At 41.8% G+C, this 113827-nt stretch overlaps 4 protein-coding genes across 4 annotated transcripts; 2 read left to right on the top strand and 2 right to left on the bottom strand.

The window, feature by feature from the left end:
* The first annotated feature begins 22214 nt into the window (after positions 1 to 22214).
* Positions 22215 to 51723, top strand: cdhr1a (cadherin-related family member 1a). The gene is made up of 17 exons (XM_067972333.1): positions 22215 to 22275; positions 22913 to 23053; positions 24645 to 24790; positions 26335 to 26385; positions 28717 to 28806; positions 28911 to 28997; positions 31603 to 31719; positions 31816 to 31959; positions 33882 to 33960; positions 35634 to 35734; positions 37116 to 37319; positions 40139 to 40291; positions 40383 to 40547; positions 42026 to 42093; positions 46536 to 46764; positions 48689 to 48943; positions 51144 to 51723. Exons 1-17 carry the CDS (start codon positions 22215 to 22217, stop codon positions 51705 to 51707), a joined length of 2655 nt encoding a protein of 884 aa, XP_067828434.1. The 3' UTR covers positions 51708 to 51723.
* Positions 51724 to 63165: 11442 nt separating this feature from the next.
* lrit2 (leucine-rich repeat, immunoglobulin-like and transmembrane domains 2) lies at positions 63166 to 67306 on the bottom strand. The gene is made up of 3 exons (XM_067972356.1): positions 67200 to 67306; positions 66320 to 67101; positions 63166 to 63971 (listed from the first exon to the last, which is right to left on the bottom strand). The coding sequence occupies exons 1-3, from the start codon at positions 67304 to 67306 to the stop codon at positions 63166 to 63168; spliced, it is 1695 nt and encodes a 564-aa protein (XP_067828457.1).
* Positions 67307 to 73448: 6142 nt separating this feature from the next.
* On the bottom strand, positions 73449 to 81415 carry lrit1a (leucine-rich repeat, immunoglobulin-like and transmembrane domains 1a). The gene is made up of 4 exons (XM_067972355.1): positions 81294 to 81415; positions 78488 to 78960; positions 75598 to 75903; positions 73449 to 74545 (listed from the first exon to the last, which is right to left on the bottom strand). Exons 1-4 carry the CDS (start codon positions 81413 to 81415, stop codon positions 73449 to 73451), a joined length of 1998 nt encoding a protein of 665 aa, XP_067828456.1.
* A 9248-nt stretch (positions 81416 to 90663) lies between these two features.
* On the top strand, positions 90664 to 104140 carry rgra (retinal G protein coupled receptor a). Its single transcript, XM_067972354.1, has 7 exons — positions 90664 to 90742; positions 91441 to 91597; positions 91968 to 92089; positions 93858 to 94011; positions 96618 to 96735; positions 103510 to 103623; positions 103997 to 104140. The coding sequence occupies exons 1-7, from the start codon at positions 90664 to 90666 to the stop codon at positions 104138 to 104140; spliced, it is 888 nt and encodes a 295-aa protein (XP_067828455.1).
* Positions 104141 to 113827: the final 9687 nt, after the last annotated feature.

The raw sequence follows: 113827 nt of genomic DNA, 5'->3' as shown, positions 1-113827 counted from the left end.
CACTGTCAGACAGATGAAATTTGAACACTCAGGGCAGGATTTTATGCCAGTGGGAAGAGTCCGGCTGGGGGGTAATTGGTGGTACAAAACCCGAAAGGGAAGTAGGCAGGTCGCTTAATGAGGCCGATCAAAGCCTCTTCCGGGTTTCACACCCGTCAGCCAGCCTAATTGTCAAGCTGGCTGCCGACAGGAGCTATACATCCGAGAAGGTGGGGTGGGGGGGGAGAAAGAGAGAGTGCGAGAGACCGCTTCGGCCGTTAGGATAGAGATGGGGAGGGGGGGGGAACAAAGATCAGAGTGGAGACATCGGACATCAGGATCAGAGTGGAGACATCGGACATCAGGATCAGAGTGGAGACATCGGACATCGGGATCAGAGTGGAGACAGCGGACATCAGGATCAGAGTGGAGACAGCGGACATCAGGATCAGAGTGGAGACGTCGGACATCGGGATCAGAGTGGAGACAGCGGACATCAGGATCAGAGTGGAGACAGCGGACATCGGGATCAGAGTGGAGACATCGGACATCGGGATCAGAGTGGAGACATCGGACATCGGGATCAGAGTGGAGACATCGGACATCGGGATCAGAGTGGAGACAGCGGACATCGGGATCAGAGTGGAGACAGCGGACATCGGGATCAGAGTGGAGACATCGGACATCGGGATCAGAGTGGAGACAGCGGACATCAGGATCAGAGTGGAGACAGCGGACATCGGGATCAGAGTGGAGACATCGGACATCGGGATCAGAGGGGAGACAGCGGACATCGGGATCAGAGGGGAGACATCGGACATCGGGATCAGAGTGGAGACAGCGGACATCAGGATCAGAGTGGAGACAGCGGACATCAGGATCAGAGTGGAGACATCGGACATCGGGATCAGAGTGGAGACAGCGGACATCGGGATCAGAGTGGAGACGTCGGACATCGGGATCAGAGGGGAGACATCGGACATCGGGATCAGAGTGGAGACGTCGGACATCGGGATCAGAGGGGAGACAGCGGACATCAGGATCAGAGGGGAGACATCGGACATCGGGATCAGAGGGGGGGGCGGTCAAGGCAACATTGTTTTTAAGGTATGTTTATTTACTTTTTTTACAATGGGAAATGTAATTTTATTTAATTTATTTAGTCTATTTTTCACTGGTCCGGCCCTTCCAACCTGCTTTCACCACTCGTGAATCAAAAGCCGCCCAGGTAATGTTAAAAAAATTTTTAAGTGTCCAATACGCAAAAAATAAACTACCTCAAGTACCTCAATGAGGTACATTTGCCCCTTTAATTATCGGCCCACCGGATTTAAGTGAGGGCGGGATTTCCCGGTGACTGATGTACACACGAACACAGATTTGCCGAGTCTCACTCAAAAATGTGTGGGTTCCAGCCGGGATGTCTGCCCACTCCCAAAAACACAGATTTTGATTGCCCCCCCCTGCTCCCAACCTGCCCATTTTTCCCTTTTAAATTCCTGCCCTAAGGGTTGGATTTTCCTTAATACATGCCTATAAGGTCAGGGTGCAACGTCTGCCTGCTGCCTTGGCCCCAGCCCGGTATTATGGGTTGGGAGTCATTGGGGGTGATTTTAAACCCCAACAACGGGTGGTTAGGAGTGGGTAGGAATTGAAAATTGTTGTTTTTTTGGGTCACAACTGCAAAATTTATGGACTTTGCATTCCCAGTGGGAAGCCTGTACTTTTCCATGCCAAGGTTAAACCCGGAAATAAAGCCGGGTTGCGGTCGCGACCCAAAAAACAACTATTTTCAACTCCCACCCGCCCCCAACCCACCTGTTCTTGGGGTTTAAAATCACCCCCAATATGTACTCACGGTGGATTCCCCAATGGGATCCCCAACAGCAAGCGGGATTCTGCTAGTGGCCGCCAGGAAGCTCTAGACGGTGCTTTAGCGGGACTGCATCCGAAGAAGTAAGAGACGAGATTAACAAGGTTACATGGGGTCCCAAAGACTCCTGCAATTCTTTTACAGAAGGCCTTGGTTGAAACTACCATTTTTTATCTGGCAGACCTGGGGAGCAGCGGCGAGGAGCGAACAGGAGGGAAATGGGTCTGAAACCTGGAGCCCTCTACGCAGCTAGCATTTGTAGAAGGCAGGATTGAAGATGAGATGCTTCACACCATGCTGTGCATTTATCTATTAAGCCATATAGGATCATCAGCTTTAATTATATTTTCAATAGCCCGACTTTGATTTTCACAAAAGTTTATCCAGTCCCAAAAAAGTTCAAACTAACCAATTTAAGATTTGCCTTTGCTTGCGTAGATGATGGGAATATATCTATACATCTGTCTAAAAAGGCAAACAAAACATATTAACTTCTTTCTAATATGTTATCCAAAGAGAGAAAAGCTTTGCTGCAATGCGGAAGTGGCCGTATAATTCCTGGGTCAGTTCAGTACATTAAGGAACGAGGAGTGAAATCCCTGACGATTGGGGTTTCAAACCCGTTCACCAGTTCACAGACAGCACAACTCCTGATTTGTGTGCATAGCAAGACATTAGATGAATGCCCAGTACTGTAGTTCAGCAACAAAGTATATTGATTACGCCATCTTGTTTTGTATTTATAGCCTGAATGTTCAGCGAAAGCTTGCTTTTGGTAGGCTGTGCACATCATACCAGTAACTAGTTTTAGAATTTTTGGAAAATGTAAGAGACCTAAAGAGTAGTATAACTCCTATCTGTGCGACTGCTGTACACCTGAATATGAGCCAGTCTTGGATCAGTATTGGCAGCATAACTACAGCCTTTATTACAACTGGATTAAGGAGCAGGATTCTAGCTTCAGACTCAGGCTGTGACTTTTATCTGAGCTACAGTAGATGTAGGACTGTTATATCATTGGACAGCAACATACAGTGTCTCAAGGACAGCCTTCTCTTTCTGTTAGAAGGGCCCATTGTTCTCGAGTCCTAATACCATAATACACACATGCCAATCTAGAAAAGTATCTAAAGATAACCAACAGCTTCAAAAAAGCTGACGCAGCCCCAGAAAAGTCGGCCGCTCAAAAACAGATCTGAATATAAGCCTTCAGACACATGGGCCGGGATATTGCTCCCCTCCTTGCTTGTGCACTGGATGGGCGAAGCACACCGCATTTGTGCTCTGCCTGTGCTGAATTTGGTGAGCTGGGCTCTGGTTGCAAGGCAAGTGGGGCCTTATGCTGGGAAATGAGGATAGAATCAGGAGTGCAGCTGCAGCACTGGCTGCCAGCCTCAGGGCCTTGTGACTATTGCTGGAGAACGGCAGCTGGAAGACCTTCAGGCCGCAAAAAACAAAATATGTGGCATTTACCCATTTGTTCCCCTTCACCTTGCCAGGACCCCACAGAACCCCCCTCCAGATCTGAGAGAGTTCTGGCACAAGGCCCACCACCAGCTTCTTGGGCCTCCACTCTGAATGGACGCCCCCGAATTGCAAGCAGAAAATTGAGGCAGAAGAGCTGGAGATTCCCCCTCCAACCTCATTTAGCACTGGGCCTGCGCCCTCCGCCCCGTTGGAGAAGCCCCGGAGATCCCGGGGCACCATACATGGGGTTGGGAGGACCTAACATAACGGGTCTATGCCTCCTTATCCTCTTCCCCGTGCCTGGGAATACAGTCTGTCCCAAGCATTAGGGAGACCAATATTGGGGCCGTGAAAACTGGGAGTTATAATGAAATGACAGTGTGCTGCAGAATTGTCATGACTCAGGCTGCAAATATCCCCAACATTTTATCATTTTTATTGCAGGAGTAAAATCCAAAATGTACAAAAGTGCAGTTTGCAGCAGTGGTGAATTTAGAAAGTGCTAAAAGAGGATGTGAGCAGTGAAGGGGTGAGATTTATTTTCTAGCAAGGTCTACAGCCCCTTCCCTGTGATTTTTGGCCCTTTATTTGGAGGCTTTCCAGCATTCTGGTGCCTATTGTAACCCTGCCTTTAAAGCCAAAAATAATTTCTCTGATAAGGATTATGGGGGAAAGAAATTCGATAAGGCCTATTATTGGGCATGGGTAGCGTGATCGCTATCAACCCGTGCCCAATGGCCCCTGCGCTGGCAGGACTAGACATTCGTCAGACCTAAGGACTTACCTACTAGAAATCAGTGTTGACACGAGGGGTTCGATTTTACAATGGTGGCGGGTTGGCAGCGGTGGGGGGAAGGTACACGTGGCAAATCCGCATGAACAAAACTTAATGTTTCCAACACGATCGCACATTGAGGATAGTGATTAACGTCCACTTCAGGCTGGCTGCCATCAGGAACTGCAACGTGAGGGGAGAGTGGGGGGAGAGAAGGAGAGAGAGCGAGTCGTCATCCAGCGCTGGACTGGAAGACCTGGGTGGGGTGGGGGGGGGGGGGTTGGTGGAGAATGGAAGATCGGAGGCTGGACTGGAAGGTCTGGGAGGGGGGAGAGGGGAAGATCGGGGTGGTGAGGGGAAGATCGGGAGGACATTGGGGGAAGATCTGGGTGGTTGAAGAGGGGGACATCGGGGGAAGATCGGGGGGTGAAGACGGGGACATCGGAGTGGGAGACATTGGATCACCAGGCGTGAATCAGAAGCGGTTGGCAAGCCGCCCAGGTAAGTTAAAAATCTTTCTAATGACTTCATCTGTCATATGTTAAGTGCTTTAAGTACCTCAATGAGGTACATTTGCGTCTTTAACTGTCACCCCGCCAGCTTTAATTGCCGGCGGGACTTCAGTTTTCGGGTCACCTGCGCACACAGGTGGGTCCCTGGGAAACTCGGAAGTTGACGTGTTGGAGCCAACTTCTGAACCCGAACGGGATTTCCGCGATTTGCGGAGCCTCCCCACCCCCAACCCACCCGCAATTGCCTCCTAAAATCACCCCTGAGGGTTCAATGCATTTCGCAATTTCCACCAGCAGGGTGAGTCCCAATCTCTTAAAGGCAGCTGTCTCTTAAAATCTCTTAAAGGTAGCCGGTACCTGTAATTTGCTAAAAATAACAGACTGCTGCCTGCACAGAATCTGAACAGAGATCAGACATCGCACACGTGAAATGCAGGTCCCATCCCTATGTTTACACACTGATGAGTTATGTTAAAATATTGAATAAAGGCTGCACACTACTAAATCCCACATCCTCCAATCTGCACGCCAGACCTCACCAATCTGCCGATTCGAGTTTGTACCAGGCCTGCGAGAGTGAGTGCACCGAGGTTCTCTGCTGATACACTAGAGACCTTGGTGCAAGAGGTGGACAGAAGGAGGGTGATCCTATATCTGCGGAGGCAGGGCGGGGGGGGGGGTGCAAGAGGCCCTCCAGACATATGCCCAAAAGGCAGTGGGAGGTAGTGGGGAATAAAGTCAATGCCAGGCGCACAGCACCATGAACATGGATGCAGTGCGGGAAGAAGTTCAATACTTTGACACGAGTGGTCAAGGTGAGTGAGGTCAACTGTCAAGTGGCCTCTCCTACCAAATGCACCACGAGCTGCATCCTCTGCTCCACGCACTACACCCCCCCATCACCCACATAGCAACAAACTCTTTCCATCAGCACTCAACTCTGCCAATCAGATGCTTCCTCTCACCCTCGCACATTACCATTGTTGCAAGCCGCCCACCCACCCACAACTCACAGGCCACACACACTGACAGCTATTCAACCATGATAGGCACATCACCCATACACACGTCCCGCTTTCTTGTAGGAGAAGGTGGCGCATATCAGGAGGCAGCAAGTGGCAGTGGGATTTAACCCCTCGAGCCTGTTCTGCCATTCAATGAGATCATGGTGGACATGTGACCTAACTCCATATACCCGCCTTAGCCCCATATCCCTTAATATCCTTGGTTCACAGAAATCTATCAATCTCAGATTTAGAATTCACAATTAAGCTAGCATCAATTGAGCTAGCTGCCGTTTGCAAAAGAGTGTTCCAAACTTCTCCCACCCTTTGCGTGTAGCAGCGTTTCCTGAATTCACTCCTGCACGTCCTGGCTTGAAATGTTAGGCTACGTTCCCTAGTCCTAGCATTCAAAGTACAAGAGATCTCCAAAAACAGTTACAAATGTATCGGCAACGAGAAGCAATAATCCAGCCACTAACCTGTAAATACTGTATGGTCCCTTTAAATAGCACTGGTGGGTCCTTCACGCTCTCTAAGACGCGTTCAGGTGGTTGTGGTTAAGACTATGCGTTGAGTTGAGCGTTAAGTTCCAAAATGATGTCTATCACTTTAAATCAGCATTGCACACTGATTGTGTCCATTTTCTCCTTACTTTACATGCTGCCGGCGTTCGGTATGCGCAGATACCGATACCAAGATGGCGTCCGGCGCACGTCATGCTGGAAACGTGCGTGCGCAGCCAAGATGCCATCTTGGATGTTCGGGAGGCCGCGAGCGCCAAAACAATGGGCACTACACGGCCCAATTTCTAGCCCTATATGATTTAAATATGAAAGTGAAAGTAGCTGTCGGGACTTCAATACAACTTTACAGGGTCCAGTTCAGTGGGAGGCTGACACCAGATACATCAACTTGTGAACTGAAATCTTTTGAAGCACGCACCTACACTTGTGGGGAGACCAAAATTAGGGGCCATAAATATAAGAGAGTCACTAATAAATCCAATTGGGAATTCAGGAGAAACTTCTTTAACCAAAGTGTGGTAAGAATGTGGAACTTGCTACAACAAGGAGCAGTTGAGGTAAATAGCATAGACGCATTTAAGGGTAAGTGAGATAAACCCATGAGGGGGAAAGGAATAGAAGGATATGGCGACAGGTTTAGATGAAGAGGGGTGGGAGGAGGTCCGTATGGAGCATAAACGCCGGCATAGACTAGTTGGGCTAAATGGCCTGTTTCTGTGCTATAGACTCGATGTAATATAGGTAACTGACATTGTCAGGACACCATTTTAGTGTCAATCAGCACTGCCACTGCTACTTCCTCAACCCATCCACAAACTATGGGCAATTCAGGTCGGGAGCACGATTTAAAGGGATCCGTCGCTGCAGTCAGGGAAAACTGATATTAATTTTTTATTCAGTGTCTTGAGAGTTGTGAGCTGCAAAGCCTTCCATAAGTTCATCTCGCTGCCTCCATAAGTGTGTGCTTCTAACATTTCTCCACTGTTGAAACCTGCTGCTCCATGTAACCCCTGATGCTTCCAGTGCTGCCCTTTAAGGCGCTGCAGCAGGCCAATGGTGAGCTTGTGCTCAGTCGGATGTCCCGCCCACCCAAACAGCGAGCTGCCTATCGGGAGTGCGAGAAGCACTGGCAGCTCGCTTGCTCTATTTAAATGAAACCTGACCGCCATAGTCGCTCGAGCCTCCCGCTCCACTCACTGTCCCACCCTCCACCTCCCCCCCCATTCCCCCAAATCTGCGCTCCACATCCAAAACAACCCCAATATCTTTAAAACAAAATCCGAGAACCAAGTGTTGATGAAAGGTCACATTAACATTGACCTATCTTCTCCTCATTCATGGTGCATTCCCGCTCCCAAAGTTTAACATCTGTGTGAAGCCAAAACCATTTCACACAGAAGGTACACTTAGAGTGTAAGGCGGGTGTCAAGGCCTGAACTGACTGCCTCCTCTTGGAAGTCTCAGTCTGCATTCATTCCAGTGTCAAATTGGACTCTTGATTCTGGATTCAGGCTGTACTTACACTGTAACAGAAGTTTCACACCAATGCAACAGTTGCAGTGTGAATGCAATGTGATAATGACCAGATAATCTGTTTTAGTGATGTTGGTTGAGGGATAAATGTTGGACGGGACTTTGGAGAGAACTCCCCTGCTCTTCTTCGAAATAGTGCCAGGGGATCTTTTACGTCCACTTAAGAGGGCAGATGGGGCCTCGGTTTAACGAGTATAGCCCTGTGTCAGTATAGTTGGAAGTACATTAGATATTGGATGTCCCACAGGGTAACCTTTCCTGGTTGTCAGTATTCTGGCTCCAAAACAGCTTTTAATGCAGGCTGTTTCTGACTGTTTTACAGATTAAGTTTGCCTGAAAAGTCGTCTCTTCAAAACTCAACCATGCCTCTTCAAATCTGCAGAAGCACCAGGAAGGCAGGTTACCCCAATAGTGACTGAGCAAGGATTCCCGTCTCTCCAGTGCAGTCTTGTATCTTGAATCACTCTCTTTTTTTCTGCACTTGGTTTGCTGTCAAAAGGCAGCCAGCCATAGCACAGTGGGAGATTCTTTGAACAGTTCAGGGCAAGTTCTAGTTCCAGTTCAGGGCAAGCTTTCATCCACCTTTGTGCACACCACACACCACCATCCCCCTCCCTGCTCCCCTTTCATTATCAAGTCTGAATGGAAGATCAGAGACAAATGTGGTACAAAACGAAACACTAACAGATTATTTGCTTAATTTGCAGCCACAACTGCATTGCCTGATTGGGAATGAACACATTCTCAGGCTTGATTCAACAGGCTTTACCTTGGTAAATGTAGGTTATTATCTTACATTCACCCGCATCTTTTCCAACCTGTTGTCATAAGTTACTCAATATCACTTACACGCTACATCTGGCACAAGGTATAAAATATCACATCTATGAGCATCACCATCTGGCTGTGGTATGAAAGGAATATCTTAATAATTTCTTTGTACATGCTTTCTGTTGGTTATATCAGATACAGTATTACCTTGCAAATAAGCAGATCACTACTCAACTATCCTCTTAACATAATGTACCATGTTACTATCACGTTCCTGCTTACCTATGTAGAGGCAGTGAACATTTGCGATTGAAGAGATTGAGGTGCCATTAACTGATTTTGAAGTAATGGCATTTGTATTCTAGAGTTTCTATATTCTCACCATTACCACTCCAGCCATGTGGGAACCTTGAATTACTGAATTTCAAATGAACCTTAATCTGATTTCTTGTGCAGAATAGGTCAAGGTCCAATCATTTCATTTTATTCAAACACTAATGTACCATTGTGGCAGCAAACCAGATCCCGTTACTTTATTCATTATTGGCATAATTTTGAATTACATTGAAACAATGTAATAATACTGAAGAACCCAGTGTAATTTCAGCATGAAACACCCTGGAACATTTGCCATTAACATCTGTACATTAGATTGTTTTATTAATGACATCCATCTCAGATAATGGGCTTTACTCACTTATTCACAGCCTCCCAGCTCATCATGTTCTGTTTGATATTCACCACAGGGGTGATGTTTCCCACCTCATGGGACACAGAAGATTTCCTCTTCCTTTTCAGGTTTCATATATTAGATACAACATTTTCACTCTTCTGCTTCACTATTTTGCCCCACTGCAACCTGACACCTCCATGTAGTGTATTTAAATTACTAGTCCGTACCTAAGTCACTGACACTTATTATTGAGAATCTTCAAAAAAATCCATTGTCCAAACAACATCAGTACAGCTCATTGTGATGTAACTTCAGAACATGCTGAGCATACACAAGTCAGCCCAGAACATGTACCGTTCACTATGTATACAGGAAAGACAAGCTGGCATTCTTTCAAGGGTGCAGGTACCACGATGGAGAGAGAAGGAAGCAGGTCCGGATCACTTCAACAACAAATGGACATCAAGCCATAAGTTTTAAAGGCTTCCTGCTGCAGTTACGAGTGGAGAGCCAAACCATTTTGCTTTGATATATTTGCAGAGTGTGACTGCAGTAATTATACATTCAACTTTGTTAATCTATAATGATATTCGATGTTATTTATATTTACCATTTCCCCCCATTCAGTTAAGATCATTTGTGCAGTTAGATACATGAATGGTTCATTTATATTTGTATCCAAAAGGTGCAGGTGAGAGAGGAATATCCCGACTGGGTTTGTTTTTAAAATACAATAGTCAAAATAAGAAAACTTATAAAAGTTAAGATTTACTCCAAACCTTGGGAAGAGTTCCATGGTTTCAGATGGTAAGCAGTTTGGTAAATGGAGACTGATTTTAGAGCGTATGGACACAAAGGTACAGAAATCTTTTGGCAAAAACAATTGTATCTTTCGATATTTTATAGCAGCAAGGTGCTGGAGAAAGTGCTTCAAACTTAACTCGTATTTTTTACTTCAAATGGAAATATCTAATATTTTGTTCAGGAAAGAGTGATCAACACCATGAAGCCCTGCCATTTTCTGAAATTCAAAAAGACCGGGAGAGGAAAGAACAGGCTCCCTTCAACTCTGACTTCCGTAAATACTTTAATAGGCTTCCCACTAATTTTAGAACTATTCTCCCCTCAGGTTTACATATTGATCGACCTCACTATCATTCTCACAAAAGCCTTACTGTCAGGCTTGCTGAAGTTACAGAGACAAAGTATGAACCCGCAGCTCCCTCTGCGACCCCACCCCCCCAACTCCCAATGCAAGTCTTCCAAAGGGGTACTCTTAACTGCAAGTAACGGATGCCACATACAAACACAAAGCAACTCTTACATCAAAGAGCATCATTGGATTTGTAGATGAAGGAAGATAAAATTATCGGGAATGATGGCTCCGACTCGATGGTAAATCTATAACAATCCCATTAAACAGCAAACAAGCTGTAAACAACACCATCAACAAGCATTTATATAGTGCCTTTAACATAGTAAAACATCCTATGGCGCTTCACAGGAGGGTTATAAAACAAAACTTGACACAAGCCACATTAGGAGATATTTGGACAAGTGACAAAAAGCTTGGTCAAAGAGGTAGGTTTTAAGGAGCATCTTAAAAGAGGAGAGAGGTAGAGAGGCAGAGAGGTTTAGGGAAGGAGTTCCAGAGCTTAGGGCCTAGGCAGCTGAAAGCATGGCTTCCAATGGTGGAGCGATGAAAATTGGGGATGCGTAAGAGGCCAGAATTGGAGGAGCGCATAGATCTCGGAGGGTTGTAGGGCTGGAGGAGGTTACAGAGATAGGCTAGGGCCAGGCCATGGAGGGATTTGAAAACAAGGATGAGGATTTTAAAACCTTAAATAAGAAACACAAACATCATTGGGTTTTGATGGAGAAGTACATGCTTAGTAGGAATACACTTAAAAATCAAAGTCTACCTTACCCAACACTGAAGTGTTAAAATCCCTATGTATAGTTATTAGCAGCATGTAGTCCAGCCACTCCCACTTTCCTGTATGTTTCAGGTTTAGTGATCAGGGTTGACATCATTAGTCTCAACCATTCTGATTTGCTAAGTTGCTGTGCGTCCATTGTTTATTTAAGCATCGTTTAGCCTACCAGAGTGCTGGTTACATGCAGGTGGGATAAATCTTAAAGCACTAATAACTGGGCGGTGCAGAAGCAGTAAAGAAAGGTCCAGTGCGTTAAACTTGAAATACAAGACAGTCTAGAAGTTGGACAATGGATCTCTGAATCTACAACAATGGAAACTACAATAACCACAATGGTTTTGATCAGGTTGTGCCCGTGAATCATGTTCAGGTTGAGAAAGCGGTTAAAAAAGCATATGGGATCCTGGGCTTTATAAATAGAGGCATAGAGTACAAAAGCAAGGAAGTCATGATGAACCTTTATAAAACACTGGTTCGACCACATCTGGAATATTGTGTCCCGTTCTGGGCACCGCACTTTAGGAAAGATGTGAAGGCCTTAGACAGGGTGCAGAAAAGATTTACTAGAATGATTCCAGGGATGAGGGACTTCAGTTACGTGGATAGACTGGAGAAACTGGGGTTGTTCTCCTTGGAACAGAAAAAGTTGAGAGGAGATTTGATAGAAGTATTTAAAATCATGAAGGGTCTAGACAGAGTAGATAGAGAGAAAATGTTCCCATTGGCGGAAGGGTCAAGAACCAGAGGACATAGATTTAAGGTGATTAACAAAAGAATCAACGGTGACATGAGGAAAAAGTTTTTTTACGCAGCAAGTGGTTAGGATCTGGAATGCACTGCCAGTGGGTGGGTGGTGGAGGCAGATTCAATTGTGGCCTTCAAAAGGGGACTGGATAAGTATTGGAAAGGAAAAAATTTGCAGGGCTACAGGGATAGGGTGGGGGAAGTGGGACTTGCTGGATTGCTCTTGCATAGAGCTGCGTGGACTCGATGGGCCAAATGGCCTCCTTCCATGCTGTAACCTTTCTATGATTCTATGATTATAAAAGAGCCAACACATTGTGGTTAATGTAGGACTCAGGCTGTAGAATTCTGTACAGAGACCTGGAGAAACATAATGAATGATGATGAAAAAGAGAAGGAGCACAAACCCTCAGTATACTTTCTAATAACATTTTTTGAATACTGCGATCAATACAAGTTTGTTGGTGAATTTCACAAGAATAACATACAGATGAGGAAGACAATTTGACCCTCCTGGTTCATCCACCTAGAGAGATCCCACAGCCCCCCACCACAGCATCCAACTGTTTCTTAAAGGATTCTAGAGTCTTAGCCTCCACAACTCGAAGCTGGAAGTTCATTCCAGATGTTGCTCACGCTCTGTGTGAAGAACCTCCTGAAATCAGTTCTAAATTTGTCTTGGATGTCAGCCTAGGGTCAATGGTAGCACTCTCATCTTTAATTAGAAAGGTTGGAAGTTCAAGCCCAATTCTAGAAACTTGAGTGCATAATCTAGGATGGCGCTTCAGTGGAGTACTGAGGGAGTAAGTACGGCCATGTTGAAGGTGCCATCTTTTGGATGTGACCCCATTTGCCCTCACAGGTGGATGTAAAATATCCCGTGGACTATTTCAAGAAGAGTGAAGGAAGGAGTTCTCCCGGTCTCCTGGCTAACCTTTGCCCTCAACCAACATCACTGAAACAGATTATCTGATTGTTTAACTCATTAATGTTTGTGTGACTTTGCTGTGTGCAAATTGGCATCTGTGTTTCCCTGCACTACAAGTGATTACACTTCAAAAGTACTTCATTGGCTGTGAGGCACTTTGTGCATCCTGAGATCAAGAAAGGTGCTGTATCAATGCAAGTACTTTTTTTCTTTCTTCTTTTACTAAGTTGATCCTAGGTCCCCATGTCCTACTGTCATGCTTTAATTTGAAGCAGTGATGTACATTTTCTATACCATTTACTATCACATATCTCTGTAAGGCCAGACCTCAGTTGCCTTCTTTCGAGGCTAGAAAGCCCAAGTTTTTCCTTATAATTCAATATTTCAATGCTAAGGATCTATCTCAGGGCTCTCTCCTAACTGCCTCCAGGGAAAGTTTAGGCCTCCCCTTCCTCGGAATACCCCCTTTGCTCCTGTAAGACCCTCCCAAGACCCCCTTACCCACATTTACCTGAGAGCTGGCAAGCGTCGATGGGTCACCCAATTTTCCAGAGGCCAGTGGACCAGCGGTTAAAACCAGCGTGGCCTCATGTTGCCACTGGACGGGTCAAAAACAAACTGACTCCCGTCGCTTCCCGCCGGAAACCCATTGGAAATTAAAATCAACCCCCGAGTCTCGGGAATGGGACTTGAAACGTCAAACCTTCTGACTCAGAGGAGAAAGTGCTATCCCCAAGCCAAGGTTGAGAAGGAAGCAGGAAAATGTAAAACAACAGGAGAATTACAGGTGCATTCAAATCAATTTCTTTTTAAGAATATAAAAAATAGGAGCAGGCCATATGGCCCCTCAAACCTGCTCCACCATTCAATAAGATCATGGCTGATCTTCTACCTCAACTCCACTTTCCCGCTCTATCCCCATATCCCTTGATTCCCTTCGTGTCCAAAAATCTATCGCTCTCAGTCTTGAATATACTCAAAGACTGAGCATCCACAGCCCTCTAGGGTAGACAATTCCAAAGATTCACAACCCTCTGAGTGAAGAAATTTCTCCTCATCTTGGTCCGAACTGGCCAACCCCTATGACTCCTAGTCCTAGACTCTTCAGCCAGGGGAAACAACCTTTCAGCATCTACCCTGTCCAGTCCTCTAAGAATTTTATATGTTTCAATGAAATCACCTCTTATTCTTCTAAAGTCCAGAGAATATAGGCCCATTCTACTCAATCTCTCCTCATAGGACAACCCTCTCATCCCAGGAATCAATCCAGTGAACCTTTGTTGCACCCCCTCTAAGGCAAGTATATCCTTCCTTAGGTAAGGAGACAAAAACTGTACACAGCTTGAGTTCAATAGTAGTTTTAGAATTTCTCCCTTTGTTTTTATAGCTCTTTATCTCTCCCTATATGGAATCAGGCCTTCACAGCTTCCACTGGCAACTGTCCTACATGGATTGTCCAGCAGATGGCACACTATTACGGTCAGAGGAGGTGAAGTGAACAATCTGTTCATCGGGATGTAGCTCCTTGAAATGGAAATTAATGTAAGGCATCGTATTTTGGAGCAGGATCCATTCGGAATCAGTGGAGATCTTTAGTAAAATTTACAGAACATTTTGAAGGGTTGTTGTCACCCTGCAAAATTATTTAAGAAAATGTTTTTGCTTCTGTTGATAAACATGCAACACAATTCACTTGATTTGCAACAAATTGTTCTGTGTTTCTTTATAAAGTCATTTGTGTCTCTTGTGCGAGACATCACCATAATGAATGGCTTTTCCAGGCTTTCCCTACCATAGCATAGTCATAGACCCCTTTAACCTCATCTAAATGTATTATCTTCAATATAATCCACCTACCTGTTAAAGAATACGTGTAGTAAACAGAATTAAAAGAAAGTCCATCCTTTATTAAGAGTGGAGAGCAAATGAACAAACAGAGTGCAATCAAACATAGATATGCATTCTTTAATTCCAGCCTGTCTCTGGGTACAGTGGAGATCATCTGCCTCGCTTCCCTTTAATTGGGTGGCTATTCAACCCTATCAGTCTTCACACTGTTTCTCAGTATTGTACTCCCTAACAGCCAAAAGCGCGGTCTTTTTATGCCACTTTTCTTCATACTTTGGACACACCTACTGAAATCTATTTAACACACACAGACTGAGCGTCTGTTTGCCACTCAAACACTATTGAAAAACAACTGGCTTTGAACTGGCCATTTCCCCACAAAGATTGCTGTGTCTTTGTTCACTCAAACCATGATGTGGAGATGCCGGTGATGGACTGGGGTTGACAATTGTAAACAATTTTACAACACCAAGTTATAGTCCAGCAATTTTATTTTAAATTCACAAGCTTTCGGAGGCTTCCTCCTTCCTCAGGTGAACGATGTTGTTCACCTGAGGAAGGAGGAAGCCTCCGAAAGCTTGTGAATTTAAAATAAAATTGCTGGACTATAACTTGGTGTTGTAAAATTGTTTACAATAATTTATATCAGTATCGATCATCTGTCTTGCTTCCCTTTAATTGGGTGGCTATTCAACCCTATCAGTCTTCATACTGTTTCTCTTCTCCTCATCCATGTCTCAACGATGTTCCGACATTACAACAGTGACTACATTTCAAAAAGTACTTAATTGGCTATAAAGCGCTTTGGGATGTCCTGAGGTCATGAAAGGCTCTATAGAAATGCAAGTCTTTCTTTCTTTCTTTCAACACTACCATCTCTACTCTACTCATTGGAGTTCAGAAGAATGAGAGGCGATCTTATTGAAACATATAAGATTGTGAAGGGGCTTGATCGGGTGGGTGCGGTGAGGATGTTCCCAAGGATGGGTGAAACTAGAACTAGGGGGCATAGTCTTAGAATAAGGGGCTGCTCTTTCAAAACTGAGATGAGGAGAAACTTCTTCACTCAGAGGGTAGTAGGTCTGTGGAATTTGCTGCCCCAGGAAGCTGTGGAAGCTACATCATTAAATAAACTTAAAACAGAAATAGACAGTTTCCTAGAAGTAAAGGGAATTAGAGGTTACGGGGAGCGGGCAGGAAATTGGACATGAATTTAGACTTGAGGTTAGGATCAGATCAGCCATGATCTTATTGAATGGCGGAGCAGGCTCGAGGGGCCGATTGGCCTACTCCTGCTCCTATTTCTTATGTTCTTATCTATTGCCATTAATAATAATTACACAAGACATTAAAGCAACTTATTCCATTTCAATGGGACTGGTAGTTTCTACGGAAACAGCAGCTACGTGGGGAAAATGGCCGACCTCTGCTGTACTTCTTTTTGTGAATTAAAAAGAAATTACATGGAAAATTGTTTGAGCTGCAGTAATCAGACAGCATTAAATTTCACCAAATGCTTTACATGTTCAACCCAATCAATGCAGCAATTTTAGTAATATTTTTGGACCTAGTTCAGAGTGGCCCCATTGTACAAAAACTATATTAGATAGTAATGAACAACAATGGAAAATTAATTCCAGTTTTTAAAAAAAATAAAAGCACGTGATTTCAATTGAGAGAATGTTTTGCTGCTAATTTCAAAGTCTAGCTCATTAGCATTTTTATCTCAGTGCACTTTTTTTTCAAACTTGTGCGAATACATTTTGCTTTAAAAAAAAACACAACACTTAAATATAACTTTTTTTTTCCAAATCCTTTCTGTGGAAAAATGACCAAAGAATCTCAAGATGTGACAGCCATTATACACTGAGAACAGGCGCAAGAATGCAGCAGCCATATCTGTACATTTGAGTCAGGTCATGTGTTGCAATTATGCAGAGAATTCTGCAGAGAATTCAGTTCCATTTGCAACCCCTCAGATAATGAAGCAGTCCGTGCCCGCATGCAGCAAGGCCTGGACAACATCCAGGCTTGGGCTGATAATTGGCAAGCAACATTCGCGCCAGATAAGTGCCAGGCAATGACCATCTCCAACAAGAGAAAGTCTAACCACCTCCCCTTGACATTCAATAGCATTACCATCGCCAAATCCCCCACCATCAACATCCTGGGGGTCACCATTGACCAGAAACTTAACTGGACCAGCCATATAAATAATGTGGCTACAAGAGCAGGTCAGAGGCTGGGTATTCTGCAGTGAGTGACTCACCTCCTGACTCCCCAAAGACTTTCCACCATCTTCCAGGCACAAGTCAGGAGTGTGATGGAATACTCTCCACTTGCCTGGATGAGTGCAGCTCCAACAACACTCAAAAAGCTCGACACCATCCAGGACAAAGCAGCCCGCTTGATTGGCACCCCATCCACCACCCTAAACGTTCACTCCCTTCACCACTGGCGCACTGTGGCTGCAGTGTGTACCATCCACAGGATGCACTGCAGCAACTCACCAAGGCTTCTTCGACAGCACCTTCCAAACCTGCGACCTCTACCACCTAGAAGGACAAGGGCAGCAGGCACATTGGAACAACACCACCTGCACGTTCCCCTCCAAGTTACACACCATCCCGACTTGGAAATATATCGCCGTTCCTTCATCGTCTCTGGGTCAAAATCCTGGAACTCCCTTCCTAACAGCACTGTGGGAGAACCTTCACCTCACGGACTGCAGCGGTTCAAGAAGGCGGCTCACCACCAACTTCTCGAGGGCAATTAGGGATGGGCAATAAATGCTGGCCTCGCCAGCGACGCCCACATCCCATGAACGAATAAAAACAAATTGGTACATTTGTAAGCAGTAATTTTTTTAACAAAAATTACAGTCATGATTTCAATTGCATTTAAGTTGAAAACAGGAATTTCAAACCAGGAAAACATCACATCACAGCAAATGCTGCAGAATATTTTTGACCAATTTCGTAAGGATCTATTGTCATGGGCAGGAGTTGGTGAGTACTGGATTCTATGAAGAGTCCAGTCTATTTTCATTGCAACATGAAGTGAGTAACAAAAATTGAAATTTCTGCTTTTACTTCGATGTAGCTTCAGTTTAAAATGGAGGCTGCTCTTTTTGTTGAATACAAAATGGTGGCCCGGAGACAATCCATCTACATGAACTCGCTAATTGATAAAGGATTCCTTTTGATTGTAAAACAGAAACTCCAATTCAAACTCATTACAAAACCATTCTCCCCCTGAACTCAAGTGAGGCTTATTTATCATGAGTCGAGGCCTTCAGATATCAGTAGGATGGATCCCGCTGTTGAGAATCACTTCGAAAAAATGGAATAACAAGAACTTAACTCATCCAGCTGGTTCAAAATCCTAAGTCTGCAAAGCTCCTGAAGTCCATAATAAATACAGTCATTGTGCTTCGTGCAGAGTTGTTCCCTCTAGCAGCAAGGTGTCTTCTATAATGGTTTAAGCATTCCAAAAAAGAAATACAGTTGCAACATCCTTTAGGCCTTGAAAATGTCCTGTAATTTTCAGGTGGGTTTTTAAACTTGTGATCAGTATTATAATTTCACTGAGGTCTATACGTGATTCTTTGTGGCTAAAAATTCAGAGCACTAAACAGAGCACTCAAGGCCGGAGATTTGTAGTTTTCATGGAAAAATGGATGAAATTGTGGCATACAATCCCTGAAAAGACCAGTAAAAATCCAGGAATCCGTTGTAATAGCAAATAGAATTTGACTTATTCAGTTACTGTAAAACAATGACCCGGTTTATAATTTGTCACTGAGTTCTACATTGGCAACTTCAGTCAGAGAGTGGCAGGATGACTGGAGTGGGAATTTGAAATGTCATACTTGTGCACTAGGGGTTAATCCAGAAGATAGAATTAAATACTTTGTCAAGGTTGAATAGAGGAATCTTTACATTTCCTATAAGAGCGGAAATCGTGGGGCTCCACTGTCAGTATGGAGTGACATTAGACGTGAGCGCAGGTCTGCAACACCATGGACCCAATTTTTCACCCTGATGAAGCCTCACAATATCTACACCCATAATCTTTGCTACGGTTGACCTGAGAGCATTCAATGTAAATACTGACTGAAAAATACGGGAGACTAACTTCCAGTCCTCAGCAAGTCACATCCTTAATGCTGATATGTAGAAAAAACATTAAATATATAAGTTTAAAAGTGGTGTGGTTTTCATCTAGATTATTAATTTATTTGAAAGCATTTAGACTTTGAAATTCTGAGCCTCGATAACAAAGGCTTTTAAGATATTGGTGAACTCGATGCAGGATGGTCCTGGATTTTACTGACAAGCAGATTAGTCTGAACTGTGTCTCGGGATAACGTCAGCAGCAAATGGCTTCAGCAAACGCTGCTCCCTTATTGGCTGGGCACAGCTCAACAGCAATGTCATCCAAAGGTGAACTAAATTAAGACTCTGAACACAACAGAACCTGAACCAGGCTCCAGACTAATTAAACATTATTCAAATACACTGTTCTTATCCAGTACAGAGGTTTTCGAATGTTTCTGTGGGGCCTGGACCCTCCATAAATTATTACACAGTCCCAGGGACCCTCTATAAATGTTTTACACAGTCCCACTACAAATTATTACACAGTCCCAGGGACCCACTACAAATTATTACACAGTCCCAGGGACCCACTACAAATTATTACACAGTCCCAGGGTCCCACTACAAATTATTACACAGTCCCAGGGACCCACTACAAATTATTACACAGTCCCAGGGACCCACTACAAATTATTACACAGTCCCAGGGTCCCACTACAAATTATTACACAGTCCCAGGGACCCACTACAAATTATTACACAGTCCCAGGGACCCACTACAAATTATTACACAGTCCCAGGGACCCTCTACAAATTATTAGACAGTCCCAGGGACCCACTACAAATTATTACACAGTCCCAGGAACCCTCTATAAATGTTTTACACAGTCCCTCTACAAATTATTACACAGTCCCAGGGACCCTCTACAAATTATTACACAGTCCCAGGGACCCTCTACAAATTATTACACAGTCCCAGGGACCCTCTACAAATTATTACACAGTCCCAGGGACCCACTACAAATTATTACACAGTCCCAGGGACCCACTACAAGTTTTCATACAGTCCCAGGCATGCACTACAAATGTTTTACACAGTCCCAAGAACCCTACTACAAATTTTGACACTGTCCCAATGCCCCACTGTACAAATATTGACATAGCCCATAGGACCCTCCACCCTGTCCTAACATCCACATGCAGACCACGTGGAATAGGTTCGACGGGCTGAATGGCCTACTCCTGCTCCTATATTCTAAACCATGTCGGTCCAAGTTCTGCCAACATAACAAATTATAAATTCATGGCACTTTCAAAAACAATATAAATTTCTTTTCAGCTATTGGGCTATTTTTCTGTGCAGGAATAAGCTGGGTCTTATCAGAATCAGAATAGACACAGAATTGTATCTTGACAACTCCTGGCTAAAATTCAGGACTTTTTCAAGGCTATTCTCATGATTTCTGATTGGGGATCAACTGTTCATGACAAAACAAGAACATCACAATCAGCCTTAGTTCCTCTGAGTTCAGGAGGAAAATTGTGTCCTCTCTTGATTGCCATTCAGTGACCCTTGCTACAAGTGAACACGTGGCTGTCAGCTAAGTACAGGATTGGGCTTGACTGCAATGCTGTTTTGCGGCCAAACAGGACATTGTCAAGACTCATTAATGAATAATGGCCATTTGGGCAAGGTACTGAAGAATGATTGGTGCCCATAGAACTGTACACCAGCAAGGAGTTCGCACCACAAGGAGAGGAGAAAATTCATAAGGTGAATAAAAAGCTTATTGATTCATGAAACTAATATGATAATTTCCAGTTTTCTTTTTCAGATTGAAACATCCAAAACCAATGGGATTTTAGTTTGTCTGGTGAGAAACTATTTGGAGGATTGTTGCCAGGGATGCAGAACACCACCTGACAAGATTGGACGGACCATTTGGTTGTTTTAATCCTGCTGTAATTTTGATGGCTGCAATGATGCAGTTTCTCTGTTTCGTACCGACTCACAGAATAGGACAGCAGCTTTTGCGATATTCAACTCATTCAGTGCTGGAATCCCCGGTTCTTAATTACTGGAATGTGGAAATAAATTTGGAATAGTCTCGCACGGTTCAGAAGAGGTGAAAACCCAATGAAAATAAGTTATAAACTGCAATAAATTGGCGGATACTTTCTTTGCATTGAGGGAGTAAATGGCAGTGCTTGAACGTTGTGGGTTATATGATGAAGCCATCATTAAAAAAAACTTCCCACATTCTGCATTTCTTCAAATGCCTAAATATAAGGTCAATGATCTACACGGCATTATTTTGTATCACAGAGCACATATTCACAAATTCATCAACTATTTTAATAAAAGCAATTTTAACAGGAAATTAACACAAAATTGTGAAATGCTTGAAGAATACGCAGGGGAAGAGCAGGGGAGTTCTCCTGGTGCCCTGGCCAACATTTATCCCTCAATCAACACCACCAAAACAGATTAGCCAGTCATTATTTTCATTTGCTGTTGCTGAGGCCTACTTGTGCTTAAATTGGCTGCCACGCTTGCCTACAAAACAACAGTGACTACATATTCGAAAACAATTATTTGGTTGTGAAACGCTTTTGAGGCATCTTGAAGATGTGAAGAGTGCTAGTTCTTTTTTTTCATTGTACCAAAATATGGTAATTCGGTGACTCCCTGTGGGTTGTCCGAGAAATGCACAGGCATTGCTTTCGGCACCAAAAACCGGGGCCTAATGAAAATCGTAGATTTTCTTTTTCTACGAGCTCAGTTGTGGTCGTTTGGGATTGATTTTCAGATAATTGGATGTATGAGTTTCAGGGTTCCATTTTTGCACTTTGTTCAATGCACAGCTTTATTCTTTTGGACGTTTATTCTTTTGCACATTTTTACTTTATTGTTTGCTTTTTTTTTGTGAAGACTGTGCCCCTTTAAGTGGTATAATGCAGTAAACTAAGGGCAAATATTACATAACCTACTGCCCACAAAGCTAGAGCATTTCACGGTTTCGAGGGCGAAAGCTCGATCAGCTATCTGTGGACACAGTGCTACCGCCATGCATACGTATTAAACATTGGAAACAAAAGATATTCAAAAAGTTAAAGGAACAAGTTGCAGAAACCTAAACTTCACCTGAGAAATGTCTCCGTTATTACTCATCCTCATTAATGATAATTTTGCATTGTTCACATGTAAGGACTGATAATGAAAATTCAGCAATGCTTTCGGTTCTGTAAACTTACCGAGATGGTTATTTATCGTGATGACCCCAAGCATTTTTGGGAGTTTTTTTGGGAAGGGGGAAGGGTCCCCAATCATGTAAATGGCAGATTTAAATCTGTTGTCAGTTATGTGATGGATTTACCCAAGAAAGCAGCTTCTAGTCTCCTCAGAACAATGAGTCATCAGATTAAAATCTTAGCTGCTGCTACTCCTTCTGTCCAGTGCCAGGTTCTGTCCAAGGTCCATCAGAATGCTCCCTCTGGAATAACATCAATATTACTTTCAAGAAACAACTCTGTTGCTCTGCTATAATGAAGCATGTAGAGATTTGCTGCAAATCCATTCTTTTCACCGTGACATACATCTCTCTAGGTAAGTACACCTTATCTACATATTTTAAAAAGGTCTGAAACAGCATGATCAAAGTAGCGTAATCCACAATAATCCTCAATGTAATTATCATCGTACATCAGGGGCTGTGTCGTCCAAACCGTTCATTTCGAATAATAGTATCAATTAGGATATTCCTTTGACTGAACTATTTTAACATTTAACATTGAATGTGGTTTTGTTTTTGGAAGGTGGTTTGGTGACTTTTTAGTAGATATTTTGTGATCATATTATATGTTGCATGACCATGGGGCAAGAACACGATGTCTCACCATTTTCTGTTTCCTCACTATGTCTGCATTCACCGTTTCAGTCAGTAAGCACTTTGTTATATAATTATAAGAACTTGTCAGAAAATGTATTTTAAATAATAAATTCCGCAACAATTTACAAGAGTTCAATTGTTGTTACACTGACCCAATCAGCTACTGCTTCTATAGACAGATATTATATGAAACTGTTGCCAAATTGTCCACATTGGTTTTGAATGAAGTCCAGTAACCACTAGATTGTAGAACACTATTTATGAATAATTTAAAGTAATCCTTTTGAATGAGAAGATTGTGTTAAGTGGCTTCCAGCGTTCATAATACTCACACCTTGTTTGATGATTTAAAAGTCTTGGACAAGCTAATGGTTAACTTGGAGTTGAATTTCTCCTCAGTTCAAGCAGATTATGCTCCTTACTTCTATGACAATGCACCAAACAGCACCAATGGAAACATGGCAATGTTGAGCATTCCTGAGGACACACCTGTAGGTATGTGTTACAGACACTTCTTTGAGAACCAAGGGTAAATTTTGCAATGCTTGTTCCCAGCATAGAGCCTCATTGACAGGAGTGTGGAATGGAGAATTGTACGCAGATATCAGTGTGCCTGATCCACGACACTCCCAATTTTACAGGTATTAAGATGAATCTTGGGAAATCAGGAGAGAATCAGGCACACTGACCTCTGCGCCCAATTCTCTGATCTCTGCTGCTGGCAACAAAGGTTCCACACTGGGAGTGTCATGCATGCTTCTAATGTATTCTGCCAGAGTGGAAGGAGTATCAGCCCATACTCTCTTATACATTTTGTCCGACCAGGTTGAACACTTAACACAGAGCTCTTACGTGTTTAGAGCACTGTATTTATTTATGGTCTCGAGATGAACACTATCACACTTTATTCTTTTATCTTGGACAGGATCCTGCATGTTTTAGATGCTGATCTGCAACAGAGTCAGCAGGTCCCAAGGCCAGCAGCCCGGTCCCAGAGCTGCAGGCCTCTCAAGCCTGTAATTACGCCTGGGCTCCTGCTCCCCTTTCCAGGCACAAGGCCCTACCAGCAGGCAAGTCGGCATCTGGGGTGTGACCAGCCATGCAAATGGCCTAGCCCGCCAGATTTGGGCTCTCTGAAGCCTGAAAGGTGCAGCACACTTCTGACAACTTCCCTGCTCAATGGCAGCTAGCAAAGCAGACACCTCTTGGTGCAGTATATTGCCCAACTGGGCAGTAGATTTTTCAGCCCTTCACAGACAGTTTGCATCACATTACGCATTGAGATAAGCAATTTTTTCACCAGTTCATGTTCATGACGTTTCTTCCATTTCATTGTTGGCCTCACGAGGTCAAATCATGAAATAACTGAGCAAGGCTATTGATGCTGGAATTCAGCAGTATAGAGACCTTCTTCAGCCAACATCTCTACTCTTTCCTCACTCGAAGTCAGTGACTCATCTTGTCTTCCTTCCTCAAACTCATGAAGGCCTTCCAAAATGTGAATATCTAGGCTGGTTCCCCCTTTCAGGTGATGGAGGGTGGTGCACTCAAACCTGCAGCTCCACAGCTGGATTGTTGTTCTGTGCTTTATTTTTAAGGGATAATATCATGAGGCTCCGTGGAAGCTTACTAAACAGGAGTGTGGGTTGGAGCTGGGAATGTAACACTACAGGGCCAATTCTGCGACTCGCCCTCCTGCCTCACCTCATCTCACCTTGCAAAATTACTACACAGTGCTTATGGGCTAATGAATGATTCAGTAGCTTTATTGTAGGTGTATTGATTGGCTCCTCATTTGTGCATTACCTTCTTTTTTATTCATTCATGGGATGTGGGCGTCGCTGGCAAGGCCAGCATTTATTGCCCATCCCTAATTGCCCTTTAGAAGGTGGTGGTGAGCCGCCTTCTTGAACCACTGCAGTTCATGTGGTGAAGGTACTCCCAAGATACCTGTTACACACCCAATCCCTAAAAAGTGCACTGAATAAATGTGTTGCTCCTTCACATGCGCTAAACAAAAGGACTAAATTGAAATTCCTAAAGTCATCCAGCTGATATAAGATGTATATTTTGCATTCCTCCCTAGGATCACATCTGTACACTTTAAATGGTACAGATCTAGAGGGAAATTCAGTCACTTATGACATGACTTTTGAACCTGGATCAAAACACTATTTTGCAGTGGATCCACAAACAGGCAATGTCACTTTGGTGCAGGAGCTGGACAGAGAGGTAAGGCTCGTTACTGTTTTATTTTACTATCATATTTTTCAATTCAACTGGTAGACACTACTTATCAAAGAAACAAGAAATCATAGAAATTATAACACAGAAGGAGGCTATTCAGCCCATCGCACCAGTGCTGGTGCTAGTTCTTCATCTGGAGCTTTTTACTCTAATCCCATTTCCTTGTCCTTCTATGCTCTGTTTAATATACTTATCCAGTTCCCTTTAAAACGATAATAAGGGTAAATTTTGTGCTCCCAATGCAGAGCCTCGCTAGATGGGAGCCTGGGCCAGAGAATCAGTGCGATCGTGTTTACAGCTCCATCTCTGGCTCACAAAAGCACAACTTTGCTGGATTTGCCCTATAGTCTCAACTTCAACATCTACTTGTAGTAAAGCATTCCACGTTCCAATAACTGAAAAAATTCTTCTAACTTCCCCCTCATAGTGATAATCCTGAGATTACGCCCCCTTATTACCAAATCATTAGCCAGTGAGCACAGTCATTCTTTACCCTCTCAAAATCTTTCAAAATTTTTAAAATTTCGATTAATTCCTCCTTAATCTCCTTTTTGAGCCAGTTTTTTGAGTGTTTCGGCATAACCATAGCTTCTCATTTTATGTATCAATCTAAAGAATATTCACTGGACCCTTTCGATGGCTGTACCATTCTTCCTATAACTGAGTGTAATAATCCAACTGTGGCCTAACCAACTATCCTACATAAATTCAACATCAACTGTTTGTTTTTATATTCAATCTACATATAAAATCCAGAATCCCATTTGAACTCCCACTTTATGTATTTAAAGAATACGGTGTAGCCTATTTTCAGTGATCTAGACTAATGAAGCTTTATATCATTCCCTCATCCAGCTGCATCCATTGTCCATATCAAACATTCTTGGTTCGAGTGTCATATGCTGTACTGCTTATTCCCTCTGCCCCCTGTGAGTGAGCTTGCCAATTGATGCTGAATTAAGACCACATTTTTGATGAACCTGCACTCATTAGATTGAGATGGACCCGATTCATTTCACTTAGAACTCTTAAAGCTATTAAAAGAGAGATTTTTCCCCCCCCATTTGACGGTTTTGCATTCAGATGGAGATGAAAAGACAATAATCTAATCTGCTCTGCCAACTAGTCCCTGCAGTTATTCATTCTTGACGAAAGGCTTGCTTTTGTCACTGGTCCATAGCAAAATTTAAAGAAAGAACTTACATTTATATAGCACCTTTCATGACCTCAGGATGTCCCAAAGTGCTTTACAGCCAATGAAGTACTTTTGTAATGTAGTCAGGTTATCAAACGTGTGGTGACTATTAACAACAATGAGATATACACTATGGGGTTGTGTTTCAGAATGCACAATCCCGTCTTGGAGCCTTACCAAATGGGGAGCACTGGTTGCGAAATCACGGGCATGGTCCTCACGTGGAAGGGGTAATTTCCCAAAGTACGGTCCTGCTGGCTGCGGTTCTCACTCGGAACATCAACCATTATATTTTATTCAATAATATCTAAGTGTGTTGTTTCCTTTTTTCCAGAAAGAAGATGAAGTTGAAGTACTTGTCAGTATTTCTGACGGTGTGAATAAAGTAAGACTTGTTACACATTACAAAGCTATGGTCTCTCTGTTCTGAGACATTTTCCGTACAGTAAGATCAAATCAAAATAGTTGAATTAGGATCTTGACAGGTGCATATGTAATGCTTTCTCATTGAAACATTAGCAAAAGCAATTAACAACGTGTTTTCTTGTTTTGGTAATGATCAACTGATGGAGGTGTTGAAAGCCAATGATTCATTTATATCTAACACAGCCCAATACCTTTCATTTCCTCACTTAATATTCTGCTCATCTGAAGTTTGATTGCTTCAATCCCCCCATACTCAACTCCATGGTCGCCTGAAACCCTGCCTCCAATTCAACATCTGCATCCAACTATCTGCTTCTTACCTGTGCCGCTAGCTTGGCAGCCACTCTCTCTTTGTCTTTCACTCACACGAAAGCGAGGAAATTCTTTCCATTTTCCTCCATATTGCTCTTTGTATTACTGTGAGACTGAGGCCAAGAGAGAGTGGTAATTGGCGGGGGGGGGAGGGAGGAGATGTTGAAGTGGACTTTGCGCAAGAGGAGGCAAATGTGAACATGAAGCAGTTGGGGTGGGGGGTGAGGCAAAAATAAATCAGTGGAGCAGAAGTTTTTAAAATAGACATTGAGCAAGTGGGAAGGATTTTTGAGCCAGAGTAATAATTAGTAATTTCTGTCATCCATACACAATGGGGGCAAATTTGAATGGGGAGCCGAGAAGAGAGCAGTGGGGTGGGGATTTCCTGATGGGAAACCCGGAAGTATGGGTTTCCTGGACATCCATCTGATTTTGACGTGAGGGCGTCTTTCAATTTTTTTCAGTAAGTTTCCTGCTGGCTGTCAGTTGGACGGGAGAGCAGCCAGGGATCGGATGCCAGCAGGTAAGTCTTAGATCAGGGTGGGGTGTGGGATTCAGTCATGGTGGGGGGGGGTCAGGGGTCATGGGGGAGTCATCGGGTCAGGGGTCATGGGGGAGTCACCAGGAGTGGCAGTCATGGGGGGGTTGGTCATCAGGGGCTCAGTCATGGACATTAGGGGGGGGGTCAGAGCTCGTGGTGGGGGGAGAGTCAGAGATCGTTGGGGGGGGGGGGGTCAAACATGGGCGGGGTTCGGTTGATTGGGTGTGTGGGATCGCAGCATGTAGGCTTGTTGGGCCTGAAGGAAACACTCCTGCTCCTCCTGGCCCACAAGCAGTGCAATAAAGGCACTTACCTGTTGATCTGGGCCTTCTCGCCTCCTCTTACGTGGCGTGAAACAGAAGGCCCCCAAGAATTAAAAATAAAAACGCTGTTAAAATGGAGGCACACAGCCTCCTTAAAAGATTTTACTGACTGACCTGCCTCCTGAGAGCGGGTTGGTCGCCCGCTCCTTGACCCACCTCCGTTAAAACCAGAAGTGCGCGGGTTGGGTTGGGGTTTACATTTTTTTGCAATTTTTACCCTCCCACCCACCCCCAACCCACCCGTTCGTGGGGTTAAAATTTACTCCATGGTTTGAAAAGGTCGCAGTCTGTGCTAAATACTGGGTATCAGTAATCTCATCAGGGCCTTTTCCACTGCTAGCTTTCTGTACTCTAATCCTCCTGGTTTGCACAGAAGGCCAGCACATACGTAAACACTGAAAGAGGATAATACTCTTACAGCACCAGCCCAAGTAAACAAAGTACAAAGCAGCAACCACTTTGAATCACAGACATCCTTTACTAAACCAAAAAAAAAAGTATTTCAAGATCAAAGTGGCCATGCATTCCTTTCCTTAAGAACGTGGCTTTGGACAGAGCTCTCAATGATTTGTGACCTTTATGATTTGTAGGAGCAATCTTGTGATTCATTACAACTTCTTAGAAATATCATAGTTAGCCAGTACAGTTCCTTGGGCGAACAAAATCATTTTAAAGTGGCAAAATGATGTGTGTTCAGTTTATGAACTGATTTGAGAAATACTTCTGCAACTAGCATTTGATATAATTCTACCACTCTTCATTCATTTAGAAGTGCCTGCTTAGTACTGAGAATACCTGCCTGAGAAACAATGTAACATGCATGGACCCTTTTAAATGTATATAGTGTTATTTCAGAACACAATAATTCAGGTACATTCAGGGTGAGCGTTCCATTTTTGTATTATCACCAGAGGGCTTTTTGTCAAAATTATTCTCAAGGAAAAATATTTTCCTGAATTATTGCTTTTAGTGTATGTGATGTATAGAATTTGTGATATTGTTTTGTTCTGTAATTCTTTCTAAATGAGGTTTCAGGTAACATGGATACAGGTCTGCAAAATCTTCTTCCAGCGCACAATGATAGCTGTGTTTATGTTTGTATTTGTGTTTACAGGTTGTCGAAAAGGTTCGAATACTTGTAACAGATGCCAATGATGAGAGCCCAGAGTTTATTAAGACACCTTATATCATTAGTGTCCCTGAGGTAAGTTTCTTTTCAGAACTGTAAATTCCTTAATTGGTGACTGACAAGTATTCAATGCAAAGCTTCTTATGCCTAATGTTTTTTCTTGGACTGGGAACTGCTAGAACATACCTTCAGGAAGTAGCATATTCAAAGTACATGCAGTGGACAAAGATAATGGGTCTGGAGGCAGTGTCACCTACTTTCTACAGGTATGATTTATCCAATGCATAATTATTGACTCTTTTTATGAAAATATCCTTGCACTGTTCACACGATAAATCAGAGAGGCAATGTGACCCTTTTACACATAAATAGAATAATTTAACAAAATAGAGCAAAAGAAACCACATTTATGCAAGGTGCACCTTCTGTTTTTGTAGTTATGATATTGTGACTTGACATCACAGTAATAATATCGATGGCTGCGGGAATTCAAAAGGGCAGAGCACGCATTAGCCTGTGGAAATATTCAGTGCCTTTTTCGAGAGAGAGAGACAAACAGACAGAGCAACTATGTAGTGAAGGAGGCAGATACTGAAATATGGTAAAGACTCTAACAAAGTTATCTTGAGTTATGTGATATTTTTAATCCTTAATCATAATCATAATCATATTACATTAACAGCAACAACAACAACGTGCATTTATATAGCACCTTTAACGTAGTAAAACATTCCAAGGCGCTTCGTAGGAGCAAAACTAAATTTGACACTGAGCCACATAAGGAAGTATTAGGACAGGTAACTAAAAGCTTGGTCAAAGAGGTAGGTTTTAAGGAGCGTCTTAAAGGAGGAGAGAGAGGTTTAGGGAGGGAATTCCAGAGCTTAGGGCTGAGGCAGCTGAAGGCACGGCCGCCAATGGTGGAGCGATTAAAATCGGGGATGCGCATGAGGCAAGAATTGGAGGAGCGCAGAGATCTCGGAGGGTTGTAGGGCTGGAGGAGGTTACAGAGGTAGGGAGGGGCAAAGCCATGGAGGGATTTGAAAACAAAGATGAGAATTTTAAAATCATGGCGTTCCTGGACCGGGAGCCAATGTTGGTCAGCAAGCACAGGGTGATGGGAAAACGGGACTTGGTGTGAGTTAGGATACAGGCAGCGGAGTTTTGGATGAGCTCAAGTTTATGGAGGGTGGAAGATGGGAGACCAGCTAGGAGAGCATTGGAATAGTCCAGTCTAGAGGTAACAAAGGCATGGATGAGAGTTTCAGCAGCAGATGAGCTGAGGCGGGGCAGAGACGGGCAATGTTACGGAGGTGGAAGTAGGCGGTCTTGGTGATGGAGTGGATATGTGGCTGGAAGCTCACCTCAGGGTCAAATAGGACGCCAAGGTTGCGAACGGTCTGGTTCAGCCTTCGACAGTATCCAGGGAGAGGGATGGAGCCGGTGGATAGGGAACGGTGTTTGCGGCAGGGACCAAAGACAATGGCTTCGGTCTTCCCCAGTATTTAATTGGAGGAAATTTTTGTTCATCCAGTACTAGATGTTGGACAAGCAATGTGACAAATGAGAGACAGTGGAAGGGTCGAGGGAGGTGGTTGTGAGGTAGAGCTGGGTGTCGTCAGTGTACATGTGGAATCTGACGTTGTGTTTGTGGATGATGTCACGGAGGCGCAGCACGTCGATGAGAAATAGGAGGGGGCCAAGGGGGCCAAGGGGGCCTCCAGAGGTAATAGTGCAGGAGCGGGAAGAGAAGCCATTGCAGGTGATTCTCTGGCTACGACTGGATAGATAAAAATGGAACCAGGCGAGCGGAGTCCCACCCAGCTGGACGACGGAGAAGAGGCGTTGGAGGAGGGTGGTGTTGTCAACATGGATATTTAATAAAATCCTAAGAATGCAATAATTTGAGAACCTATTAATAACCCCCTTTTTTAATCATCCAAATGCTCATTCTTCACATACACACCTGGATAGTGAGGGTCAGCGAATTAAGAGAGAATTTGACCATTGAGTTCAGTACTATCCTGAGCCAACAGCCACACTCACAAAGAGACCCTGGCTGATTTTTCCCATCCCTCAACCAGAGATACTGAGGCCAATTGCAGCACCCAGCTCCAACTGAGATGAGCACCAAGGATAGAACCTGAGAGTACCTGGTCACATGGCTCAGGACCGCTCCACATCGTGAACTTATCCAGTGAGTCATCTGAAGATAGCACACGTTCTGTTTTGGAATAATCTACAGAAATAATTACAACTTATTTTCGTAACAGCCTAACATACCTTGGACACCAGAAGAGAAAGAAAAATGTCACTTAATTTGGCATGAAATTAATCTATTTCAGCTGGAAGAATGAGACTGAGGAGAATTAAAGGGAATGTAAACATCACCCTTAGTTCACCATAGGACACGGGAAATAACTGAGTGGTTTAAGACTTTCATCCCAAGTCACAAGGGTCACGATTGAAATACTTTCCATGTACCAGTGACCAGAAGGTCTTGGGGGTAATTTTAACTTTTGGCGATAGTGTAAAACGGATGATCTCAGATCAGCTGCTTGTTAAGCACCTCTCCTGATTTCCCTTTCCGTTGACTTTCATGGAAAGGGAAATCGGGAGACATGGAAAACAGGTGGCCAATCTGATATTGCCCATTTTATACTATCACCAAAAGTTAAAATTACTCTCATTCTATTTATACCATGCTTTTAAGAATAATAAGTCATCTATTTTTGAATTTTTAAATATGAACTTTACCTTATTTTTTTTTAAAGAAATTAATTCTTATTCATCATTGAACTATTTTAACAGTTTAGATTTTCCTTGTTGGTTCTCAACACTGAACTGATGCTCCTTCTTTCTTACCTCTTCCAGAATATGCGTAAAAACAAATTTTCAATGGACCGATACAGCGGGGTCCTTCGAATAAAGCCAAGTATATCTCTGGATTTCGAGAAGTCCAGGGCTCATTTTGTCACTGTTGTAGCGAAAGTATGTTGACAATTTTACAGCACAGAGGGGAAAATGAAGTTTAGTGAGTTTGTTGCATCTATAAGAAATGCAAATTTGACTTTACTTTTATCTTAGGATGGAGGTGGGAGGCTGAGAGGAAAGTATCAAATTTGCTCTTCTACAACCACCGTAACGATCAATGTTGTGGATATTCAGGACACCCCTCCCATATTTGCTGGCACACCATATTTTGGATATGTATATGAAGATACACAGCCTGTAAGTACTGGATTGTGACCCATCACATGCTCATTCACTATTGTAAGTGGATGTGTTTACATTTGACAGTCACATGGCCAGGGCTCAGCTAAGATGGCTGCCCTTCTATTGTGCGAAGAATTCAAAGCCAAGCTGTGAGAAGAAGTTCATCCTCAGTTGAGGAAAAAGTGATGAGAATTTGCCAATAATTATTGTCATGACTGGGGCAATTCTACTTGGGTAGTGGAAATCTGGAACTCCCACAAGAAGCTAGGTCAATTGAAAATTTCAAAAACTGAGATTAATAGATTTTTGTTAGGCAGGGGTATTAAGGGTTACAGAACCAATTCAGATAGATGGAGTTAAGATACATTGAGATGACAGAACAGACTCAAAGGGCAGAATGGCCTACTCCTATTCAATTTCCAAACCCATCTGCCAACACATGCATCAGAGCACTGGGGGAATCTGCAGCTCTTGTCTGCACTCCCAGATATTGCTGAAAGTTAGAGAATGAACAGATGTGAAATTCAGAAAGAACAATCAAGAATATAAAGTAATAAATAATCAGAGTTAATTCAAACACTTGCTGGAAATGAACACTTAGAGTAGCATATGTACGGAGCATTTTGTGATATCTGCCGTAGCCATTTTTAACATTTTGCTTTTGACACCCTGAAACACAAGAATTACTTGCTACTGAATTGTGGCTTTACTGCTGTAGCATTAATTAATATCCCAGACAAAGCTCGTTGCAAAATGTTATTTCTGCTTTACCCCTTCTTTATCATTTTTTTTCTCTTATTTCATCTCTAATTTGTCTTTCCTTTCAGACGTAGCCATTGCCCCTGTCCGCACCTGCTCATTGCCCATTTTCAGAATTTGGACACTTCATGTAAAATGAGCCTTCTGGTTGGGTGTAAACTGGTTTCAAAGTCCTTTTCTCAACCAATCAGAAGGAGTATTTATGAAATTTGACATAAAGAAAAGAAAGAACTTGCATTTATATAGCGCCTTTCCTGACACCAGGAAATCCCAAAGCACTTTACAGCCAGTGAAGTACTTTTGAAGTGTAGTTACTGTTGTAATGAAGGAAATACGGCAGCCAATATACTCACAGCAAGATCTCACAAACAGCAATGAGATAATAACCAGATAATCTGATTTTTTTTTTACTGATGTTGGTTGAGGGATAAAGATTGGCCAGGACACCAGAGAGAACTCCCATGCTCTTCTTCAAAAATAGTGCCATGGGATCTTTTATGTCCACCTGAGAGGGCAGATTGGGCCTCGGTTTAACATCTCATCCAAAAGACAGCACCACCAATAGTGCAGCACTCCCTCAGTACCGCACAGAGGTGTCAGCCTAGATTATGTGCTCAGGCTCCTAGAGTAGGGCTCGAACCTACAGCCTTAGAGGCAACAATGCTATCACTGAGCCACGCCTGACGCCTACATGGTTGTAGTGCCTAAGTGGCAGGTCAAACATCTGCTGTTTTCTATAACTTGACTCCAGGAAGTGCAAACCATAGAATAAGATAACTTGGCAGCAACCCTGTGGAGGAATTTGTTGGCTGTGCTTGATAGAAAGTTTAAAGGGGAAAAGTCACCAACTTGGAAAAGATCTATGCTTAGGACAATGCAATAGCCACAGCTTGCTGGAGCTCCAATGGACTGCACCATGGGTGGAAGACATACATTTGCACCTGTGAGTCGCATGAGTGCAATTGTTAAGAGGTAGCAAAAGGAGAGAAGGCTCCTAGTGGCTGGTTACATAGTGACATTGGCAGGATGTCTTTGGGGGCTGTTGCAGGAAGTCCACAGAAATGAAATTGGATAAAATAATCAATAGCTTATTGATATAAAAAACCTCATATTAATAAAGCGGGTAAGAAAACATTGTGCAGTTTCATACAAACAACATATTTTAATTTTCGCTTTAGGGTTCGGAAATATTTAGTGTGATGGCCTATGATGGAGACCGTGGGAACCCAAATCCAATCCGTTACAATATTGCATACGGTAAGTAAAATTTCAGGATGAAAGTGACCCCATCGCCTATGTCGGAGATGTTCGAACTGCAGGCTGTGTGAGCCCATGCAGTTCAAACCCAAACAACTCAGTTTTATTTGCACTTATTTTTTTTTTAATTACTGGTTTGTCCTGTTTGAAATTCATGGACTCGGCGGCTGTTGCCTTATTGGTGGATAAATCCGAAGTCTGAACACCAAGTTATGTTAGTATCACCAACCTGAGATATTTTCAAATTAAAAGGAACATGGATTTAAGTGTGAAAGGGCAAATTCAGTGAAGTGGGAGTGTGGGTTGAAGAAACAGGCTTATCATGATATATCCTTATCTCCGACTTGTGCTCCTATCTCGAGAGGTTCCACTCCAGAAGTGCAGCCTCGCTGAGTTTGCCCTTATATGTGGCCCCCTCCAAAGATCCACGGTGCCCACCTACGTGGCCAATGAAGACAAAAACCTGGGACATCCCTGAACTACGTGATGGAGTGCAGAACAGAATTTTAACAATGAACCGTGGCGGTGGCCCACATTTTACTTGTCACAGTTGTAATGTTACTGGACATGAAATCTGATCTCCACTTATCGCCATAAATTGGCAAAGTTCTATGCTTTTAATCAGTACCAGTGCAAACCAGAGCTGCCTTAGAGCAGGTCTTGTGTTGGTGCTAATGTGAGTGTATTTGAATGAATCCCACATGTTTAGGAATCAGTCAGCCTAAGACTAGGGAAATGCTTGAAAACATTTTATGGGATGTAATCAATATTCAACTAAAGAGTCCAGAGGCCATAAAGAGTAGTCAAGGCACAAACTGTGCAATCACTTCACATTTGAATGATTGAAGAGTTGACCATCTTCTCAGCTCTTTTCAATCACTAAGAATCACACCAGCAGTGGGAGATCAGCGAGCAGCTCTCCGTGCATGTGACTGACGGATGCAGGAGGCTCTGCTTTCATAATTTCACAACAATATCAGCGTGATGTAAAAACATCACTCACATTCCTGTGATAATGGAACTGATACTCATCCTCCGATGCAGTGTGAAAGCAGCACTTTTTAATTTTCTTTTTTCTTTTCCTATTGTCTCTCTTCTCCCTTTCTTCTCTCTTTTTGTTCTCTTCACCCCACTTTTTTTCATTTCTCTTCTCATTTTTTGTATGTTTGATCCTTTTCTCCTTTTTCTTCACAGCCTGGCTGGCTGTAGGGTTTAGAATTGGCACCATGTTTTTTTTGGTATGATCCCTTGTGCTTGGGCCTGGGCCAGGTCCTGGTCTCCTGTGCGCACACTATTTAAACACTCGTTCCCTATCCAGGTCCACATCAGGGATTTGCACCAGCTTCGCAGCTGCTCAATCGTTCCCAGGAAATGGGCACAACTTCCCATCCTACTTTCTCTCTTCCTCTCATTGTCCAGCCAGAAAAATGAATAAAAAGCCATGGAATTGTGAAATGAGCAACTCCCTGAACAGACCGTGTAGGTGGGAGATGTAGCTTTGTGGCTGCTGAAAGTGAGGTGTCCTCAGTTAAATGGTAGACTTGAATGGTACGAAAGTGGCAATCAGATTGAATTTCAATTCATGTGAGTAGCTAGGTAAAGCCAGGCTTTTAAAGTATCAGCATTATTTGGATACTGTTCATTTTTATCAATACTTTGCAATTTATTAATAGGAAATGATGGATCTTTTGACATAAATAGCACAAGTGGAGCTATTACTGTTCTGCAAACTACAGCGCTTCTTAAAAAGGAGGTTTACAATCTTCTAATTCAGGTGGGTCATAAATAGTCAGAAACTATAGCATTGGACTCACATCTGTATAAATACAAGGGAATGAACACTTAATGTGTTTCTAAGAAATGTTTCATCCCACTATTTCAATGGAAATGTTAAGACATCCATGGGCTGCTTCCATGAGTGGGCTTTCCCAGCGCAGAATTACATCCGCAGAGAGTACTGGACTGGAAATCGTGGGCCTACAGTACCTGATTTTCTGTCCATTTAAATTAACAAATGCAAAAATCAGACACTGTGGGCCTGTGAATTCTCAGCAAGCACTCCCTGCCAAGAATGCCTGAACACAGAATCAGCCCTTTACTTAAGACAGGTTTATGCCTCATAAAATGTGTTAAGTGTGAGTGCATTAATATTCATAGTGTCATTTGAAGGCCCATAACTGCTAACAATCATTTCCCATTGAAATGAACGTTAAATCTATCTTAATCTATGAAGAATGTAGCTGAAACAATGTAGAAGAAACAACCTAATCATCTGCATTAGGTTGTTTCACCAATACCATGGGTCTGAACACTTGTAGAATTGGCACTCTTTAATATTCTGCTCAGATTTTTTGTGTTATGTTAATTGCACAAAAATAAAACTAAAGTAACTCAACAATATTAGTGGTTGACTTCTTTATAAAGAGAGGGCAGTCATTTGATGCTTCAACAAACTGCACCATAGAGCAGTAGAACAAGGGATCATCCCTGTGATTCGCCTGCACCGAAAGTTTCAAGCAGAGGTGACAGACCTCCCCAGAGGGAGAGAAGCAAATGTAGCAGGTGGGTCACTATCCTACACCCCCCACCCACATGGTATTGGCTAAAGACTGAAGCAGCCTGTCTGTTCCTCCTCTCAGTTGAAAAATTGTGAATCAAAGATCAGGAGGTACATAAACGTAGTTAAAAAGATGGGAATGTGTATTGCAATATAGGCTTTGGTCTTATAAGCATTACATTTTTTTTAATGAAAGAAAGACTGCCTTTATTTCAAGTTATTTTCCTCCTTTAAATGGGTCTCCTTTGCCTTACGCTATAATTAGCCAGGGCGGCCGGCAGGTGATCTGCTGTCAAACCACCTCCAGTGATGCTCTAAAATTGCCTGTTGCCTCAGAGCAGTTCAGGCCGACATTTCTAATGGGGAAATGTCCGAGCTTCATTTGGGACTTCCACAGCAGTGAAATTGAGTTGGTAACTCAGTAAGTGGTGGGTTGCACTATGGAGCCACATCATCTGATTCCACAGTGCAGTGCACTGGTACTCCTGAGCCATGCGTCATCAAGCCAATCAGACCATGTATTCCTACTGATACTCATAAGTGAAACATGACAGTACAGTCGTAACTGACACAGATGCTTTATTGTGTTTTGTACAAGGTCTCAGAAGTTAACCCAGATGTTGACTTACTAGTGTTTACGACAGCTATGGTGACAATCCGAGTGGTGGATCTCAATAATCATCTCCCCACCTTTTATGGTGAAAATGGTCCACAGTCGGAATTCGAGATTACAATGCATGAACACCCCCCAGAAGGAGAGATACTGCGAGGACTAAAAATAACAGTAAATGACTCTGATCAGGTTTGTTTACTTGTTTTACAGTCAAAGCGTACAGAATACATCACAGATTACCGAGTTCAGATGAAAATACCATTATATAAATTTATATGGAACAGCAAAGCAGTCTTTGTCAGAGCTTATTAAGGACCTCTTTGAAATTATTTCATGAATATATTGCCATCTGCTGGTTTAAAACATTCTTTAAAATCTCTTTGATGTTAGCAATGTATGCAGAGAATAGAATCATAGAAGTTTACAGCATGGAAACAGGCCCTTCGGCCCAACATGTCCATGTCGCCCAGTTTATACCACTAAGCTAGTCCCAATTGCCTGCACTTGGCCCATATCCCTCTATACCCATCTCACCCATGTAACTGAAGTTGTGATTTACAGTAACAGCCCCAGTCCATCAGGCAGTTCATTACAGTAATCATTGTGGATGTTTCATAGCCATTTCTTGCTCTTATCAAAGTATTCTGTGCTGACAGATTTGTACTACCTGGGGTACTGATCAGGCTGAAACCTAAACTGAATTGGAAACCAGGAGTATCCAATACTGGATCATTTCTCTGCAAATGTCCGAATTTTGGCTCAAATGTATCATTTTGGGTTTGGGGTGGATTATCCCTTTAAAATATGGTGGCACATGTGCATTGGAATAAATTGTCCCCATTCAGAAGCACTCTATTCTATTGCTACCCGTTTCACTGTTGTAATTAACAGAGGGCAAGTTTGCAACATGCATTTATGACTGGAACCACAATGGGGACGAAATTGGGCCGTGTAACGCCCGTTTTGTAGGCTCCAAAGTCCCCAAAATGGCGTCCGAGGTGCGCACGTATGCACACTTCCGACGTGAAGTGCACAGGACGCCATCTTGGTAAAGGCGTTTGCGCACGCGCACCTAACGAATGCTGGCAGCGTGTAGAGTAGGGCGATTATGACATAAATTAGTGTGCAATTTGGAACTCCAAGCTCCAGCCAACACACTGTCTTAACATCGCACAGCTGAACAGGACTTAATCGGCATGAAGAACCCCCCTCTACCAGCACTATTTAAAGGGATCATGCAGGAGTTACAGGTCAGTTGCTGGATTAGTTATTCTGGCTGCTGGTACAATTGTGCATGTTTGTGGAAGTTTCCTATACTTGGAGAAAGCTGCAATAGTCTATAGAGAGTTGTCTGGTTGGCCTTGCAGTACTGTTAATGGCATTTAAAATAGTGTGCTGAAAAAAAGTTGCTTCCAGACATGGGTGGCCTGCTAGGGCTTCCTCTGGGAATTGAATATGACTGGGAGCATGCAGAGAGGTCACACAGAGCAGGACAAGCTGCCAGAAGAACGAGGAGGAAGAGGTGCAGGGCACTCAGCAGGAGGCTATATCCAACGAGGGTATTCAGGGATCAATTCTCTTTACTCATCTTCAGTGATGACCAATGCATCCGACGGCTGCAGTTCACTAAAGACGTTGCGTTAGAAATTTGTCAATTGCTGCAGCCACAACTGCTGCCTCAGAGCAGGGCAAGGCTGTCAAGTTAACCATGACACTTAATTTTTATGGCTCTGTCTCCTTTCAGGCTGCTACTGGAGGTATAAGCAACATCTCACAGTTTGCAGTGCATCGCTGTATAAGGGAGGTCACTGAGGCGCTGTACGCACACCAAAACAGATTCATCTCGTTCACTCTTGCTAGAGACAAGCAACATGAGCGAGCATTAAGGTTTGCTCACATTGCAGGATTCCCCATGGTGCAGGGTGCCATTGACTGCACGCATGTTGCCATGGATGCTCCACATCAGAGCACCTTGGTGCACGCTGTCTCCCAGGCCCAGCCATTCTTCAATATCTTCCAGCACAGAGTTACTTCCCAAAGGACTTCCTGCAGCCACAGGGCATCCCCCCTTCAAGAGGTGCAGGCTGCCTTTAAGTAGTGCTAGCCACTCCCAATATCGGGGCCCCCTGCTGGTACGTGCAGCCAATCAACAGCGCAGGTAGCACTGGCTGCACGCAGCAATTATTGAAATCGCCAGGCAGCATGAATGTTATGTGCTGCCTGCATTGCTCCGACTGGGCAAGGGTTAATCGCGCACCTTGAGCCCAACGCCCGTTTTCAGGGGTTATCCAACATAATCCCCGGTATCTTTTAAAAATTACTTAAAACCTAAAACAAACATACCATGTGACTGGTGATCCATTGAAGGAAATGAATTCCAGGGGGAGTATGCATCTCTGGTAATCCAATTGGGTTGGGAGTGAGTGTACAATCTTATGGTAGTAGAATGTGCAATACCTGTACATCTGGTACTGAGGCTTCCAGTAGCCTTATGATACTTGTGTGTCCTTGACATTCTGGTGGAAGACTGATTGGTATCTGACATGTGGTAAGGATACATCTATTTGATTCATCAAACCCAACTCAATGACAGTAACTGGCTTGAATTATGTTGACTGGACTGAATCTAGATAACAAGTAAACCTGGCATCATTGGCTTCATATAAAACAGCCAAAGAGTACTTAAAGGCTTCGTGAATAAAAACCTCTGTGCAAAATATTAAAAAGTCAAGGTATTCAAGGATATAATACTTGCTAAACATTTTTAAAATTTGTTTACAAACACGTGATAGAATGGTGTAAATTGTGTCAAAATGCACCGTGACACCACCAATGTGTATTATTCTGATGAAAATTGTGCAGGGTTCTTCAGGCTTTCCTTCCATCCCAAATAGCAATGGAAGAAAAGATTTGCCAAACATTTTACCGAGAACAGGATCCCTTCAACACTCTGGAACTAAATAACAGAGAGCAAACAAATCTGTAACAACATTTCATTTTTGCTTCAGGGAACAAACGCACAATTCAGCCTGAGGCTGGTGGGGCCTGAAGGTATATTCCGAGTTATTCCCCAAACTGTCCTCAATGAAGCACAAGTCACGATAATAGTGGAGAACTCGGCTGCCATTGACTATGAAAAGCTCCAAGTGTTTACTTTTAAGGTACATGAGTTTTGGGATCCAAGTAGGTTTTGTCAATTTGGATTAACGGAAATTTTGCTACTTCAATAAAAATGCTATTGCTTCCCTGTAGCTCCTTGCTGTCGAATCGGACACTCCGGAAAAATTCAGTTCCACAGCTGACATTATCATTCATCTGGTGGACACAAATGACAATATTCCCAAGTTCACTTCCGAATTCTACGTTGCACGGATTCCAGAGAACTCACCCGGGGGGTCTCCCGTTATATGTGTAACTGTAAGTGAAGGATGTTTGTGTAACGATCTCGTAAAGCTTTCCTTTTAAAGTAGCTCCCCAGGTGGCTCAGTTGGCAAAGGCATAGCCTTGCAGACTAGCAGGTCCCAGGTTTGACTCCCAGTCTGTGCTAAGTTAGCTGGTCTCAGCCGGTGTGGTAGTAGGGCAGCGACAATTGGTTGCAATGGTCCTAGGGAGGGGAAAGTAAGCCTGATTTCTATCCAGTAACCACTGCTGCCAAATCTTCATATGTGGATATCAGATGGAGGCAGGGTTGGGCTCCATTGTGATACCCTCAATGCTTGAATAGTCTGCTGACATTCAGCAACCTTACACTAATTCCAATTGAAATTAAATTTGGGTTCCCTGCACATTTTCACAACTGCGTCACCTCAAAAATGGCTCCAGGCATGGTATCATCCACTCTGTGTCCACCTCTACTGCTATAAGCTGGATAGAATACTAGAGCCTGATTTTCAGTTGCTTCCTAACCTTTATTCACAGAGCTCCACATTACACATACCACACCCTAGATCAGCTCTCTTTTACATGGATACAAGAGAGCTGCGTCTGATATATACCACCTGAATACAATTAGCACTAATTGATATAAATCACATGGATACAATTAACATCTACAAAGCAAATCCCACAGTGCATCTAGCTTTTTGCCAATGTACTTTCTCCTCACGGTCCCTGAAAGCAATGACTCTTCTTGGGGTTCAACTTTACAATTGCTGACGCCCTTTTATCACTAGGCTATCAGGGGAGCCATGGAGTTTCTAATGTCAAAACAGTCCTGGTGCTGAGTTACTAATGCAAAGTCAGCAATTCCATTCTTCAGCAGCTTTGTTCTTGAGATGTGGGCAACACCGACAAAGCAGTATTTATTGCCCATCTATAGCTGCTCTGAGGGCATTAAGAGTCAGCCATGTAGTATGGGACAGGGGCCACATGTCGGCCAGACCAGATTCCTTTCCTTGAAGGATATTAATGAACCAGTTGAGTTTTTACAACAATCCAACAGCTTTTATGGTCATTGTCTGGTGCTTGCCCACAAATGACCAGATATTTCTGGTGGAATTTGAACTCATGACCCCTGGGTTGTTAGCCCAGTACCATAACCACTACACTACTGTACCCTATAACTTCTTGAAATGGTCCCACTTTCATACAAATCTCCTATATCACTCACTACCTCCCTTTATGTTGGTAATTACATTCTCAAAGTAAATCCAGAAGCACACAAGTGCTCTTATTTACTTTTCTCACTGTTACGAACCAAGGCAACTGAACATGGAGGGGAGAAATAGGTGGAGAATTAATAACTCAGGTAAATGAATCATGTTGTATATGGCATCATGTGACTGCCGCATTCATTTTCGTGTATTTTTTGCAGCAGGTGAGTAAATAGCTATCAAATATTATAATATAAATAGCACCAACCTTGTCACTATTCAGGACTTTGATTATCTTCATAGGCAAATGATCCTGACTCAGGGATGTGGGGAGAAATCAAGTATTCGATCTATGGAACAGGGGCTGATCTGTGAGTAATATTATATTTTTTTAAAATTCCAAGGCGTAGTTGGAGGTTTAAGTAGAGCAATCCACATAATTAGAAACAAAATCCAATTAAACAAAGGCCAAAATGCACGAGTTTCTGTTGGGTTTCAGTGGCTCTTCTCTTTACAACTGCACTGGCTACTTGAATAAGTGTCTGGCAAGCATTTTTTCCCATTTATTTCCAAGTCTAATGCGTGATGTAAATTAATTCAGAATGTATCACATTTTGTGTGACATCGTGATTACAGCTTGGCTCCTCTCACTCCAAAAAGTGAAGGTTTGCCAAACCCTTTTTTTTTGTGATGAAAATGCCCCTTTTAAGTTTTATCTTAGAATTTTTTTTTCCAGTCTGTCAACATCACCAGATAAACAGGACACATATTCCAGCATGGTGATAGAAGTTTTCCTGTGTGTAATAAAACCATATAACTTCTGTTGGGCCCATAATTCCTGGAGTGGGAGAGGGTGTTATTCGGGCGGATTACTTACCTGGGGGGGGGGGCAGGAATCTGGGGAGGAACCCAGATCCAGTGGGTTTCCACCCTGTTTACGTTGTGTCCCAAATTGTGATCAAAGGGATCATGCAAGTCTTCCACCCACTCTCCCTACGCCTGGAGCCAGGTTTGGGGTTGGATCTAGAGGTACTCCCATAGCTACCCTGGGAAACCTGGGCCAGCATGCCCACCCTTAGGCCCAGCAAAGCTGCTCTAATGAGAGCAGGCATGGGCTCAATACAGGCCCCAAACATCTCAAGCAGATTTAAGATGGGATCTATATCCTAAGCAGCCCACTGCCCAGAAGTCTCGTCCTGTTTCACTTCCAGGAGTGGGACAGGGATGCAGGAATTTTGAGCCCATTCTTTTTAAATGGGTTTTAGATTTCATTACACATAATGCACAGAGGACACATTCTCCCAGTGTCCAGGTATTCGATCCTCCTCCCTCAATAGACCAAGTAGTTACAAAGCCAAAAACATTTCAATTATTTTGAGCTCAATATGGCACTTACCACCAAATGCTGGTACAATTTGCCAGTACACGTGCATGAAAAATCCTTTAATGCATGCACAGTACCATTTTCCTTGACTTACTGTACATCCTTCTGCCATCATAAGGGGCTAAAACAACAAAAGTGGAGTTAAGTGCCATAGTGCATTCAAAATAATGAAAATGTATAGTAAGTCCACCAACTGTTGAAAAGCACTTAAATGTAACAGTTGTACCTGCTGAAGTGAGTATAGATGGAACACAATCTCAAGATTACAATAACTATATTCTTTACAATGTCTCCAGAACCATTTCATTGCTGAAGCCAAGTTGGGGGCTTTATTATCGTACAAACTCTTACTGCATTTGTCTGAAATTCCTCTCTCTCCTATTTCAGTGGAGACATTAGCCCAATTATTTTAAGCAGGTTGGCAGCTCCACTGAAATAGCAGAGAGAGGAATTTCAAACAAATGTCTTCAGTACTTGTACTCTAGTGTCCAACAGCGCAATTTCAGGGTTATTTTGCTACAACTTTGTGCCTCTTCTCCCATTGTTCTCCATATTCTATACACGGCAAGTTTCTCAAGAATGTGCCATTAGCCAAATGTTTACAAAGTGTATAATGAATTTAGTATGTTTCAGTGTTCCAGTTGTTAAGTATTTGCTTATAAATTATCACAGTAAATCTCCTCTTAAACCTTTAATTGGCTCAGGATGGACATTGGGGTCACCTGACAGGATTCAGATAAACAAACATGTCAAATGGGCCTTTGCTTGCTTAAACAGCAGATTGAGGGCTTAACCCTAACCCGAACCCTAATGTATAAATTGAATACTTCGTATAATTCTATTTCTTATAAATTACAAATTGAGCATATAATATTTTTCCAAATAATATCTTAACAGGCACCAAGACCATAAAACTTTACTCTAAATTCTGAAACTGAACATTTAGTTTGATCTGCATTTAACAGGTTTCCTTTCTGAACAGCAGTTGTGTCAAAACAACCTGACCTGAAATGTGTTTAGGGTAAAGTCCCAGGGGGTTCTCCTGCTCCCTTTACTTATTTTTCTGGGGTTTCCGCAGCTCCCCTGCCACAGTTTTGGGGGCTGAAGAGGATAAACCCCATGGAAATTCACTCCCTCTGTTTCTAAGCCGTAAGATATCAGGAAGTTCCCAAGTTCAATCTGAGCTGAAATTTGCTGCAGTGCCCTTGGGTTAGGAGGGAAATTAATCCAGGTTCCTGCTCCTGATTGCTATACAGTATCCATACTGGAAGGACGAATCTGTGAACAACGGGTGAGGACAAGACTCACGGTGGAATAGCCTGCTAGCAAACATGATTCAGACTCACAGTGAACAATGTACACTGGGGTGAGGCACTAGAGGGTAACAGCTACCTGTAGAACTCCACTCCAGTGAGGGAGTAATGTCATAAGCAGGAGAGAGGAGAAAATGCTTAAAGCAAAGTTAATTGAAATGGATAAAAATTGAGAACAGTGGCATATTAACAAAGTAAATAACCAGTGGATAGCATTCAGGGATAAAGTGAGAATTAAAGGGCCCCCCAGGAATTGGATGATTCTGGAGTGGAAGTGGTTCCAAACAGAGTGTTTTTCCCATCCTCTTCTCTCCTCAAGCCAGTGATTCTCTGCTGGAGAATGGTTACACCGTCACCAACAGCACTCTGGTATTGTTCATGTGTGACCATTCAAGGTCAGTAGGTGTAACATCATGTTCTCCTTCCAAGCCCCCTCCCACCCAGCCATCTGTCCTATATTCTATCTATAATGGACAAGTCCTTTTCAATGTCAGAACTGTACTTCCAATCATTTGAAAAAACAGACACCGTTTATGTGAGGACTTGAGCTGAGATTGTTGCAGCAGAACTTTGTCCAGCTTCAAGCATCTCCAAGTCTAGATACATTCAGTGGGGTCTGAGGTGCTTTGACACAAACTGGATAACCCAGAAAGACAACTGTTTGACAAAAATGTTCGGCCGAGTCAGGTAAACAGGAGCAATAACATCACTCTTTATCAACAATCTATTTTGTTGCTAACACGAAAATAAAAAGTTGATATCTTTAGGGGGAGTATTTTCCATCCAAGTGTATTACTGCAAAAAGTGGAGTAAAAAAGTACTTTCAACAATATCTACAAACATTTTTGTTTTAAAATCAGATTAATGTTTAAACTGGATGAGTCTGTGCCTTTTGTACTAACACCCCCTCTAGTGGACACTCATCCACACTGTTTCAGAAAAATTGCAAATTGGCAAAAGTTCCTTTAGCATGCCAGACGATATCTAAAAATTATTAAGGTTACATGTGTAATGTTGTAAAATTTTTATGCTGAGATTTTTAAAAATAGTTACGGTACTATTTAACCTACATTCCACCAGCAGCTAAACCAAAATGGGACAGCATGAATTTTGCTATTTATGTGCTATAGCTTAAATAGTACTGCAATCATTTATAAAACCCCACAGCGCTAAGGTTTATTGACTCACCTAGTCCCAATGATCATATTTACAGACAGACCCACCCCATATTGTACAAAAGTAGAGCTGCAATGTTACATAATCAGCGTATAAATAAGCAGACACTACTACATTGAAAACTGCCACGCATTATCCTTCCTTGTCACAGTGTTACATGGAATGAAGGCTAATTAGCTGACCGCATCAACTCAAATTAGCTGAGAGCTGCCAGTTCGTCAGTGTTCTGTTAACAGAGTGCTTTTATTAATATGTAGTTGATCGTTTTATCGCAGAGGTTGATCAGTGTTTTTAAAGCTTCTATTCTCTCAATCCTGCTTTAAATAAGGACATGCTGGACTCAGTACTTAACTTGGCATTAAATTGCAAAAATCACTCAGAGAAGCCTTGGGATGGCTGGCATGGAAAAGTGTGATTGCCTGTTAACGACACTGCATGTGCAAAATGGAAGTGTTCCATTGCCCAGCACAAAAATCCCTCAACTCAGAATCATAAAAGTTTAAAGCACAAGAAGTGGTCATTTGGCTTCTAAATTGTGCCTGTACAAGTCATTGCTAAAGCAATGCAAATGTAATCCCACTGCCCCATTCTCTCCCTTAAATTCCCTGTATCTTCCTCTGCTTCAAATATTTATCGAATTTTCCCTTAAAAGATGCAATTATGAGTCTCTACCTTAACTGCTCCTTGTGGCAAAGCATTCCACATTCCAACTCTGTGTAAAGAAATTTCTCCTAATCTTTCTTTTCATGACAATTTTAAATTGATGAACAATAAAGTCACAGAAAAAAATAATAATTATCAAAACTTTTGAATTGGCATTTGAGTGTGTTAAATGTTCGGTTTTGTCAGAACAACATAACAAGATGGCTGCTCAGTACATCATATTATCAGTGTGTAACTATAGAGGGGTCCCTTATTTTCCTGAATTCTTATTTTTCAGATTTCTGATTCACCCCACTACAGGAATTATTTACACTCAGCCCTGGGCTGTGCTGGATGCTGAAGTACAATTTAAATATAACTTTCACATCAGAGCGGATGATGTGGAGGGGAAGCACAGCCTGGCTGAAGTCTTTGTAACAGTTCTAGATGTAAACGATCACTATCCAGAATTTAATGAGAATATTTTGGAGAAGGTTTTGATCATTGGATCACCTGTAAAAGTTGAGGTAAGGAATAGGAGCTAAATAATTTAGTATATTATTGTCTCCTAATATAGTATACTATAATAGAGACTAGAGAAGCTGGGATTGTTCTCCTCAGAACAGAGACGGTTAACGTTAAGGTTTAATAGAGGTGTTCAGAATTTTGAGGGATTTTGATAGAGTACATCAGGAGAAATTGTTTCCGCTGGCAGGAGGGTCGGTAACCAGAGGACACAGATTTAAGATAATTGGCAAAAAAAGCCAGAGGGGAGATGAGGAAGCATTTTTTTTTTACTCATGCTATGATCTGGAACGCATTGCCTGAAAGGGTGGTGGAAGCAGATTCAGTATTAACTTTCAAAAGGGAATTGGATAAATACTTAAAAAGGAAAAATTTGCAGGGCTGTGGGGAAAGAGCAGGGGAGTGGGACTAATTGGTAGTTCTTTCAGAGAGCCATCACAGGCACGATGGGCCGAATGGCCTCCTTCTGTGCTGCACGATTTTATGATTCTACGATAATGTACAGATGTGTGAGCAGATGAATAAGATCAGAGTTTACAGCAATTCAATTTTCTCAAGTACAGTTTCAGGTTAAAAATGTTTGTCTGGCACCAATATGCAGTGTTACAGAGTGGTGGGCTCTGGATTTGCAGCCATTCCAGTGGGTTTCTAGCCATGTCACTGAGCTCTGGCAGGAAGAGGAAACATTTAAAGGGAGATTCACCCTAAACTTCTATCACCCACCTCCCTGTGGCCAGTACAGAGCATTGCCGGAGACCTGGGAGCAGATGGCTCATCTGCATTCTTGATTGCAATTGCACAGTGCATGGGGCATCAGTAGACTGGACGATAATTTATAAAAGTAGGACATTTAGTGTTAACAATGGCACCTGTGACTAGTTCGCATAATATAGCCTGCACTGTGGCTGTGCCTGGAAGGTCAACATCATTGGTGTTGACAACAACGGTGACATCTCACATGAACATCCCAAGGTTCTTTACAGGAGATTGGAAGGCACCAATCAGGAGGTGAGGGAGAACGTTAGGGAAGATGACCAAAGGTGCAGTGAAAGAGAGAGGTTTTAAGGAAGATCTTGACAGTGGGAAGAAGTAGGACGATGGAAAGATTTAGAAAGAGCATGCTGGAGTGCAGGTGGCTGAAAGTTCTGGCACAAAGAGCAGAGGGGGAACATGCATCATCAACCACAGCTGGAAGAGAAAAGGGCACATGCTAGGACATTGGATTGGAGAACACTGTAGAAGTATTGTAGAGCAAGGTCAATGGAGGTCAGTTATGACGGGAGCAATCAGTGTTTGGGATTTAATATGGGATAGGATGTGGGTGGCAGTATTCAGAGTGATTTGGTGTTATGTAAGGTATCGTCTGGGAGGCCAAGGAGCATGTTAGAGAAATCAAGCCTTCAGGTGATGAAGGTATGGATGAGGGTTTCAGGGACAGGGTGATCACTTCTACATCTGGCACTTAATTTTCCTCGAGACCAAAAATCTCAAAAATTGCCACACTGAGAACACATCTCACTGAGGAGGATGGGTTTAAAATTAAATACATTACGGTCCTTTCTCCCCATTAAACAAAGATCACCATAGCACATCTGCGATTATTTTCAAAGTGGAAAGATTTAAAAAAACAAGTGAGAACCTGGTGCCTCCCAATCGGCTTCAAGACCAATTATTCCATTGCAAGATGGCAGCCAATGCAGCTAAGGTGGGGGGGGAGGAGAAATGCCTGCCATCCGATTTGAATCTTATTAAAATTGCCAGCTAGCACTCGGCAGAGGTGGAAATTGTTTTGTCCCACTGCACAGATGAGAAACATTTGCAGTTCAGCTGGATAACAAGCAGTGTTGGTGCCAACATCTTGCCCTCTGTGTGAGTGTTTGGAGTGATCTGATGAACTGTGTTGTGTATATCAAACTTTTACTGCAGGCCAAAGATGAAGATGCAGAGGAGCCAAATAATGTCGTAGATTACTCGATAATGCAAGCAGATCCAGCCAACGTTTTCGACATTGATCAAGCCACTGGCGAGATAGTGCTGAAGTCCTACATCAAATCTCTGGAGGTCATTCACAACATCACCAGAAACAAAGACTGTCAGTGGTCTGTGGTAGTTCAAGCTAAGGACAGAGGTTCTCCTTCATTCAGCACGACAGCTGTTGTGAGGATCGATATTACAGAAGAGGTAAGTATATGTTCCCCGAAGCTGTACACATAAACTGTGCAAGAATGCAAGAGTAAAATGCTACAATCTGTCAGGTTTGGAGGAGTCACTGAGGTGGAGAGCACTAATTCAGAACAACAGAAGATCTCCATCACCTTTTGCATCCATCGATTAGTAATCAGTGCTCCGACATCAGATATGACCTGGCGCACCTCAGCGATAGGGCTTCCAAGTCTCCCTATGGTGCACCGAATATGCTGACTTGAGGGTTTCTTTTTCTGTAGCGGGTGCCTATTATGGGTCTCAACATGCACAGATCTGACTTTTTTCCAAACTGAAATGGAAAAATTAGGTGGAAAGAGTGAGGAATTTTTATTTCCTGCGCTCGTGTGCCATCAACAGGCTGGGCTTAGACGGAGAGTGCTCAGGCTACTTGTGACTCAAAGAGGAAGCTGCCATTTTCTCCTCAGAAATATTTCTGCAGGAAAGCCTCAGTTCTAGTCTTGCAGTAGTGGTTTGGTCCATAATATACAACAATTTAAAAAATAAACAATAATGTTCATTATGGAATCAAAGAAATGTTCATAGAATTGAATGAAATTCATATCTTATAGATGGAATCTCAAGTGCTATGAAGGCAGCTTTTAAACTGAACTGTTTGGAGTGTCTGTAAATGGTTAAAGTTCTCCATATAGGCTGTGTTTTTCCACTTCTCCACTTGCCAGTGGGGGCAATCCTGTAGTAGCCAGTGTACAAGCAGAAAACCCTGACCTCAGGCTCGTTGGGGTAAAAATTCAAACCAGCCAATATCCTTTAAAGTAATTTTTAATCTTGTGTTTTTAACCCAAACTTTAAGCAAAGAAAGTTAAGGTAGAAAAAAAAAGTAATTCTTAACATTTTATCCAGCGCCTCCTTTGCTGATTCTATCTTACTGCTCATTTTACTGTTAACCACATTGCTTTAAAACATTAGTGTCAGGACGGGTTAACATCTGAATGTCACACAGTTGTACAAACTGACCTCAGAACATAAGTTTGACCAAACACTTTGCTCTGAGTTACTGAAACCTGGTGTTTTAACATTTCCAGATTAAATCAAGACTAAACACTTTTATTTTGGGCCTAAGGAACCAGCCATGGAGAATATTTAGGATTTGTGTGAGCATGATCATCCTCATTGTTGCTCTAACAGTAATTATGTCTGGCCTGATGTTCTGGAAAACCGCAAAAAGATCCAGAACACATCCACGCTGCATGGCCCGAAAAATTGTCAAGAGACCACCACAAAAAAAAAGTGGCTGATTAGTGCCCGTTCTCTGGTGGTGCAGGACTGCACATCCACTTATCCTCAATATGTCGGATGAGACACATAAAACATTTTTATTTCCTCTTCCAATACTTACACTGTGCAGGTCTGTAAAAGAGTACAGAAGTAATAATAAATGGATGTGTGATGGATTTTGTTTTTCCGTGCAGTGGAATCATTCAGAATAATGATTTTTTTTTTGCAAGAGTGCAAAAAGTCAATGGGAATCACCGATGGGTGGAATTTTAGAACTTGTACTAAATTTGCATTGTGACGGTCATTGGCTGCATACCTTGCACTGGGTGTATACCAGGCTGCATGGCAACAAGCTGCATTGATTCTCCAATGTGTTATGCCACTGAATAGGCCACAGTTTTCTCAATTTGCTCCATGGTTCCCCCATATGGCAAGCTTCTAATCCTGGTCATCATTCTATCTGAGGCAGGTGCCTCCTCACAGGTGAGTCACCCTGGATGGCTCACACACATCTAAACGAGTGGCTTAAAGCTGACTTTGGTAGAGGCCAAGGAGCAGGTTGCTTATCCAACTCTCAGCTGGATAATGATCTAAGGACTTAAAATTGGGGAAGAAAAATAACCTTTAAAACGCACAAAAGCAACAAATAAGTAAATGAATCTACATTACACACTAACTGAAAATCAACCTTGCGACCTGGTGCTTGTTTTAGTTGAAAGCAGGAGACAAACTCCATTCCCCGACTATTGGATTTGGCTCCACAATGTAGACCAATAAAACACTTTGGATGAGTGTGATCCAGGGAACGAGTGTGGCTTTTGTACACTTGAGAAAATTGTATTCAAAATGGGATATCTAATGAACGGTACACATGTGTTGTACAAATCAAGAAGCTAGTCCTTTGGACTAAATCACTTGTTTTCTTTGTACTCTTTTGCAGACTTCTGGAAATGGGCATATGGCAAACTTTTTGTTGCAATCTAAAGATAATCCTATGAAAATCCTAGGAGTGCTAGCTGGAATAGTTTGTTTTTTTGTGATTCTTACGATCTTAATTTCAACGATCATGTTTTGGCGGAACAAAAAGTCCAATAGAGTTGGCCCTGTGAGACGTATCATAAAGAAGAGGCCGATCCATCAGTCGCAGACTCACAGAGTGGGATGGTTCCGAAGTAAGAAATCCACCAAAAAAACAACTGGTTTCATGACTTCCGAGGCTAACCAATATTTGCAGAATGTGAGCACTAACAAAAACGGTCCAGCCCTTCCTCTGGCTTTGCCATGTGCACCTTTGCTTCCTCCTCCCCCGACTATACCCCCGGCCACACTCAACAAACCAGATTGGAATCTGCCTACGGTGTCAGGATCTCTCAGTCCCAAAAGGAGCTATATCCCTCAGCAGTCAAAAAGCAAGACATCGAACATCAACAGTGCCCTGGTCTCAGAGCTCAAACAACGCCTGGAAAAGAAAATGAATGAAGATGCTTCTAGACTTTACTTATAAAATGTTTTTTGTTACAATAAAATCAAGTACATGCTGTGATTGAAATGCTTCACGGATGGTTTCTACATATGTCAAAAACATGATTTTGACCCCGAGCAGGGAAGGAGGGGTTGGGGGGGGGTTCAAATTGCGGATGGGAAACCCGGAAGTGCGGGTATCCCGGACGTCCTTACGATTTTGACGTAAGGATGTCTTTTATTTTTGTTGTTGGTTTGCAGTCCGACTGGCCGGCCTGATTGACAGGCTAGCCTCCATCGGACGGGAGAGCAGCCAGGAGAGGATGTGTAAAGGTAAGTTTTCAGATAAAACTTTAATTGTATGGATGGGGGGAGGGGGCGTGGATGGACATGGGGCATGGGTGGGCATGGGGTTGGGCATGGGTGGGCATAGGGGCATGGGGCACTGATTGGCATGGGAGGGCATTGGGCAATGATGGGCATGGGGCTCACAGTGGGGGAGTCATTCATGGGGGGAGGGATTGGGGGTCAGTCATGGGGGGGGTGTCTGGATCGGGGGTCATCACGGGGGTCCGCGATGGTTGGGTGTCGGGATCGGGGGTCATCACGGGGGTCTGCGATCATTGGGGGGTGGCTGCAGGTAGGCTTGTTGGGCCTGGGGGAAGCACTCTTGCTCCTCCAAGCCCACAAGCTGTGCTAGAAGAGCACCCAGCTGCAGTTTTGGGCCTTCTCGCCTTCTCTCACACGGCGTGAAGGAGAAGGCCCGGGAATCCCAGCCCCCAAGGGTTGAAATTGCAAAATCTGTAAAAATGGAGGCCCGCAGCCTCCTTGAAAGGTTTTAGTCACCAACCCATCTCCTTGGAACGGGTTGGTTGCCCACCCCTTGTCCCACCCAGGTGAATACCAGAAATGGGCAGGTTGGAGGCGGGTTAGGGGCGGGTCTAAAATGGGTGCGATTTTCGTTGCCCCCGCCTCCAACCCACCCGTTTTTCAATGTTAAAATCGTGCCCATGGTTATATTATATACACAGTGCAAAGTTTAAAACTTACACAGGTTACAATGGCACAAAATATTTCATTACCTTAAATACCTGCATATAAGTTTACCTACCTATAAGATGAAAGCCTTTGCTTTCCATCTGAAAATGATGCCGTATTAAAACACTCCCATCCGTTAATGCAGCTTCCCAGAGAACAGAAAATTCAGTTTTAACATGTGCTGACTGTTCCACACACTGCCACAGCCAATGCACAGTTAGGGAGTGGATGCCAGATCATCGACACAGATACCACCATCACACGAGAGGACACCACCCACCAGGTGCATGGTTCATACTCCTGTGACTCGACCAACGTTGTCTACCTCATACGTTGCAGGAAAGGATGCCCCAGAGCATGGTACATTGGCGAGACCATGCAGACGCTGCGACAACGGATGAACGGACACCGCGCAACAATCGCCAAACAGGAGGGTTCCCTCCCAGTCGGGGAACACTTCAGCAGTCATGGACATTCATCCACCGACCTTCGGGTAAGCGTACTCCAAGGCGGCCTTCGAGACACACGACAACGCAAAATCGTCGAGCAGAAATTGATAGCCAAGTTCCGCACCCATGATCTTGGGTTCATGTCACGCTACACGTTACCCCACCAGCGAACAAATGTTATCTGTTTTTAATATAATGGGTCATTTGCTGGCTTTCTCTGCCTTCCGGATGTTTCTGCCTCTCTCTGTTTTTTTTCCTGTTTGTTTTTTTGTTGAATGTGTATTCGGGGGTTCTGCAGGTGACACCTCTCTGTCTGAACACGGTGATTGCCTTGGCAACGGGCAGTTGCAGGGGCATTCTGTAAACACCATGTATTGTTCTATATGTATAAATGCGTAGGCTTCGAGGAGCTCCTGAACATTTACCTGAGGAAGGAGGAAGTCTCCGAAAGCTTGTGAATTTAAAATAAAATTGCTGGACTATAACTTGGTGTTGTAAAATTGTTTACAGTTAGGGAGTGGGAGATTGGGAGCCAGAGAGAGGGGAGTGAGAAAGAGAGCACTGGAGAATCCAGAATAGTCAGGAAAGTGGAATTGGGTCAAAAGTGGATGAATGCACTCCCCAGCAGCACCACCACAGTGACTTATATATAAAACATTGACATGGTTTTCCAAACTTCTGTATAACAGTAATTTTCCAAGATCAATTGAGCACATTTCACCCTGTTTTCTAAAAGGAATGACCTGCTATAATTAAAGTCAAACAGCAGCACCTGAAATAGCACTGCAGTAACCTACGGTTTAATTTAAAGCAAACCCTGTTTTGTTAAAGCTACTAAAGGAAAACGGATCCCGCTTCTGGAAAATACTCAAGGAAAACATTCCAGCACATTCTTCAATTAAAAAGGATCTTAGTTACATTTCATTTATGGTTTATCGTTCTTTAAATGGTGCGTTACAAATTTTAAATCAGACATTAGGTAGTCAAAGTGAAAATTGGCAAATTTACAATTTAACACTAACAGGCAAAACATTGAGGACAAAGGAAAAATGTTTGCCACATTAGAAAGTTCGACAAATGCTGTGTGTGTGTGTAGCTTTGACCTTTTTTCGTACAAGAACAGTGTTAAGTTAAGAAAGGCGGTTAGCCTCTGGAAACTATTAACAAATCCAATGCTGTTAATAAATGTGAATCATTTCAATTCTGACCTTGTTGGTTTAGGAATGAAAAGTTTAAACATATATTATTAATTTTGAAGAAAATTAATTATTTATCTTGAGCTTTATTTTTTGTTTCTGGGCTTTAAATGATATACAATATCAAATTTTGTTTCTATTACGCTGACCTACCTCAAATTGCTAATGTTAATCTAATGTCCGATGGCGCAAAGCAATTTTTTTACAGGTATATTTTGCAAAAGCATACTGACCGTATTCTATAGTACCGACCATTCAATTTGAAGAAAATTAAATATTGATGATATCATGTTACTTTGTAATATATTGCTTGTCAGAATAAAATCACCAGAATAGATTAGAGATATGATCACAATCAGTGGTACAGTTAAAAGCAAGCACCTTCGTTTTATGCTGTGAGACACTGGTGTACAAATGCTTTATGTGCTCATATGAAATTCCTTCTATTTTAATGGAGGCATTTTAAAAGATTAATGTGTTCATTAAAATAGCGGAGAAAGGAATTTCATACAAACATGTCAGGCGCTCCATACTTTTCCATGGAGTAATTTCATGGCCAAGAAGATTATGTAGCTATAATTGAGCATGCTTTCCAGCCCAGATTATCACTTGAATCTGCCTGCTCTAGATTAGATAGATTTGGTGATTTGTGCCCATTCAGTTAAGTGGAGCATCACCTGAAAAAAGTTGGTGGGAGGATGGAGGAATTTATCTATTATCCCTTATCCTGTGCGGGTAGAATGAAAGGGGGAACGAGGGAGAATGGAATGACTGAAGAGATTGGTGTTTCCTGTCTCATCTGCAACCAGTGTTGGGGGGAAGTGGTAGAGGATCTGAACTTTTGATCTCATCCTGTGGCTAACGGAAGGACATATCTTGTCTTGAAATTGGAACAATGATGGAAGTGTGACTCATCTGTAACCAGTGCACCTCAAAGATGCTTCAGTAGTGGTTATGTAGAACTCAGTCAAACTCCCTACATCTCCTCTTTAGCTAAGGGAAGCTGTATTTAGTTGAAAACCATTACCAAAAGATATGGACAATGAAACTGAGATGTTGGGAGAATAGCAATGGGACAAAGCGACAAAACCAGGAGCACTTTATTCTGCATAGTTCAGTGAATATTCAAATGACCTAATATTATTATTTATGTACTTCTAAAGAGTTTAATGCATTGTTAAGGCTTCCACAGACCAAATACAAAATAAAGGCGTTTCAGTCTCGAATGTCTCTAATTTACTTTTTTCACACTTGTCAATCAGGTGGATTAATGCCTTCATATATTTTGATGGCACATAGATTACGCCTTAAAATATGTAGCATCAAAATACAAAACAATATAACATCATAACATTTGAGAATTCATCAGTAAAGTCATGACAGTAGGACAGGACTGAAGTTGACGTCTAAAATTGGAATTTATGAGTTTACAACAGGTCTTGTGAAAATATATTTCATAACCTTTTCCCAGTGTTAAAACATGCTGATTTGTATTTTACATTCTTTTGAAAAATAAAATTTGTGTATTGATTAATTCTGATTTGGCAATGCATCTGAACTATTGTCCTACATGTTTCATACAGATTTATGCCTGTTTTAGCTGAATATTAATTGCAGCTTTACTTTAGGTGATTATATGTCCTTCATTCTCCAACTGTCCAGCTGCTCAATATAAAACCAGTTGGAAAACCACCTTACTTGAAATAAATTTTGGGGTGTATTTTCTGCACGTCAAGATGAAGGTTGTTAGAGTTGGGACTGCAACATATCTCCACCTCTTGCACCCAATATCACATTCAGTCAGGCATAGCACAAAATCGTGGCCAGTGGGTGCCTGGATTTCTGTTGTGTGCTTGCCAATGGACCCTCTGCTGAGGACACGGACTCCATTGTTACCATATCACCCGACTGTGCAGATTACACTGGGAAATTCCAATTTTAGACGTCAACTTCAGTCCTGTCCTACTGTCACGACTTTACTGATGAATTCTCAAATGTTACGATGTTATATTGTTTTGTATTTTGATGCTACATATTTTAAGGCGTAATCTATGTGCCATCAAAATATATGAAGGCATTAATCCACCTGATTGTGAAGTGTGAAAAAAGTAAATTAGAGACATTCGAGACTGAAACGCCTTTATTTTGTATTTGGTCTGTGGAAGCCTTAACAATGCATTAAACTCTTTAGAAGTACATAAATAATAATATTAGGTCATTTGAATATTCACTGAACTATGCAGAATAAAGTGCTCCTGGTTTTGTCTCTTTGTCCCTGACTTTTAGGACCTGTCCCTGATTTTCAAGTTTATAAGTTCACAAGATAATTACAGACAAGGGAGGCCATTCGGCCCATTTTAATTCAACCATCCAGAATCATCCTACAGAATCCCCCATTGCTTCAAAGGCATAATTGCAACACACCATCTTTGCTGCCAAATGAGTGCCAATGTTGCCTCATATTAATAAGAACAAGGTTGAGACTGCCAAAGTCATTTCACTTCAGACCTTTACAGGCAGCAGGCAGAAGAGGCTTTTGTTCCATTAATCTGGGCTGATTTCAGCAGACTGTCAGGAGCAGATTAACTTCCATTTAACATCCTGAAGATTAACTCCATCCATTTTAGCACACTGTGGGGCCCATGTTCCAAGTCCATTTATTTATCACATTTTTTTTATACATATGCTCATTATGGTTAATGTGACAGTAATGGTTTGCCAAATAATTGCAAAAAAGTGAAGAAGTAATTGGGAATGATAGCATTGCAATTTCTGTGAGGCCTGAATGATTTCGTCTCAAAGTTTTTTTTCTCCATATCTCTATTTGTCTTTTAACTCCCTCTCTGGCCTCATTAACCTTATCTCCATAACCTTCTCCAGCACTATAACCCTACCCCCCCTGCTCCCCCCACCCCCCCAAAAGGCTCTGTTCCTTTAACTCCAGCCTTTCTTTCCCCTCCTCCTTTTGCGATACTACTGCTGACTGTGATTTCAGCCACTTACATCCCACTTTCTGGAATCCCCTCGTAAAGCACCTATGCTTTGCCACAACTCTCTCTTCCTTTAAGGTGCTCCTTAAAATCCACCTCTTTGACCAAGTCTTTGGTCACCCCTCCTTCTTTAACACAGTGCCAATTATTCCCAAGCCTTTGTGAAGCACCTTGGGATATTTTTTGTATGTAGAGGCAGGTGGCCTCTACCAAAGCCTTTCCACCATCTTCAAGGCACAAGTCAGGAGTGTGATGGAATACTCTCCACTTGCCTGGATGAGTGCAGCTCCAACAACACTCAAGAAGCTCAACACCATGCAGGACAAAGCAGCCCGCTTGATTGGTACCCCATCCACCACCCTAAACATTCACTCCCTTCACCACCATCGCAATGTGGCTGCAATGTGTACCATCCACAGGATGCACTGCAGCAACTCGCCAAGGCTTCTTCAACAGCACCTCCCAAACCCACGACCTCTACCACCTAGAAGGACAAGGGCAGCAGACACATGGGAACAACACCACCTGCACGTTCCCCTCCAAGTCACACACCATCCCGACTTGGAAATATATCGCCGTTCCTTCATTGTCGCTGGGTCAAAATCCTGGAACGCCCTACCTAGCAGCACTGTGGGAGAACCGTCACCACACGGACTGCAGCGGTTCAAGAAGGCGGCTCACCACCACCTTCAATTAGGGATGGGCAATAAATAGTGGCCTTGCCAGCAATGCCCACATCCCATGAACGAATAAAAAAAAAAGCAATTGAATTTATGCATATCTATCTTCTGATTGTATGTAAGATTTACAACTCATTTTGCCATGCAGCAGGGCAATGGCAAAGATATATCATTAGGTCGTCCATAAGTGAGAATTTAGAATTACAGAAAGGGAGGGAGAAACAGAGAAAATTAAAACTGGTCACTATGTACTCAGATACTCAAGAACTAATCCATACCCAACAGCAAAATTCTAAGATGATGAGCAGAGTTTACTCTGTGTTCTGTACAAGTGGATCTGCTATATTAACAAGACTAGAAAAATCAGCAGCTATGCTTCATTTACTTAAAAGGACATGCACCTTTTGATCCCGCAATGGATCAGACTTGCTGCAGTCTACGATTTTTAGACAAGATGCAACAACTTTTGTCAACTTATTATAACCTACAATCGGTACAAGGACTGGATCACTGCAATTGAGCAAACCTTACCTACAACTAAATGTTACAACCAGCAGACCAGGTGCCTGTTAACTGGCTCATGCTATATTAAAATGCTTCAGTCACTGTATCCCCACGGTACAAACCTAGAACAAATGCCTGAAGTGCACTACGCAGAACTTTAATCCGGATATAACCTACATTTTAGTTGATGTTGGATCAGTGAGTTGAGACCATGTAAGCAGCTTCTGTGCCCTTTTATCTCAATATGCTGCTCTTATATAATACTATCATTTGATGCAAATTGATTTTAGTCAGACTCCATTTAAACTGTGCATACCATTTAATAAAAATCTAAATATCACATCAACACTGTTGATATTTTAATCATCATCAATTTTGAGTCAAATTTCTCTGAAGGAGAACATTCTCATTTGTCCAGGTAAAACTAGGTATCTTTAAATACAACAAAGTTTTGCCAACATACTGTCCTTGAAATTCTTTTTATTTGAGTCAGTATTCTCAGTTTAATATCACAGGATTCCATCAGTGATTTAAATTTAGTTTTATTCACACTTTCTCTTCCTCTTATGTTTTAATTATTTATGTGCGTATTTATTATAGAATCATAAAATCATAGCAAGTTTGCATCACGGAAGGAGGCCATTCGGCCCATCGAGTCCATGCCGGCTCTATGCAAGACCAATCCAGGTAGTTCCACTCCCCCGTAGCCTTGCAAATTTTTTCCCTTCAAGTGTTTATCCAGTTCCCTTTTGAAGGCCATGATTGAATCTGCCTCCACCACACCCTCGAGCAGTGCATTCCAGATCCTAACCACTCGCTGTGTAAAAAAGTTTTTCCTTATGTCACCTTTGGTTCTTTTGCCAATCACCTTAAATGTATGTCCTCTGGTTCTTGAGCCCTCCGCCAATGGGAACAGTTTCTCTCTATCTACTCTGTCTGGGCTCTTCATGATTTTGAATACCTCTATCAAATCTCCTCTCAACCTTCTCTGTTCCAAGGAGAACAACCCCAGCTTCTCCAGTCTATCCACGTAACTGAAGTCCCTCATCCCTGGAATCATTCTAGTAAATCTCTTCTGCACTCTGTCTAAGGCCTCACATGCTTCCTAAAGTGCGGTGCCCAGAACTGGATACAATACTCCAGTTGTGGCCGAATCAATGTTTTATAAAGGTTCATCATGACTTCCTTGCTTATGTACACTATGCCTCTATTTATAAAGCCCAGGATCCCGTATACTTTTTTAACCCCTTTCTCAACCTGCCCTGAAACCTTCAATGATTTGTATACATATACTCCCAGGTCTCTCTGTTCCTGCACCCCTTTTAGAATTGTGCCCTTTAGTTTATATTGCCTCTCCTCATTCTTCCTACCGAAATGCATTTTTCTGCATTAAATTTCATCTGTCACGTGTCCTCCCATGCCACCAGCCTTGAATGTATGTTTTTCACTATCCTCCTCACTGTTCACTACACTTCCAAGTTTTGTGTCATCCGCAAATTTGGAAATTGTGCCCTGTACACCCAAGTCCAAGTCATTAATATATATCAAGAAAAGCAGAGGTCCTCGTACCAACCCCTGGGGAACACCACTGTACACCTCCCTCTAGTCCGAAAAACAACCGTTCATCACTACTCTCTGTTTCCTGTTACTTACCCAATTCTGTACCCATGCTGCTACTGCCCCTTTTATTCCATGGGCTTCAATCTTGATAACAAGCCTATTATGCGGCACTTTATTAAATGCCTTTTGAAAGTCCATGTATACCACATCAACTACATTGCCCTCATCTACCATCTCTGCTACCTCATCAAAAAACTTTATCAAGTTGGTTAAACACAAAATGCCTTTAACAAATCCGTGCTGGCTTTCCCTAATCAATCCACACTTGTCCAAGTGACTGCTAATTCTGTCCCGGATTATCGTTTCTAAAATTTCCCCACCACCAAGGTTAAACTGACTGGCCTGTAGTTGCTGGGTTTATCCTTGCACCCTTTTTTGAACAAGGGTGTAACATTTGCAATTCTCCAGTCCTCTTGCCCCACCCCCATATCTAAGGATGTTTGGAAGATTATGGCCAGTACCTCCGCAATTTCTACCCTTACTTCCCTCAGCAACCTAGGTTGCATCCCATCTGGACCAGGTGATTTATCTACTTTAAGTACAGCTAGCCTTTCTAGTACCTCCTCTTCATCAATTTTTAGCCCATCCAGTATCTCACTTACATCTTCCTTTACTGAGACTCTGGCAGCATCTTCTTCCTTGGTAAAGACAGATGCAAAGTACTCATTTAGTACCTTGGCCATGCCCTCTGCCTCCATGAGTAGATCTCCTTTTTAGTCCCTAATCGGCTCCACCCCTCCTCTTACTATCTGTTTACTGTTTACATGCCTATAGAAGGCTTTTGGATTCCCTTTTATGTTGGCCGCCAGTCTATTCTCATACTCTCTCTTTGCCCCTCTTATTTCCTTTTTCACTTCCCCTCTGAACTTTCCTTATTTATTTGAATTTTTTTTTTGCTTGTCAGTTCTTCCCCTTCCTTATCTCCTGAAGGAGTTTATGCCTTGCTGGAGTTTACGCCTTGCTGGAGTATGGTTCCTCAGACCATCTTGTACCTCATCATTATGTGTAATGCCTTGTCAAAATGGTGTTGCCAGGCTCTTCCGCTATTGCAGGCATCACAGCCAAGTCCGAACATGTCATTTGATGTCCAAACACAAGCATTTTCATCAGAAGTTTGAGGATTGTGTGGCCAATTCTCCTCACCGCCTCCCCCCTCACCCCCAACACAAGAGTGTTGAAAGCAGTTGAAAGCAGTTGTAATGAGATCAACTACAAGCACAAGATTTAGTGTAAGACCTGCCTGCTCTGTTTGTTTAAATACTCACTGAGCCATTGGGAGAGCTTTCTTCCATCTTTAGATACTCAATTCATTTCATTTTATTAATTCAAATATTATATGTTTAAATTATGTTATTTTATATGAGTGTTCCGTGTACTTTATAATGGCCAGCAAAGCAACTGCAATTTTAGATGCTAAGAAAGTTTGAATGGCTGCCGATTTCTTCTTGGAAAGACAATTACCACTGGCAGTGAACCGAGGATCCAACTGCCAACAGGGCAAAGTTGGGCAATTGCCAGCCTTCAGGTTATCCTCTTCTGCTCAGCTATGTGGGCAATTAGGCGCTTCGACCTTCTGGTATGAGTCTGGCTAGTTCTAATGGAAATTCCGCATTCTGTTTCAGCATTTGTTTCCATCCTTCCTCTGCAGTATCTGTCTCTCTCTCCACCCACCACCCCCTCCCCCTCCCCCCACATTCAATTGTCTTGCTTTTATGACCTATGATTCATTAATCTTAACTTTCTCATTTTGATCCCAGATGAACATAGATTCTCTAGTCTCATCTTTTTTACCAAACAGTGATTCGATCATCCTGATTGCCTTCTCTTTCTGACTATTGGGTGATCAGAGATTCATGTCAATCACTTGGCTGTTCTTTGCATGCTGTACTTATTAGTAGACTCCACGCTCCGTCTCTGATTCTTCATTGTTTGTTTCTCTGCTGTATTATGCGGTTGCTGGCAAGGCACAGCTCTCCCTTGCTCCCTTTGACTGGATCTATACCAAAGGTTGATTTTATTCCTAGGATTAGATTAACCTAATCAAAAATTGGGTTACCAGTTTCTGATGAAAACATTTCTATTCAGGATGTAATGAGTAACTTTTAAAATGTTTTTCAAACGCTGGCTGTCTTTATTATTTTTTTTTTGTTTACAAGCATATTCTGAAACCAATTTCTTTTGTTAATTATTTTACAGTACATTCCTGATCAACATTCAGCACTATCAACACATCCTCATCTTCCTGAATGTTTTTCATTGAATAGGAAAAGAAAAAGTTTGTGTTTTGAGTGAAAATTCCTTTTAGTTGCATTTGACCAGATGCCTTTGTATCACAGCAAAATATTACTAAGATTATCCAGTGACAGTGAGAAAGTCAATCATTTGATAGGAAACAAATAACATAATAAATATATCTATAAATATCAAAAATCTTACATCTGCATGCAATCTGTTATGAATTTCTATCTCTGCACTTATAATTGAAACTGCCTATGTAAACTTATCACATTAGAATTACATCCTCCCACCAGTGATGGCACTGTAGCCCATCAGTTCTACATCTGCCAGCTCCTCAGCTTGTACTGCAGAGAAACTCAGACTCCAACCAACTCTACTTCTCTGCTTCCCAACTTGCCATAAGTGTTTCTATTTATAAATAATATCAAATCAAAATGTTATATTAAAACCTTTAAAGTGGGGACTGAATTATGCCTGCTCAAATTATATCCCATCCTCTAATCCCACTTCATCTGAAGATGACACTTGCTGTTAATCCCTCATGTCCGATACCACAGATCAGCTAGCATATATAAGATTTTTACTTTGCTTGTTATTGGCTATTGGTCTAAACCCCAATAGAGTCTATAGATGGCAATAACAAGATAGCTGTGTTTTAACTCAGACCACAATAACTGTGCCATATTGTCAACAAATGTGCAATATTCAGGGCATTCAGCCCTAATTATTAAATATCCACTGGTGGATAAATAAGTTTTGATTACAAAAAGCTAATAATGGTTTTGCCTAATACAATTCATCACTATTCTTGTGCTCTGTTTTGTCCATGTGAGTTTTGTCATCTGATTTTTTACTTTTTGTCCTGTCTTCCTTGGAGTTCCTGTTGCAGAGTTCAGCATCGCTGCTTGTCTGCAAACTATCAAAGGTGACATCCCGTGCTCCTCTCTTCAGTGTTTTCTTTCCTCGTCTTTGTCTTCGACAAAACTTGCCACATTTGTCAAAGCAGTTGAAACGGGCATCTGTCGTGCAGGCATACATTCCAGCTGGGACTACCAGAACCATGGCACATACAATGACTATAATGTGAATGAGTTTCTCTCTTTGCTCCATTTCACTGATATCACTGCCTGTAACAAACACAATGCATGGACCTCTTTTCGGAGACTGGTTCCTCAGTGCCACACACACCTTGTACTTTGTTGCTGGAAACAGATCATTAATTGTATAAGTATTTACTCCTGGTCCAATGTAAATCGTTTCCAATTTAGCATCTTCAAATTTCCCAAAGTGCAGGGTGTACCAGGTCTCAGCAGGGTTCTGTGTTGCTGCATACCACTCCAGGGTTATGCCATATACCATCTGCTTTGCAATCCTAACATCTATATAAACATTCTCTTCTTCCGAGGATGAAGGGGACAAGGATGATGGGATAGGTAAAGTTTCTGAAGTTAAAATTTTCACCATGATTTGCACAGATGAGTTTCCAAGATAGTTAGTAGTAGTGCAAATGTAATTTCCTCCATCTGTACCACGTGCTGATGGAATCACCAGCTCTGATTTCACTGTTTCTTCATCAATATTTGTGAAAGTCACTGTAATTAATTCAAAGATTTGTTTTACTTACATCATTTCCATAATTGCAAAATATTAACATTAGTTTTAATAAAATGTATATCGCCAACATTCCCACCATAACCTCAAAGAAAAAACATTAAGAGTCAAATGACAATGGTAAGGGTCTTAAGCTTCCTTGGAGCTTATCTGTATGGTCAGTCTTTTCCCCTCCCTCAAAAAGTTTCAGCTAAGCCAGAACAAGATTGCTTCCTTAAAAAAGAACCAGCTTTTCATTTAATTCCTAATCAGGATGTCCTTTTGCTCAGGGTAACTAAAACACATCTTTAATTAAATAGCTCAGAATAGAGCATTACATGACACAGTTACATTTTTTTTCAAGGATTATTTTATTAATATTAGACATTTTTTTCAATGCACGGGTGTATTGTCAAGGGCAGGGAACACAGTTCTACAAAAGTGAACATTTTACCTGCTTTGCATTCATGCTAAGAGTGAAACATTTCAAACTCATGGATGGCATGGACCATAAACAGTTGATCTTCATTCCACTTCACTGATAAGTAGCTTAGCCTTAGAAAACATTGTTACTGCAGTAATGCAATATTCCTATTCCTACTTTCTATACCATCTATTCAATCTCTCGGAGACTGAGAAGTGATATGGAATTGTGCTGAGACACAATTGTTCAAATCCACTTCGATTGGACCATTTACAACCATCACATGCATTTTTTAAACATTTATTTCTTTTCCCGCTTTACTCCCTGAAGAGTCTCCCCACAGGCACCCTTCCTGGTCAAAAGTATATATGGACGAGTCTTAATGCTCTCTGAGGTAGCCTAGCAAACCATTCAGTAGTAGAAGCAATTCTGCTGCTTCAAGAAGGACCGCCACCTTCTAAGGGCAACTACAGATGGCCAATAAACATGGCCTTGTCAGTGTCACCCACATCCCAAAAACAAATATTATAAAGAGAAACACATGCTCCAGGGCCTCTATCAATACTGTTGTTTAGCTGCCTGGCAGGATATGTGCATGAACAACTATCCCTCCAATTCTCCCCGCCTTCCTGAGTGACTTTTATTTAGGTCTGTAATGTTGCTCAGACTAAATAAATAAAATAGATTTCATTTTATGATTCAGCAACAAGTAGAGGAAGATGAAATATGGTCACATCAGGTACAGAAACATGACTTTGATGACAAAGTGAGTTGGGTAGGATGAATTGTCTTCTTTTGCATTCCAACATTCTTGCATTCTTTTAAAAATAAGTTTTACTCAACTCATTAATTAGCTAGTTAGGACATTCACTGCATTGTATCCATTCTACTACCAATCATAGCAGGTCACAATGAGCGCAACAAAAAAGGGCTCTTTAGGTGTGGTTGGCTTCACAGATTGAGCCTTCTGGGTGCCTAATTTGTAATGTGATGAGAGAGCAGGTGGGAGTCTGGGCTCTCTCCTAACATGTTGATTTTAACAAGTGCCTTAGCCCTCCACTGGACTGCTTGGATACTTTTAAAATCTGACTTTGCCCTGGGTTGGAGTTATACTACACCAGGTCCTAAGCCCAAATGAGACAAGACTACCTACTACAGATGGTCTCACAATTCTCACTTTAACTGCACTTAGAAATTAAAAGGAATTCTGACTCCCAACGTGTTACAGTGAAATTGCTGTTGCTGTGCACCTGAAATCACTTTGCGTTGACACAAAACTGGTAGTACAATGGTCATGAAAGTGCTACCTGATTTATCCTGAAAATAAAGGAAGATGTTCCATCGCTATGATGGTAAATTGATTTCAAACCAGTTAAAGAACATCACAAATGTTTACAATCCATCCCCTGACCATTTGTTGCATGCAAACTATATTTTCCTCATCTTTCTTCATGAGATGTTATGGTGCTGCAGGCAACTGAACTAGTTAGAACATTACTGGTTTGTGATGGCGCAGGTGCAATAGTACAGTAGAATTTAACATCAGAGCAGCAATATTACTGAATACTCAAGGCTTTGCTCATGGTGAGTCAGAGGAACTGTTGTTTTATAATAGGGGTGTTACCAACAAAAGGTGCCCAGGAAAGTATTGCAGGAAGTGAGCGTGACATTTACAGGAAGTGAGACTATATGCAAGATTTTGCATTATACATGTAAATAACCACAATTTAATTCGTTTATAAATCACGAGATATATGACTATATGATTTGTAAATTAAACTTCTGTTAGACTCAAAAGCCATCTCATAAAAAGCAGGTAGACTTTATGGCTTTCATTTGTCAGAATACAGTTTTACAAACAATTGCTATTGTAAAATTTAAAAAATGTCTAACTTTCAGATAGTGGCAATAGCGTGTTTACCATACCATTAAATTTCCGAATTATCTTCACACCATTTGTCCACCACACTGTAGGGGTAGGATTTCCTTTAGCCTCACATGATAAATTTACCTTCTCTCCAATCGAAACACTAATGTTCGTGTTCTCAGACGTGATTAACGGTTTAAAGCAACTTTTCAGTTCCACTGCGTAGAAAAATTTCCCTGCCCTGGAATCTGGGCCTGAACAGGATAGGTAAGAATTCATCAGAATAATAGGGGGACTGATGGATTTGACGAAGTGTACAAAACCTTTAAGGCGACAGTCACAGAGCCATGGGTTGTCATGGAGAGCCAGGACAGCGTTGGAGATACTCTCTTCTCGACCCTCACGCCGTTGTGTTCTCTGATAGACGGGCCAGTTTAAGAACACGTCTCCAGAAATCACTGTAAGCTGATTGAAGGATATGTCCAAATAGGTCAAGTTAGTAAGATACCTCAGTGCGTGTTCTGGAAGAACGTCCAGTCTATTGTGCTTCAAATCCAAAATTGTCAAAGCTGGACTGTCCTGGAAAGCTGTCCATGGTACTGAACGCAATTTGTTCCCCTGTAGTCGCAACTCTGACAGATTTTTCAGATCTTGCAGACTCTTAGCATGCATGAGTGTAATGTCATTAAAATTCAGCCACAGGTTTTCCAAGGCACGAGCTGTGGAAAATGCATCACGAGGTAATTCTGCCAAATGAGAATTTTCTATTCTGATTTTTGTGACATCTGGTGGAATATTCTCTGGTATTCTTCGCAAAGCGGAAGTCATGCAAATCAAACTCCTGTAAAAAAAATAGAAATATAAACGATCTTTATTTAAAATATCTATCCACAAACTTCACGGAATGGTACTCAGTAACCGTAGGAACCTAACTCTCACCTTCCAAAGCTATCATTCCTGCAAGAACACCCTGCCACACAGGATCCAACCGTTCGATTAGCACAACAGATGAGGAGAAGACAGAAAATGTTCCAAATCATGTCCATGATTACTTAAATGCGGGCAATGCGTTCGTCTTCGCAACCAGATGCATCCACGATTTGAGATTATATCGAATCACATTACCAGTAATCTTATCTGACGTAAGTTTTGACTCGTCCAGAGGCAAGGTGGGTCAGAGAAGATGCCTTAAGGTCCTTTTCTCGTTCGACAGAGAACAGTTCGTGTCACCCAAACCCCAAATTCGATCCAACATATCTCATGAAAAATGTTTACTATTAGTGTATATTTAAATTGCTTAGTGAATCTCAGTATAAGTAACAAGAGAATTAATCGAGAAACGAAAATCACTACAATAAGAATATATAACCTTTAAACTAAAATAAATAGAATAAACATATACTCTTTTTAATACAGCTTAAAAGCCCCACATACTCGCCTCTCGCACACGCATCTTCGTTTTAAGAGTTGCAGGTTATTATATATGGTCTAAATACACATACTCCTTATTGTATAGTATAAAGATCATTCTTCTTGGCTTTTAGCTTGTCTTTATATAGTGCCTTTTACTTTGTAAGGCAAGAATAGTTACCAGCCCCACACATTAAATCTACTTCTGATGACGTCCTTTGGGAAGGATTTCAAGTACACTTTATAGCCAAGTGTCTCTCCCGGTGCATGTCTGATTAGTTCCTCTCTGAGGACAGGTGGGCGCTTTATACAAGTGGTCTTAGGGTTCCTGATTTTGCAGCACTTGAAGCAGAGGCAAATTACAAGATCCTTTAGCTAACTACACTTTACAATACAGATTAAAATTGTAAGATGAGTTCTTTTTTGAATATATTTAGAAATTAGTGCAAACTGCAACAGAGGAAAGTCTTTATGGCTGGAAAAAAAGATTTGCGTTTATTCAGCGCCTTTCACGACCTCAGGACATCCCAAAGCGCTTTACAGACAATGAAGCACTTTTCACTTCATTACTGTTGTAGTGTAGGCATTAATCCATTTATTTTAAATAGGTTAACACCTCTAATTTACGATCTATATATCTAAAGTTACTGGAAAAGCTCTTCTTATGGACTATACAACACTACTTTTGGTGCAGTTATACTGTGGCTTTTGCATCGTTGTGAAGCAAGGATCGACAATGGTTGAGTGCCAAAAACTTGGAACACTGGTCCCAATCTGACTCCCAAATGCATTAAGGCCGAACAGGGTCAGACCTCTCCAGGAGTTGTATCACCTTATGAGTTTCCACCAGAATTCCCTTCGTGACAAATAACGTAAACACGAGGAAATGAAGCAGGGGTCTCACGCCACTGACTTCAGGGTGCATTTACACTGCAGCCAAAAAGCTGAGACCAGTCGCTGCAGTTCAGGCTCCAGCCGGGCAGAACCAATGCATGTACATTATTGGCTCCTTCCTGGCTGGAACTGTTAAATGTCCTGTATATGCCCGGGTACCGGCGTCCCCAGAGCTATATCCCCAACGCTTGTTTACAGAGTGGAGATGGGGGAGTCTAAACTCTCTAAATATTTAAATTAAGGTCAGATAGATAGCTTTCTGAAAATTGTCCAGAGGGCTCCAGTGGCCCCTCTGCGAACTTTGCAAATTGGGTATGAAATGGCACTGGATTTATACTGTTTGATGTCAAACCAAAGCAGCGTAAGATTACTGCCTCCAGGAAGTCGTACGCCGATAATACGTCATTACTGCGGCGCAAGTTTGCAGCAGATTTCTTCAAACTGGGAAAAACAGAAGAAACAATTGTCAGGATTTCAAGCAGCGTCTTGTGAACAACCGTGTTATTGTTGATGAGGGATTTCAATCTGCATCGAAAGATGAAAGTGACTCTGAAACTCAACGACCTTCTGTTTAAATGGGGGAAACACGTTTTAATAAATCATTACCGGCGCAGCGAGGTAAAGACTACAGCGAAAACTCAAAATAAATTCTCACCTCACTTACTGGACCTTTCCAATAAAGGTTTATCCGCGTCGCCTTGTGGACCAAAGGGGTATTGCTCGGTAGTCAATCCATCATTCCACATTCATACAAACTTGTGCTTGACACGAACACAATTAACACTATTATGGAACAAATTTTCTATTTAACTCAACAGGGGGAAATTATTTTTGTTATGTTCTCTGTTGCTTCACAATTTTAGGTAATGTACTTGTATAAAATCTCCCTATATTCTTTCTATTCAGCTACAAGCATTCAGAACTTACGAACAATAAATGTACCAAGAACAAAATTACAACAGTAGATAAAAGTGACTTACACCAAGCGCTTGTCTTGTAGAGCAGTGCTGCAGAGAGTGCATAGAGGGACATATGTCACTATAGCGTCAAGCAAAGATTGCTTCTTGAAATTTAGTAGAATTGGTTTGAATCCAGCCTAGATTAACGAAATTAGTTTTTTTCTTGCCATGTTTTCTATAAGAATCCCGAGTGAAATTACTTCGGGTAGTTAAATCCAGACTCGGAGGGTATAAATCCAGAACACAATTTTTTAATTTAGCACTAAAGTGTTGCTCTCACTCATCAGAGAAGCACATGGGCTTATGTGAGAAACAGAAATCTCAAACCGGTGCACCTTCTAATTGTTCTTCTGCGGTAGTGTTAGGACAGAGGTTGGGAATTATTACTCTGCATCTGACCCATTCTATGTATGACCTTGAAGTATCTAACTGGGTATGAGAATTAGAAAATCGTACCAGTCCTCAGAGCTAACATGCCTCACTTTGATGGGAACTAAAAGTCACAGGCCAATATGAAATTTATGTATGTCTCAAAGCACTTCACATATAATGAGTTACTTTGAAAAGCAGTGATGTATGCAAGCACAGCAGCCATTTTGTGCACAAGATCCCATTAACAGTATTGAGATAAATGGGCAGTTAATCTGTTTTTGGTGTTGTTGGATCACAAAAATGAAGGAGGCCATTCAGATCCTCTCGGTCATCCTACCATAGAAACCTACAATTCCCCCATTACAGCGTCCAATTGCCCCTTGAATGACTCCAAACGCTTTGGCCCTATTACTCTACCATTCCAGATATTGATCACTCTTCCTGATATTAGCCCTTAATTTACCTTTTACCCAGTTTGTACTTATGTCTGTTTGTCCTGCATTCAACATTTAACTTGGAATAATATTCAGAATTAACTAACTATTCCATTCCATAAATCTATTAGATCTCCTCTCATTCATTTCCTTCCGAGGCTGAAGGGATCAAACTCTATAATCTCTCCTTATTACTCAGTCCTCTGGCACTTTGGGATCAGCCTTATTGCCCCTCTTTGCACCATTTGGGCTTGGATGGTTCCCTCGTTCTATCCAAGAGTAGCATTCAATGTGCGGCCTTACAAAAGCACTAAGAAGCTTCAGTGTAATGGCCTCAGGCTTATACTCTACTGATTTAGCAATAAAACTCAGCCCTCAGAAAGCCCTCGATAAAATTCCACATGAAAACCTGTTACATAAACTCAAGGCAGTGGGTAGCTTAGTCGAAATTTGTAGGTGGATAAGAAATTGGCTTAAAAAGAGGAAGGGTGAGTACTCATTAGGGGAATGATATGGGACTGGGGAGATGTATTGAGCAGAGTGCACCCATGATCTCCTAATATGTGCAGCCAGCATTCCTAAAATTGGTCCCCTGCTTTCAGAGTTTTTCAGCTAACAATGCTGAATATTTCATAATGCAAATATGCATTTCTAATTGTTAATAAATGCTCATTTCATAGAATATTAATGTACATCCAACTTCCTTGAAAATAATCTCCCTAGTTTGTGTGAACTTGAGAATGTAACTATTTATTGATAAGGTTTTAGAGAAAGAACACGGGAGACAATTTTAATCCTAACTCTATCTTGACTTCCACACATATACTATACATAAACATGCATATACATATGAAACAAAAACTAGGAAAGTTTACATATAGCTGGCAGAAATTGATTTAAATGTTTTACAAGCTTTACCAACAGTGCAGCTTCTGTAAATAAGAAACCATCTCTTTCTTCAGTTGGGAAGGTCTGCAGTGATAGTCCAGGTAAGCATCAATTCTGCTTCATGATCAGTAGCAGGAGGCAAGAGCCCAATGTGATGTGTTAGTCAATCTTAGTGATATTTTTCATTTCACTATCACCCAGCACTCCATATAGTGCACTGGTTAGGATCTAATGAAAGTCACTCCCTCTCCCTCAGTTTCTGGAAATGTCTAATTACTTGTGGTGTTCTATTCTTTTAGTCATGAAGAAGGCTTGACTCATTCTAGTTTCATGATGCCTCAACATACATCAATATGGTGTGTACACCCATTATCTGATACATTTTGACAAATTATGTCCAAAAACATTTCAATTATACAGCCTTTAGTCTGCTGGCAAAGTTAAAGGTCCTGTTTGAGTGTGACTTCAGGATAGGGAACTCCCTGTACCTTGATTTAAGTTAGTTGGATCTGCACCTGAGAATTAGCTCAATTAATGCTTTAGTCAAGCTGGCATTAGTTCTGTCCAAAGTTGTCTTAAGACCTCGATTGCCATTTTTCGCATGGTGATAAATGAGCATTAAATTTCAATCAAGGGGAATAGTGCCTTCAGGTACTGCTGGGATTCCAACATTTATTGTGCAGATGATGTGCATGTTGGACGAGTGGCAAATGTTCAAAGTCCTGAGCCACCTGCAAAATGTACCTTCGAAATTATTCCCTTCATCGAGACAACACTAAACTTTATATAACAGCATAAAAGGGAAAATCAAGTGCTGGTAGAAAAACATCCACATACCTAATTGTAGTATTCTCACAGAGGTTCACAGCATACGTAAAATACACAACTGTCGTCCCACAAAAATACAAAGGTAACATATAACCCGATGGTGACCATTTTGTTACATAAAGCACCTGTCACCCTTCTGGGGGAGGAGCACAGAAATAACATCATAGTTTGATGCGAAACATGATAAAGAAAAGATTGGTATCTAATTTATGAAGCATGTGTTTATCTTTCCTTGCTTCCCACTGTGCACAGAAAGACATCCAAATTCACTAAGTAATGAATAAAAATAGATGTTAAAATATAGGTTGCTAGTGGAGAGCAGAAGATTAGAGACTGGCCTTTCACCTCTGGGTTCAAATCCAGCCGAGACTGATGGGTTGATAGCACTCTTTGGCTAATGTCTCAATCCAGCCTACAGCACAAAACTACCCCTACTTTGAAGCTAATTGGAAATGTCACTCAGCGAGTCCCAATGATGGTTGGTGTGGGCAATGGAAAAAAGTCACATGGTGCAGGAGGCAGTGCTGTCTGAGGCTGTGGTTGAAGCGCAGTGTTGGAGCAGATTGGAAGGAGCTTTGCTCTGCATCTGGCTGTGCTATACCTGAACTGGGAATGCTTGATGCCGACACTTGGGGCTCAATTTTCAAAGTGAAAAATGGGTGGGGTGGGGCCATTGAAAATTGCCATAATTTCAGACCTACCCCCAACCCACCTATTTCTGGTTTTCACCGGGGCGGGCGACCAACCCGCTCCCAGGAGGCGGGTCGGGCCCGATAACCTTTCAAGGAGGCCTTGGGCCTCCATTTTTCTGGACTTCCCAATTTCGACTCCGGGGGGCCAGGATTTCTGGGCCTTCTGTTTTACGCCTCATGAAAGGAGGCGAGAAGGCCTGAGACTAACAGGCAAGTGCCTAGAAAGACACAGCTTATGTCAAAATTGTAAGGGCGTCTGGGAAACCCGTGCTGATGGGTTTCCCAACCTCAATTTGACCCCCCCGCCCCCTTCCCGGCTCGGTTTTAAAATTGAGCCCTAGGTGCCTGAAATGGAAAGCGTTTTATTTCCCAGAGGTGCCATCTTTCACCTTGTTGATCATAAAAAAATAACCAAAACTACGAGCTGTGATACAATTGAGATTTACAGTTATACATTCCCATAGCCAAAGGTGAAAGAGATCATAACACCAATTAGTGCACCATTTCTAAAATATCTTTAAAAATATCGCTTTCAAGAAAAGTCCAAGGAACATGGTTTATTGTTGGCTAATATGGTACCCAAACAGACTGGTTTTATTGAGGTGCTGGGATATTGTGGTCAGATTACACTGACCTAAATGTTAGTTTCGCAGAAAAATTTCTAGTCTAGTTTGATGAACAGGTTCATTTGATTCAATGGATACGAGTCAATCAACAGAAATATTCATTTTGTTGTGCTTCACTATTTGTTGCTTCTTCAGAATCCAAACTGGACCGCGGTGACAGAAGTCTATTGGACTCGTCTTTATTGTGGCAGGTCAGATATTCTCCTTCATTGCCATTTGGTTTGGGCCCTGTTGCCAGGCTTTCAAATGTGACATACGAGTCGTTTTGATATTCCTCTTCCGGGGGCTGAATCAGAAACTTTCTGCAGCGCCTCTTCAGGGCCCCACAGCAGACAGTGAGGGTGAGAGGGACTACAATCACGCAGGCCACAGTGATCACCACCGCGTTAATCAGTTTCTGAATCCCACTCGCATTAGCCACTTCATCCGTGGAGAAAATCACGCATTGCTCTTTCCTGGGGACGAGTCCTTTGACACAAATGCAGACAATGTATTTGGTCTGTGGCATTAAGCCATCAATAGTAATTTTAGTCTTTACAGGGCCCACGTTTATTCTACGCATGTCCTTTTCGCCAAAAGTAGTATATAGAATACTAAAAATAGTGGTGTTTGTAGCCTTGGGGGATCTCCAAGCCAAGGAAACACTATGATAGGTATCCCCTATAACTCTAACAGATCTGACCAGACAGTCTGGTTCCTGTTGTGTTGAAGACAGACTAGTTGTTATGTTGTTGGGATCATCAACGCTTCTTCGATTCTCCAATAAGCCACTAACTTCGGGAAGATTAATATTCTGGGAAACAATCTCTGATGCATCTTCATTTGGATAAATCTGGTGATTACGCATGACAAAGTAATCTGTCCTACCTATAGAATAGGAGCTCCTTGGTGATGCCCTTGGTGACACTGTGGTGGTCAGGGTACTCACATACCTGGCCATCAGCTTCCTACTGTGTACTGCAGCCTTTTGATTTCTCATTTTTCTGACCCACATTCTTTTGGATGTGCTTTTGATTGGTGCCAATGCGATGGCGGAGTTCACTATGAGAAGGGACATAGAAGCACCTGACGTCCCCGCCAAATTATTGGCTGTACACAAATATTCACCAGAATCCTGATGGGATACAGCCAATAGACTGAGTGTAGACCACTTTAATCTCTTGTCAGAATTGTCCAGTATCACTGTAAAACACAATGATTGCAACTGTAACACACAATGATACACTTCAGATTATATTTGTGACTGGTTCCTAGCACATAAATTTTAATTAAAAATTAAAGCCACTCAAATGTGCCTACTGTTCTTCCTCATCTATCAATTTTGCATCTGGCAAATGTTCCACAAACCAGGTGTCACCTTTCCTTACAGATTGCAAAACAATCTTTAAAAAAGAGAAAAAGTCATTCATTTCATGCTGGGTTCTTCTGACTCGAAGCCTGAAATTCACAACCCGTTACAATTGCTCTTTGATTGACCGTATGAATTTACAAGAAGTTACAATGACCTGGATTCACCTCCTTAGATCACCTGACCACAGGGAGTTCTTGAACAGTGGTCTTAAAGAGACAGGTCAAGCAGGCAGCTAAAAATAGCAAGACAGATGTATTTCATATCAATGCAATAAGTAATCATACGTTGTTATTGCACAACAGAATTTCAAGGTCTTCACCATTTACCACAGCTGGCATGTTTCACAAAATATTACTGGTAACTAAATTACAATCCTCAATCCAATTTAATTGGGTGTTGAGATGTCAAAATTTTAAGTAAAAAATAAACCTATTGGGAACAGTAGAAGTAAACATTCACCTCTCAGCAATAGTTTGGAGTAAACTTTTAAAATAAAACAATGTTTATGAACATGCAACAGATGGATTATGTAAATTATGATGGATCACTGGGTGTGGCTTCAAGACGGTAATTCAATTGAGTTCAAGAGTTGTTAAACTGTAAGAGCAAACTTGAATGTTTTAAAATCACCGTTTAATTCTCCAAATTAGATTATTATTTTGTAATCACAGCCACATGTCCATATAGTTAATAAGATCTATTTTTGATCCATATTTTTTTCAGCAGGTGTACTGGTTAAAATCAATGTGTTGACATCCTCAATAATTGTGCTGCAATCACTAAGTTTATTGAGAATGAATGCAAGTAAATAATCGTTACTGCATATGTCCCTTCAGTATGCTTTAACCAGTTGAAAAATTACCTTCAGTGCCCAGACACCTACCTGTTCCATTCAGCAGGATATTATCCAATCTACTCCAGCTGACCTTGGGGATGGGGACCCCTGTAGTCACACAATGAAGTGACACAGTGCTCCCCGCGACTGTGGTCACTTTAGCTTCCGTGGCGTGAATAGTTGGACTCTGGCACTTTTCTAGCTCTATTTTGCTGAAGAGAGTTCCCGAGAGGTTTTCTGGCCCAGAACATGTTAATCGAGGATCGAGCAATGCTGCAGTTGGATTGTGCATCTTAACAAAATGAACTAGTTCTGACAGTCTGCAGTCACATTCCCAAGGATTGTCATGTAGTCCTGTCGAAGGGAACATATTCGCATATTTTGTGGAGGTGAAAAGATTACAAAAATGCCATTCATCTGAATTGTTGGATATAAATCCTTCCATTTTACGATATATACACGCACTCTTTAATTCTACATCCCCCTCCCAACCCCCTGCAGTTTTCAGCTCTTTTCTGAAGTTCTGAAATGAATGATTATCTTAGGGTATGGTTCCACAGTTTCTGGTAGCCCAAGGGGCCAATCTTCATGCATGACACTAGGCAGTGAGCCTCAGTAAACTATTACACTGTGGAGGGCATCACAGCCAACCACCGCCATATCCTCACCTGACATGCACGCGTGCACTTACCAGCACTGGACACCGATTAGGAGCCGGAACCCTGGGTGACTTATCCCCTCGCTGGCAATGCTAAGCTCAGTTGTAGTGTTCCCATTACGACCCTACCTGAGATTGGCTAACTCAGCACATGTAAGATATTAAATATGACCTTACTCGTCTGTTGGATAAATTATTCTACATCCAATGTAACACAATGGAAGGATTTTTTGTGAGTAGGAAGTTGAGTTACTTTATAATATAAAACGATTAAGAAAAAAAGTTAAAATGGAGAGAGGGCCATATAATGATCCCTATATTCATTTAGCAGCATCTGTTCCTGAGTATAGCAGAATTGATAGGTGATGCAACCAAAGTGCTACACTAACGTACAATCTACACATGACCTTTGCAACCACTATGTGTTTAATTGTTGGTACAGAAAAACTGTATTACAATGTTAATTTGCGGTGCAATCAACACTTTTTACATTTACCACAGAAAAGAGTGTGGCTTTAACCAACTTTAGATCTACATTGCCCTAATTTATTTGAGGCCAGTACTTGAAAAATGAAACATCATGATAAAAATGTGCTGAAAAATGACATTAAATTAATTGCACTCCTAATTTATTTTGTGGTAAATATCAACAGTGGCTGTAATTGTACATGAGAGCAAATTAATATTCCATACAGTTTTTTTTTGTAACAACAGTTAAACACTGTGCTGCTGGGTTCTTCAGTATGATCTGAACTGTAATTAGGAAAAGTCAAACTGGCTGTGCAGGGTCCACAATAGTCTCCCATTATTTTGTATTGCAAGGGTGTTATTTTTTACCTTTCTTGCCCTTGCTATTAAACGGTGGTGAGCACAGTACCAGGTGCTTCAGTCATCTAACAATGTGCCAACTAAGATTTGTTTTGGCACCATTTTATACTAATACAGTAATAACTTCTAATTCTAAACTGTTGCAGCAGCAATAAGTTAGAACTTTTAGTTAACAGAAATATGATAATGACCCTCAGGTAATAAGACAATAAGATGATCTATATTCAAACAAGTATTATTTGGTCTCCGAACATAAATTTGAGCTATTGTGATATCATTCATTCTGACTGTGTGACTTTTAAATAATAGCTGTTCACACATAAGTCAAAGCCCTTTTTGTGATTTCTTTGCAGGAGGACAATCAAGTTTAAATAGGACAGGTGAAAGTAAAAATAAATCAGAGAAAGGCAGCAAATAATCAGAAAAGATCTAGGGGATCAGTTGAATTATTGAGATACGGGTAGGTTGAGTGATGAGTTAGTTGTTTGAAATCAATGGAACGAAAATCAGCCGCTGCCTCCAACGGGCGGGCGATCTGCTCGTACCGTTCTGCCCAGGTGACAAAGTTGAAAATTACCCCCATAGTGGTAATCAGGATGGGGACAGTTTACAGAGTATGATTTACAGAGGATTACATAGAATGTACAGTACAGAAACAGGCTATTCAGCCCAACTAGTCCATGCTCCACAAGAGCCTCCTCCCATCCTTCATCATCTAACCCCATCAGCATATCCTTCTATTCCTTTCTCCCTCATGCGTTTATCTAGCTTCCCCTTAAATGCATCTATGCTATTCACTTCAACTACCCCTTGTGATAGCGAGTTCCACATTCTAACCACTCCCTGGATAAAGCAGTTTCTATTCATTAGTGACTACCTTATATTTATGCTGCCTAGTTTTGGTCTCCCCCACAAGTGGAAACATCTTCTCTACGTTTACCCCATCAAACCCTTTCATAATCTTAAAGACTTCTATCAGGTAAATACCAAAGTTGTCAAGAATAATGATTTCACCAGAGATGAAGTTGGAGTTGACAGATTTGAGTTTGCTTGTTAAAAAAATCTTTAAAAGTCATTAATGTGAAGACAGAAAATGAATGTAGTGAGTTGAGCAAGAGACATTTTTAACCACAGCAGGTCAAAGTCAAGAGATTCAAAGAAGCCAAGGTGATGTGACAAGATAGTAAAGAGACACGTGTTATGCTGAAAAGTGTGAGCAAACTAATATGAGAATAATAAATCTTTGTTATTTGTGACACTACAGCTTTTTTCAAAATTGCTATCTTAGCAAGAAACTAAACACAAATCCAACATTACTTTATTGCAGTTTTACGCCAGTAATTCAGCTAAAGATCTACCTTTTGTTGGGATACCGAGTTGTTGAAGGGTTTGTTTATAAATTATTCCTTCAAACAACACAGATGAGATAGAACCAGTGTTTCTTATACCCACCTATGAAAAGTTTTGAATTGTCTGTTAATGAAGTTGCATTGGCTACCTGTGGAGCAATCAACCATGTTGAGATCACTTTGGATGACAGTGTGGCCAGCCTGTTATTCGATAAATCCAGGTAGATGATGTTTCTGAAATAAGTGGCTGCTTGGGTGGGGAATGATCGAAGGACATTACCATGTAAATCAAGGAGCCAGAGCTGTGGTAAGTAGGAAAGTGCTTCCCATGGAAAGGTTGAAAGGGCATTGCCATCCAGACGAAGCTCCCTCATTGTGATCAGGCCCCGCAGACTCTCCCCGTTGAAGCTGCTAATGGAATTACCGGACAGCCAAAGGCACTCCAAACTGGAGGCAAAAGAAAAGGCTCGTGTGGAAACTTGTCTGATTAATGTTTTCTCAATCACCAGCTTTAAAGTTTCAGCCGGGATGTTGTTTGGAATCAAGGTCATTTCTGGGTTGTTACACAGCACAGTCCTGAAAGTAAAGAAAATCTCTTGTTTGTTTAATTATTCTCTACAATGTACAAAACAATTTAAAGAGTTTTTAAGATAAGAAAAGGCAACATGGCCACATGTCTACTTTTTTTGTTTTTCACCCTCTTCTCCTGAAGACTGCCACTTGGTATGAGGGTCTACCAGTCCTTCTGCATTGTGTCCAAATAGTCATCTTCAAATTTGGGCCAAGGCAGTGAGTGGCAGCAGGTTATTTTACTGTGAAGGGCAGGGGCCATAAGAGCAACGACAGATCCTCCATCTGATTGCCAATTTTTCCACCAGTGAAGGAACCCTGACTGATTTAACCCTCCCTCACGCATGAGATGATGATGCCAATTGTAATGCCCTCAATCCAGCCTTAACTGAAATCGGCTAGCTCAGCATTGAGCCGAGATCAAAACTGGGTCCGTCTTAGACTGTATGGTTCAGTAGCACACTGTAATAACAGTAATAAGTTCCTATCATATAGTACTCCACACATAAAAAATAAATGTCGCAGAGCGCATTAACCTGCAGAAAAGTGGGCACTGAGCAGAACAAAAGGAGGAAATTTAGGAAGAGGGACTGAAGGACATGGTCAAAGAGAAGAGTTTTTAGGAGGATTATGAAGGCAGTGGGGGAGGATCAAAGCAAGTTGGATTAGGAGAGAATTCCAGGGCACAGACTGGCCTCTGATTATGGAACAAGGAGAGCATGGAACACGTGGGAATTTGAATCAAATGAGTTGAGGATGTGGGCAAAGATGTATGGCTGGAAAGATTGCTTAGATCTGGAGTAAGACCATGAAGAGATTTGACACAAGGACAAGGATGTTCGAGTCGATTTGCCGGGGCACAGTGATGCACTGATAGAGATTCAAGTGCCCAGTACTTTGTGTGAGAGAGGACATGGCCCTAGGAATTTTGAATTAGCTGAAGTTGCGAAGGGTGATTGCTGGGAAGCCAGTGAGAGCAACTCAATCGTTGATACGATGAAGGTGTGGGTTAGGGCTTCAGTTACGGGCAGGGAGAGAGGCATAAGCAGGCAATGTTCTGAAGGTGGGAGAATGTGTCTTGGTGATGGTCTAGTAGTCTGCTGAAAAGTTCAGTGCAGGGCCAACCAGGATATCAAGATTGATCATCACCCAATTTATCCTGAGAGGACAGCAAGGGAGTTTGATGGAGTTGGGGCCAGAGACACGTAGGTACTGCCAGGAACTGAAAAGGATGACTTATGTTTTGCTGACATTAAGCTGCAACAAGACTTTTTGGAAAGCACATAGGGTGATGTGTATCTTACTTACCTAATTTTTACCTCAATAATCAACTTTATGAAGTGCTATTATTTGAAATAAAATTGTGTTAAAATAAAAAAATGTTGTGGGAAAAATAAATGAACAGCGAAATGATATCTCAGGAATGTGTGGCACTCTGGGTTAGAGCTTGGAACGGTATTTACTGGGTCCGGGATGTAAATCAAACTCAAATAAATGCAGCAAAAAGTATTTTGATGGTGTTTGAGAGAGCAGAAAGAAAAGATTTGTGCAGTTTCAACTCAGCCCACGGAGAATATCAACCCACTACACAAAAGCACCACCCCAAACTGGGCAAAATGTGCAATAACTGCAACTGAGGTAGGAAATAGAATTTGGTAGAGGGAAGTGTTAGGTACTTGCAACTGACCAATGCTGTATGAATTATGGGAGGTTGCATGTTACTCCCATGAGTGATGGAAAAAGATCTTCCAGTATTGTCACTCATCCCACATCTTGAGCACAAGCTGTGTAGAAACATACAAAGTCAGGAACTCTCAAATAGAAAATTCACAAATTTAAGTTTCAACTTTAACAAGGGCAGAACCTTGCTTTACTACCAAATGTGTCTCACCACACAATCACACATACTGTTAAGAATACAGATGAGGTGCAAAGTGAATTGTACTGAAAAAAATTTATAATGGTAAAGATTAAATATTCTGTAGAGGATTTAAGAAACTGAAACACAGCAAAATTGTCCTCGTGAGAAAGTGTTTTTTGAGCATTGTAAAATATTTCCAGAAATACACAACGATAGTTTACAATTTACCACAGTACAAAATACATATACACTGACATTATCCCGGGAACCAAATCAAATATAGTCACTCGAAACAGATTAAAAGAACACAACCAAAATGAATCTCTTTGCAAGTAAATATGTTGAACATTGGAGATGGTAAATAAAGTGTGTGGAGCTTCACAAAGGAGAATTTCCGCTGTACAAATATTCAGTATGAATTTGTCAAAGAATTATACGCCCCTCCCAATCTAAGACCATATTTGAAATGGTGAGATACCTTGTCTTGAGTTCATCACTGCGACTCTGGAAGGTACAGATGCACTGGGAAGGACACAAGGAGAATGCTATAGCTAGATATCCAAAACACAAAAAGCAAAGCAACCAGACTTTGAGCGACATTTTCTTTGCTGGTCACGGCACTGGTGATTTGAAGGTCTGTCCTGCTTAATTCCACATCAGCAGCATCTCCCTGTCTTCATGGCTCACAATCCCACAGTGCTCAGCTGCTACAGAGCGAATCCTGAGATAAAAAGGATAGAAATGGATTAAGGAGGGCTTTTTAGTTATTTTCACTTAGGTGCTTATTGCTTCCTGCAAGCGTGGGAATGGCACATGTTCTGGACAATGTTATATCGAGAAAAAATAACATGCAAGTGTGTGAATTGTCCCAGTCATATTCTCTTCTCTTTAAAGGCATAAACATTTAATTGCAGAGAAATGATTCAACGCAGAGATGAAATTCAATGATGCTATAGCAGGAGAGCGGGATTAGATTAGGTGTCTCACGTGGAGCAAAACATCAGTGCAGAGTTGATGGGCTGTTTCTGTAACATTCTATGATTCTGAAACTAAAGCAATATGTTAAATATATTTAATTTAAAACACTGTTCGTTATTTGTATCAGTTAAATGGCATAGGCAGTTCAACTTCTACAAAACCAAAGGTAAATCTTGTGCGTAGTATAGTTGGCAAGCAGCCCTATTCACGTCTTATTATAAGTCACAAAAGCAACAAACAAGTCCAAGAGTGACACAATGTTTTCATTAACATCATAGTCTTGAACAAAAGTTTTACAAAAATATATTTAGGAATTATAGTAGAAACAGTGGGGGTGATTTTCATCTCGTTAACTTCCTATTTTGGCATGATGGAGGAGGAATGAAAATCCAGTGGAACTGAGTTCTCCCAGGTTCCCGCTCAGTCAGGGCCATTCTTGATATTTGAGTCAGGGCCTAGTACAGGCATCTGAAGCGTCTGCTGGAAACAGGCCAGTGCTTTATCACCATATTTAAAAGGAGTGTGTGGAATGGCTCTATGTCATATTTGGTCCCGGGGCATGCTGGACGGCAAGTATCCAGCACGCCAGTGAAACCTGGTGAAGGACAAGACCTCGGGCATACCTGCAGGTGGGAGGACATCTAAAAGGCACGCACACTTTCAAGGTAAGTGCATTCGGCCTTTTAAACGCACTTCTTGTGTTTTTTTTGTTCACATATGGCATTTAGGCTTTCACGAGCCTTAGTGCCAGGTGTAGTTTGTTACTTATTTATTTATTTTGCCACAAGTCTCAAGGGCAACAAGGGATGGGCAATAAATGCCGGCCTTCCTGGAGAATGAATAAAAGAAAAAGTGCCTTTTGTTGGCACCAGAGCGTTTGCCACCAGGAATCTTTCAAAGTGAGCTGTTCGGATCAGCAGAAGGATGCCAGGCAGGGCAGGCTTCCCGAGGGGTGCTCTGTCCGCACCTACAACCCAACAGCTGCAAAGAAGTAAAAAACCTCACTTTGGAAGGGCATCGTCAGTGGAGGCACCTCTTCCCAGTGATATCTGCATGAGCAGAACTCCCAGTGGCAGCACAATGAGATGTGACTGCCTGTCTAACCATTGTGCTAAAGAGTTCTTCAGAAGCCTCCCAATCATAGCACGGTATTTTATGAAAGATGGCATGCCAGTGTGATCGGGAGCCAGTGGTGTCTGTTTGGCCACGCCTGTCAAGATGCCATAAAGCATTGCTGCAGGCCCTGGCAAACCCAGCTGGAAATGACTGTGGTAACCTACTTTCTCAGAGTCTAAATATTTACACCCCTCGATCTTTCTGATCCTGCACACCTGGCTGCATCTTTCTATTGAATGCATACTCTGTTTCCTTGTTTTTCCTTCCAAAATGCATCACCCCATACTTCTTTGCATTAAATTGCATCTTTCACTAGTTAGGTCATTCCACTAACCTTTCTGTGTCTTCTTGAAGTCCTCTTCACTGTTTGCCAAACTGCCTACTTTTGTGTCATCAACAGATACTGATATTGTGTTCCCAAAGACCAAACCATCAGTATTTTTCATCTGTCTCAAACTATCTAGTTTTGTCTCATAAGTCACAATTTACCTTTTGCTTTGGTTAACTTTATTTATCTGAAGTAACTACTTTTGCCAACTTACTGCATCGACCAAATAGAGTAAAATAACTAAAAAAAAATTTTTAAACAAATTGTTTTACTCTCTTAACTAGCCTCAAGACTAGCCTTGCTCCAATCTAGACTATTGTCTATGATTTTTTGCTTGGTGGTTATGATTTTACTTCTGGATGTTAACCTCTGCAAAGAGATTAATAATATTTTGTGTTCAGCAACTTTTGATTATGAATGTAGCTGGTATAAAGTACGTAAAAGGATTGCAGTTCTGCATCAGTTTTACAAATATGGTACAGACTCCTATCACAAATTGCATCTCAAGTTATGATTTCCTTAATCTGACCCATTGCTCAGTCATATCTGAAATTCCAAACCAAATGATGGTCCACATCTGTTATTTTGCAATTTATAGAAAGCATACTTATTTGAATGAAATCTGATTTCACTGAGATATAGTGTAGAGATGGATTATCTCATTCACATGGTATGGTCATATGATTATTCCCAGAGTTTGACTGACAGTAAAAAACATTTGGTCAGTGCAAATAATTTTTTTTTTTAAGCGTTCACACCAGTTGCACTTCAATAATCAAAACATTCTTTGGCCAATAGTGTAGCACATAAGTTTATAAAATTAATTTAGCTGCCTATTATCACTGGCAATTTTTCTCCACTTACCTTCTCTCTTGAAGCCACCAACTCCTCACAATTCTTTAGGGCTGGTCTCTCCACTGGTGACTGGCCCAATGGCTATTATTCATATATGAGTCTTGACAGTAAGTATTGACCATGGGGAACATCTCAACACAGCCCGATCTTGCCTTCACATAAAATCCACACATCCATAGTTGCAGCAAGGGTCAAAGTTCCAGTAGAAGCCGTAACCCTGGCGATTTTTCCATACCCTAAACCAGGAGTGTTGAGGCCACTTTTAGTGCCCATTACTACCACCCCAGCTGAGAACAGTTAAATTATCACAGACCATGCACATGCAAATGACATTGGACAAGCCAACAGAAGTTAGGTCAAGTTCTTTAAATGTACAAATGCTTACCCTTCCCTTCCTAAATATACTAATACTTTCTGCATAGTACAGAAATGTTTCTCAGCATGCAATACTTCCTGGTTGAGTGAATAACAATTTGATCCAAGCTCCTTCCTTGCTGTCTTTGGTCTGACTGCTATGAGAACCACAAGATTACCTTCAAGTAACCCACCATCCACCTTCCTCTTTCGATAGAAGTGCCTAGACTGCTGCACATCTCCTCTGATAATAAAGCTAAGTTTGATTGCACAAGGTGAGTTGGAAATCTTCCCATTACACGTAGCACAGTAGGCTGGCAAACTAACATGCTGTGCCATGTGCATTTAACAGTATAATCATTACACTCAAGGAACCAAAGACCAAATACTTCCAATGGTGACGTGAAGGTTTCAAATGTGGCTTGTTAAATTGTACCATCTGTAATTTTAACTCTGAACTTTCCTTGCAGTAACATTAATTTTTGAGGGAGGCGTCCATCTGTCACTGAGGTGTCAGCCATGGCTCTGTGGTGGCACTCCTGCCTCTGAGTCAGAAGGTTGTGGGTTTCAGCCATAATCCAGAGACTTGAGCACATAATCTAGGCTGGCACTTCAGTGCAGTACTGAGGGAGTGCTGCAGGGTTGAAGATGGCGTCTTTCGATTAAGACGTTAAACCAAGGTGGATGTAAAAGATCCCATCGCACTATTTCAAAGTAAAGCAGGGGAGTCCTCCCGGGTGTCCTGACCAATATTTATCCCTCAACCAACATCATTAAAAACATGGATTGTCTGGTCATTTATCTCATTGCTGTTTGTGGGAACTTGCTGTGTGCATATTATTTGCCACGTTTCCTACATTACAACAGTGACTGCACTTCAAAAGTATTTCATTGACTGTAAAGTGCTTTGGGATGTCCTGAAAGGTGCTATATTAATGCAAGTTCTTTCTCTTTCTTTACTCATTGCTTCTTTCCTAATAAAACAGGTAACTCGTTTATTCTCTTTTTTTTATCCTCACAGGTTATCTGACAATAAGAGAACAAGACTGTCAAAACAGAAACAGGAAGCAGCCATGATTAGAAACAGGCTTGCATAGGTACAATATAATTTGTACTTAGTCAGTCAATGCTACCATCTACCACCATTAGTGTATTGGACAGTTAGTGCCCGGCGAGCATCCTAAGCAATCAAATATATTTTCTGGAAAAGGGAAATGGAAAAAGGGGTTTTAAAAACATTATTGAATTGGTTCAGTGCTGATCTGCCTTAAGTTGTGGAATTACTTTATGCAGCAAATGGGTCTGTTTAAGCTAAGGCTCACAGTTACACTCCATCAAATAGTACATTTTATCCAATATTTGTTAATATTACTTATTAGACCTAAAATTTAATTTATACTTTAGTGACTATTAATTCAAGGTACTGATTAAATCTGCCTGCAGTGTTCTCTGTCCTTAGCTAAATTTTTTTTATTAAAGCTTGTCAGATGTCTTATATAATTCCAAAGATTAGGGCTGGGCAGTGGAGGCAGGGCGATTAACATTTCGAAGCGCAGAAGAAGTCTTCTAAATACTGTAATTACGATTTGAGAATACGGGTACAGTAGTGTAATGGTTATGTTACTGGACTAGTAATTCAGAAGCCTGGACCAATAATCCACCTGAGTTCATGTGGATTCAAACGTGAGTTCAAATCCTACCATGGCAGTTTGAGAATTTGAATTTAATTATAAAAATCTGGAAACAAAAAGCTGGTATGGGTAAAAAGTGACCATGAAGCTGTCGGTTTGTCGTAAAAACCCAACTGGTTCACTAATGTCCTTTAGGGAAGGAATCCTGCTGTTCTTACCCGGTCTGGCCTAAATATGACTCCAGTTCCACACCAACATGGTTGACTCTGAAGTGACCTACAAAGAATCACAAGAATAAAACACTGACTGCACCAGTTCAAAAGGAAGACCCACGACCACCTTCTCAGGATAACAAGGGATGGACAATAAATATCAGTCTTGCTAGCTTGCCTGGGATGAGAGGGTTGTCCGATGAGGAGAGATTGAGTAGAATGGGCCTATATTCTCTGGAGTTTAGAAGAATGAGAGGTGATTTTATTGAAACGTATAAAATTCTTAGACGGCTTGACAGGGTAGATGCGGAGAGGTTGTTTCCCCTGGCTGGAGAGTCTAGAACTAAGGGGCATAATCTCAGGATAAGGGGTCGGCCATTTAGCACCGAGATGAGGAGGAATTTATTGGCTCAGAGGGTGGTGAATCTTTGGAATTCTCTACCCCAAAGGGCTGTAGATGCTCAGTCTTGGAGTACATTCAAGACTGAGATTGATGGATTTTTGGACTCTAAGCGAATCAAGGGATATGGGGATCGGACGTGAAAGTGGAGTTGAGGTCAAAGATCAGGCATGATCTTATTGAACGGCAGAGCAGGCTCGAGGGGCCGTATGGCCTACTCCTGCTCTTTTTTCTTTTGTTCGATGACACCCACATCCCGGTAATGAATTTTTAAAAAAGTATTGCCTGTCTTCCAGGACACTCTAGAAACAGCAAGATACTCATTGATCTATTCATCCACTGCATGATCTCTGAAAATGCAAATCCTAAAGGTCTGAGGATCTTGTGACTACAACATATATGGCCTATAACCCTAGCCCATTTTACCAGCCTGATACAATTAAACAGTAGAAGGGACCGTTTCCATCCTCTTTTATTTAAAGAAAGCATGATTCTTTATTGAGCCCTTGAATATTTCTTCCTTTCCACAATGTTCCCTAAATCTTTTTTCTTGGTTTCGAAAATTATCAAGCATTATAACTGCTGTGTTGCTGAGATTACATGGCTGCTGGTGGGTGGGGGTTGTTGGGGATCATGATGCTAAAGGCATCATGACTGTGTAGGGTAGACTCGATGGACCAGCTGGTCTTTTCCTCACCATCACTATCATATGTTTGTATAAGTAGAAGAATTACAGAACAAAAAGTTTATTTGGCATTTTAATTTTTCATGAATTTTATGTTCATCAAAGCAAGAGTGCTAGGGAACAGTACACAATTTCCATTTTGGTCACCCAGTGTCAGCATCAAGTATTGCCAGGAGACAAGACATCTAATTTTAACTGGCAACAAATAGAATAGTAAAACAGAAGGCCACCTAAGTTTTAAGAGGTTTTTAGAAACAACTAGCTTCATACCAGCAGCAGTTACATTGTTGTTGGTGCAATGTGAAAACAGTCCAATGCGAATTCTTTGAGCTGGTCTGGACTATTTCAATACAAGCTGGCGCCACCAGTATCACACTGCAATGTTGGCATCAGTGCAACAAAAAACCTAGCTCACCTCTGACTCCAAATGTAGAGCAGAACATTGGCAAGAATCGTTGTGACATTAGAGAAAGATCTGTGGGATCTTTATTACATCAACACATCCTGTATCATTAAATGCCTTCCAGTTTTCTTTGGTCCTGTTGTTATTCTTATTGTCCCAGTCCAATCCATTTAAATAAACAAACATTGTTTCCATTATCATTCACTTACAAATCAGTTCAAGCAGACTTTAAGTCAAATGAAAGGACATTCCACAAATCTGTTGCTTTTGCACTTTTGTTGTGATTCACAAATGCTTACTGTAAAATCAAACCTGATGAAAACTACCAACCTAGTTTAAGTTAATCAAAACACTCTTTAGATTGCATTTAATTACAGGACAATTCACTAACATTCTGAACTAAGCTGAGTTCACTAGTTTTAACTCTTTCCTCAGTAAAGCTGGGCGTGTTGTACATTGAACTAAATGCAGCTCGTGCATTCTGGAAAGCTGTTATCAAGTCACCAGAGGAATTGTGTAGAAAACGTATAGCTGACTGATTCAAATGTTGGTTCATCTAATCAAAGAAACATTGGAGGTCGTTTTGACTTTGTGCGATAGTGTAAAATGGACGAGGGCGAATTGGCAAGCTGTTTTACATCTCTCCTGCTTTTTATTTCCATTGACTTCAATGGAGAGATGTAAAACAGGCTGCTGATTCGTTATCACCCGTTTTACACGATCACACAAAGTCAAAATTACCCCTACTTGATTGTTTTATGTTCCATTGAAAAAAAATACGCTACTTACCTTATGCCAAAAACAGATGATTGATTTGTGAGCAATGCCCAAACATAATTCCTCGAGTATCTCTATGTTCGATTCAATGTTGTACTTCATTTTTCAGGACCGCATGTGAATCACTTAAAAGTAAAGCAATTATTACAAGGGTCCTAACTTTTACACACTCTTTGTCGTACAAATCAGGCACCAACTTTACCTGAAAAATCAGTGGCAATGAGATGGGACCAAGATGAAGAGCGCAGGAGAGGAGGGCTTGGGGAGCAGGGAATTCAACAGCGTGAAGGAAAGCCTGGGAGCAAACCACAAAGTGTTGTCCAGCTGAGTGGGACTGCCGTTGCCTGGTTCCTATCCAGGTACCCCAATAGATCGATTTTAAAATTCTCATCCTCGTGTTCAAATCCCTCCATGGCCTCGCTCCTTCTCATCTCTGTAAGCTCCTCCATCCCTACAGCCCTCCGAGAATTCTGTGTTCCACCAACTCTGGCCTCTTGTGCATCTCCCACCACCTTTGCCCCACCATTTGCAGCCGTGCTTTCAGCCTTCTAGGACCTAAGCTCTCGAATTCCCTCCCCAAACCTCTTTGCCACTCCACCTCTCTCTCCTCCTTTAAGACATTGTTAAAATAAAACCTCTTTGACCAAGCATTTGGGCACCTGTCCTAGTGTCTCCTTTGGCTCGGTATCAATTTTTGACTGATTATGCTCCTGTGAAGCGCTTTGGGATGCTTTACAACATTAAAAGCGCTATATAAATGCAAGTTGTTGTTTATTTATAGCAGATCACAAAAAAAAGGGTTTTCAGGAGTTGTGATCCTCGACACGCCTTGTGACACAAAAAAGTGTAAAATATAATCTGTATTATAGAATATAGATTATCTTGTGTGTGTTATATTGTGAATACATTATGTTACATAGAGAAGTATTGTACTGCTCTATTATCTATTCATTCATTTCTATATGTGTTTATTTTCTTTCACCTGTTTCTTGCTGCTCTTGATACAATACCTGTACCATTTTTGACACAGTGCATGTTGAGTGTGTGGAGTTGTATTGTCCACTTCATACCACTTCATTAAGGTCGTCATTCTGATTCCTACAGCCCTTCACCTGTTTACTGGAGCACAAAACCAATGTGCATACACTTGTCTCGATACGTTTTGACATGCTCAATGAGACTCCATTGTAATATTTCTTGCCCAGACTTTCACTGTTTGCAGTTTCATTTGAGAATAAGATATTTGTCCTTTTTGCTCATGCAGCTGAGGCCTTTTGTTGCCCACGATTGCTGTGGCCAACTGCCTGGTGCTTTATTCACACTTACGAAAGAGTGCGCATTTGCTGCGAGCTACACTGTAGTTGATGGGCAGCAATGATGGTATGGGACCACCTCTCCCAGGTGGTGTCACACTTCACACAAAATGCCAAAACTATTGCAAAATTTGGTAGTGGAGACATGCAGTAAAACTCTAGCTTTATTGAAAGTGTTATGGGATCTTATGTGTTGGAAAATTCATTAGGGAAGTGACTGTAACAAAGTACAACAAAACAAGAGTGGAGCTAATTTTCAAAAACAGGCTGGCTCTTCATCAACTATCACTATTGATAATATAACAGGATCTAAACCAATCTAACAGAATATCTTAAACACGTTAAGCAATATTAACCATTTAAATGTATCCTTTAGATAAGCAGGCTTGTTGGTATTTGAAGTAAATATCTTTATCGGGTAAGATTATTTACAAAATTGGGAGAATTGCTGCTAAAGATTGCCTCTGTATAAAAGCAGTGGTGTAACTGAATGGAACTACAGACTTCTGACTGCAACCCTCACCACAGCAACTTTGAATTATGCTTCTTCACAAAGACCTTGTTGTAACTTAGTGAATATATTTCAAAGTCTGCAAGTACACTGCAGTCATAAGACATTCTTTTCAGGATTGCAAAGTAAGTGGCTAAATCTCTCCCCCCCTCACCCCCCGCCCAGAGTTTACGTAAACAACTGGCATATGTCCATGCATGATTAATGCCTTTAAGAAACGACTTTTTTTTTGGTAAGCAGTGTTAAAGGGAACAAGTTGGGTTCTTGCGCTGCCAGAGAGTAAAGATGGTAACTTCCAATCCCTTAATTGAAGGATTCAGTGAGCTGGAAGTGTTCGCATTAGGAACTGCTCTGTTACTGGAAGGTAAAACTTCGGGAGGTTAATTTCCGAGACTCGTTTGATTTCACAGAAGCTGGTAAAAGATGTACCTGAGTGTACATTAGATCAATTGTTTTAGTCACAGTGACAGTGTGATGCACCTGAACATCTGTGTGTGTGAGCATATTTGCATGCATGCACGTATGCACATTTGAGGGTTATGTGAGTGCATGTAACATATGTGTGTGAATGTGTGTGTAGAAAGAGAAAGAATGCTTACTTCCACGACTTTTGTGTCTGCACAAAGATGGGTACAGCCAAAAAAAACTCCATAGCTGCAATGGGACTTTCTGCTGTGTATGTCTGGTGTTAATTTGCATATATTTTATATATGGGCTGAAAGCTGTGTTGGCAGGAAATCTGTATATTTCAATGCAATAAGGTTTGGATTCATTTTACTGTTCCATTGCATAACAAACGTGAGAGAGCGCAGATGCAAGAGAACTAAACGTATTCTGTTTCCACATTATCCAATATGTATTTTACTTGCATTGTGCTGCATACACACATTGTTAAAAGTACACTTGTCCTGCAATGATCTGAAATAGTTTCTGCTTCTCATCAATGCAAAAACAAAAGTGTCATTACAACTTTGTAATCGAGTCCCGAGGTAACAATAGTATTTTGTGCTTTGCCGTTTGAACCCATCCTCAGGTTTTCTGTTTCTCTGATTTGCTCCACAGCTCTCGTTGGGCTGCTTCTGAATGGGATAACGATTTTGTCTTTTTATAAGATAAAAGAACTCCAAACATCAAGCAATCTCCTAGTAGTCAGCTTGGCTGTATCTGACTCCGGAATCTGCTTGAATGCATTTGTTGCTGCATTCTCGAGCTTTTTAAGGTATACATGGTTATCAGTCTTTCAGTTTGGTTTCATGGAATTACATAGAATGTACAGCATAGAAACAGGCCATTCGGCCCAACTGGTATTTATGCTCCTCGTGAGCCTCTTCCCACCCTTCTTCATCTAACCCCATCAGCATATCCTTCAAATCCTTTCTCCCTTATTTGTTTATCTAGCTTCCCACTTACGTGCATCTATGCTATTCACCTCAACTACTCCTTGTGGTAGCGAGTTCCACATTCTTACCACTCTCTGGGTGAAGAAGTTTCTTCTGAATTCCCTATTGGATTTATTAGTGATTATCTTATATTTATGGCCCTGAGTTTTGGTCTCCCCCAGACACACCTCTTGCTTGCTTCCCTCACAGGTACTGGCCTTATGGATCTGAAGGTTGCCAGACTCATGGTTTCCAAGGATTTCTGGCAGCCCTGGCTAGCATTAATGCATGTGCAGCCATTGCCTGGGACAGATACCACCTGAACTGCAGCAGTAAGTAATTCCAAGCAAATTCCTAAACACAAATTGCATAGATTAAATTGTCTAGTGACAAGAGTCGGGTATGTTTTATTTTATTTCCAGTTTGTGTTTTCAAAAATAAATTTGAGGGAGGAAAAGTTCAGGAAATTTCAAAACTATAATTTTTACTCAAAAAAGGTAGCAAAATATTTTTTCTTTTGTTATTTTACCAAGAGATTTAAATTAGGAAAGGCACAAGGAAACATTAAAATGTAAAGAAAACACTTGAAACATTTGCAGATGACGGCTTGTGTAACATGCCTCATTCAAATCTCGGAAAACAAACATATTTATTTAGCCGAATGTCAGAGATGTGAACAAACTGTGAAATGTAAAGCAGAGAGAAGAATTCCCAATCCATTTCAAGCCTATTGATGTTGTGGCTAGCTAATCTTTTAAAACGGACGTCACTGAGAGGCTCATTTGAATGCAGCCTTTGTGGGTAAGTTAAGGATGAGTGAAAGACTGACTATAGCATATTGTGGCCGTGGTCTTTGTTCTAATAATCTCTGGGTTTATTTTTGCCAAGAAGATGGAAGTTCTACTTATTTCAGTTTCATCTTTAACAAAGCATTACAAGCAATGTGATTTCCAACAGTCTGAATGCTGTTCAGTTATATAAGAAGCTGTGGAAATAATCCCATTCTTTAACTCAGCTGATTACTAAAGCTGATTTCTTTCTTAAATTGCTACTTTTTATCCTTTCCTAACCCGAGGATGCTGACTCCTTGCTGGACCGTAATTCCACAGGCATCTGAGCCGCCACAATTCCCATGTGAACTGTGGCAATGAAGTTACTTAATTATACAGAAGGCATCAAGGCCAACCCTGATCCTGTCCACATGTGCACTTTTTCTAGAAAAGGTCACTGGAAAACAATTAGGGGTAAGAACCAGAATGATACTGGGGCTAAACAGGTTAAATTCTGAGGACAGGTTGCGCAGACTAGGTTTATATTCCCCTGACTATAGAAGATTAAGGGGTGATCTAATTGAGATGTTTAAGATGATTAAATGATTTGATAGGGTAGAGAAACTATTTCCTCTGGTGGGGGAGTCCAGAACAAGAGGCATAACCTTAAAATTAGAACTCTGCCGTTCAGGGGTGATGAAGGAAGCACTTCTTCACACAAAGGGTAGTGGAAATCTGGAACTCTCTCCCCCAAAAAGCTGTTGAGGCTGGGGGTCAATTGAAAATTTCAAGATTGAGATTGATAGATTTTTGTTAGGCAAGCATATTAAGGGTTACAGAACCAAGGTGGGGAGATGGAGTTAAGATACAGATCAGCCACCATCTAATTGAATGGTGGAACAAGCTCGAGGGGCTGAATGGCCTAATACTGTCCCTATATTCCTATGTAACTCTGGCTAATTCCCCCTCTCCCTCCCCTTACCTAACCCTGGATATCAAGGTTCAAATTTGGGGCCTTGCTAGTTTGTGTGGCTCAGCTGATCGGTGAATAAAGTCACCAAGCCATTGGGAGAGCTCAGATATCTATCCTTAAAAAAGGTACCTGAATTATGACAATAGTTGGTCCATGGCCTGAAAATAAAGCATGACAATGGCAAACTATGATGTTAAAGTTTAAATATTTTTGTAAATTAACTAATAAAATGCTAACTGGTAATCTTAATGGTACCTAGTATTTATATTTAATATGTGAGTTGGTTTAACTATATTGTAACTTAAATTTCCTCTCATTGATCTATAAATTGACATCCATGTGTTAAAACTATTATAGGATCAAGATTACAGTGGAGCAGTGCAATAATTGCTATATTATTTATCTGGGCGTTTGCTGGATTCTGGTCTGCTATGCCATTGTTGGGTTGGGGTGAATATGACTACGAACCATTGAGAACGTGCTGTACTTTGGACTACTCTAAAGGTGACAGGTGTGTATATGACTTTAAAAAAAAATGTAATTCATGTGGGCGCCGCTGGCAAGGCCGGCATTTATTGCCAATCCCTAGTTGCCCTGAGAAGGTGGTGGACCTCCTTCTTTGTAGCAGTTTGATACGACTGAGTGGCTTGCTAAGCCACTTCAGAGAGCAGTTAAGAGTCAACCATGGAACTGGAGCCACATATAGGCCAGACCAGGTAAGGACGGCAGGTTTCCTTCCTTAAAGGACATTAGTGAACCAGTTGGGTTTTTTATGACAATCCAACAGCTTCATGGTCACTTTTGCTGGTAACAGCATTTAATTTCCAGATTTTTTGAACTGAATTCAAAGTGTCGGACAGCCATGGTGGGATCTGAACTCATGTTCTCTGGATTATTAATCCAGGCCTCTGGATTACTAGTTCCAGTAACATAACCACTACCAGACCCTCGGAAGTGTGGTACTCTGCAATATTAACAGCTTCAACATCGCTCTAGAGATTTACAGTACTATAAAACAGGATCAGAGACTGAAACCATTAATACTTCACCACTAGAGTCCTCTGTTCCATTATACTACATAATTTGTGTCAATTTGAAGTGGTTTGAGTTTCTCATCAGCATAACCTGTAGGACCAGTAATGCAATCAGAGGTGCCTGACGTACCCATTGCACTTCGAGCACCAGAGCCCCATATTATTGGGCGAGGAAGCCTAAGGCTTACTCTTTCCCCAATGCGTACCATACTTAGCAACGCTACCCAGAATGTAAGAGGCTCATTAAGATCCCAAATTTCATGAACATTTCAGGAAAACCCCATTGGCATTCCAGATGCTCAGAATCCATTTGAAATGGATGCTTCGGGGAGATAAGGTTTAAAAGAAAAATTGCAAGATCGGTTTGTCGGTGACCTTTTTCTCAAAACATATCCCCACGTTTCGTGGCAGGACCTCCTGCATCATGGTCTCCAATGCCCGATCACTGAATCAAACTTTTTTAACAAAAGCCATTTAAACAGAAAAGGCGTGGCTTTAAAGGCAGCCAACAGCCCTTTAACAGCTGCTGGTGCCCCTCCAACCTGCTGTCATAACCTCGATATTTCACGTGCTATGGGCCGGGAGCACGGTCTAAATATGTAAATTAGATGGCCTCACTGCTCTACTTTTCATGCTTTTCAGGGGAGTAACTTCCCATTGTTTGTTAATTCATTGTCCTGTGTAGTTCAGTGAAGTTTATCTGAATGCAGGCTCTATCAATCCGTAATGTGTTTGGATATTACGAATGTTCGGAGAGTCTCTGTGTGATCATCCATTTTTCATAAGAACATAAAAATCAGGTGTGAATCAAGGCAATTCAGCCCATCAAAAGGTTATCTGTTCAGTACACTAATTCTCCCATCGTGGCATCCAATTGTACTTTGACTAAAGAAGGTTGTCCCGATATCTGTTCTAAATTTATTTTTCACTCATTTCCATTTATGTGCCCTGGTCCTACTTTCTTAGTGTTCTTTGAAGTAATGATCTGCATTTACCTTATCTATTCCATTTAAAACTCTGCTGCAAGTATCGTGTCCCACACTAAGTCCCAATCACCCATCAACCCTGTCTCACTCACCAGCATTGGCTCCCAGTCTCCCAATGCCTTAAATTTAAAATACTTGTCCTCATCTTTAAATCCCTCCATGGCCTCCCCTCATCCTATCTGCAGTCTCCTCTAGCCCTACAACTTCCCCCAAACTCTCCATCCCTCGGACTCTGGCCTCTTGTGCATTACTCCCTCCGCCCTCTGCCCCACCATTGCCAGCCGTGCCTTCAGCCCCTTTGGTCCACAGAGTGGAATTCCCTCCCTCCCTCCCTAAGCCCCTCTATTTCTCTATCTCTGTTTCCTCCTTTAAGACCCTCCTTACATATCATCTATTTGACCAGGCTTTTGTTCACCTCGCCTAATCTTTCCTTCTTTGGTTTGACTTTCATTTTTCATCACACATCTGTGAAGCCCCTTAGAATCTTTTTCTGCAGTAAAGGCACTTGATCAATGCAAGTTGTAGTAGTGTAAAGGAGCACTCTTGCAACAGTTAAACATTTTAATCTTCAGAGAGCAGGAAGGGGAGAATCACTGCTCTCAAAAGTCAGGTAGACGAACTAAGTGTCCAGGGGGTCCAATGGACTCCATGAGAACTTTACAAACCTGGTTTGACACCACACTGGATTTAGAGTCCATGCAGTATCAAACTGAAGCAGAGTGAGACTACCACTCTAAGTCAGGTCTAACTCCAGATTTACATTGCCAGTTTAATGCCAGTGCAAAGTGGAAACTGCTTCACACTGAAGCTGAAGTAGCAGTACAATGCACCTTTTGATCCATTCAATTTAAAGAGACTCCTGTTCTTTTGGAGCACTGAATTCTAAGCAGATGTCTTCAATGTGATCTTAAGAATACCTCGAAGAATCATGTTCTTGAGCTCACATTGGCAGCATCAGGTCAAAGTTCACAAACAAGCCCACTGCTTGAATAATGCAAACTGCAGATTTGGAAAACTGTTAAGATCATTCTGCTTTGCAAAACATGAATTGGAGTCTAATGTATAATATTGTCTTCACTTTTATTTATTTTTACCAGAAATTTTGTCTCATACTTCATTTCAGTGGCATTTTTTGAATTTGTCATTCCACTATTCATCTTGCTAACATCTTACCAATCTTGTGCGAATAAATTCAAGAAAACTGGACAAGTCAAGGTAAAAAATAAGTTAAGTAATCTCATTAAGAATGCAGCAGAAAATCCTTAGAGTTTTTCATTGTCGTAAAACACATTCTCAGTTTAAAAGTTTTTCTTGTCTGCTCCATGATTTTACTTTGCATGCTTTCATTATAAAACTCAATTCTATCGGACTGAAATGAAGTGATGTTTTTGGCTAGTGTTTTCAAGGTCCCATAAGCAGGGCAGGGGTGAGGTTATCTCCACTTCTTGATTGCTGATGAAACATAATTGGATTTTTTTTTCAGATTGGTGGGCTGGGTAGTATCCCATCCTAGGGATCTGTTCTGGGACCTTTTGGTTTCCAGTTATATAAATGATTTGGACACAGACATAAAATGAATGATATTGAAGTTTGCCGATGATACTAAATTATGAGGCATGGCAAACTGAGAAAGAATACAGAAGACTGAAGGAGTATTTAGACAGGTTCATAGCGTGGACAGATAGGTGACAGATGTCTCACTGCAGAGAAATGTGAAATAATATGTTTGGCAAAAAAGATTGGGAAATCAACTACATCAAGAGTAGAGGAACAGAAAGATCTATGGGTGCAGATTCATAAATCTTAAAATGTGGGAATACAGATAGTGATGACCATAAACAAGCCAAAGGGGATTCAATATCGAGCCACTGAATACAAAAGCAAGGCAGTGATGTTAAATTTGTACGTTGGTTAGGCCATAGTTGGAATAATGGGCACTAAATTGGACCATGTAATGCCCGTTTTTCGGCGCGACATGGCCTCTGACCATCCAAGATGGCGTCTTGGATGCGCACGCACATTTCCAGCATGATGTGCGCCCGATGCCATCTTGTTATAGGAGTTAGCACATGCGCATGTAAAGTAGGAAGAAAGTGCATGCAGTGTGCAACGCTGATTTAAAGTGACAGACACAATTTTGGACCTTACCGCTCAACTCCATGCAGTCTTAACCCCGACCATCTGAACGTGTCTTACAGCGCCTGAAGGACCCCCCCCCCCCCGCCACCAGCGCTATTTAAAGGGGCCATGCAGGTGTTGCAGGTTAGTTGCTGGATTATTGCTTCTGGCTGCAAGTGGAATAGGAAGTGTTTTTTGAAGCTCCCTATTCTTACTGAAAGTCCCTAGAGTACATTTGAGAGCGGTTTGGCAGGTACTGCCTTACAGTTCGGAAAGTTACAACCGTGGTTGAACAACATTCCTGGCAACCATGGGCGGTCTGCTAGAGCTCCCGCTGGGCATTGAGCATGACTGGGAGCATGCAGAGAGGCCACGTATAGCAGGTCAAGCTGCGAGGAGACAGAGGACGAGGAGGCACAGGGCACTGAGCAGGAGGCCCTACCCAACGAGGGCTTTTCAGGACCAATTCTCTTATCTCAACATGACGGAGGAGGATTGCATCCGACGCCCGAGTTTCACCAAGGAAGCTGTGACCGAGATCTGTCGACTGGTGCGGCCACAACTGCAGCCTCCGAGCAGGGCAGAGACAGCACTGCCTGTGGCTGTGAAGGTCACAGTGGTGCTGAATTTCTACGGCTCAGGAGCATTTCAGGCCTCTGCTGGCGACATGTGCAACATCTCGCAGTATGCAGTGCACTGCTACATAAGGGAGGTCACAGACGCACTGTACCAGATGAGGAGCAGGCTCATCACCTTCCCTCGCCATAGAGAGGAGCAGAACAAGCGAGCCCAGGGGTTCTCTCGCATTGCTGGCTTCCCCATGGTGCACGGTTCCATTGACAGCACGCAAATTGCCCTGCGTGTCCCGCATATCAACTCAGCCGTCTTTGTCAACCGAAAGGGCTTCCACTCCCTCAACATGCAGCTGGTGTGCGACCACATGCATCGAATCATGGAGGTCAATGCCCGCTACCCTGGAAGCAGTCACGACACCTTCGTCATGCGGCAGTCCAACGTGCCAGCTGTCTTTCACCTGACTCAAAGGCTGGCTACTGGACGACAAGGGCTATCCCCTCACCCAGTGGCTCATGACACTGGTCAGCAACCCACGTACACGTGCACAGCAGGCCTTTAAATGAGAGCCATGCTACCACATGCAACATCGTGGAGCACATCATAGGCCTCCTCAAACAATGCTTCTACTGCCTGGTCTGGTCTGGAGGAGTCCTGCTGTACTCCCCTGAGCAGGTGGGCAGATTCGTGGTGGTCTGCTGCACAACCTCACCATCATGACGGACCAGCCTTTGCTGCCAATGATTGGAGAAGACCCTGAGCCAGAGGTGGCGGAGGTGGAAGAGAAAGTGGAGGAAGAAGCAAGGGTGCAACTGGACCACACGCCTCGTCTCCAAGGGCTCTGCATGCTCGCCTGATCCGTACCCGCTATCAATAATGTGAATTACATTCCCCAACTCACCAACAGTCCTACACTCCCCACCTTTCCGCTCCCACAAGGCAATCAAATCACCCTCCATCTGATTGCACATTGGTTTCCCTCTCCGATCATTGCATAAATAAAAACCACCACCAAATGCAAAATCAAAGTCGCATTTATTAATGAATAAATGAAATTATGCAAACATAACAGAACTATTCACCCTTGTGCATTTCCTTAGTGCCTTTACCTATCTTAGTGCTCCCACGAGGTGCTTCCCCAGTGGCTGGAGCATGGGTGGTGGGAGGTTGCTGGCCTTCAATGGAGGAGCATGCAGATGGCCTTGGAGGACGACCTCGAGCAGCTCTGGGCCGGGACAGCTCAGCTTCAGACTGCACCATCTCAGCATAGGCTGCAGCAGTCTGGCCTGACTGGCCAGTAGGCAACAACAGGGGCACTGGTGGAGTGGTAGGGGTGGGAGCAGGAAGGCTATCGTCCTGAGAGAGGACAGCAGGTCCAACTGCCATGGCACCACTGCCACTCTCCCAGGGCGGCACCTCAGCAATCCTGGTGATCAGCTGGAGAATGGATTGCTGGAGTGCTGTGATATCCTGGAAGCTCCTTTCCACAGTGGTCTGAGCTTCCAAGGCAGCAGTCAGACCTTGGATGGCAAATGTTTGTGCTGCAGTGGAAGCTGTGACATCAGTCATCAGACGCTGCATCCTGGTGGGTTCCACAGGTGCGCTGATGGAGGTGACCACCCATGTTGAAATGGATGGGCTCCAAGCTCTGCACAAAGCCCTGTGCCAAGTTGAAGCTGGACTCCTCCATGCCCCTTCTCATTGTGCGCAGGTTTTCTGGCAGGCTTTCCAGTGCCCCAAGCATTTGGTGGTGTAGGCCCATCAGCCGTCTTCTGTAACCCGGCCCATTGAAGTCCTCATCTGACTCCTCTGCAGCAGAACTAGTGAGCGACCTCACCCTCTGGTGAGCTGGCACCTGTGGTATTCGTTCCCCCCCCCACCCCGGCTCCTGCGCACTTGTGCTCGGTGTCTCACCACGTGCAGATCCCTCCTCTAACCTAGCCTCTAAAGGACACCCAGTGTCAGTCTCTGAGCTGGTGGAAGCAAGTGTCAGATCGAGTGACGGTTCGGCTTCAGTGTCCCCCTCCTCCTGCTCCTCGGTGCTGCCACGTGTTCTTGGATATCTGCAATGACAAAGGGAAACAGGTTGAGCTGTGGAGTGGGGAGAGGAGCAGGTAAGACGTGCGTGCTGACAGCATCTGCAGCACGTGAGTCAGAAAAGATTACGGGAGGAGGGAGATCTGGGAAAAGGAGAAGGAGCATTAGATATGCAGAGACCCCCTTCATCGGGACCTCCAGCGCGGCATGTTGTCACGGCTGCAGCGATGGCCCGCCCAATGATCTGAAGCACAGTCTCCTCTTGGGGGGGGGGGTGAGGATGTGTAAGCGTCCCCGTCCACCCTCACGTCTCTCCTGCTGCCGGCTGTTACGCGCTACCTTCTCCTGCAAGACAGAGGACGGTGTGTCAGTGAGTATCTTGCAAGGTGTGTGGGTGATGTGCCTGTCGTGGTCGAATAGCTGCCAATTTGTGTGACCTATGAGTGGTGGTTGTGTAGCCTGCAAGTGTGCGGATGAGATGCAGCATGCCGAGTGCAGCATTGCAGATGGATGGGCAGCGTTTGTTGGTGGGTGGGTGATGGGGAGTGTGATGCGTGGAGCAGTGGGTAGGATGTGCACTTGCATTCGCTTACCTTGACCACTCGCGTCAGATCATTGAACTTCTATCGGCACTGCATCCACGTGCGTGGTAAAATTCTCCTGGCATTAATTTCTTGTGCCACAGCCTGCGGAGCTGCAGTCTGGAGGGTTTCATGCCACCCTGCGGGTACATGCTGGCCCTCCTTTCGTCCACCCCTTCCACCAGGGCCTCCAGTGCATCATCGGAGAAACGTGGAGCCCTCACTCGAGCCGGTCCTGCTATCCTCGTGGCCATTTTTCCCTTCTCCTATTAAGCTGTGTACCTGCCATTTGAAATGTGCACCTGGACCTTTAAGAGGTGCAGGCTGCTGATAACGTGCGCTGTGCACGCCCCATTTCCAACTTCCTCATTCTCCGTGCAGCCTCTCAGCAGGTAGCGCTGGCTGCATGGAGATACCATGGTAAGTAGCAGGCAGCATGGCGTAGGGGCCATCGGGCGTGGGGTACTAGCGGATCATGCTACCCTCGCCCAAAAACGGCCCTTATCGAATTTTATCCCCCATTGTGTGCACTCAGAGATCCATTATAAGAAGGACATTAAACTTGTAAAAGTACCCTTTTTACATCTGGTAGGCAAAATTTACATACAGAAGGAGACTGGAGAAAACAAATTAACAAAGAGGAGCTAAGAGAGTCTAAGAAAGACAAAAGAAATAGTCTACTTCTGTTACTATTTCTCCAAGAGACAAAGAGAGACTGTCTAGAATCTAAGAGAATCTAACAAGGTCTGCTACTGTTGACTGGAGAGGTGCCAAGCCCTCTATTTTTAATACCTTCATTTTAAAGCGAAACTCTTTCATCTGCAATCTGAGTGACATGTCAAAAAGGAAGGGTTCCACTCGATGTCAAAACGTCTTGGAGAAACATCCCAGAGTCCCGGGGATATCTTTTAATTGGCGAAGCATTGATTCTCGAGGATTTTAAAACTGTGTGTCTTGTTCTTGTTCCCAGCTTAGGCATCAAGGCATTCTACCCGATTTTGACAATTTGATGTTTCACTAAGTATTTCCCTGGGGTCTGATTTTTCAAAATGGCTTTCTGACATCAGTAAGGAGTATCTATTTGTATACACGAGCTTTCATGGTGTAATTAACTTAGAATCTTTATGGCCTGATTAGCTGAGAAAACTTGTGTTAGCTAAAAAAAACTTATGATTTGCTGGTTTGAATTAGTCTGCTTTCCACCCACTTCCCAGCATTCAGTTCAACCACTGACTCCATCTTGAGTGGGCAGTTTTCAAGCCAAAATTCCATTTTGAGCAATTGACTGGGCATTTTCCTTAAAAAAGGGTATCGTGAAGATTCATCAGAATGATAGCAGGAATGAGAAGTATGGTTATGAAGAAAGGCTTAAAGATTATGGCACTTTTTTTTACTGGCAGGATATATAGAGGACTAAGAGATATTCAAAAAAAAGGTTAATCATGAAAATTTGCTTCAACTAGTTGGCGAATTGGTAACAAGGGAGCATAAACTCAGGAAGAAGAAAAAAATAACTTAGAAGAAATTTGTTTCATGGAGAGTTCCTGGAACAGAAAAATACCTTACATGTGGCTACTGAGGCTGATTGCAACATTAAAAGGCAATTGGATTAATATTTGTAAAGGAAGAATATAAGAGGATACATAGAAAGAACAAGGAACAGCTTCCATCTGTTCTGTGATTTCTACTATTCTATGGAAAATTTTCTTTCACTGGTCCCGAGAATGCAGAATAGCCCATCCAATTTCACACTCCCTTTGTCACTGCAAGAACAATATGGAAACTACCTGGCAGCAACAATGATAGGTCTCATGGCTGAGTGGGTAAATCCACTACCAGAGCATTAGTGAATGATACAGACCAGGAAAGTCTGTAGTTTAATTTCTGGTCTGTGTCTTGTTAGCTGATCTCAGTTGTGCAAGATAGGGGCACTGCAATTTGCCTCTTTGTCCCCAAGCTGAAGAAGGAAAATTTTTTAAAAAGCAGCCAAAAAAAAACAACTCACTTCTGATTATTGTCCAGTTGTGAGAGGGCATTTCAGATAAGGCCAATCATCATCCTGCCATCATTTAACATGCACAGATGGCCAGTTCCAACAGGGACCACTGGATAATGATCAGAAGTGGGAACCTGGTCTACTTTGCTCTTCCTAGCCCAGGGATGGCTGAAGCCAATTGTTAGATCCCTGCTGCTGCCCTTTCTGAGGTCAACCAACTGAATACAGATGCGACCTGGAACCCCCCTGGTCTGTACGGCTCAGCTACTCACAAGATAAATGAGCTGAACCCATAGGGGACCTCTAGGACAGGTTTTAGGAAGCTCTTTCAATAGCTCAGTGAATTGATCGGGAGAGGAACTAACACTCACGGAACCATAATCCAGCCAGGAATCAATACTATAAATGAGGAGGGGGAAAAAGGATAAAACTGGTAGAAAAATGCTGTGGGGTAAGACAAAGACAGTGGGTTAGGGTGGGGATTTCACAGGGTTCAACTGGGGTATCTGATATATGAAGAGGCAGATGGCAAAGGGAGGGTGGGGAATATCATAGACACAGAATGGGCAATACTTCCAGTGGGACCAGCTGATTTAGCAAGTAAAATGACGACTGTAGTTTTGTGGTGATACAATCATTGCATGACTTGAACCATTATAACTCAATTATTTTGTTTCTGGTCAGTTTAATGCAGGACTGCCTGTTAAAACCCTAATGATCTGCTGGGGACCTTACAGTCTGTTGTGCATGTACGCAGTCATAGAAAATGTTACCGTCTTATCTCCAAAACTGAGAATGGTAAGTGACAATAGCTAGTGTTATTTGAAGAAGGGTGAGGGGTGTACACGTCAGAATACGTCACATTACTCAAATTGTACTAACTTATCTGAGAATATACCAGGGCAATTTCTTTCATTGAGTTTATTTTTGAAATATTGTAGTAATTACAGCGACCAGAAAAATTTATATGTTGGTCTTTTGTTGCGAGATGTAGTAAAATTGACAAGGAAACTGGAACATACTTTGGGTTTGGGTTTGGGGGGGGGGGTACACATGTGATTATTGATTCACATGGCGTCTCTAGATATTTGCTGTTTCTATTACTTAGTTTAATGAATTTGCAAAACTAATGTCACTATAATTCAGTTTTCATTTACTTTTATATTTGCAGCTTCCTGCCATTCTTGCAAAGACCTCCCCCATAGCCAATGCCTTTGTCTATGCCCTGGGGAATCAGAATTACAGGGGAGGAATCTGGTCCTTCCTAACCGGACAAAAAATGGAACCCATTGAAACACATGGGAAAGTTAAATAAATAAAATACAGCTGTTTACGGATCAATCATTGGAACAAGAACTGAAGTGCAGAGTGAAACTATCGACTTAACCTGTATACTAAGTTGTTTCCACACTGGAAGCATATCCTATCCTGTACAAACCAAGAGATTAGAATGAATGTGCTGGTAGTTTATCACAACACCTGAATATGCATGTACAGCTTTTGGCTTCAAACCGCCTTAAACCCAAAACATTTCCAGTGATTTCCACTGTACACTTAGTTACAAATAAATGATGTTCTATATTCCACTTTGTATTCCAGTCCCTTTGATGTGTTGTATTTCACCTGTCCTATAAAAAGGTGAAGAATTATTGAAAATGTTTTGTTTGTACAAGAGGAGCAATGCACGATTAGAATGTAAAGACAGCAACATAAATAGATTCAATTCTGCATCTGAGGACGTGGTGTTTATGTCTAATACAACCGTATATCAACACCATTTTTAAAATCCAATCTGTTGAAAAGTGTAGGAAATCCTAACAGTACATTAGTGAAATAGACTAAAAACATAATGTATTATCGTTAAACAATATTTCAAAACTCCTAATTCCAGCCAGAATAAATGTGATCTCTTATTCCTTGTGCTTTCATATAACACTGATCAATTTTTTATAACATTGCACAGAGGAAATCAAGACCAAATGTAACCTTCAGGTGAAGTGGGATTAGAGTGCGGGGGATAATTGGACCAGGGTGCACAGATATAATTCAGTCCCCATTTTAAAGCCACACGTTTTGATGCTTTGATTTTAAATGATTCCTCATAGTTAAGTAGCAAAACGTCCAACAATTTGGGAAGCACAGTTGTTTGGATCGTAGGAGTTTCTCTGCAGTACAGTCTGAGGAGCTGGGGGATGAAAACCTGAGGCACCACCATTGGCAGGACAGCATAATTGCAGCCTGATCTTTACATAGGCTGACTCCATTTTAAATGCAGACATAAGAATTTATTATACAATGTTGACACAAAAGTGTGATGACATCATGACAACAGGAAGTAAGGGTTTGTTGACAGGAAGAGTGCAGAGACATAACATTTTTAAGTAGATTTATAGATTAATATAAACATCACTTGACTTGAGGATGCTAATTTGAGCACAGATTCCCCATTTCTTGAAATATTGAATTGATATTTTCTTCAATGAGAGCAGCATTAGAGCAAACTTGAGAACAGGTTACCTTCTTGCACTTTCAATCACTGATGGCATCTGCTAGAAAGTATCCTAAATCTTATTGAGATCAAGGGTCTTCAAGCTTTAAAAAAAGTGTCCATATTCTGGTATTGGCATCATCTTACCACTGCAATATTCATTCCATTTAACAGTGGTAGGTGTGGCCTGAATTCTGTGCAAAAAATGTTCCACTAATCTTACAACATGTTAGGTGAGGATTTGCCTGTTTGATTCCTCTGCCGCAGGAGCCCTGACCATGGTGGACTTGAACTTTGCGGCTCAGTTGGATGCCACCACACAGTATGGCAATGATACAATTTACTGAGCACGCTCAGGAATGAAAATGGAGCCTGCTGACTTGTGCAAATTGGAATGGGTGTCCCAACCAGGCTGAAGATTGCGCTGTTGTTGGAGAAAATGCTAAAAAAAAATCATTTACATTATAGGTGTTACGAGGATGAGGCATTCCACCAAAGTAAACATTATTTTCAAATATTCTTAGTTCCTTTTCAACTATCTTTGTACATTTTTTTTTAAAGTGAACTCTAGAAAATACAATGCTCATTAACCTTCACAGCACAAACTGAATGACCATCTCTTTTCGGCAGAGTTTTACTTTAACTTTTCCATTTTAAGCATCTCAGCTGAAAAGGGTTTAATGTTGAATTTAATTTTACACATTCATAAGTCCACAGAAATGCCATGCTAAGTGGTTCAGGCATTCTGATGGAATTTAGAAAAGATTATTCAAAACACTTATATAAACCCCAGAGCAATTGAAAGTATAGCTATAAATTGTTGACCTCTGACTCTTTTTTAAATTGTTAAACTAAAGTGCCACATACTGATCCTCCAATTTATGTCTACCCTTTTGGTATATTTACCGGTGTGCATGGTTTAGACAGACATTGTTATAGAAAATAACAAAAGGCATTTTGTTTCCATATTCAAGGATTAATGTTAATATACTCTGGTTCCTTGAGGTTTAAACAGGGATATTTAATTACACAATGTAGCAGTAAACCTTTGCAATCCTTTATCCCTGGCACAATGTCAGCCTAAGTTAGTCAGTGTAAGGAAGTAGGGCAAAGCCCAGGGACTTGTTTCTCAAAACCAAATGCAAAAACAAATGTTTTGGCACAGTTTCATTACCTCATCTTGGTTGAAAAATTATGCTATTAAGGTCTTATTACTTTACAGTCAGGGATAAATGAGAATTGTGTTTGTCTCATGAAACTCAAGACATGCACGTCATTAATAACAAAAAAATATTCATTCATAACTCAGCATTAAAATTCCACAGAGGGTAATTTGTGGGAATTACAATTATAAAGTAATGGGCACTATTGAATACTTTAGCACCCACATCACTACATTTTAAAAAAACTATTCATCAGGTGAAAGCAGATGTGAGATATTTTATAAGAACATAAGAAAATCTGAATTGAATAAAAGAACTATGTTTCTATGAAAGCAGTTCCTCTGCTTCTGATCATGATGGATGGGGACGCTGGTTCTATACTTCATGGGTTAAGAATAGTTGTACATTTCATACACTCACCCTGCCATTCACTCGTTAACTTCTCAAGGACCATTACAACAATTCCCAAACACAACTGGGTTACAATGTTCTCTTCTTCTGCTTATCCTTTTAATTTTTTAAAACTTTTTTCTGCCTCTTTATTTCTCGTCCTGTCTCCAGTTCACCCTATTTCCATCGCTGTCATTAATTCTGTTTCTTTCTCTATACTTTTCTTTCATTGTTCAGGGAGCTAAGCCATTGGGCATGACGTTCATGAGGTCCCAGATACGCCATCGACATCGCTGCACTGTTATCGGATCAATGTTCTAGCAATTTATGGCGCAAATATAGTGCGATATCAGTGGTGAGCTAAAAGTCCAATTAACATCGTTGGCCATGAGATCCTCAGCGGCAGCAATTTCTAGCCCAATATCACCACCATAGAAATCCCAACATGCGAAGATCGGGCTTTGGAGGTGCCTGTGTGAATGGGACCTCCAAACCTGGGAGCCATTCCCTCCGATTCCATTGATGGAGTATGAATGCACACTGAGAGGCATTATCCACTGGCTTTACAGTTGAGCTTTTTCTAGTGAGTGAATGTGTTTTGAGAGAGCCGTGTGTGGTTCTCTGCCGAGTGTCAAAAACAAGAACCATTCAGATCCTTCAAAAAGGTACTTTTGTATGTGAGTATCAAAACTGCATCCCTCAGTGTTGACATGAAAATGGATCTGTGAAACTACAAATTGACTGGCTTAGAAAACCTAATCAAAGGCACTCTGGCTGAGTTTGAAATGTTAGTGGTTCCAGGTCCTACTGAGCACAAATAATCATTCATTCGCAACTTGGCAGTCTTATTACACAAGTTCTGTTAATGAAACAAAATATGTGAAAGTCTGTTTTATTGCATGGTATCTAGGGAATTACAGCAGCAATCAGAATTTGATTTTCAGAATCAAATTAAGGCAACTGACTATTTTTCCATGATAACCATAAATTAGTAATATATGATCCTTAACCTGTGCATTGAATATTTATCTCCTAACTTCTTTAAAGCCAGGATACAATGGAAGATGTAGAACGATGTTCAAAGTTCCAGGTAGGTTAAGAGGTGTACAGTAGTAGTGGGGGCTGAGAGTGCAGGACAGTTTATGGGGCTTGGCAGTCCTCGAGAAGTCTTGGGTTTAAGTATTCTAGTGTTGGTGGTGCTGGGTTTGGTACAACAGGAGCAGTATTAGGGGGTCATGTTAGATTTGGTAGAAATGATAGGGGAGTGGTAATGGGTTTGTCAGTAGTGGCGAGTGGAGCAGGAGCCTAGCAGTACTGTCAGGGGGAAGAGATGCGCATTCAGGACAGGAGGAGCAAAGGTTAGTAGGGGAGGGCAGAAAGAGGGCAATATATGGGCGCTTGGGGTAAGAGGCATTAGATGGGAGTGGTGGGAACATCCAGGATGGGAGTAGCAAAAGATGCTTGGGAATGGATGGAAGGTTTGGGTGCTTGGGGCAGGGGATAGTAGGAAGGAGTGGTACGAGGGAATGGGCTTTCAGGGTGGAAGAAGGAAAAGGTGGGAGGGAAGCTCTGGAAGCCATGTGTGCTTGGGGTGGGAGACAGCAAGAAGATGGGGGAAGTGTGAGAAGTAGGAAGACACGGGTACTAAAAGCAGAAAGAGGGGTTGGGGAAAACATGGGCAGTCAATATAGGTGGGTTTAGCGCAGAATGAGCCTCTAAATCTTCAGTACCCTTTTCTTCATCAGATGTGAGAAAGGCTTTGTTTTTCAAAGCATTTATAGTTTAAGTAACACAGAGGCTTTTCCAAAGTTGTAGAGAAGCTGTCTGGGGAATGCCACCTCCACATTTCAAAATCCAGTTCCTAGGTTAAGGCCAGTTATGGGCTTTAGTGGAGAACAGGCAGCACGGGCTCAGGGATTTCTGGATCTGGGAAGGTCAGGAGCAGAATGGGAGCAGGCCTCTACAGCTGGAGGCAAATCTTTTAAATCATTTTCCCATTGGGATGTGAGCCTTGTAGTGATTAGTTTTTTTACAACTGAGTGGCTTGCTAGTCCACTTTAGAGGCCATTAAGAGTCAAGCATCTAATGTGTGTCTGGCGTTACATGTAGGTCAGACCTAGGTAGGGTGGCAGGTTCCCTTCTCTGAAGGGCATTAGTAAACCAGTTGGGTTTTAATGACAGCCAGGAGCTTTCATGGACATTTTTTTTTCCTGTCAGTCTACAAATTTTATAATGACATCACCACGCTAATGAATAACTAGGAACATAGCTTCAATGATCAGAGTTCCATTTTGTTGAGTTTTGCCAATGATCGAATGGATTTTGGAGAAAAAAAATCCAATGCCCTTTCTCTTCTTCAGTTGATAATATGACCATTCCACAGCATCACTTTCATCAATTCTAATCTGCACCTGACTCCTTCCTACGGGATTTCATAACCCTGTAAGATTCACACATTTCACGACACCTTTTCAAGAGCCTCCTTGGTTGGCCAACATTCCTACAAACAGAAATATTACTAAGTGAATGAATCTATCAATTCTATGCTTTTCATTTTTGCAAATAATGATTCCACACAGTCACATTTTGACTCTGAAGCTTAGTTATTAAGGAGCTTATTGTTGGTCAAAATGTCATTGAAGTATAGGCATAAGACCATCAATGGATGTAGCCACATGAAGCAGTAACATCCAGCAATAAGCTATTTATCAACTTATTTTCACTTCAAATATGTTTGAGCAAATGTAATTGTTAAGTATATCAAACACAGGCTTTAAATGCTAGCATGAGGCTCACTAAAGCACATGTTCCTCTATAAGGACGTAGGCCTGAGGCCACCACTATTCATCATTAGCATAAAAAATGCACTGCACTGGATGGAGCAATCGGCGTAAATGTGTTGCAATGTGCAGAGCTAAATTCAAATTTGTCCACACATCCATGTCACCAACACTACATATTGTGTGGGGATGTGAGGACTGATGGACACATGCAGCACTGCTAAAACTTTAATTTATACCAGACTTTAATTTATAAAATACAATCAGATGCTGTTCTTGACTCCTATCCAATGTAAGACGAGAGTCCTTTCATGGTTGAATATCTTAATTTTATTTTTGTTACATACATACAAAATCTTTCACAGAACAAAACATCCATGGGCACTTTACAAGGGGATCAAAGGGCACCAAGCAAGGAGAGAAGGTACAGGAGATGACCAAAGGGGAAGGCATTTGAAGATGGGGAAAGAGATAGAAAGGTGGAGAAATGTAAGAAGAGAATTCAGACATAATGGGTGAATATTCTGTCACCAACAATGGAGCAGAGGAAGGGGGAAGACACACAATAGAACGGAACTGGAAAAGTGAAGGGTACATGGTGGGATGTAGGATTGAAGGAGTTTGCAGAGGTAGATTGCAATGAGGAGCTGAAAATGAGGACAAATTGAACAATAACTTTAGTGTCTGCTGTATCCCATCATCTGTGTGCTGCTATCAACACTTCCAGGATGGAACACATGCAAAAATATAAGCTAACCTCTGGACAGTGGAGTAGTAAAATCAGCAGTGACCATAATGGATAATATGGAGGAAAACAGAACAGCTTTAATAACCAATGGCAATTAAATGAAACACCACCACATACCATGTCACTAAATACAGTTATCACCAGAGCAAAAGTGATAGAATTATATCCCTAGGGGTTTAAGTGATGAAAATGTATTTATTCATTTTTGACCATCTTGATTTGGTGTAGTACTGAGGGAAACTTCACATCTGATTCCTTTAGTAATTTTATTGACCAAAGCTCAACAGATCATCCCTGCTTCTACATTGCATACGGCAGGGAAAAATACAAACCAACACACACTTTTTAGTCCCACCATGTTCCTTTCTTTTGCAGCCCACTGACCTTCTTTATGTAACTGTGTCCCCATGGATGTTTCTCCTCTAAGGACAGCTATTCCCCATGCTGCAAATTGATGTGTGAACTGGACAATGTCTTTTTCATGGTCCTAACTTACTAATGCAATTCCGTTACTCCCCAGTCAACCCTGCATTTAGTGTCAAGAACAAAGAGCAATAGAATTTATAAAACAGCAGTAAATGTGTTTGAGTATCTGGCATTTCATTTCTTGGACTATTGGGTGAGAACGAAGTGACTGACTCCTTAGGTTATTGGCTGTCCTCACGGAATTATTTTATAATGTGATAGGAAAAAGCTGCTAATACACACACATAAAAACAGGCCAACATCAAAATAATTAAATGATTACAATCACCTTGAAAGTTTAACATACCCAAAAGAGGTGCTGTTTTCATGTTTTTTTAAAAAATTGAGCTCAACTTGTAAATACTGCAAGTTTTCTGTTTCCAATAGTTCATAATGGAACTGAACAAAATTCCTTTGCTAGAATTCTTCCAAGATAAATCATTAGCACTAAGGTGCAATGGTAAAGTTATCCAATTATGGTCTAACACACTGTGTCATGGAGGGATAAGAAATGGTTTTATATTCCCAATTTTCCCCACAGGACAAGTTCCTGTTCTTCAGAATGTATCAATGGAAGGAACAGAAGAGAAGCCTTCCTCCTGACAGGGGTGAACAATAGAGGGAGGATCACCACAAGCCACTTTCTCACACACCTCATATTGGCCAAGACAAGAACATGATGTGGAGATGCCGGTGATGGACTGGGGTTGACAATTGTAAACAATTTTACAACACCAAGTTATAGTCCAGCAATTTTATTTTAAATTCACAAGCTTTCGGAGGCTTCCTCCTTCGTCAGGTGAACGATGTTCACATCGTTCACCTGACGAAGGAGGAAGCCTCCGAAAGCTTGTGAATTTAAAATAAAATTGCTGGACTATAACTTGGTGTTGTAAAATTGTTTACAAGACAAGAACAGGTCAGGTAGGAACCTGAGACCAGATTGCATCACTGCCTGATGTCTAAATGACATGTGGAACTCTAAGAGAGAGACAATAAATGTAAATGGGAAAAAGATTTAACTAATCCCTTAAAATGCTAAAAAAAAGTAAAGACATTGTACATATGCGCCAAGGAAAAAAGCAAATTATCCTTCACACAAATTTGCTATTTATTGATCGCCTTCTTCGATTACTATATATTTTAACTCAGAAGATTGAATTTTATAATAAATTATATATAAAATAGAAGCCACAGAATGAGTTACAAGCTATAAATTAAAGAAGGAATTTAGAATATATCAGAAACTATTTTATAGTTTCTACATGCTATCTGAACACCCAGACTAAGCAGGAGTATCAGACCAGCTCCCTGGATATTATTTTATATAAAATATACTTTTGTCATTTTTAAAGGTTAGAAATTACAAACAGGATTCTTTGCTGACATAGGAGTTCCAGTATCTAAGTACTATAAGCGATGACACTCCTGAGACTATTAATCTCATTGGTGCCATCTTTATCGCTGTATTTCAAGGGAAATATTACCAATGTATCACAAGGGAATTTTATTAACATGCACTATTTTGTTTCATATGTTACTAGAAGGCTCTCTGGTTTTGCAACTTAAAAAATGATACAATACTGTGCCCACACCTTAAATCTGCAGGATCCAGACTCAAAATTAGTATTCTTGCTTATTTCACAAGTCTGTTCAAAACTTGAAATATTATTTCGCACTCTGACAGAATGCAAGAAAAAGATTGATGTATTATAACTGACTCTCCTTTCATGCCAAGTCTCCAAACTCTGCTTCTTTAGTGCAAATTTTCTTGCATTTTTCGACTGCACCAACATGATTATAGTTTGTGGTTCTCTTAATTTTCCTTCCTTATTCCTAATCAACTCCAAATACACCACACACACCCTGTCCTTCGTGCGTTTTTGTTGTGTTGAAATGAAAACTCTCTTCCAGCAGTAACTCATTCTTTCCCAGGACCTATAAACTGTGCAATTCCTCATCTCCACTCAGTCTACCCTTCTTCCTTCAACTGCAGCCTTTTAAAATCCAGGATGGGCATCACCCAACCACTGCTTCCTTTTACTCTTCAGTGTCCCGTGTTGTGGGCATTGGTTCTTTGACTAAAATTCAAAAGATTCAAAAAGCGAATTCTGTACTTGAACAGGACAATTAGAGTTGGTTGATTTGGTAATTGTGCAAAATTGAGACGCTAAGTCTGAAAAGAAAGAATTATTTTAATTTCAATTAACAACTGTTATTTCAATGGAAATAACGTAGAGTGGTTCTGTTGGTGCCACTGAATACGCTTTCAATTGAATTACCGCCTTTTGCCACGTGGCGGCACTCAAGCCTCAGAGCTGTCCAGCGTTTGACAGAGCGGCAATGGGCGCTCTCCATGGTGCTGAATCCGCCCAGGTACCAAATTTATCAACAACACGGGGCTGTGCAGCTGCAACCTTTTCCTTTAAAGTTCACCAGAGGTTCATTTGTATTGGAATCTAACAATATAGTTTAATGCCCATGATTATATTGTTGCTTAAAAAACTTTTGTAAAAAAAAAAGTTTTGTTTACTTTAACAATCGAATTTCAAGTAAATGGTGCACTTTGTTTTTTTTAAATTATTTAAATCGAAACCTATTTGCATACACAGTATTCACTTAAATCCGCAATTTCTTCGCAGATTGTTCAAACTATTGAAACATTTTACTGGCCTGTCCCACAACAAATCAGGTCGCCACAGAGGCAGCATTGAATGAGGGTATATTTAATATAAATCATACATTAAAGGTTAAGTTGAGGGTGAGATGAAGTAGGGTGGGAGAAGGCTCGTGTGGAGAATAAACACCGGCATAGATGTGTTGGGCCGAATGGCCTGTTTCTGTGCTGTAAAATTTTATTTAATTCTACGTAATTTGAAAATGCACATTTTAAATTTTTTTTAAAAACTTAACGACCAAATAGCTTTGAATATATCTGTAAATATATTGTAGATTTTAATTCGAAGTG

This window comes from Heptranchias perlo, chromosome 36 (assembly GCF_035084215.1).
Source record: "Heptranchias perlo isolate sHepPer1 chromosome 36, sHepPer1.hap1, whole genome shotgun sequence".
Taxonomy (NCBI): domain Eukaryota; kingdom Metazoa; phylum Chordata; class Chondrichthyes; order Hexanchiformes; family Hexanchidae; genus Heptranchias; species Heptranchias perlo.
This window is presented reverse-complemented; position numbering and strand designations above follow the sequence as displayed.

Excerpts from the sequence above, each read along its gene's own strand:
- lrit2 (XM_067972356.1), bottom strand. The coding sequence starts at position 67,306 with ATGGACATGATTTGGAACATTTTCTGTCTTCTCCTCATCTGTTGTGCT. Across the intron at positions 67,102-67,199 it reads AGGAATGATAGCTTTGGAAG|GAGTTTGATTTGCATGACTT; the intron begins GTGAGAGTTAGG and ends TTTTTTTTACAG. Across the intron at positions 63,972-66,319 it reads GATAATTCGGAAATTTAATG|TGACTTTCACAAATATTGAT; the intron begins GTATGGTAAACA and ends AATTAATTACAG.
- rgra (XM_067972354.1), top strand. The coding sequence starts at position 90,664 with ATGGTAACTTCCAATCCCTTAATTGAAGGATTCAGTGAGCTGGAAGTG. Across the intron at positions 91,598-91,967 it reads GCATTCTCGAGCTTTTTAAG|GTACTGGCCTTATGGATCTG; the intron begins GTATACATGGTT and ends CTTCCCTCACAG. Across the intron at positions 103,624-103,996 it reads TATCTCCAAAACTGAGAATG|CTTCCTGCCATTCTTGCAAA; the intron begins GTAAGTGACAAT and ends TTATATTTGCAG.
- lrit1a (XM_067972355.1), bottom strand. The coding sequence starts at position 81,415 with ATGTCGCTCAAAGTCTGGTTGCTTTGCTTTTTGTGTTTTGGATATCTA. Across the intron at positions 78,961-81,293 it reads AGTGATGAACTCAAGACAAG|GACTGTGCTGTGTAACAACC; the intron begins GTATCTCACCAT and ends CTTTACTTTCAG. Across the intron at positions 74,546-75,597 it reads TATCCTGCTGAATGGAACAG|TGATACTGGACAATTCTGAC; the intron begins GTAGGTGTCTGG and ends TGTGTTTTACAG.
- cdhr1a (XM_067972333.1), top strand. The coding sequence starts at position 22,215 with ATGAAGCATGTAGAGATTTGCTGCAAATCCATTCTTTTCACCGTGACA. Across the intron at positions 22,276-22,912 it reads CGTGACATACATCTCTCTAG|TCTTGGACAAGCTAATGGTT; the intron begins GTAAGTACACCT and ends ATGATTTAAAAG. Across the intron at positions 40,292-40,382 it reads TCCAAGTGTTTACTTTTAAG|CTCCTTGCTGTCGAATCGGA; the intron begins GTACATGAGTTT and ends GCTTCCCTGTAG.